The sequence below is a fragment of the Pinus tabuliformis genome, chromosome 4_1 (assembly GCF_031772625.1).
Source record: "Pinus tabuliformis cultivar Carrire ecotype Pingquan chromosome 4_1, CPIR1, whole genome shotgun sequence".
Classification (NCBI taxonomy): Eukaryota; Viridiplantae; Streptophyta; class Pinopsida; order Pinales; family Pinaceae; genus Pinus; species Pinus tabuliformis.
The window spans coordinates 6833241-6977419 of NC_142303.1; positions in this window are offsets into that span (position 1 = coordinate 6833241).

A 144179-nucleotide genomic window follows, 5' to 3' on the forward strand; every position below is an offset into this window, starting at 1 on the left:
TTCATGGTAAGAGCAGTATAGGAAGCGCAAGGTGTCACAAATGAAAATATTAACAAGGCTACATTGGTGAGCGTGTTGCAAGACCATGAGTTGACATGGTATATCAAGCACTCTAACGACCACCCAAACGCAGGGATAACAGAAATCCAGATCGCGCTGAACAGGGAGTTCAATAGGCCAAAGTCAGAAACACAATCAATCATCGGGTTTAAAGAGATTACAATGCTCCCAGGTTAGACCCCTTAGGACCTGGATAAACAATCAAAGTGTATGATCTGCAAAGCCATTATGGCGCTGATAGATGGACAACATCGCGCATGGTTTGTGACATCTCTGACACCGCACTTGAGGACGACACTGTCACAATAGAAACTTTCCAGCCAGGCCAAAGCATTGGAAATGGCGATGAGGTTGCATGAGACCTCGATACAAGACCCTGGGTTGGGAGTTCAACAAATCCACACGCAAGTACAGAACCTATGCCTAGAAATGCAAAGTTTGAAGCATGATAGGGCACTGCGGCCAGAGGCACGTGAGGAAGTCTGGTGCATAAAATTCAAAGGCCAGGGCAATGACAAGGATTACTATCTAGTGTTCGCGAACTACTTGGCAGGGGGGGGCCAATGCCGTTGAGACCAAAGGCATAGGTAGGGCCGAGTACAACACCCACATTATGGTGCACGGTCTATCAAATAGGAGGAAAACACATAATGGATAATTGTCATTTGTTACAGAAGTATACACAGACTCCCCAGCAATTGTTTGTAATTTCTACAGGTGTTATAGACATATTTCGGCACATCAACCCCAAAATTACATGTTGATATATTATGGTTCATCAACCCCTAAAATAGTTGTTTCATGCCCTAAAGGAACTAAGTCATCTGAATACCTCATTCCCCAAAAGTTCCATCTCAAAAATCATCCAGAAAGTGCCTAAAATGAATCATTGTTGAAAGCCCTGTGTTAGGGTGCTATGCATAGCAGGTACTGCACTGTCAAAGTGCTATGCATCATAGTTTGGCCCTCTAGTAGGTGTATGGGTGACGTAGGACAAAATTCTGGGAGTTTTTGAGAGTTGGTTGCTCTTGGAAACTTCTAGAAACTTCTTCTATGCCACTTGCCCTCCTAAATTCGCCCAAGGATGACTAAGGGAACTAGGAAACCACCTCCTATTCCCCTCTTTTATGGAACTAATTCATAAAAATAGAATGGAATTCATCATCCCCATTGATGACTCAAACTCCTGCGAACATCTATAAAATGATCCCTCATCCAAGAGATTAGGGGGCTGAATTATTCTGAGTTGTAAGGAAGTGCTACTAGTTTTAGTATTGAGGTGATAACATTGTGTCATTGCTGGTGTGTTCTTGCTGATTAATGAGGTAAAGAAGGCTTGATGCTGGGAGGATGGCACTGGATCAGGCTTCTTATGGGTTGTTATTCTCCTTATTATAAATAAAGATCTTCAAGATTTTTCCCAATTGATTGTGTTAACTGTAAATGCATTCATTTGTTTATCATATTTCTGATTCTATGATATTTATGCTGTGATGGATCATTATGCTTTGATAGGTCTTTGTTTCTATAGCTATGCAGGTACTCTCCAAGTGTGTTAAGTACAAGGAGGAGTTACGGGATCAACCAAAGGAGAGGGAGATCAAGCGAGGATTCAAGCGAAAGTTACAAGTTGGTCTTTCATAATCTCTTTCTTATCTGTCACTCATAGGAAAGATATTGAATTGCTTTGAATATTGTTTCTAGGTTAGCTACTGTTGTGGAGGTAAATCCTCTCTGCGGACAGAGACGATCCCTACTAGCCCAGACCGGGTCTAGCAACAATCACACAATGCCATCACGCAAGTTCCTAATTGCAAATAAAAAGTGGATGGTGAGAACCTACTTGGATTCCAACGCTAATGTTCGTAGAAGAGACGTCACTCTCGTTCCTTTGCCTCGGCTGGTCATGATCCCCACGATCTCTGTGATTGGAGACCTGCACATGCAAAGAACAACACGAATACGAGCATAAAATCTAGTAGATGTAATTATATATCAGCCAGAAAAGATATAACTCAACATCAAACATAGAACAATGAGAGTGGAACCATAATGATAGTCATCTATTATTGATAAATAACAAAGAAGAATACAACCATTGTTTTGACGTCAAATCCTCCTTTGGCTGGGTGGTCAGCTACACAAGTCTTGCAAAGCTTGTTGGGATAGGGAACAAGCCTCTCTCTCTTTGGGTGACAAGAATCTCCTTACTTAGATTTGGCCTTATGGGTGCAAAGAAGGCTCTTGCAGCTTCAAACTCTTGAACTCCTGGAATTCTCTATCACTATGCTAGAACTGGAACTACTAGCTTGCTCAAGGCATAGAGACAAGCTTTTATAGATAGAGAGGAAAGAGATAGGATCAACCACATTATTCATGGGATTGGCTTTATCACTTGGAAACTTCCATGAAAGGTGGCAAACCACTTCCCTTCTATGGAGATTCGAAGCCAAACCATCCTAGCTCAACATAGATTCAGTTGGTGAATGGGTTAAGGAGAACCTTTGGAAGCTTGTTCGTTGAAAACTTTACTCAATTCGGTTGGCGCGAGTGCGACTCTGAGACAGAGCGCCAATGGCGCGCCCTCTTTAGAGGATTTCCCTCATTGGCGCGGGCAGTGAACTGTGGACCCGTGCTAATGCACAAAGAGCTGTTTTCATGGATATTTTGCAGGAGATGTCTTCAGGGCATATGAAGATCATACTTAGAGGAACATGATGCAAGTGGTTTCAGGTCATGTCACTTTTCATAGGTCCCGGAATGAGTCCTCCAGTGTGCGGGTGAGGGGTAACAGGGACGGTGACAAATGGTGACGAATTGCTGTGTAACAGATGCCCCCTAAAGCATGAGGCCCGAGAGAGAGAGGGGTGAAATGCTTTACAAGAACATGCGTAACTGAAAACACGGCCGCCGGAGAACCTGCGTAAAGAAGTACAACTGATATCTCAAGTACATGATATATGTGGTATGGGCGCAGCCATCCATAACAGAGTACATAATAATCTAGATCCAAGGTATGGGCGCAGCCATCCAGTGAGGATCGATAAATAGACTCAGGCATGGTCACAGCCATCCAGTGAATGAGTCATGTAATGATCATAATAAGCCACAAATCGCAGCCTAGATTCCAACGAACAAAATCCAGGGTCTTGCGCTCCATCTCGACTCGAACAGAGCACAAGTTTAGGCATGCGAATACATGAGTTGAAGTCGAACATGCATGAACATCGTCTGATTACTAGTCAATGATGAAAACTGTTAATAGACGCAAGAGGTACCACCAATAATGACAATGGCCCTCAAGGTACTATAGGTACAATCTACGGCGTGCGAATAAGTGAGCTGGCGTCGAACACCCACAGAATCATTCGATCAGAGGCCAATGATGAAAACCTCTCGTCGAACATGAAGAACCTGCCATTGAGGCATGCAGGCTCCAAGGAACCGGAAGGGAGTCTCTAGATCAGCTTCCTGGATAATGAGTTGAAGTCGACAGGAAGTGACCTTGATCAAAGGTGGGCCATAGTGTTTCCCACATCAGTGAGACGAGACAGTGGGCCATAGTGTTTCAAAATTATGCGAGGTATCAAAGGGAGGTTGTAATTCTGCAGAGGTCAACTTCTCTTGAACATATCGACAACACGACAGTGGACTTGGCAGTATTTGACATCAAATGAGCAGAGGTCATGGTGACAAGGCAACGAGCAGATGAGAGGTCAAATAGGATAACCCAAACCCACGGAGGCTAATGTAAAACAAGATGAGATGTCCCCACCCAGACACGAATGCAGACAAGTGCCATGTTCAAGAGCGACATACTGCCAACACGACAATAATTATGGGTCCATTTTCCCCACCATTTCTGGCGAGTATCCCAGTTATTTTTAACAAGCTTGACGGGGATAGCATATGCTTGTGAGCATCATTTCGACAGAATCCGATGTCATTAAGTTTTAACGAGTCTGAAAAAGGAAGAACTCGGTGTGTTTTCCTGTTTAGAGAGTCTGAAAAGACAACAGAAAAGAAAACTCTAGGGGGGCCCTTTTTCATAAAGTTGTGTCTCTCGAGCCCGAAAAAGTATAAAACAATGCTCGAAAGAACCACCCGACCATTACGATCGAGGAGTACTTTTCATATATAATGACATCGACCTGAAAAAGTAAAAAAGTGATCAACCTCACGTCGTTTCGTAACCATTAACGAACCTGAAACGACAAGGGTCCAACGATCTTTTTGTTTTTACACGATCGGAAAAGGGTTTTAAGACGATCACCTCTTATTTACATTTAACGAGTCAAGAGGGATAACTCGGCGATCTTTTCATGTTTAGCGAGTTAGAAAAGAGCTGAAAGATGACTCCACAGTGACTTTTTCGTGTGTTTACCGAGTCCGAAGAAGTACAAAATACAACTCGTTTCACCATCGAAGTTGCGTAAAAGACCTGTCACTGCACAAGAAGCAAGTGTAAAATCCATTTTCGACCAAAGATATATTAAAATATTCAAAAAACAACTTTTTAACCCTCAGTACAAGTCAAAAAGTTTATAAATATGGTGAAAATGTAAAAAATAGAATTACTTTTACTTTTTACCTCTTGAATAGTAGCAGTGGTCCATTTGGGGAGCAAACTTCGGACAGTGATTATAGCCAATTCGTGCAACCATTCGAGATTTGGCCAGTTCCAAGTAAGAAGCGCTTCCCTTAGCTTCATTTTCATACCCTTTTTATGCATTTTGTTCCCTGATTGAGCCTCTGCAAGGAGGATTTTAAAATTTAGGGCCGCACCCCATTGGCGCGACTATTTTAGAAACAGTCGCGCCAACCACGCGACCTAATTTTTGGCTTGAATTTTCTCATTATTTTTGAAATTCGTCTGGTTTGTAAGCTTACCAGTGTTCTAATAATGATTTATTCGTCATTGTGGGTGCAGGAAACAAGCAAAAATGGTGGTGGAATGGAAAGAACAGGAGCATGATGCCGTGGACGCCTTGGCCATCGAGGATGAGGGATGTATGAACGCTTTGAGAGACTGTGGTCTCAAGTTCTTTCTCACATCTCACCTGCGAGCTCAGCCCAAGTTATTACAGTTTATAGTGGATGCTTGGGATGTTGATGACCAAGTATTTCGCTTACGGGACCAAACCTTAGAGCTGGATGTATCTGATGTGTACTTCATTACTGGGTTGTCACGGAGAGGGGCGAGCCCTGTTTAGACTGGAAGCAGACCTTCCGGAGAGAAGATAGGTGAAGTGAAGGCTCGAGTGTGTCCAGAGGCACAATTTGGGAGAAGCAGTGCATATTGACACCATCCAGGACTTGGTTCTTAAGGTGATACTGTTCACCATCACACGCGTAGCTGGGATACAGGCGCCCCATGAGGCGAGTAAAAATCATTTGTTACTAGCGACAGAATGCCTCAGCCCCACCATCTTTGACTGGGCTACAGCGGTGACTACCAATATCAAAAGGCAGCTTACAAAGTGTAAGCGCGGAGAAGTGAAACAGTTCGGGTATGGCTCGATTGTGGTATCGTTCTTCCTGGAACGATTACCCCTCTTTGAGATTCAGGGAGCTGTAGTGGCTGATCCATTGCCATGAGAGCCTAGGATGGCTCGCTGGGCAGCATTGATGCCCAAAGGAGGAAGGGGCCAGCAGATGTCTTGGCGGCCCGAATTCTTCATATGGCTCCGCCGTCAGCTGATCGTGGTAGAGGATTGGCCATACACGGGGACCAATTTCATGGGGGATCCAGACCTCCCACTGCCAGAGGAAGAGGAATGGGACGAGGAGTTAGGTATGATCTCTTCGTTTTTTTTTTTATGTTTTATGTATTTTCATTTTTTTGTTAATACATGCATGTTCTGATGACAGTCGTATGTATATGCAGATGTAGGCCCAGAGCGACCAGCCGGCTTGTCTCCTATAGCGCGGAGGGGCCAACCCGCAGCTGACCCTCAGGCAAGGGGTGCCGTGGGGGAAGAGCTGGTGTAGAATCTCGAGGGACTGGCCCGAGGGATTCCGGGTTACACTAGATTGGCAGACGTGCCTTTTGCATACCAGAGGCACACAGTGGGGGTTCCAACTCGCATCCATCATCTGTTGAGATGCTTGGTGCGCACGGTGACATGCTATCATGAGCACCACCGTGACTAGACTTCTAGGCTTTTTTTTCATGCATATTTTTTGAGGGACATGTCGTCCTAGGATGTATCAGGATGAACATGTATTATTTTTTGGACTATGTAATGCACGTGGTGAAAAACTTTGCGACACACATATATATATATACATATGTCTGTGGTTTATTATTGTGCTTTTATATGCTTGCTTGTATAATGTTTTGATTATAAATTACGCAAATGTCTATCTAATACATGATTAGCCAATGCATCAGATAATGTGTTTAATCGTCGTGGAATATGCTTATATGTGATAAAGTCAAAATTCTTTTCTAACAATTTAACACGTAAGTACAACCTTAAAATGTGATGGTCTCTGACAAAATATCGCTCATTGAGCTGATGGACGACAAGTTGAGAGTCTAGGTTAACAAGCAATGTACGAATACCGAGATTAATCGCCTCGGCTAATAATTCAATAACAACGCTATATTCAACAACATTGTTTGTAGTACAGCCTAAACACACACCTTGAAGATCTATCAACTCACCGTGAGGATCGTAGATCACCCACGCCGCAGAGGACAAATTGCGAGTGCTGCGGCAGGCACCATCAGTGAAACCAACATAAGGTGCACCTGACATCTGCACAAGGAGCAAAAAAAACAATAAGAGGAAATCACGCCTTCACACCAAACTGAAAACATGAAAACACACACACACACACACACGCATGTCTAAATCGAAGTGCATGAATCATGCATAGTACTTTTTCAAGTACAGCCCATTACGGGGCTTATCAAGAGGATTACCTTCGTAGTCAACTAGCTCATATGCCCCTTTCTGCAACACTTTCTTTACAATATAAGGGCCTAGCCACATGGGCTCGAGTTTTCCTGCCCCCAGCTTGTCATTTGCTTGGTCGTATAGCAGGACTAGATCTCCCTCAACAAAGGAACGAGGATGGATGGTATGGTCGAAGTGAGTTTTGACTCTCTTCTTTTGAGCTTCGATGGCTAGAGAGGCTAGGCAACGGGTCTCGTCCAACCGTTCTAGATAAAGAAGCCGTTCCTCTACCAGAGTAGTGTTGGGAAGCAACTCGACGACTATTTTCAACGAAGGAATTTCACATTCTATGGGAAGGGTAGCCTCCAGTCCGTAAACTAGTTGAAATGGAGTGAAACCGGTGGCATCCTTCACAGAGGTTCGGTAGGCCCACAAGGCGGGAAACAACATCAGATGCCAATTAGACTTATGCATGTCAATAGTACGTTGAAGCATCGTAACCAAAATCTTGTTAACAGCTTCAACCTGGCCGTTAGACTGAGGATAGTACGGGGTTGAACTATCGTGCCGTAAACCTAGTTGGGTTGTCAGCTCGGTCATCATGTGATTACAGAAATGCTTTCCGTGATTTGTGACGATGGCCTGTGGAACTCCGAACCGCGTAATAACATGATTGAACAAAAACTGCGCCACTGTATGACCGTCTTCAGTTAATGTGGGCATCGCCTCGGCCCATTTTGTAATGTAATCGATGGCAACGATAATAAACCCATGCCCCCCGGCCGAGCGAGGCTTACAGGTCGTATAATCAATGCCCCATTTTACAAAAGGGCCTACGGTCACTACAAGGTGTAGCAGGGCCAGTGGCGCACGCATCTTCCGCTGGTATATCTGGCATGCATGACATTAGCGGACAACAAGAATGCAATCCTTAAAAATGGAGGGCTAGAAATAACCAGCGAAGGATTTTTTGAGCTGTGGCATATCCGGACATGTGACCACCACAGGCGCCAGAGTGGCAGTCATTGAGGACTCTCTCAGCTTCCTCGAGGGTAAGGCATCAGTGGAGAATGGAGTCAACACCGAGATGGTACAGGGTGTCCCCTATGATACGATAGGGTTGAGACTGATGGCGGATCCACCGCCGAGCATCTTTGGATATAGTGGGGCAGAAAGAGGACGTTTGTAAATAAATGATAATATCCCCGTACCAGGGATCGAGGGTGCTAATCAGAAAAAGAGTTTCGTCCGGGATATGGTCTTCTGAAAGAGAGGGTGCAGAAGGAGATGGCAAAGAACAGAGTAACTCAGCAAAGACCAGGAACTTCTTAGACTTGGCAGCAGTAAATTCCAAGTTTTGCTCTTGGAGGATTACGATCTATTTTGAGTATTTTCCCCCCAGCAACTGATGTGACAAAATGTACGTCTTCGGCTTGCAGTCAGAAATCACGGTTGTGGTGCGCAACAAGATATAATGTCAGAAGCGTTGGACGGCACAAACAACGGCCAATGCCAACTTCTTGACGTAAGCGTATCGAGTTTCCGTATCCAAGAGGTTGCGGCTGAGATAATATATGACGTGTTCATTGCCATCATCATCATCTTGCATGAGAACCATGCTGATAGTGCTATCGGCGGCGGCTAGATACAGAGTATAATCACGGTGGTAGTTCGGAGGTCGCAATAATGGAGCAGAGACAAGGAGACCCTTGAGACGCTCGAAAGACTCCTGAGTGATAGCATCCCAATGAAAGGGTGTATCTCACTTCAATAACCATGTAAAACCCTTAGCCACCTCGGCATAGTTCGGAATGAATCGCCTTAAGAAATTTGCTTTGCCCTGCAGGCTCTGCAACTGCTGCAAAGAAGCAGGGGGAGGAAGATTCAGAATAGCCTCGACTTTGAGGGGGTCCAGACAGATGCCCTCTCGGGAGACGATAAACCCGATTAGTCGGCCTAATTCAATGCAGAAGACACATTTATGAGGATTGAGCCTGATGCGGTAGTGTCGACAGTGGAGAAAAATTTCACGAAGATGGGAAGGATGGTCCTGACGCTTGACTGAATGAGCTGGAAGATCATCTAGATACGATTGTACAATGTGACGAATGTCATGAAAGGCATAGGACATTGCACGTTGGAAGGTAGCGCCGGCATTCTTTAAACTGAAAGGGAGCTTCTTATAGGCAAAAGTGCCCCAAGGACAGATAAAAGCAGTCTTATGTTGATCAGCAGGTGCAATATTGATCTGGTTATACCCAGAAAAACCGTCCATAAACGAGTAGATTTCGCTTCCTGCACACTCATCAATAAGCTGATCGATGAAAGGTGTGGGGAAGTTATCCTTAGGACAGGCGCAGTTAATGTCACAATAATCAACATAGACTCGAATAGTACCTTGCTTTTTGTTCACAGGGACTATATTAGAAACCCAATCCGTGAGTGGAATGGGGTAAATGAAACCAGCCTTGAGAAGCTTTTCGACTTCTGCTTTAATGGCTGCAGCCTTTAGGGGGTGCACGGGGTGTAGGTTTTGATGAAGAGGCTTAGCACCTGGATACGTAGGTATCTCGTGCACCACTATGCTAGGGTCGATGCCGGGCATCTCTTCGTAGGACCAAGCAAAGACATCACGAAATTCGCGAAAAAGATTGGTGTAGAGTTGAACTTCCTCTAGAGTACAAGTGACTCCAATATGGATGTGCTCGAAAATCCCTGATTCCACGGAGATGTCAATGGGTTGGGTCTGCGTAATGTTTCCCATATTGCCTTCAGAAGACACTTGATAAATTTGAATAGGTGTTTGAAGGGGCTGAAATGGGATACACGAAGCAAACCATTCGAGACAGGTGATCATTTCCTGATGGGCAGGGAGGAACGAGGAACGGTGGTGATGATCAGACCAAGGGGTTCCTCAAGAGACATGGTCTCTATGATGGCTTCATCGGAAGGAAATATTTCCTTTAATGGATCCGAAGTAGCATCATCTCCAAGCCAAGGGAAATGAACATACGAGTCGGGAACACCACTCAGAGGAGCAGGTTTGGGAGGGGGAGTCGATGCAGCAATGTTTTCGATGTAGTTGAGCTCGGCGGGACTCAACGACATCATATCGCCCCAAGATTCTATCTGATGAGTGGGAGGAAGGACCCACGGATCAGAGCGCACGGAAATCATGTTAATCGGAGTGAGATTAGGAGGTGGGAGGGGAAAGACACCCATCAAGGTGGGATCTTTAAAGAGTCCGGCTCCCACACTCTCGAATGATTTGGAGGTATGCTCCATGAAAGGCACATTGCTTTCGGAAGAGGAGGCGAAGAAGGAAAACTGGTCCACCGTGACAATCTTCCCTTGATTAGGGAAACGAATGACATGGAAAAGGGAGGAAGCCACGGCTTGCATGGCGTATGTCCAGCTACGTCCAAGGAGGAGGTTGTAGGTAAGATTAGCATCGACAACTTCGACCTCCACTTCTACTGTCTTCCCTTCCAAGGAGATGGGCAACCGTTGGAGGATGCCATAAGGACGGGACTCTCTTCTATCAAAGGCTTCTAATGTCGTGGGAGACTGGCTCAGCGTCGGAGAACCAATAGCTTTCCAACAGGAAACAGACATGATGCAAGTTGAGGCACCTTCATCAATGACTGTACGACGAATCGTTTTAGTATTGATAATGACCTGTATGAGGAAAGCAATTTGGTGAGGCAGTGTTGGCATATAGCCCTCGACATCAAAAGAAATCAGATCCGAGTCAGCCGGGTCTATGCCACCGATGGCCGATAGCAAGGACTTCCTCTGGGAGGGGCAACTCTGGAGCACTTCTAAAGCGGACATAGTAGACGGAGCCTGAGCTAAGTCCTCAACGATGCTGTAGTGCTGGGCAGCACGAGCATTAGGGTTGTAAGAAGACTTCCAGAGTACACTTTTTGGAGGGGGTCGGATAGTCGTTTTAGTGCTAGGTCTTTCGATGTGGAGTAGACCAGAACTGGATGGGGGAGCGTTGGAGGGGACCTCGGCTCTTTCCCGGCATGAGATGGATATTCTTTTGCTCGAGTAGTGACATGGATGGGAATCGTCCCAGCCATAAATACTTGAGAGCTGAATGAAGAAGAGGGTTGCGATGGATCTGCCACCATTTGAGTTTGCTGTGAAGGGAAAGGTTCTTTAAGCACAACAGGAGTCCCAGGAGCACCTTTCAACAATCGACTAACTTCGGACCACCTGGGGCAGTCTTTAGTGTAGTGATCCTCATCACAAATAAGACAAGGATACTTAGGTTTACGTTTGGCTCCTTCCTCGGGTGGAGGTTTAGGGGAGTCCTGTTTGGGCTGTTCGGATTTATTCTTGGCTTTCCATTTCTTTTTCCCTTTCTAGGATTTATCCACTGTGGTGGACTGGACGGCGTTAACCTCGAAAGTGTTTCCAAAATTAGATTGACCCTGAGAAGTGTTTCCATTAGAAGCATTCTATTTTTGCTTCCCAGGGTTTGCGGATGATTTCTTTCAAGATGCCTTTACAGATCCAATAACACTGTCAATAGATGGTTTTGGCGGAGCTTTGGATGTTCCGAGTCTCAGGGCATCTGGCAAATAATCATATAAAGTACCCGACTGAGAATAAACTAAGTCGAGGTACTGAGCGCGCGCGATAGCTTGCCCTTCAGTTACACAAGCTCTCATAGCAATGTCTCGCGCGATTGCAGGGACAAAGGAAGTCGTGAACCAATCGGTTAGGAGCTGATCAGGAATCCAAAACTTGATCAAGCGATGATGCCGTCTCCATTCATGTATATGATCAGATATATGCGTGGCCGTGTCCTGTTTGAGAGACGTAAGGAGATGTGTCCTTGTCTCATACCGAATGGGTAACTGAAAATGAGTTAGGAATGCCATAGCTAGCGAGTTGAAATCTTGAAATGTTCTGCGATTCAACTCAATATACCACTTAGCGGCTGAGCCGGTGAGAGTCCTTTGCAAGAGGCGGAGCCGGATGGAGTCATCAAGCCATGAGTTGGATGAGCACCAAAGGTGATAGGTCATGACATGGGCTTGAGGGTCCTCACCAGCTTTGCCATCGAATTTCGGGCAATCACCGGGTATCTTAGTTGGAACTAGTGGCCAATATGGATTATGAAGAATGGGATCATTCGTCAACTTGGACACATCTGGGAGTTCCAACATCGCTAAGAAAGGAAACTGAGGATTAAAGGACATTTGTGGCTGTGGAAGAGAGGTAGTACCAGGGTTCCAACCAGGTGGTGGTTGCCCCCATGGACTTTGTCTGGATGGGCCTGGCCCATAAGGGTTCTGCCCATAGGGATTTTGCCCATAGGGGTTCTGTCCATAAGGATTTTGTCCATATGGATTATGTCCATAAGGATTCTGTCCATAAGGATTCTGTCCATATGGATTCTATCCATAAGGATTCTGTCCATAAGCAAAGAGTTGATCCTGGGTCTGCCCCCCAGCACCCCATGGATTAGCAACTTGACCTGTAGGTGCAACGTACTGTTGCTGATAATTCTGGTAAGGAGTGACCTGCATTTGTTGATAATTTTGATAAGGGGTAAGCCCCTGGGGTTGCTGGTAGCCATACGTTTGCTGAGCTCCATACTAAGCCTGATAAGAAGACTGCGCTTGGTAAGTAGGTTGGGGTTGTGGCCCACCTTGCATTTGATAACCAATTTGAGTTTGGGGCCCAGAAGGATGTCCTTGAACAGGTTGAGCTTGGACCATCTGGCCGGAAGGTTGGCCTGGTTGGGTTTGGGATGGACCCTTTTGCCCAGAAGGATGAGCTTGCTGGGTACTAGGTTGTCCTTGAGCAACCGAGGGTTGTCCTTGCGGAACAGATTGTTGAGCGGGCTGGACATCTGGTTGACCTTGAGGTTGGCCAGCCTGTCCAGAGGGATGACTAGGCTGGGTAGTGGGTTGGCCTTGCTGTGCAGAAAGCTGACCCACTTGCCCAGAAGGATGACTAGGCTGGGTAGTGGGTTGGCCCTGTTGTACGTAAGGCTTCCCCCCTTGCCCAGAAGGGTACCCCTGTTGGACTGCCGGTTGACCTTGTTGAATATAAGTTTGTCCTGCTTGTCCAGAGGGATAACCCTACTAGATACCAGGTTGACCTTGTTGGATGTAAGGTTGTCCTGGTTGTCCAGACAGGTAACCTTGCTGGGTACCAGGTTGCCCCGGGTAACCAGAAGGTTGAGTCAGATAAGTAAAAGATGGAGAACCAACGGCCAAAGGTTGTCCCTGATAGGGTTGTCCTTGTAGGCCCCCAGGTTGTCCTGGGTAAGACTGGCCATAATATTGCTGCCCTTGGGGGGTTTGCACATAAGATGGCTGACCTTGGTTAGACGGTCCCTGAAGCTGTGCGGGCCTTACTTGGCCCCCATGGAAAGTGGTGGCGTTCCAAGCAACAGACAATGGTACCAAAACCTCAACAATAGGTTGAGTAGGCAAGGGTTGAGAAAGCTGAAGGTATTGACCAGTAGAATCGTAATAATAGAATGGACCTTGCGCATTCGGATCCTGAAAAGCTTGTCCATAGGCATCATATGGCCCCCCTCCTGGGAGGGGACCAGAAGAGGGTGGAGCACTTTGTGCAGGATGGACAACTTTAGGTGTGTGTGCCGGCTGGCTGCTACTCACTTGACCGTGAGGGGGACCAGCACCAGTATTCAGAGCTGAAGACACTGTAACGCCACTAACAACCGGAGTTGAATGCACTACACAAACAGCTGGATTCATTGGAACCGAAGTGACAGGTGTAGTGTGGACTTGTGAAACAAAAGATCCCGAGGTGGGAGTGATGTGGGGGTCCCACATACTCGAAGCAGGGATCCTGGCACTTACTTTATCCCTCAACAACTTGTAGCGTGGGGGTAGCGGAGAAGTAGCTGGGATAGGAGTGTCGATATTCGACAAAACGGGTGTCTCACTCACTCTAGGAGATGTCTCATCCATGTGAGAGGTAGACATTGGAGACGAAAAACTAGGGGGGGTAAAAGGAATATCGTCCTCTTCAGGCTCCCAGATGGGGTTCTAATGAATTTCGTAACCTTCGTTGTCTGGGGCACGAGAGTTGATCGGTTGGATACTCAGGATAACAGGAAGAGTATCACTTACAACCAGTACCTCAGGAGCAACGGAAGACGGAGACCCTTGATCACTTGGAACGGGAGTTGATGGTTCAGCTAGGATGACAAACTTCAAACAAGACCTAAGGGAATCTAACAATAAAGGACCCTACTCAAACTAACGCACACAAGATCTAACCAGGTAATGTTAATCGTGGCCAAATAAATTTTAAGACGCAAGGACACAACTTGACCTTTTCATGTTTTAAGAGTCGAGAAAAGGACAAAAAGGTGACTCTAGTCGCCTTCGAATGTTTTGTGAGCCCGAAGTGAAAAACTGCTCAAGTGAGCCTTTTCTTTTAAGGAGTCTAAAAAGGATCAAAAGTGACTACTCTGGAGAACTAGGCAAAAGGGTTTACCAAACAAATCCATAAAACTGCATATACACCTTGGTAGTCATATGAAAACCAAGGACTTCCCGTACGGTAGTCAATCTTCCTGAATGCTGTGTTCGGTGCGTTACAGCTTGTAAGGCGGCAGAAATGGCTTCCTGTGGATAAAGGATGATAACCTAGTGGGGTCTCCCCTATATACACGACGGTATGTGGGAGCTCAAGTCCGTGCTAGACCACTATCAAGTCACAAAAGGAGGAATCACCCAACCGTAATGTGAAACAACAGTGACTAGGTTTAACGACGCCGGAGCACGTCTCTAGCCTAGACCTCTAATCAGTGAACGTTATGTTCCAATGCGTTTTTAAGTTCATTCAGTTCTTTTTATGATTGATCTTTGGTTAAGTTTCAATTTCCAGGTCCTACTGTATGTAATCTCTCACAATTCCCTAAATGCAAACTATATGCCAAAGAATATCATTTCGTTCGATGAATACTAACTACGAGAGAGTTGAGAATTTTTCAAACAAACAAAATGGCCACAAACAATCAAGAACCACTCTAATGCAACTAATGGCAATAAACGAAACTTTTTTTTGTTTTAAATCACTAATCAATGAAAAGCTTCTAATTTCAATTAACTAATTCAACGCAAAAGAGATTGTTCATTTTCTTTTCAATGGCAAAGTGCACTAAACAAATTTTGAGAGATAATAACACCAAGCAAAAGAGACAAATTTCACTCAATGATAACACAATCAAATCCCCAAAACACCAAGACAGTCCTTCAAACCAAGAAAACACAAAGACCTCTATGAGCTATGTGATCTAAACCCAAAAGAAGCCTAGTGAAAATCCAAGCGGAAAAGAAACAAATCACTTGAATATCAATGAAAGGTTTTGACAACTACTGAGTAAGTGCAAAAAGTAATCACAAAGCCGACAGGACGATCAAAGAACCCAAGACTCCTACGGAAGGCTCGATGCACAAAGCCACTAGATGCCCTAGGGCTAAAATGTGAAATCGATAGAAAGAGGCAAACACCCAAAGGATGGAGGTCTAAAACCAGTCAAACAAGGATCAAACACACTCTAGTAATTGAAAAAGACGTGGCAAGATACCAATCCAAGCTCAGAAGGCTCGAAAACAAGCAAACTGGAAAAGTTGACAGGCCTGGCGTGATTGTCAGGCTGCAACTCGCGCTTTTAGGGGATTAGCGCGGGTTGTCTTTGAGCAACTTGCGCCAATGGGCACGACTGTAAGGCTAAAAATAGCGCTAATCAAGTTTGCTAAATCAAAAAAAAAAACAAGCAATCCAGGGCTTGAAAACAGTATCCAGGCAGACCAGGAAGCAAGAGACAGCAAGAAATCTGACCCAGAAAGCTATCTAAGCAATCAAACGAGAAACCAAAGAGACAAGACTCCCTAGCGGAGTTGCCAAATTGTTGTGGAGGTAAATCCTCTCTGCGGACAGAGACGATCCCTACTAGCCCAGACCGAGTCTAGCAACAATCACACAATGCTATCACGCAAGTTCCTAATTGCAAATAAAAAGTGGATGGTGAGAACCTACTTGGATTCCAACGGTAATGTTCGTAGAAGAGACGTCGCTCTCGTTCCTTTGCCTCGGCCGGTCACGATCCCCACGATCTCCGTGATTGGACACCTTCACATGCAAAGAACAACATGAATACAAGCATAAAATCTAGTAGATGCAATTATATATCAGTCAGAAAAGATATAACTCAACATCAAACATAGAACAATGAGAGTGGAAACATAATGATAGTCATCTATTATTGATAAATAACAAAGAAGAATACAACCATTGTTCTGACGTCAAATCCTCCTTTGGCTGGGTGGTCAGCTACACAAGTCTTGCAAAGCTTGTTGGGATAGGGAACAAGCCTCTCTCTCTTTGGGTGACAAGAATCTCCTTACTTAGATTTGGCCTTATGGGTGAAAAGAAGGCTCTTGCAGCTTCAAACTCTTGAACTCCTAGAATTCTCTATCACTATGCTAGAACTGGAACTACTAGCTTGCTCAAGGCATAGAGACAAGCTTTTATAGATAGAGAGGAAAGAGATAGGATCAACCACATTATTCCTGGGATTGGCTTTATCACTTGGAAACTTCCATGAAAGGTGGCAAACCACTTCCCCTCTATGGAGATTTGAAGCCAAACCGTCCTAGCTCAACATAGATTCAGTTGGTGAATGGGTTAAGGAGAACCTTCGGAAGCTTGTTCGTTGAAAACTTTACTCAATTCGGTTGGCGCGAGTGTGACTTTGAGACAGAGCGCCAATGGCGTGCCCTCTTTAGAGGATTTCCCTCATTGGCGTGGGCAGTGAACTGTGGACCCGTGCTAATGCAAAAAGAGTTGTTTTCATGGATATTTTGCAGGAGATGTCTTCAGGGCATATGAAGCTCATACTTAGAGGAATATGATGCAAGTGGTTTCAGGTCATGTCACTTTTCACAGGTCCCGGAATGAGTCCTCCAGTGTGCGGGTGAGGGGTAACAGGGATGGTGACAAATGGTGACAAATTGCTGTGTAACAGCTACCAAACCTAGAGGGTTAGTTGTTTGAAAAGACACTAATTTTCCCAGAAATAGTAGGTCGGTAGGCCACGACAGGCACACTTGTCGCAGCTATGAGCTAATGATAGATTGGACCCTAGCCTATAGGATGTAGACAGAAACACGAGCCCTCGACCCAGCTATGGGGATGGCATGCGCTGGATTTTAGGGGCGAGGTTGAGGACGAGGAGCAATGGGACCAGGAAGGGGCTATGGACAATTAATTTGTTGCAAATGCGGAGGACCAGGGCACTATGCCCATGATTGTACCAACCCGACAAGGATATCCTGTTCGTATTGTGCTCAATTTGATCATGAAACAATAGACTATCCTACATTGATCACAAAGATGCGTGAAAAAGGAGTATTCCAGCCTCCTCCGACTTAGAATATACAAATGACGAGGTCTAAACTGCGCGAAGAAGACCCAAATATGAACATGATGCTTAGAAGTGGTGCGACCATGGGGGAGGATAAGGGGAAGCAACCAGAGGAAGATACATGGGTTCGCAAGGCTCCTGCAAAAGAACCTGAGTTTGACTTAGAACGCGCAAATGAGACGTTCATGGAAGCTAAGAAGAGCTTCATGAAGGCCTCCAATTAAGGTAGTAAGGATCAACCAGAGCTAGGGATGGATCCTTCAATGCTTACTACCTTTCTCGAGACATGTATGAAACTGTTGCGTGACAACAAGGCGGTTAGAGGACTACAGGAACTGATCACCATGTGCGTGGGGTTAGGGGAACCACGTGTCATACAGAAGTAGGGGAAGCATGCATTGCGCACTAGAAGAGAAATGAGGTTGACTGCACAGATTGGGGAATATGAAATGCAATAGGAAATCCTCGATTTGGGTTCGGACACGAATGTATTACTGAAGCAAACATGGGAACATATGGGTAGGCCCGCATTACAGTGGTCCCCTGTTCAATTACAAATGGCGAACCAACAAAATATTTTGCCCATGGGAAGGTTACAAGGGGTAATAGTTGATAATGAAGGCGTGAGCACACAGACGGATTTTGAAGTGATAAATATTGTTGATGATAGCAGTCCATATCCCGCATTGTTAGGAATAGACTAGGCCACCGATATGAATGGAGTCATCAATCTGAAGAAGCATAAGATGATCTTTGAGAAGAAGTCACTACGCGTAGTAGTCCCACTGGACCAAGCCAAAGGAGCACTATACTGAACCAATGTGCGATGATGAGCTGGATTTTATTTACAAGATAACTACGCGAGACCAAGATTGGGTGAATCTGATTGCATATGGGAGAATCTCATGGGAGCGCAAAATCTCCTGCACTTCGGATTCAGACGAGGAAGTAGAGCGCTGGCAGAATCAGTTGCACCAAGTGACAAGGCTAAATTACAACATGATGATTAGATCACTGCGGCGCATGACAACAGAGACACGAGAGCTGTCGACATATGATGGATTGACAGCAGTGGATGAATTCTTGAGAAAATTTGAAAGTGCAGTATCAGAACAACAACGGTTCAATGCGTTGAAATGGGCACTGTGCGGAACACCTGCACGATGGTGGAGTACACATCAAGGCAAGTTTGAGGACTAGCGTAGATGTAGAAGGATGATACCCCTGTGGTATAGAAGATCGTAGCTTTGAACAAGAGTTGGGAAGCCAGAACAGAGTAGCTTACATGCCCACCTATGTCGATGGGTACAGACGTATGCTGTGCAATCCACCCAAGCACACCCCAAGCTAAGGATTGAAAACCAGAATAGGATGTAGTAGTAGGAAAGGCGACATGCACCAAAAGCATTCCACGAAGAAGAATTCAAGAAGGTATGCAGAATCCTGAACAAAGTTCACCAGGCGAGACAAAATGATTGGGACTTGTGCATACCAGCGGTCCGATGGGCCTATAGGGCCATGTGTAAAAACCTGAGCGCGACACTGATTTTGAAGCTGAGGATCAGAGTCAAGATTTTGGAAAGAAATCCACACACAATAGCTCTCACAGTTGGGACAGTACGCGCGGAACTGGACGAAGGAATTAGGCAGCTATGCAAGGGGGAACACATGCGGCTTCAGGAAGCCATTCAACAAGGGGGCCTTAAGTTTTACGAACTTGAAGTTTGGGCACGACTGAGGAAGAAAAATAGGTTAATGGATGCAAATATCAAAGAACTAGAGAACGACATTACGCAAACAGGCCTCATTGACAAACTAAGAATGACAAGACAAGATATGAATGGCCAGACTCTTGCATTAAAAGATTGTTGCCAGGTATGTGTGGCTTTGCTACCATGGTTGTGATCACACCTTACCAAACAGAGTAACCAGGGGTGCACACCGCATAAGGAAGCATGCGAGGCACTGGTCGTCACTAGGGTAATTAAGGAGTGCTCGTGGACCAGGCTAGAAGGTGAATTGAAGCCTCACACAGGGGGTTTGACCACCTGACTATTCGTAGGGAGCACAGTCTCAGTGCTCCAAGCAGTTGAAAGAGAGCGTGGGACTATAAAAGAGTCTGTATGGTAGCTGTGCGATGAGGAAGTTATGCGTAGGATCAGTATGCCACAAGGGTCGTGCCTGCGAATATTGGGTTGCGCTACCATGCGGGTAGGCTGGGAGGTGACCGTTGGTGTCACTGTTCATGAAAAGAGGTTCAATTTAAAGAAAAAAGGAGCAGGTGATGGGCAATTAAGACACGAATTAAGAGCTGGATTTGGGACGATTTGCCGCAAAGAGGGCATTAATGGCTCAGAAGTGGGGGGAATGGTCAAATTCAAATTCAAATGTTACTATAAAATCCCTAGGGATAGCCTAGAGGAAACACTTGGTTGTGTGAGAATTGAGTAGTTACAGAGCAGTGAGTGCCGTAGACTCTTACCACCTTTGACTACAGACACGATGACTGCTGCTAGAACAAGAGTGCAATTCACTGAAGATACTGCAGAGCCCCATATGACCCATGAGGAGCCTGGAGATGCAGCAGTGGCACCAGAAGTTCCTAAATCACCACGAACACCACGGCCACAGAAAGATAAGCAAACTATGGGGTGAGTCCGTGTATCCCTAAGAAATCCACGGTTTGGAAAATTGTCAAGGGCAGAAAAGAGAAAAGTCGTCACCATTGAAATAGATGAGGAGGAGGAAGACTTGCAAGCTCTGATCACTCAAATTGAGGCACAAGATGATGAGGCTGAGGATGTCTCACAAATGCCTTCCGCGACAAAGCTACCTCCATACGTCCCCCCATGGAAGTGGAAGGCCAAGATACTGAAGGATCTGGAGGCCACGAAGAGTGTGCTCCAAACCTCGCTCATCCCTGATGGTATAATGTTTGAAGGACCGCCATTGGGATGGATACCTACCATGAAGTTTGAGGATTGGGACCTCGTGGATAGTGAGAATTTCCCACACCTAGCTGCGGAGAGGTTAATGAACTAGAAATGGTTGTGCGGTGTGGAAAAGGCTGGGTTACTCATCTGCGACGGATACCCCACTACCACTGCGCACCCATCACCATTTTTGTCATTAGGCAGCTGTTGTGCCTAGTGCATGATGGGGTATCTCTGGCTGGAGGAGCCTATTCCCATCACAGCTGACCTAATTCACCGAATTTATCGACTCCCCTTCAAAGGACACAACCCCATAGCCATAGCGGGCAAAAGCAGTGACTTGGCCCTCGCAAAAGCTATGAAGACCAAGTACAAACTAGAGAAGAAAAAGTGGGGGTACACAATCACAAGCATTAAGGAAAAAGGGGTGTGCATAGCCACCCAGCTGCTGGTCGGCAAACTGATGAGGAAATGCTGTGCTGACAAAGTTCCAACGTCTATGATTGCACTGATAGAGCAATGCACGGAGGGGGTCCAGTTCAATTGGGCGCAATTCCTTTGTGAGGAGTTTTTGATGAACTGCAAGGAGGCCCAGGAGAAAGGTAAGACCTTCCACTACGCGTGGTTGCTCTTATCTATCTTGTTGGTTACAGAGGAGCTGCCAGAGGAAACTAGTTCCCCAGTATTGAGGGTGATCTACCTGAAGCCACGAGGTATGCCTCGCTCTGGGCTACAAAAGGCGCGAAGAGAATTTGCGAGACAAAGGTGTTCTGGGTGTTCATGGAGGTGAGCATCCGAATGTGGATCAATTGAAGGATGTACTTGTCTCCTACGGTTTATAATAGCTTGTAGAGCGCGATAGAGTTCAAGGCAGATATGCATAACCTGTATATTTGGCTGCACAAGGATTCAACACAGAAATGGGTGAAGCTTCCTTTCATAGCAACAGATGATGCAATATTTGCCGTAATGGAGTCGTGGCCTTTGGAATGGTGCACCCCAGACTTGGCAGAAATGGAGAAGGTCGAAGCCCAACAAATAAATAAGGACACCAAGATGTGCATCATGCAGCTGGCTGAAAAAGGGCACCAGGAACAAGAAGTAGCCATGTAGCAGAAGACGGCTGATACAACAGTAGCGACACAGATGGCAGAAACCACAATAACACCATCAAAAGAGCCAGAGGAGGGCCAGGAGATGTCCATGGGGCAACAGACCGGGGAAATGGATAGGAGAGAAGAACGCGCAGACCCCGGTTTCGCATCGACCCAACTGAAGCGGTCGCGCGGCCCTAAAAAAATAGCTCCCAAGAAGAAGGTAAAAGTGACAAAGATGTATGTCGACTCGACCCAATCACACTCACAGAAGGTGATCTATTTGACATCAGTGAAACAATATGCGAGGTCACGAAGGACGTGCTCCAGGAACTGAGGATGGAGTAGAACATTGTACCCATAGATGTTGCTTTTCTGAAGTGAAACACCTAAGGTAGGTCTCCTGAGATTTGTTGACTACTTCCATTTGAAAATCAGTTTGGGGATGATAGGAAGTACTGAGTTGTAGTTGGGTACCTTGTAGCCTGAAGAGTTCCTGCCAAAATTTACTGGTGAAGATTGGGTCACGGTCAGACACAATGGAAGTGGGCATGCCATGCAATTTGAAGATCTGGTCCATGAAAGATTGAGCTATCAAAGTCGGTGTAAAAGGGTGGGGTAGGGCGCAAAAATGAGAATACTTAGAAAGTCTGTCCACAACCACGATGATGACTAACTTGTTTCCTGACTTCGGAAGACTCGTAATGAAGTCCATAGAAACCTCCATCCAGATTGAGGCTAGGATGGGCAATGGCTGTAATGTGCCTGGGGATTTGACTGTTTCTCCTTTATGGCACTGACATACATCGAACTCAGCTACAAAAGTAAGAATGTCCTTTTTCATGCCTGTCCAAAAGAATGAACGTCGAGTGCGAGTATAAGTCTTTTGAAAGCCTAAATGGCCTGCAGTGGGAGATGAATGTAACTCCGCCAAAATGCGACTCTTGAGAGTGGATGTTGGTGATATCACAACTCTGCCCTTATAGCGAAGAATCTCATCCTGCCAAGAGTAGCTCGCTGTGGAATTTGGATCCACCTGCAATTTATTAATGAGTTTGGAGAGCAAAGGATGTGAAAACCATTCCTTGCGAGCCTCTTCAATCCATTTTGGAATGGGAAGGGAGATTGCGAGCATGGTGTTTTCCTCCTCAAATTGGAGTGATAACACATCTTCTACGACATTTTTGTGCCCTTTCTTATAAATTGTCTCATAATCATATCCTAGCATTTTGGTGAGCCATTTATTTTGTTGTGGTGAGGATAGGCGTTGCTCCAAAAAATATTTAAGGCTTTGATGGTCTGTGCGGATTTGGAAACACCACCCCAGTAAGTATGGTCACCAGGTATCTACTGCATGTAAGATGGCCATCATCTCCTTCTCATAGGTAGATTGTCCCAGATTTGTTCCACATAGTTGTTGGCTAGTGAAGGCCAAGGGTCGACCTTCCTGCATTAATACTGTCCCAATACCCGTACCTGAAGCATCACATTCAATCACAAAAGTTTTGGTGAAGTCGGGTAGTGTTAATACGGGAGTGGAACACATGGCATGTTTGAGAGCTATAAATGCTTGTTGCGCTTCATCATTCCAGAGAAATGAATTTTTCTTGAGGAGGTGAGTGAGGGGTCTAGCAATGCGACCATAATTGTGGACAAATTTGCGATAGTAGCCCGTGAGACCCAAAAATCCTCTCAAGCTCTTCAAGGTCTTTGGTTGAGGCCAATCCTGCATTGCCTGGATCTTTTTGGGGTCCACCCTGACACCTTCACACCCCACAATGTAGCCCAAATACTCAAGTTCTTCCATGCCAAAAAAGAACTTGGACATCTTGACAAATAATTTATGCTTCCGGAGTAGTTGCAAGAGCAGATCTACATGCTGAAGATGTGTGGCCGAGGTGCGGCTGTAGATGAGGATGTCATCAAAGAAAACAAGGAAAAAAAATTGAGATATGGTTTGAGAAGGTGATTCACGAGGCTCTAAAAAGTGGATGGGGCATTGCAAAGACCAAATGGCATGACTAGGAACTCATAATGGCCTTCATGAGTTTGGAAAGCAGTCTTTGGAATGTCAACTTCTTTCATGCGAATTTGGTGATAGACCGAGCTTAGGTCGAGCTTAGTAAAGAATTCAGCCCCATTTAGTTCATCCAGCAAATCATCGACAATAGGGATGGGAAATTTACCTTTGATCGTCAACTTGTTGAGGGCCCTGAAGTCTGGACACATACGCCATTCCCCATCTTTCTTGAGCACCATGACCACAGGCGATGAATAAGGACTAATGCTTAGACGAATGACGCCTGCTTCCAAGAGTTCCTTGATGATTTTTTCAATTTCATTCTTTTGGGCCAACAGATATCTATATGGGTGCACATTTGGTGGTTGGGCCCCTGGGACCAAAGTAATGCTATGATCATGTTCCCCTCCCGAGGGTGGAAGCTCATGAGGCTTGTCAAAGACTAGCAGCTGGTTGTTTAATATTTGTTGCATCTCAGGATGAATATGAAGAGAAGTGGGTTCGAAGGCCTAGATGACATTAAATTGGGCTATAACTCCATGGTGGCCCTTTTTTAACAATTTTTCCATCCTTTGTGAGCTGTATAGAGGGATCACCTGCCTGGAGTCCGCGAAGGGCATGTGTGTGGTTGTTTTGCTTAAAGCTCATATATAACTCCTGGAAATCCATTGTGATTGGGCCGAGTGTGCGGAGCCATTCAGCACCCAAGACAATGTCACACCCTCCCATGTGTATGGCAAACATGTGGGTCTTTAACTGATAATCCCTCGTTTGAAGTTTGACATTTTCACAGCACCCTTCACATTTCATTGTCTCCCCATCAACAATTTGGACCTGGAAATTAGAGACTGGTCTGACAAAACAATGCACTGCTTCCGCGACTCTTTGATGGATAAAGTTATGCGTATTTCCACTATCAATCAAGACTACTACAGGGCGATGTTTCATAAAACCTTTGATTTTGAGAGTTTGGGGAGAAGAAATCCCTGCCAAAGCATGAAGCGAGATAACTTGTTCTTTAGGTACATTGTCCAGTTGGTTGTCCTCATCTTCCTCCTTTGGTTCCTCAAGTGGTGGGGCTTCCTCCGATGAACTATGGTCAATAGCATCAATTTGAAAGAATTTGGGCTCCTTGCATTTATGCTCGGGGGAGTATTTCTCATCACAGTAGTAACACAATCCTTGCTTTCTTCTTTTTTCCATTTCCTCTGGGGACACCTTGTGAACCTTGAGTGTTTGGGTAGTGCTTTGAGCCTGGGTGAAGTGACCCTTGGCTATGAAATTTTGGCGATTGGACTGAGCCGCTAACACACGTTCTACTTCATGAGCTATCTTGCAAGCATCCATCCATGAGGTTGGGTGTTGCAGCCGGACGTGGGCTTGTATGGCTTCTTTGAGACCACTGACAAAACATTCCAAGTAGAACTGATCGTGTAGACTTCCTATGTGGAAGGCCAAGGCTTCAAAGGTTGTAATATATTTGTTCATTGTTCTTGTTTATCGGAGCTTAGTGAGATGACCCAAAAAGTTAGATTCATGGTCAAAGTGATCCGTAAGAGCATTTGCAAATGTCTGCCAAGTCACGGGCCTTCCATAGAAACGTTGATGCCACTTCCACCATTGCCATATTTCATTGTACAAGTACATGCTACCCACACTAAGATGAGTCGCATCATCTTTGACATGATTCAATGTGAAATATTGCTAGCCATGTGGCAGGATGAGAGCCATCAAATTTATACATGTCCAGCTTGGGTGGTCGCGTTTGGGACTATTAGTGGTTGCCAAATAGGTGAAGAGAATGGCTAGACTCGCCCTCAATGTTTTCATTGAAAGCATATGCCTCCGATTGTTCCTCCGACTTGCCCTTTGTGAGTGTGTCAGCTAAGGTCTTGAGCGACAACAGTACTGTGTCCAACTTTGTTTCAAGGGTGTCGATCTTCTCATTGGCCATAGCTTGAGCTCTAGTTTGTACCATGCACTGATCCGGTGCACTTTAAAATTTGGGACTGCTCGAAATTTTTGACACTGACAAGCGTATGGTACCACCTTTCTCAGCTCGTCGACCTGATTCTTATGGGCTAAGCCTCCTATAAGCATCTTGGGAGGGTCTCAGACCTTTTTTTCTAAATGGCGGAACTGATTGTTGCGGCTGTGACAGAAACCCACCTGCTAGATCTAATCTGGCAAAGATGATGCGTGATCTAGAGAGAGATATGGGAACTATGGTCTCAAGGAGTGTCAGGTGCTACAGATCACAATATACACAAGGGTCTAACAATAGTATTCGGCCCAATATTTCAGGGCACTAACCAAGGAGGATTAACTGTACCCTTAGCCGTACAACACGACTACCCTATCGTACACGTGAGTAATCTCCCTGAGTGTTGTTCTCGGTGTAATGTAGCAGTAAGACGACCGATGATTTATCTATGGCGAGGTTTCAAGAGAGCCTAGGGGGGCTTCTGATATACCCAGAGGGTACTTGGAAGATATTTCGTGCGTGGTTCTGTCTAATGTGCTACTACTCGAAGGGGTACCCATAGGGTTTACAAGGGAGTCCAACAAGCATGACCACCTCTTGTATTTCCTGCGTGCATACCTCCCCAAATCTGTAGGTTTATGCGCTCAATGACAGATCCTGTGATTTAGAGACGCCGGAACACGTCTTTAGCCAATTTTTTTTTTTTGCTAAAAATGGAGATCCCATCGGCCCTGGAAAGTGCTCTGGTACCACTTGTTATGTTCTTGACCTGTAAGAAGATACTAGAATACCAAATATGCGAATAAATATACCCAAAACACAAAACAATAAGAAATAACAGGTATTTTATTATTCAGAGAGGAAAGAAATGTTCACTTGCCTCTTCGAAGGGGCAACCTCCAATAGAGATGGGCTCAATTACAAAATAATACATGATGCTCCTCGTGGGGAGTCTCTATCCTTTATATAGGATTCATACATGCAATACCATGGGTCAATACCATGGTTCTTATTAATACCATGGCCCATTTGCAACTAACTGTAGTCCCTTCTTTAAATGCAGGTCAACCACTTACAATTATTAATATCGGCTTTATTGACTCTTTACTTAACTATAAATATGACTCGATCCTATCACATAAATCAGGGGGTTAGGGTTGGACCCTAACATGCTCGACTGATTGAGGAATTAAGGATGAGTTCTATATTGAGAGGATCAATTGAATTAGTTTAACTTAAACAAGTTTAGTTAGATTAATTTAACAAGTTGTTAAATTAATGAGATACAGTTTGTTGATGCTTGCATGCATGTGACAACTGGTATTTTCAGATAACTGAGTATTCACTCATGGATAACTGATGCATGTCAGTTCAGACAGAGACCTAGTTGAGATCAGATGAGGGACAGTGTACTATCAGTTGCTAGGATATTCCTAGTGAATATTCCTTGCATGAGGAAGGAATATTATTCCTTCTAGTACTACGTAGTTGGACCTGAGGTGATAGTAGGTATGATTTGGCCAGTTCACACATGTTATGTAATTGGACCCCAATGAAAACTGCGCAAGGAAATAGGGGCTTGGAGGACTTGTGGAGCATATATATATAGGCCTAGATAGTCCATGAGCTACATCATCAGAGTACAGAGAAAGCAGGATAGCTTTTGAGTTGATTCTTTTTGTATGTTGTTGAGGATTTCCACTTGATTGATAATACAAAGATGGGGTGTTAGGCTGGTGATTTTCCTGAATAAATTCTTCTATGTTATGTGTGATTGGTTCCTTCTTATCAATCACACATAACACAGAAGAATTTATGTGTTATGTGTTCATGCTTGATGCTGCTCATGGTTGATTACCTTCCGCAAAGTTTATGGTAGATGTAGATCTATTATTATGCTTTAGTACATTGCATATATTAGTTTGATCTAAAGATGAAATTTCTACATGATATCAGTGAGCTAGCTAATTTATAGAGAAAATTCTACAAGTATTGCATGTTGTCACTGCTCATCTGGCAAGAGACCCTAGGGGTTCCAAGCCAGACTTCTATACGGTCAGAAGAAACTTGATTTTGATGAAAGGAGAGCAAATCTATTCTAAGGGAGAGCTACTCTACTGCAAAAATGAAGAAAAAAACATGTAGTCCTAAATCACACCATAACCTAATTAACCATGGAAACAACTAGACTAAGAAGAATTCATAAACAACACTAATCTAATGCCAACTATATAAGTTGCAGAATTAAAAGAGCATAAAATTATCCTAAGGTGCAAGCAAAGGAAACTAAGCTAAGTTTGTGTTTAAGCGGAAAAATGGTCAAAGTTCAAAATTGGTCAAAGGAGGATGTGAGGGAGCAACAACGCATAAGAACCATTGGATTAGGCCGGTGAAAGGAAATTGAACAGCTAAGATCGAATCACAGGAGGGTACGTGTTGGCTTGATGGGGCCTAACCCTGGTTCAAAAATGTTTAGCCAAACAAATCACGCACTACCAGCCCTTTCGGCAACAGTCTGTGGAGCGTGGACTGAGGTCTCACTCGAGGTAGTAGGGGAGGGTGATGGAACCAGGTTTCTGCACCCTAGGGATGTCTTGATGAGGTCTAGAAGGTCCACGGATCGACCCCCTTATGCCTATCCAGAACAATGACCTTCGCATAGTTTGAAGGATGAGCGTGAATGCTTGCTACCCTTCCTGTTCTTAGTATTATTATATATCTTGAATTAAGTTAAATAGGTTCAGTACTTTCAGTTATCAATTAACATAATAGAAGTGTGCACAATCATAAATCATAACAGATGCATAAACTAGAATATAGGAAAAGAGATGCGATATTTCAAAACCAAACTTATCTTTGTTAATGCTTTTTCTGGTTACAATCCACTTCCTACCCTATGCATTCAACTGTAGGGGTCTGCACACACAGCTACGGACTCTACTACGCCTCTGCGCACATGGTTGCAGAGCCTCTTCTACTACTACAACCCATGACTCGGACTTATAGACTTTGATCCAATATTACCTTCTGAAAACCCATACACTTTAGATTCAGTCTTGACTTAACTTCCCTCTACACCTAGAGCCTTGCTTTATTTATATATTCCTATGGCCCGTGGACCCTAGGTAGGCCGAAACATTCTAGGTTAATTTACAATATTTTAGGGCGGACTACCCTTTGACTTGACTCATTACAACTCACGCTTCATGCACTTCGTGGAGCCTTTATAATACCAATACCTGGAACTATGGGCTTTAAGCCCAAAAACCATTACACGGGGGATCCGCTGTCCAACAGGCCCCCAACACAATCATCATGACTCGTCCTGAGTCACTTGGTCGGTGTAGTGATATTTGCGCGTAGTTCATCCAACAATCTCTATGCCTCGCGAACATATGCCACACATTCCTCCTTTTTCTATTGTATCAACTGTGTGTGACTCTCTAATGCATCATCGTTAGAGGCCCCCTCTTGCCTTTTCGCATATGCGTCCTGCATCTAGTCCAACTTCTCCTCGATCATGGTGGTGACCGTGAATGCTTCTTTGAGACAAGGCTGGATGCATGCTTTAAGCCCTACTTCTTTCTGGCATGCAACGTCCATCTGTTCTTTCAGAGCCTGGGCCTCCCTCATCTTGGCTAGTTTCTAGGTAAGGGTGACTGCCAGGGTGGTCCCCCAAATGTTGTCATAGGCCTATTGTAATTCTTGTGCTTTTGCTTCTAACTGCTGTAGCATTGGATTCTCCTGTAATGAAGTGAGGGTGATGAGTGACTGATCTAACAATCCTGTGCAGTCCTGGATAGCATGCTCTATTTCTTTCAACCCCGATTGAATAGTGTGGTGTCTCTACTCTAAGATTTCCGGGGGTGTGGAGGATGATACCTTCATTCTTAGCTCTGTGATCTGCAGGTTCAGCTCCAACTAGACCTTTGCGGCCCTCCCCTAGGTCCTACGGACTCCAGCTGCTAGTTGATGAATTTTTTCTGCGGTGGGGACTCCTGCTAGCACAGCCAACTCTGGAATGTTGTTAAAGGCCTCTTCCACTTCTTTCTCTAATACTTGGTTATGAGCGGCCATGCGATCGCATTGCAGGTTGAGCTATTCTAACTGATCCTTCTGCTCACTAAACATTTGGAGAGCACGACCTTGCCAAGCGTGAAGCTCTGTACTGACCCCATCCTACAAATGTTATAGGGTTTCTCGGGGTAGGGCGGCCAAATTCAATACCCAACCCCTCTTGTCCCCTTCGGCTTCTGCTAGGATGACACCTTCTGGTAACACCAAGGTGTTCATTGTGTGTGCATGCACCATTTGCTCGACTTCGTCTATACGTTCCGCAAGGTGAGGTGTCATCGCTCCTGGGGGTCGCACTTGTAAGGCCTATAACTGCACTCTAAGCACCCCCAACACAGTTGTCTATTCCATAATTAATTTTGCCAGAGCATCCTTGTCGATAAAGGTTCCTCTTATGGTCTTTTTTGTCTTTGTCCTTTTGGGCGCGGAAGGCTACTCCTGGACACGCGACCTCTTGGGTTGGGTCATGTTCGTTGTAAGGTCCATGCCTTCCTGTGTCTCCTCCTCCCCCTGTATATCCTAATCCTTAGACATTTATTGGCCTTCCTTGTCCTCCTCAGTGGGCATGGTTATGGTTTATGTCATTTGTTCTAGTGCTATTGCCTCAGCCGTTGTCTGCTGCGTGGCCGCTTCCTGTTCCTTTCGCTTTCTTTCCACTAGCTTCGTGATGCGTAGCTTGGTTTTCTTCTTCTTCTGCTATGACACGATCTTTTCAAATTCCACCAAGTCCAGGGCACGCCACTCCAGAGACCATGACGCCATTACTTCGAAGATTGCATCATTTGTGGCAATGAACGACAACTTTTCCAATGCTCCGATTGGATCCTTGCCCGCCTGGATATACAAGTTATGCATATCCACTTTGAATTCTTCCACACTTTGTAACGTGTTATATACTTTCAAGGACAAATGTGGCCTACAATTGATCCATGTTTGTAAACTCACTTCTACAAATGTCCAAAATACCTTTATCTCCCAGATCCTCACCACGTCTTTTGTTGCGCAAAGCGAGGTATACCTCACAGCCTCGAGTATGTTCCGCTCCATAGTGGGAAACTGGTTGTCTACTGGCAGCTCCCCGGCAACCAACAAGATGGATAAGAGCACCCACATGTAGTGGAAGGTCTTACCCTCGTCTTGGGCTTCCTTGCAATTCGTCAAAAATTCATCAGAGGGAAACTGCGCCCAATTGAACTAGACTCCTTCTGCACACTGCTCTGCTAACACAATTACAGTTGCTGGCACTTCGTCTGCACAACATTTCCTCATGAGCTTGCTGGACAATATATGGGTGGAAATGTGCACCCCTCGGTCCTTGATACTTGCTATTACAGACCCTTTCTTCCTTTTCTCTAGCTTATATTTGGTCTTCATAGCTTCGGCGAGGCCCAAGTCGCTATTTTTTCCGGCAATGTCTGTGGGATTGCTTCCTTTAATCGGTAGCCACGAATTTCAGTGGATTAAGTCATCCGTGATGGGAATTGGCTCCTCCAAGCACAAATAGCCATCATGTACTAGACATAGTAGTTTCCGGATGACAAATATTGTGATAGGCGTGCGATGGTAGTGAGGTATCCATCGTACAAGAAGTAACCCCACGTTCTCCACACCACGCAACCGTTTCTACTGTAAAAGTTTTTCCTGGGCTAGTTGTGGGAACTTCTCACTATCTGCAAGGTGTCAGTCTTCAAAATTTATAATTGGTACCCATCCCAGTGGCGGGCCATCAAACCTTATATCATCTGGAAGAAGCGGGGTCTAGAGCGCACTCTTTGAGGCCTCCAAGTCCTTCGGTATCTTGGTTGTCCCTTTCCACGGGGGAATGTAGGGGGGTAACTCTATCACTGATGGTGCTTGAGAGACATTCTCCACCTTGTCATCCTATGCCTCAATTTGGGCTATCAGGGCTTGCAAATCTTCCTCCTCCTCCTCTGGTTCAGTGGTGACAACTTTTCCCTTCTCTGTTATTGACAATTTATTAACTCTTGGGTTTTGTGGCGATATCTGCACTGGCACCATTGGCTATTTGTTTTTCTGTGGTCATGGCATGCGTGGGGACTTCAATACCTCTGGTGTGCCTACTGCTTCTCCAAGCTCCTCCTGGATCACCCAGGGTTCTGGGGTAACTTCTGTGAATCGCACTCTGGTTCTTGACATTGTGTGGATACTAGATTCACTTGGTTGTGTACTTACGGGTGGCAAAATAGCTCGGTTCTCACTGCTCTGTATTGGCTCAAATCTTATGTAACCAAGTGTTTCTCCATAGCTACCCCCCAAAATTTTATGGTAAATATTGAATTTAACCTCGACCATTCCCTCCAAATCTGAGTCAGCAGTACCTTTTTGGCGGAAAATCGTCCCAAATCTAGCTCTTAACTCCTATCTTAATGGCCCGCCACCCACTCCTTTCTGCCTTAAATTAGAGCTCTTGTCATGAATAGTGTCATCAACGGTCACCTCCCTGCCTAGCCGCATAGCAGTGTAGCTCCTTATGTGTGACCGTGATCCTTGTGACAGACTGGCTCTACACGAAACCTCTTTTCCGCGTAGCTCTTCTACAGACTTATTTAGCCCCACGCCTTCTTTCAACTACTTGAAGCATTGAGACTATGCTTCCTGCAGATAGTCATGTGGTCGCACTCCAAGTGAGAGACTTTGATTTCCCTACTAGCATGGGCTTGTGCTTATGGTCCTAAAGGCCCATCGAACTGCTGGTATGCGCAAGTCCTAATCTGTTTGTCCTGCCTGGTAAACTTTATTCATTATTCCACGTATCTTTGTGAATGCTTCATCACTGGGTATCTATATAGTGCGTCGCTTTTCCTGCTGCTACGTTGGTGTCTGATTTTTAATCCTTAGCCTGTGCTATGCTTGCCGAGCACTTATCTGTACCCATCGTCATAGGTGGGCGCACAAGCTTGTTTGTCATGGCTTCTCAGCTTGCTTTTGATGTTGGGGACTTCTACCTTGCAAGTGCATCCACTTTCTGCACACATGCCATTTTCCAATATTTTTCTGGAGTGTCTGCCACCATCGTGTGGGTGTTGCCCTCAACGTCCATTCCATCGCATCACAACTTTGTTTTTTTCGTACTGACCGCTCGGATTTGTCTAAGAATTCATCCATGCCTATCTCCCCCTTATATGTTGGGAGTTCCCTTGCCTCAGACCTCACGCACCACAGTGACCTAACCATCATGTTGGAACTTAGTGTTGTTACTTCGTGCAACCGGTTTTTCCAGCGTTCGATTTCTTCATCTGAATCCGAAGTACATGAATTGTCGCACTGCCATGAGGTTCTTCCATCTTCAGTCGCGTTCACATGATCCCGGTCTTGTGTCGTTATCTGATAGATGCAGTCCATCTCATCATCGCTGTCATCCTCATGCACAGGTTCGGTGTAGTGCGCCCCTTCACCCGGATCGAGCGGAACTACTACGCGTAAGGAGTTTTCCTCTAAAATCATTTTTCGCTTCTTCAAGTTGATGAATCCATTCATATCTGTGGCCCAGTCTATCCATAACAATATGGGGTAAGGGTTACTATCATCCACAGTCTCTATTACCTCAAAGTTAGTTTGCGTGCTTGCACCTTCAATATCCACAATTACCCCTTGCAATATTCCCATGGGCACGATCTTTTGTTGGTTCACCATTCGTAATTGAATAAGAGACCACTGTAACGTGGGTTGGCCCATGCATTCCCAAGTCTGCTTTGGTATCCGAACCCAGGTCGAGGACTGCTTGATCCATCTCATATTCACTAATTTGCACCGTCAACTACATTTCCCTCCCAGTGTGTAAAGTATGATTCCCCCTCTTTCAAACTATGCATGGTTCCCCTAATCTTGCGCATCTAGTGATCAGCTCTTGAAGTCCTTTAACTGCCTTATTATCTCGTAGAAGCTTCATGCATGTCTCTAAAAAGGTAGTAAACATAGGCGGATCCATTCCCTGTTCTGGTTCATCCTTACTACCTGAAGTAGAGGCCTCCTTCAAGCTCTTCTTAGCTTCCATAACCATTTTTGTTGCACGTTCTGAGTCAAACTCATATTCCCTCATAGGGACCTTGCGAACCCACGTATCGTCCCCGAGTTTCTTTCCCTTATCTTCCCTTCTAGTTGCGCCACTTCTAAACACCATATTCACATTGGGGTCCTCTTCGCATGGTTCAAACCTCATCATTTGGATATTTTGAGTTGGAGTAGGCTATAGTACCCCTTTCTTACGCATCTGTGCGATCAACGTCGGACAATCTACTACTTCATGATCAAATTGATAGTAGTACGGAAAACATATACTAGTCGGATTCGTACAGTCGCGCTCATAGTGCCCGGCTCCTCCGCAATTGTAGCAAATTAACTGTACGTGCCCTCGTCCGAGTCCCATTCCTCCTCATCCTCGACGTCGCCCTTTAAATCCCCCCCGCGTGATTGTTGCAGCTGGATTGAGTCCTCGCGTTTCTATCTACATTCGATAAGCTAGGGTTCTATCCATCATTAGCTCATAGCTCCAACATGTCCGCTCATTGTGACCCACTGATTTATAGAAATTACAGTATAGTTGCTGTGGAGTCCGTGTATACTTCTGCAACAGGTGACAATTGTCCATCGCGTGCTTTCCTCCCACCTGAAAAATCGCACACCAGAGTGCAGGCGTCGCACTCAGCCCTGCTTGTGCTTCGGGTCTTAATGGAATCTGTCCTCCTCCTACCAAATATTTCATGAATACAGGACAATGATCCTTGTCGTGACCCTGGCCTTTACATTTTATACACCACACTTCTTTGCACGCCTCTGGCTCGGGCGCCCTATCCTGCTTCAAACTTTACATATCTAAGCATAGGGTTTGTAGTTGCACTTGGATTTGTTGGAGTCCCAAGCTCGGGTCTTGTATCGGTGTTTCATGCAACCTCATCACCATTTCCAATGCCTTCGCCTGGGTTGAGAGCTTCTGTTGTGACAGTTCCGTCCTCAGGTGTGGTTTCAAAGACACCACAAACCACACACGGTGCTGCACATCTGTCAGTTTCATATTAGCCTTGAAGATTGTACTTTTTAGCCTCTGATCCAGATCCCAAGAGGTTTCACTTGGAAGCATTGCGATCTCCTTGAATCCGATGATCGACTGCGTTTCCGATTTTGGCTGGCTAAATTCTCTGTTCAATGCAATCTGAATCTTCGCTATTTCAGCATTCGGGTGATCATTCAAGTGCTTGATATACCATGTCAGCACGCGATCCTGCAGTGCACTTACCAATGTGGCCTTCTTGATGTTATCATTTGTAACCCCTTGCGCTTCCCATACTACTCTTACTACGAACCAAAACTGATCTGGGTCTTCATTTCCTACTCCTCTGAATATAGGCAACCTGATCGCACTTGCCATGCTAAACTGTTGGTTTGATAGAGGCATTGTGGGAGAAGTTGGAGGTGAATAAGGTGACGGGAGTGGTGGCGTTAGCGGGGATGATATCTGCGGAGTGCGCTGCTTGATCAAACTGACCACACTCCTTGGAGAGACCCAAGCACGCTTTTCGTCACTTACTCGCGGAGGTGAAATTAAAGGACTGTTTCCTAACCCTTCGATACTTTTGTAGGCCTTCCCGCTCCGCGTCATTCCACTAATTAATGGATTCTCATCACTCTTTTCTCACATAAGAGCATCTTAATCCAGGTATTCAACGATTTGACTTAATTACCTCGCAGTCCCTAGTGAAAACATCTTTCTGCTTTGTTATAGCTGACAGATGTGTCTATCACAAATTCAGTGATAAACCCGCCTATGATCCGATCCAGCTAGTGGTCTAGAACCCACGCGATCTTATCTTCAGATGCTTCTAGCCTATGCACCAACTCTAGAGTCCACACTATGGGTTGATCAAGCTTGCACCTTCCCTGGTTGTCTGCTAGCCTCGCGATTCATCATACAGTTCTGAAGGGAAAGGCGCGAAGAGGATCTCGCGTATTTCCATATATACATAGCGATCCAACCACCTCTTTTCAGATATTTGCGGGATTTTATTTTCTTGTACCATGAACTCGTGAAGCTTTTGATCCAACCAATCTTCAATTTCCTTCTTCATAGGATTCCAACGTTACGGCATCAGACATCCCTTAGGTAGATCTTGGTCCTGGCAATAGAACCATTTGTTGGCTTGATGGGGCCTGACCCAAGTTCAGAAATGTTTAGCCAAACAAATCTCGCACTACCAGCCCTTTCGACAATATTCCATGGAGCACGAACTGAGGTCTCACCCGAAGTTGTAGGGGAGGGTGCTGGAACTAGGTTTCCGCACCCTAGGGATGTATTGATGAGGTCTGGAAGGTTCACGAATCGACCCCCTTACGCCTATCCAGAACAATGACCTTCGCGTGGTTTGAAGTTTCAATGTGAATGCTTGCTACCCTTCATGTGCTTAGTATTATTATATATCTTGAATTAAGTTAAATAGGTTCAGTACTTTCAATTATCAATTAACATAACAGAAGCACGCGCAATCATAAATCATAACAGATGCATAAACTAGAAGATAGGAACAGAGACACGATATTCCAAAACCCAACTTATCTTTATTAATGCTTTTTCCAGTTACAATCCACTTCCTACCATGCACACTCTGCTACAGGGGTCCGCGCACATAGTTGCGGAATCTACTAGGCCTTTGCACACACAACTACAGAGCCTCTTTTACTACTACGACCCATGACTCAGACTTATAGACTTTGATCCAATATTACCTTTCGAAAACCCATACACTTCAGATTCAGTCTTGACTTAACTTCCCTCTACACCTAGAGCCTTGCTTTACTTATACATTCCTATGGTCCACGGACCTTGGGTAGGCTGACACGTTCTAGGTTAATTTACAATATTTTAGGGTGGACTACCCTTTGACTTGACTCATTACAAATCACACTTTGCACAATTCACGAAGCCTTTATAATATCAATATCCGAAACTATGGGCTTTAAGCCCCAAAACCATTACGCAGGGGATCCACTATCCAATAGTACGTAGGTAGATGGGAAAAAAAGGTTAACTAATAGGATGGATGGTTAAGATTATGTTGCGGAGGTGAAGTCAAGAGATGGACGTTCGGAATCAATCGACAGATGGACGGGGGAGATTAGCTGAGCCAGTTGGCGATTAGGTGAAGCAAAAGCCATCTGATCATACAAGGCAGATCGACGATGGGATTTTAAGGTGATAAAGTGAGCGGGTGATGCGACGACCATCAAATCAGGAGGCAAATCGATGGTGGAGATTGGAGTGCTTAAAGGAATGTGTAGAAATGAGGGAGCAGTAAGCAATATTTCGCGTGCCCTCAAAGTTGCAAGTAGTTTTCTCAAATTTCACGCGATTAGCCTCCTTGGGTGACACGTAGCACAAGGAAACCACTCATTTTGCATGCCCTTGAGTGGATAACGATCGGACATATATCCACAAGATATCGCATGAAAGCCGTCGGATCTAGCAAGGCAGATCTATGGTGGAGATTTGACCGAGCGTGTTGGTGAGCAGGTGTGCGATAGCCATTGGATCTGTCAAGGTAGATCAACAATTGCGATTTAAAGTGCACAACGTCAAACACTAAAAGTAAATTCAGGCGGTGATTGGTCAGTTTTCTGTGTGAGGTGATCTACGGTTAAAAACCATTTGAACGTGGATTAACAGCTTCTGCTCAGCTTTTCATGCTGAAGGAGAATAATAGGGATGTGAGGGAGATCAAATGATGGGAAGAGAGAGAAGGAGAATATGACCATTAAAGGAACAAAGTGATATGAAATGAGCTCAGTGACTGTGTTAAACAAACTCCCTGTTAAAACCAAAACCATGTGTTTTTTGGGTTGCTGGAGGGTTTCTTCCTCACGTCATTGTCCCAGAGGGAGGAGGTGAGGCCGAGACACCTGTTGGCAACCTTGTGGATCTTTCCTTCACTACCATGCTAATTTAACGAAAGACTAAATGAACCAAACTAAAACACAACTAATCTGTTCTACCCTACTATGATGGAAATGCAACTACTTAAACAAATAGAAAGAAAAGAAAGGAACTACTTAAGTAAATGAACAAAACTAGAAATCTATGCTATCACGTTGTAATGGGAATGAACTACTTCGACAGATGAACAGAAAGCCGAAAACTATGCTACTTAATAATACAATAAAGAGGAGCTTTGGTTGCTAGGGTCGGGCCCTAACCCAAGAGCTTCAGCCCTCTGAGTTAACTCAGTGTTGGCTCGAAATAGAACTCATCTTCACTATAAAAGAACATTTTATTACATCAAAACTGTTACAAGTTTGCACTTGAACACAAAGTACAACAAAAAGTCTAAATACTCATGATGCTTGCTAATTAACTAAAAAACTGAGGTCCTATGCCCTTCCATTTATACGTTTGAAGTCTCCACTGACTTCCATCAACAATTAGGGAGGCACAACTCCCAACTCAATGATAAACTCATGCTTTCCCTTTCACTAGCTCAGTTGCCTTCTAGTAGGGAGGCTTGGCTCCCAACTCAAGATGAAATCGTACTTTCACTTTCTTGGCTACCTTCTAGTACGCCTGATTTGGCTATTTTCACCTTCACTTTCTTAGCTTCCTTCTAGTACACCTGATTTGGTTGTTTGTACTTTTAGCTGATGGAGGGATATTCAAATGGAGGGGCAGTAAATTAGGAGGATTTACCTCCTGTAATTCCTCTCCCTTGTCCCATTCGAGTTTTTACCAAGGTCTTTACCATAGTTCCTTGCTTTTATCTTTTATCCCTGCATTTCCCTTGATTTTATCCTTTATTCCTGAATTACATGCACATTAGACCACAAAGCAGAATATCCAACTCTAACTCATCTCATAAGTAAAATACAATCAAAAGTATGCAATAAGTTGTGAGAATAGTTGGTTTGACTAAGCTATGAGGTGAATTAAGGTCAATTAAGGACCATATAATTACTCAATGATGAGGCTCATCAATATCCCTCTGATCTCACAGCTCTAGATCCAATGGTGCACATCCAAATTGTGGGGATTCATCGTCCGACAGTTAACGGCTTGAGAGCATGCGAGATTCGCAGTTTTGGCTTAGCATTATTTGGCTATGTGGCGGAACCAAGTTATATCGCGTGCTCGCAAAAATACCACCCTCCATCCAAAAGCAGTGCGATATGGCCTAAAACCACCTCCCTACCTAAACCAAAACTGCCCACTATTCATTCAATAAATCTTGCGCGAAAATCTAATTGTTATTGGTTAAAAGGCCAAAAAAACCCCAATTTTCTCTTTTCGCTCATTTTCACTGTAAACCTCTGCTAAACCAATACTGACACCCTGAACTTCTGCGGGACCAATTTAACCAACTTTTCCACCTGAAGACGCTATAGACACCAATTTGAAGCAACAAATAGCTAGCTGAGGCCTAAGTACCCTCTGCAGCTACCACAGAACTCTGTCCTCACACCAAACCATCAAATTTCCAAGTATTCTTAATATAACTAGAACGACCCTATAATTTGAAGTTATACACAATAATTATCCAAGGTTAATTAATTAAATTAATTAAAAAACCTTCCTAAACTCAAGAAAATCTTACTGTGCACCCAAACCCCTTTTTACAGACTGTTATTACCCTCCCTACTATTCCAGACCTCCTAACCTCACTGCTAAAGCCACAGAAAGACTAATTCAGTTGAATAAACCCAATTATGGCTTCCCAAACCCCTCTAGATGTAAGACCTCTACAAACCCCTCACCTAGATAGTGACCACCTTCCACTGGCCGACAGAGAATTTCAAATCACGGACACTGCTTCCCTTGCCCACCTACTGAAACTCCACTGCTAGAGTAAAGACAAGTTTTTGAACCAGAATGATGACATTCACCTATGGGAGTCCAATTTTCCCAAGTAATTTCTCCCACATGTACACTTATTCCCAAAAATCATCCACTTCTTCCAAGCTTGTTATGTTCCCAGTCAAAGAGCCATAGTCACCCCTGACCAACAGGGTTTATTCACTATTACAACAAAATCAATAAATCAAATGCTCCTGATCCAGCCAGGCCCAAATGAGACCCCACTTTCCATTAAAGTTTTACTTGAACTCTACCTAGACCTTTCCAAGAAGGCTGAGATATTTAAAACCTTCATCATATAGGAGTCTCATATTCCTGTAGAGAGTCCTCCATATGCTGACACCATTTTCTCTGAGAGAGGTAGACAAATTATTACCATGCTCTCTTGCATACTAGGGTAAACCATTGATGAACATGTGGATGAGGTAGTTCTTTCTCTCCTTTCTATCTTTTGCCTAGGCAAGCCTCCTGCTATAGTTTACAATTTTACTTAGTTCACAGCAGACAAAATCCATGAACAATTTATCATATTACCAAATGAGAGAGTGTTCAAATACTCTTCAGTTTTGTTTCACATGTTCCTATATTATTAGTCAAATAAATTTCTAGTCAACATCCAAAAGTTAAACACCAAAGGGAATCCAAGATCTGTCATCTATTGGACACTATTGATCCAAAGAAACTCCACTATTTTTTCCTATAAATAATTCATTGATTCATTTGTTCATCCTGTTATAAACATGCTAATCAATAGCTGTCAACCAAGAATTGGTGAGGAGATTAAGAGAGTTTTACAGTTGGTAAAGAACAATAGAGTGGGAGACTGTTATCTATACCAACATCACACAGAAATCAGAATATATGGATGCCAACTCACTTACTACAAGCTTCCAAAATACCTCCCCATGAGGATATTTGCATTAGAGTATTTTAGACAAATCATAAACTCTGATGAAGTTATTTTCCTTTCAGCTAGGAAGAAGACTCAGTTTAAAATGAAAAAACAATTGGGCCCTTTTATTTATAACAATAGGGAAGTTGGACCAGAAGCAGATTTTTTTTTACAACAGATGAACTTCAAGAGTAGTTTTATGTGGTAGTATGACCCTCATGGAGTCATAAATAAACTAAGGCTCAAATTCAAATTGAGTCCTTTCATACATGAGCCTAGTCCAGACATTGAGAGATTGCCAACCAGTCAGAATGGTTGGAAAACACTTTGATAGATATGGAGGATATTGTAGTAGATGTGGAGAATACTTTGATAGATGTGTAAAAGTAGATTGATACTAGTTCCTTTCTGTAGGCTCCAACCCTAGAAGAATAGATGAATATTACTCCCATTTTATAGACTCTAGCCAATGAGGACAAAAATTTGAAGAGAACCAAGGAAGAAGTTTCTAGTTCAGGGATGGACACCATAGATGACAGGTTTGAGATCAGTTACAGGAAGAGGCCCAAGCTTAATCCTATAACTGAGAAAGAAGACACCATTGAGATAGTTGAAATCACTGACACTGACACAATGGTTGGAAGGAGTAAAGGCCCAATAGTTTTAGAGGAAACTCACCAGCCTTCTACTTCAAACACTCAACTTATTGAAAAACAACTTAGCATTGAAGTCTCTTCATCTAGCAAGCCTATGGATAAAGAGAGAGATATTGAAGAAAAGTACAAGAAATTAATTTGAGGAATGAGGCATTGAAGGCTGAGACTTATGCCTAGTACTTCAAGAAAACACCTGCCAATTAAAATAGGTTAATGTTAGCCTTTGAAATTAAGACTAGGAAGATGCAAATGACATTCATGCAGCGTACAGTCCAGCAACCCAAATCATCAGCAGACTACAGGAAGACTGAATTTGAAGTTTTGGCCAGGGATGTTCACCCTATTGACCAAATCGAATTCCATAAATAGACAAGTGAGATCATTTACTCCAAAATGACAAATAAAGCAATGACTGTGCACAAAATCCAAAGCTCACTAGACAATTTAATAGCACAATATAATCTGGAAAAGGAATCATCACAGGCCAAGGACAACCGAATCAAGTCACTAGAAGACTTGGTGATTGAGCTTGGGTATAATGCCAGTGATGTCAAAGCTATAGATAAATTGATAAAGAAGAAGAATGAGGATATTGTTGCTTTTAAGAAGCAACTAAACTTGCATCATTCAGAGCATCCACAGACCAAGGTGGTCTTAGAGAGCCAAAACCAGCAAGAGGAGATGATGGACCTCATTCTCCAATTAAATGATCAATTAAGAGAAATGGAGAAGGAACTGGACAACTTGATACAGATGAAATAGGCCAACCTTGAGACAGCCACTGCCACTACCATTCCCACAGTGACTACAACAATTCCATCAAACTTGGCAGCTTCATTGGCCCCCACAACTCCAAGAGCTACAACACTTCCAGGTGCAACAAAATCTACATCAGCAACAGGTTCAACAATGACACCAGCTCAGCCAAATGATGAGGCAAGTAAACTGGTCAAAGCTATGGAAGACATGTCCATTCAAACCATAGAAATAAATAGACTAAAAGAACAAATGACAAGCCTAGAGGATGAGAAGAATCTAGCACAAATTATGCACAAGAATGAAGTGCAGAAGTCAACTAGGTTGACTGAGAGGATAAAATACTTAGAGAAAGAGTTAACATTGAAGGAGCCACTTGCCCAAGCTAAAGAATAGATATGTGCCAATATCATTGACTTTGTCAATGATATTTGGCCATCTATACAAGTCATCTTGAAAAAAATGATTTAGTCAAAGAGGTTACTGAAGCAATTCAAAGAGTTAAGGAGGAACTTGGAGACATGCTAGAAGAAGCCACCAGAATAATCCAATTCCTTAACTCTAAAAATAAATATGAATTGCAGGAGCTGGACATAGCTGATAGGACTGGCACCATACTAAAGGTGAAGGAAGTGCTCACCAAGAGAAACTTAATGATGAACCTTGAGGACAAATTCCAAACCATGGAGTTGGATATAGACAGGTTCATGGTTAAGTTTGATGCTTTGAGGCAGAAAGGTCTGCCAAATCTCTTAGTGATAAATGACAGATCGATGCCACATGAAGACTACAACAAGAAAATTAGAGAAGTGGCAAGAGAGCAAGCCAATAACTCTTCTATGAAAGGGATGCCTACATGAAAGGTTCTATACCAGACTTTTGAGAACCTATTTTACCTCCAGCATGAGGTAAAACACCTTTTTGTGAACATGCCCACCTTTGCAAAGTACACAAAAGCAGATGAAATCTACAGAAAAATGGTAAATATCAAATTACCAGATGTAGACACATGGGAAAATTTAAATGACTTACTGTAAAAATGCAAGGTAAATGTGAAAGCAGAGCAGCAAAAGAAAAGCAATAGGTCAGCCTAGGTCAAAGAGTATCAGATGAAAGAGTATCAGTTAAAAACCAAATTAAAAAGAAGAGTTAGTGTGGAAGACCAACAACAAAGGATAATAAACAACAAAAGATCAAAGAATAAGACAACACAACCTAATAAACAGGGATAGATTGCAACAATTGAATATTTTTCTCTATCTTCTTGCAAGAAGATATTTCTTTTTCCTAGATTAATTCCCAAGACAGTTTGGGATATTTTGAAAACTATTTTTATATAAATACTTCATAATTCAAAGTATAGAGGGTGGATTGCTAGACATTTCTTTAGTCATATTGATCTGTAACCTGAGGGTTCATTATACCAATTTTCCAAGTAAGCAGACTAGACTAAGTAATAAAGAGATTGCATTACAAGATTCATGTGCTTAGCTACTTCAGTGAAGTATTTTATTTTTTTCAAATTGTTATTTTCTTAAGTGTTTCACAAACTTGTATGTTATCTAAATTGAATGAATTAAGTGGAATTATATTACAAAAATTGTCTAAGTACACTCTATCTTGAACAATTAATCATTTTAATGTTTTCTTCTGATATCTTGATTAGGGATCCTTCATTGCTCCTTAGTTTCGATCAACCCCTACCATTTCCTTCATTATATGGTTTAAGGAACCCTTAATTGCTCCTTAGATCCAATTGAAAACCACTTCACTATCTAGCCTTAAGATATGAATTTACTTAGCTACCTTTCCTAAATACTATCTTTAGAACTTAATCCAGTCCTGTTTACTTAACACTTGACCCCATAGCCCAATGGTAAAATACATCCCTCTATCCATGTAAGTCAGTGATTCCACCACCAAATTAAAATCAAAACCAAAGTACAACCATAACTAGGCTAAAATAAATTAACTAAACAAAGTTAAATCATAAAGAGAGAGCTCTTTTTGAGCATTAGGAAGGCTAGATCCTAATATCCAAAGTAGGTTTGTGGTTACTTCTATCATTTCTTTCATAACAACTCTAGAGGAATTTTGGAGTGATAACATATTGGCGACCATAATGGGGATCGAACTCAGAATCTCTGGTTTCGTAGACCAGTCCTCAGTTTAATAATACTTTAAGGAAATCTTAAATCTCATCTTTTGCCCCTTAAGGTCATTTTAGAGTTGTTAAAAAGTTTCATAAAACAATTAAAAAATTAAAATTCTAGCTCCCAAACGAACACACTATGCCAAGGCAAATCTAGATCCAAACCCTTTTACAATAGTTGATGACCCTAACATAATTTTAAGGAAACCAAAAAAGGTAGAAACTCAAGGAAGTAGTAGTCAGTTAATTGAAGAAAATTCCCTCCCCAAAGAATTATCAAGTTTAGAGGATATTCAATTTGATTTGTCATTTGAGCTTTCTTTGTTTAGAACCAAATTTGAAAATTCAATTCATGACACTGTAATAGACCCCAATTTTATTCAATTTATTGAGTCAAAAAAGGTGCCTATACATACTGATTTAGATCAACATGCTTTAGATAAATATAGCTTCATTTACTACAACCTCACCTATAATATCCACCATAGTTCATTCCCCTAAACCATTCATACCTCATATTCTTCTCCAACCAAACATCTCAAGTTCATCTACAACCATCTCAAGTCCTTCTTCAAGCACCACTACTTTGCCCCACAGTCAAACCAAAATCTTAGCCATGGCAGGCAGATATGCACCTTCGGTTTTAGCAGCCCAAGTACATGCCTGCCCCAAGACTACCAAAGTAAAATCTTTTTGTTTGATGCTACTAGTCAGTATACTACCCAACAACATGTGAATAAAATGTCTGATTACTTTGAATTGCATTAGATTGATGAGTCTGATGTCCAAATGAGGTTATTTTCCCAAGCACTAACAGTGGATGTTAAAAAATGGTTCAAAGGTTTACCTGCTAATCATATTGCAGATTTAGCTGCTTTCCATAGATTGTTTATTGATAGATGGGAAAGAAAGAAAATCCCCTTACAAATATTGTCTGAATATGATAACATTAGAAGAGCTACTAATGAATCTGTTTAGGATTATTGTACTAGGTTCAATCGTATCTATAATGAAATCCCTGCAAATATTAAACCTCCACCAGACTTAGCACTAATCAAATTTCCTGATGGGTTTGACACTAATATGTCTTACCAATTGAGGGAAAGAAACCCTGAAACATTGGAACAGATGCAAAGTAATGTTGTTAGTGTAGAAGAAAATTTATTAGCTAACAAAGCTAGGATGAGAAATGAGAAAAGAGTTTCCAATAAGGAGGAACCATCCACTTCAAACGGTAAAATAGATAGTCTAGATAAAAGTGTAGAAAGGATAATGGATAGATTGGAAAACATGGTGTTGGGTTGTGTTATATTCTTTCCACGACTAGCCCACGTAGTTAGCCGGGGGATTAAAAGGGGTGTGGAGCCCCCCCTTCGTTGTGCCAATTATGTAGCGAGGGGAGTCACAGGGGGTTTGAGGGGTGCAGGTATCCCCACTTTATGGGGTCCACGGTAGCGCCCCAGAAAATATTGGTTTTGGACCCTATGTTAGGTTGGGCAGACCTACCTATGGTTTTGTGCATGATTTTCGCACATGGTTTTGGATGCGATGGATTTTCGGTCCATGGTTTTGGACGCAATGGATTTTCGATCCATGGTTTTGGACGCGATGTTTTTTGGTCCATGGTATTGGATGCTTCGACATGTATAAATATGTATTGTAACATTGAAAGGAACATAATGAAAAATCAAGCTGGTAGTCTCGGTTTTGGGATCCATGGGAAAATCTCTGTGTATATGTGTTTTATGCTCTCGCATTGTTTATTTTCTATGTTTTAGAATTCGTATATAGGTAATTTCTGTACGGGGTTAAAACTTACATTTGGTATCAGAGTTGTTTTGGCTTCAAGGGGACACCTTTGTTGCTGAGGGGTTTCGCTCGGGCCTATGGTAGACCCTGTTTAGTGGAAGATCTACGAGATCGATTCTGGTGGTGAAAGAAGATGGCGAGCAGTGGAAAGATAGAGATTGAGAAATTTAATGGTCAGAGTTTTGAGTTGTGGAAACTGAAGATGGAGGATCTGTTGGTTGATAAATATCAGTGGATCATGGTAGATCCGAGTACTAAACCAATGGGAGTGTTTGACGAAGAATGGAAGAAGTTGGATCGAAAAGAAAACAACACAATATGATTGCGTGTCTCAAATTCAGTATTGCTGAATGTATCAGGGGAAGCTATGATGAAGGCTTTGTGGGACAAGATAGGGACTTTGTACCAATCAAAGTCTCTGGTGAATAAACTGTTCCTATGGAAAAAGCTGTATAACCTGAGGATTAAAGATGGAGACTTGGTGACAGAGCATATAAATGTGTTTAATATTGTGGTAAGTTAGTTACCATCTATTGATATTAAAATTTCAGATGAAGATAAGTGAATTAGTTTGTTGTGTTCTCTACCAGATTCGTGGGATAGTCTGGTTATTGCAATAGGTAGTAATGTTACTGCCTTGCAGTTTGATGAAATAGTCTCATCCTTGCTGATAGAGGAGATGAGACGGAAAAATATGGAGAGCTAGAATGGTGATGCCTTGTCTGTACGAGGATGGTCCTAGAACAGAAACAAAAATAAGTCATCGAATGGGAGATCTAAATCTAGAGGGAGATCTAAATCTCTAGGAAAACCTGTAAAGGTGGTGTGCTAGAAATACAGAAAGGAAGGGCACTACAAAAGGGATTTTAAATCTAAAGCTCCTAACAAAGGAAAGGGATCTGATGATGCTCCTTCTGCAGAGGCAAAAACCACCTCAGATGAAGGTGGGGATGTGTACTTGGCTTCTTCAAGTACACATGTAGATCATGAGGCATGGTTGATTGACTTAGGTGCATCCTGTCACTTCACTCCCCATAGAGAGTGGTTCTTCGAGTATGAGAAAAAGGATGGTGGTGATGTCTTCTTAGGGGATGACAGGAAGGCTAGAATCATTGGTCGTGGAAAATTAAAGTTGAAGTTGCAAGGTGGAATGGTTAGAACACTTCCCGGTATTTTGCATATTCCTGCATTAACTAGAAATCTGATTTCTGTAAGCAAGCTGGATGATGTAGGTGTAAAAACAGTGTTCGAGAAGGATACCTACAAGATGGTTCGAGGGGCATTGGTATTGAGGTGGGGAGTTCGAATTGGAACTTTGTACAAGTTGCGAGGTAGCATGTTGTTGATGGGTGCAACAGTTCAGTGGTTCCTGAAAATGGAGCAGAAAATCTAGTGGTCTCTGGAGAGAAGTCCATGCTGTGGCATCAAAGGCTTGGACATATTGCAGAGAAGGGCCTTCGAATACTTCATGGTAAAGGTATGGTAGAAGGTATGAGTAATATCTCTTTGGATTTTGATTTCTGTGAAAATTGTGTATATGGGAAGTAGAATTGGGTGAGTTTCCCTTCTGGTGGTAAGAGGGCGAAACAGATATTAGAGCTTGTGCACAGTGATGTGTTTGGACCTGTGAAGGTTCCATCATTAGGTAAGTCTGTATACTATGTATCCTTTATAGATGAATTTTCAAGGAATACATGGATTTATTTCCTTAAGAAGAAATCTGAAGTCTTTGACAGGTTTAAAGAATTTAAGGCTTTGGTGGAAAACCAAATAGAGAAGAAGATAAAGGTGCTGAGAACAGATAATGGTGGAGAGTTTTGCAATAAGGAATTTGAGGAATTCTGTAAGAAGTGTGGTATATCACGACAGAAGACTGCTCCATACACACCTAAGAAAAATGGAGTTGCAGAAAGAATGAACAAGACGTTGATGGAAAGGGCAAGAAGCATGCTCAGTGGTGCCGGGTTAGGACAAGAATTCTGGGCAGAGGCGGTGAAGACAACATGTTACCTTGTCAGTAGATCACCTTCGTCAGCATTGGAGGATAAGACTCCAAAAGAGGTATGGATTGGTAAGAAACCCTCTCTTTCACATCTGAGGGCATTTGGATGTGATGCATATGTACATGTTCCAAAGGAGAAACGAACCAAGTTGGATAGTAAATCTAAAAAGTGCATCTTTATTGGGTATAAGGAAGGTTGTGTATAGCCGAGATGTGGTGTTCAGAGAGGTGAAAGATGTTATTAAACATGAAGTCCAACCAAAGGAACTTGAGAAGATAGAGTTTGAGCTAAAGGAGGAAGAATCAGAAGATGAAGAGCCACAAACTCCGGGTGTGAGAAGATCAATTCAAGAGATAAGGCAGCCAAAAAGGTATAGTCAATTTGCTTTCTATTCAAATTTTTCTTTACCTATTATTGATGATGATCCCAGAACTCTAAAGGAAGTAGTAGATTTAGAGGATGGAAAACTTTGGAAAGAGGCCATGGTTGATGAAATGGCATCTTTGCACAAAAATGAGGCTTGGGATCTAGTGGAGTTGTCGGCTGGAAGGAAACCCATTGGAAACAAATGGGTGTTCAAGAAGAAGACAAATCTAGAAGGAAAGGTGGAGAAATACAAAGCTCAATTGATAGCAAAAGATTATTCCCAAGTGCCAGGAATTGATTTTGGTGATATTTTTTCTCTTGTTGCCAAGGTAACTTCTATTAGATTTATTTTATCTGTTGTTGTTGCTTTTGATTTTGAGGTAAAATAGATGGATGTGAAGACAACATTTCTTCACGGGGATCTGGAAGAGGAGATCTACATGAAGAAACCTGAAGGCTTTACAGTGAAGGGTAAGAAAAAACTGGTATGCAAGTTAAAGAAGTCTATGTATGGGTTAAAACAATCACCAAGGACATGGTATCAAAAATTTTATACATTTATATGGGGACTTGGCTTCACCAGAAGTAAATCAGATCACTATCTGTATTTTAAATTAATTGGTGATCATGTTATTTATCTGGTCTTGTATATGGATGATAATTTTTTGGTTGGAAATGACAATGAAATTATCCAGGATTTGGAGACCCACTTGTCCTCCAAATTTGACATGAAAGATCTTGGTGCTGCAAACTATATTTTGGGCATGGAAATTAAAAGAGATCGAACAAAGAGAAAGCTCTGGTTAAACTAGAGGGAGTATGTCGAGACAATATTGTAGAGGTTTAATATGCAGGATAGTGAATCGGTGAAGGTTCCTATTCCTGTAGGTGTAAAGTTATTTGCTGAACAGTGTCCCAAGACACAAGAAGAGGAAGAGGACATGTCATGTGTTCCATATGCAAGTGAAGTCGGTAGCCTGATGTATGTGATGGTCTGTATTAGATGAGACATTGCACATGCAGTGGGAGTATTGAGCAGGTTTATGTCAAAACCAGGGAAGGAGCACTGGACAACAGTGAAGTGGGTTTTTAGGTATTTACATGGCACTAGTGATTATGGTTTGTGCTACCAAGGAAGATCAGGATTGGACAGAGTGTTGGATATTTGTGGCTTTGTTGATGCAAACTGGGTTGGAGATCTGGATCAGAGAATATCTACAAGTGGGTATGTGGTTAACCTATTTGAAGGTGCATTTAGTTGGATGAGAAAGAAACAATCTATAGTGGCACTATCAACTACAGAGGTAGAATACATGGCAGCCACTCATGCAAGAAAGGAAGTAGTTTGGTTGCAGAAATTGTGTTCAACTATGGGGTTAGTACATGGAACTATAAGGATAGAATGTGACATACAAAGTGAAATTTTCTTGGCAAAGAACCCTACATATCATTCAAAGACAAAGCACATTGATGTTCAGTATCACTTTGTGAGGGATATGATAGAAGACAAAAAGGTGTTGTTGGTAAAGGTGGACACTTTGAAGAATACTACAGATACATTGAAAAAATCTGTGAGCTTTGAGAAGTTCTCTTGGTGTAGAGAAACAATGGGCATTGTAAGGCTAGATAAATGAATAAGCTCTCTTGTGGACCCCTGTGGAGAGAAAACAACAAGTGGGAGAATGTTGGGTTGTGTTATAGTATTTCCACGACTAGCCCACATAGTTAGCCGGGGTGTTAGAAGGGGGGCGGAGGCCCCCCCTTTGTTGCATCGATTGCGTAGTGAGGGGAGTCACAGGGATTTGAGGGGTGCAGGTATCCCCACTTTATGGGGTTTGGGGTAGCCTTAGAAAAATTTGGTTTTGGACCCTATGTTAGGTTGGGCGGACCTACCTATGGTTTTGTGCATGATTTTTGCACATGGTTTTGCATGCGATGGCTTTTCGGTCCATGGCTTTGGACACGATGGCTTTCGGTAAATGTTATTGGATGCTTTGGCATGTATAAATATGTATGGTAACATTGAATGAAACATAATGAAAAATCAAGCTGGTAGTCCCGGTTTTGGGATCCATGGGAAAATGTCTGTGTATATGTGTTTTACGCTCTTACGTTGTTTATTTTTTGTGTTTTAGAATTCGTATATAGGTAATTTCTGTATGGGGTTAAAACTTACACATGGAAAGAAAAAATCAGTGGGAGAATCCACAAGCACCCGTAATTAGAAATCCCAACTTTAGGAAGAATCCTAATACTGGGAAAACAAGAGATGTTATACCAGATCAGCAGATTAGACCACCCTTCCAGGAAAACTATGCTGAGGGTTCACAAAACCATGAAGAAGAGGAGGAAACCTAGATAAACCTATTAGGGATTAAAAATGAAGATGTTATTTTTCTTAATCAGGAAGAACATGAAATGCACATGTTACAACAATTGAAATTAGAATCCGGGGAGTCCTTTAACTACAAACAAGGTTATGAGTCTACTATCTATGAAGTTCATAAATAATATAGCCTTAGAAGCAAAAAGAATATTGAAATTCCCACTAAGAAATCAGTGCAAACCCAAACTAAAAAAATTATAACAGAAGCTCCTGTGACCAAAGTTCTACAAATTCTCTCTAGAGGAAGTCAGGAGACTTCCAACCCAAAAATTGTAGATATAACTTCAGCTAAAACTCATACTGAAACTATTAATCAAACTATCCCAAATAAGAACATTCAAAAAAAAGCTTTTGAAACACAAACTGAATTTCCAAATGCTAAAAAAGAAGATAAAGGTACACAGACCACATTTGCTAAGAAAGATCTCATACAATCAGGCAAAACTCAATTTCCATTCAACATTAAGATTGAGATATCCAAGTTGAAAATATCAGTTCCTTTGATCGAGCTAGTGAAAAATGAATCTTACAGAACACAAATCACTAAAACATTAAACATAAGCAAAGGAGAAGATGCAGTAAACCTTAATGATGATCAACTTGAGTTATTATTTGGTCCAGAATTCAATGGAAAACATCAACAAGGGGGTATCCCTCCATTCTACATTAGCTTAAATGTTCATGATAAAATCTTACATAATGCTATGCTAGACTCAGGGGCATCCCATAACTTAATGCCTAAAGCAATCATGGAGAGATTAAACTTAGATATCACCAGACCATACAAGGACCTGTTTTCCTTTTATTCTAGCCAAGTCAAATGCCTTGGCCTGATTAAAGATTTGTGTGTGACTCTAGTCCAGTGCCCAGCAAAGAGTATTGTTATGGACATAGTAGTTGTTGATATCCCACCCAAGTATGGAATGCTATTATCTCGCTCATGGGGAGCAAAATTGCAAGGATCTCTACAGTTAGACATGTCATATGCTACCATTTCTGTTTTTGGTCAGCAAAGAAAGTTTTACAGATATACATTGATGAAATACATGGTAAGTAGTTCAGAAAAACTACAAAATTACCCCATATACTCCATGAATTCTGATATGGAGTCATTTATCTTGTACAATTTAGACAATGACAAAAATGAAATCACAGATGTAGAAGAAAAATACAAAGAACTTGATAGTGAAAACATATTTCATGAGACTCTATGGAATTTATATTTTGTTGGCTCTGTGAATAGATTAGGAGCAGGTGTAGGAGTTTGGATTCATAACATGAAAAATAATCATTCTAAAGGTCATGCCTTTAGATTAAACTTTAAATGCACAAACAACATGGTAGGGTATGAAGCTTTAATTTTAGGACTACAAATTGTAAGAAAACTTGGATCTAAGAGAGTTTCTATTATGGGAGATTCATAATTGATTATAAACAAATTAAAGGAGAATACTCTGTGAATAATCTCAGACTTAGGCAATGCAGAGAGATTGTCCTAGGTCTAATTAAGGACCTTATTGAAACTGATTTTGCTGCTATTCTTAAGAAACAGAACATGTAAGCTCATAGTTTGGCTACTTTTGCTAGCACTTGAAAACTACCTTTTCAGCCCAACCACAAGTACACTGCAGAAGTACGACAAAGACCTATTATACCTGACAATTTGAAATATTGGTAGATTTTTTCACAATATTCTCTAATCTATGATTTCATGAATGCTAAAGGAGATTTTCAAAATTGTAACATAGATATTAGTTGTACAATAGATAACATCATACACAGTGAAATATATATAAATGATTTAGATGTAGATAAACCCACTAAATTCCTAAACTATGTTGGGTTTAGGAATTTAGTGGGTAGTCGGGGGGTTCATAGGTGGTTTGAGGGGTGTAGGTAGCCCCCCTCTACGCGTCTGGGGTAGCACCTTGGGGAAAATGTTTTTTGGACCCTAAAGTAGGTTGGGCAGACCTACCTATGGTTTTGTGCATCATTTTCGCACATGGTTTTGGATGCAATGGTTTCTGGTCCATGGTATTGGATGCTTAAACATGTATAAATATGTATTGTAACATTGAAAGGAACATAATGAAAAATGAAGCTGGTAGTCTCAGTTTTGGGATCTAGTGGAAAATCTCTATGTATATGTGTTTTATGTGTTATGCTCTCACATTGTTTATTTTTTGTGTTTTAGAATTCATATTCAGGTAATTTCTGTACAGGGTTAAAACCTACATTTGGTATCAGAGCTATTTTGGCTTTAAGGGGACACCTTTGTTGCTGAGGGGTTTTGCTTAGGCCTATGGTAGGCCCTGTTCAGTGGGAGATCCGTGGGATCAATTCTGGTGGTGAAAGAAGATGGCGAGAAGTGGAAAGATAGAGATTGAGAAATTTAATGGTTAGAGTTTTGAGTTGTGGAAACTCAAGATGGAGGATCTGTTGGTGGATAAAGATCAGTGGATAACAGTAGATCCGAGTACTAAACCAACGGGAGTGTCTGATGAAGAATGGAAGAAGTTGGATCAAAAGGCAAAGAGCATAATATGATTGTGTGTCTTAGATTCAGTATTGTTGAATGTATCAGGGGAAGCTACGACAAAGGCTTTGTGGGACAAGTTAGGGACTTTGTACCAATATAAGTCTCTCGTGAATAAACTGTTCCTACGGAAAAAGTTGTATAGCCTGAGGATGAAAGATGGAGATGTAATGACAGAGTATCTAAATGCATTTAATACTATGGTAAGTCCATTATTATCTGTTGATATTAAAATTTCAGATGAAGATAAGCGCATTAGTTTGTTGTGTTCTCTACCAGATTCTTGGGATAGTCTAGTTATTGCAATAGGTAGCAATGTAATTGCCTTGCGGTTTGATGAAATAGTCTCATCCTTGCTGATGGAGGAGATGAGTCAAAAAATATGGAGAGAAAAAATGGTGATGCCTTATCTGTATGAGGAAGGTCCCAGAACAGAAACAAAAATAAGTCATCGAGTGGGAGATCTAAATCTAGAGGGAGATCTAAATCTCTAGGAAAACATGTAAAGGTGATTTTCTGGAAATGCGGAAAGGAAGGGCACTACAAAAGGGATTGTAAATCTAAAGCTCTTGACAAAGGAAAGGGATCTGATGTTGCTCCTTATATAGAGGCAAAAATCACCTCAGATGAAGGTGGGGATGTGTACTTGGCTTCTTCAAGTACACATGTAGATCATGAGGCATGATTGATTGACTTAGGTGCATCCTTTCACTTCACTCTCCATAGAGAGTGGTTCTGCGAGTATGAGAAATACGATGGTGGTGATGTCTTCTTAGGGGATGAAAGGAAGGCTGGAATCATTGATCGTTGAAAAGTAAAGTTGAAGCTGCAAGGTGTAAGGGTTAGAACACTTCTGAGTGTTCTACATCTTCTTGCATTGGCCAGAAATCTGATTTCTGTAAGCAAGCTAGATGATGCAGGTGTAAAAACAGTGTTCGAGAAGGATACTTGCGAGATGGTTCGGAGAGCAGTGGTATTGATGTGGGGAGTTCAGATTGGAACTCTGCACAAGCTACAAGGTACCACTGTTATTGATGGGTGCAACATTTCTGTGGTTCCTGAATATGGAGCAGAAAATCTAGTGGTCTTTGGAGAGAAGACCATGCTATGGCATCAAAGGCTTGGACATATTGGAGAGAAGGGCCTTCAAATACTTCATGGTAAAGGTATGGTAGAAGGTATGAGTAATAGCTCTCTGGATTTTGATTTCTGTGAAAATTTTGTATATGGGAAGCAGAATCAGCTGAGTTTCCCCTTTGGTAGTAAGAGGGCGACACGAATATTAGAGCTTGTGCATAGTGATGTGTTTGGACCTGTGAAGGTTCCATCACTAGGTAAGTCTGTGTACTATGTGTCATTTGTAGATGACTTCTCAAGGAATACATGGATATATTTCCTTAAGAAGATATTTGAAATCTTTGATAGGTTTAAAGAATTTAAGACTCTGGTGGAAAACCAGATAGAGAAGAAGATAAAGGTGTTGAGGTTAGACAATGGTGGAGAGTTTTGCAGCAAGGAATTTGAAGAACTCTGTAAGAAGTGTGGTATAGCACGACATAAGACTAATCCATACACACCTGAGCAAAATGGAATTGTAGAAAGAATGAACAAGATGTTGATGGAAAGGGCAATAAACATGCTTAGTGGTGTCGGGTTAGGACAGGAATTCTGGGTAGAGGAAGTGGAGACAACATGTTACCTGGTCAATAGATCACCTTCATCAACATTGGAGGACAAGACTCCACAAGAGGTACAGAGTGGTAAGAAACCCTCTCTTTCACATCTGAGGGTATTTGGACGTGATGCATATGTACATGTTCCAAAGGAGAAAAGAAGCAAGTTGGATAGTAAATTTGAAAAGTGCATCTTTATTGGGTATAAGGATGGTTTAAAGGGTTAAAAACTTTGGAACCCAGTAAAAAAGAAGGTTGTGTACAACTGAGATGTGGTGTTTAGAGAGGTGGAAGATGTTATCGAACATGAAGTCCAACCAAAGGAACCTAAGAAGATAGAGTTTAAGCTTAAGGAGGAAGAATCAGACTCTACAGTAGAATAGGAATCAAAAGATGAAGAGCCACAAACTCCGAGTGTGAGAAGATCAGTTCGAGAAAGAAGGCAACCAGAATGTTATAGTCCATCTACTTTCTGTTCAAATTTTACTTTATCTATTACTAATGATGATCCTAGAATTGTGAAGGAAGCAGTAGATTCAAAGGATGGAAAACTCTAGAAAGAGGCCATAGTTGATGAAATGGCATATTTTCACAAAAATGAGGCTTGGGATCTGTTGGAGTTGCCAACTGGAAGGAAACCCATTGGCAACAAATGGGTGATCAAGAAGAAGATGAATGCAGAAGGAAAGGTGGAGAAATACAAAGCTTGGTTGGTAGCAAAAGGTTATTCCCAAGTGTCGGGAATTGATTTTGGTGATATTTTTTCTCTTGTTGCCAAGGTAGCTTCTATTAGATTACTTTTATTTGTTGCTACTGCTTTTTATTTTGAGGTAGAACAGATGGATGTGAAGACATTATTTCTTGATAGGGATCTCGAAGAGGAGATATACATGAAGCAACCTGAAGGCTTTGCGGTGAAGGGTAAGAAAGAACTGGTATGCAAGTTAAAGAAGTCTCTGTATGGGCTAAAATAGTCACCAAGGATGTGGTATCAAAAATTTGATACATTTATACGAGGACTTGGCTTCACCAGAAGAAAAGAAGATCATTGTGTGTATTCTAAATTAATTGGTGACCATGTTATTTATCTGGTCTTGTATGTGGATGACATGTTGCTGGTTGGAAATGACAACGAAATTATCTAGGATTTGAAGACCCAAATGTCCCCCAAATTCGAAATGCAGGATCTTGGTGCTGCAAACTATAGTTTGGGCATGGAAATTAAAAGAGATCGAGCAAAGAGGAAGCTCTGGTTAAACTAGAGGAAGTATGTTGAGACAATATTGCAGAGGTTTAATATGTAGGATAATAAACCGGTGAAGGTTCTTATTCCTATAGGTGTAAAGCTATCTGTTGAACAATGTCCTAAGGCACAAGAAGAGGAAGAGGACAAGTCCCGTTTTCCATACACAAGTGCAGTCAGTAGACTAATGTATACAATGGTCCGTACTAGACTAGACATTGCACATGTAGTGGGAGTATTGAGTAGGTTTATGTAAAAACCAGGGAAGGAGCATTGGAAAACAGTGCAGCGGGTTTTCAGGTATTTCCGTGGCACTAGTGATTATGGTTTGTGCTACCAAGGAAGACCAGGATTGGACAGAGTTTTAGATATTCATGGATTTGTTAATGCATACTAGGAGGGGGATCTGGAACAGAGAAGATCTACAAGTGGGTGTGTGTTTAACCTATTTGGAGGTGTAGTCGGCTAGATGAGTAAGAAACAATCTGTAGTGGCATTATCAGTTATAGAGGCGGAATACATGGCAGCCACCCATGTAAGCAAGGAATTAGTTTGGTTGCAGAGATATTGTTCAAGTATGGGGTTAGTATAGGGAGCTATAAGGATAGACTGTGATAGCCAAAGTGCAGTTTTCTCGACAAAGAACCCTGCTTATCATTCAAAGACAAAGCACATCGATGTTCAATATCACTTTGTGAGGGATATGATAGAAGACAAAAAGGTGTTGATGGTAAAGGTGGAAACTTTGAAGAATACTGCAGATGCGTTGACAAAATCTGTGAGCTCTGAGAAGTTCTCTTGGTGTATAGAAACAATTGGCATTTCAGGGCTAGGTAAATAAGTAAGCTCTCCTGTGGCCCCCTGTGGAAAGAAAACAACAAGTGGTAGAATGTTGGGTTGTGTTATATTCTTTCCACGACTAGCCCACGTAGTTAACCGGGGGGTTAGAGAGGGGGCATAACACCCCCTTCATTGTGCTGATTGCGCAGCGGGGAATCACAGGGGGTTTGAGGGGGGCGGGTAGCCCCCCTCTATGAGGTTCGGGGCAGCGGCGCGAGGATTTTTTTTTGGACACTACATTAGGTTGGGTGGACCTACCTATGGTTTTGGGCATGGTTTTTGCACATGGTTTTGGAAGTGATGGTTTTCGGTCCATGGTTTTGGATGCGATGGTTTTTGGTCCATGGTATTGGATGCTTTGGCATGTATAAATATGCATTGTAACATTGAAAGGAACATAATGAAAAATCAAGCTAGTAGTCCCGGTTTTGGGATCTGGGGGAAAATCTCTATGTGTATGTGTTTTAATTATTTATGCTCTCACATTGTTTATTTTCTTTGTTTTAGAATTCGTATGCAGGTAATTTCTATATGAGGTTAAAACCTACAAACTAGAAATAGATAAATTAGAAAAAGTAGAAATAGAAGAAATAATCAATGATGATTATGATATTTTAAACCTTAAAAATAACTTTTTGCCTAAGGGATTAGTCCCATTAAAGGAGTTATTTGATTCAAATGATGTAGCTAGGAAACCAAAAATGGAGCCTTTAAGAGAAAACATAGAAGAATGTAACATAGGAACAGAAGAAAAACCCAAGCTTATCAAAATATCCAAAGCATTACTTCTAGATGAAAGGATGAAATACATAAATCTGTTCAAAGAGTTTCAAGATGTATTTTTTTGGAGTTATGAAGACCTTAAGTCTTATGATACCAACATTATTCAACATAAGATACCCATAAAAGAAGATCAGACACCCTTTAAATAGAAGATTAGGAGAATGTCACATGGAATAAGTCGATCTTGCACACAAGATAGACCTTCCTAGAATCTAAAGAAGACCTAATGAAAAGCAAACCAATCACACACTATCTTTCTCTAAATATGCTTTTTATAAACAAAGGCAAACAAGTGTTTTAGGGCCTACCTTAGGTCCAACGCAAGTTTGTGGAAGCCTTCTCTCCTTCAATCCAAATGAGCTCCTTTGTCGTGAATCTGCAAACACAAAAAGCAAACTAACTAAATAGCACCTGAAAAGCCAATATCATAAAACATATTTAACATGAAGGTCAAGGAGTTCATGAAACAAATAACATGAGATACTTGTTGAGAAAAATGAGTTTGATTGTATTAATTCAAAAGAAGAAGAACTTTACAACCTGTACCTTGACGCCGTACAAGCTCCTCCCAGGGTCCAGCAAGAAGTCTCCTCTACTTTGACAAGTTTCACTCTCTTCCCAATGAAGCAAAAAAGGTATGTGATCTCTCCTCTCAAGCTCAACTAGGAAGTCTTAATTTCACCAGCATTTACCCTAAAAAATGTTCAGCTTCTAACCTCCCCAGCAACCAGCCCAATGCCTGAATTTATAGTGCAATGGAGGGAGGTTACTAGGTCCTCCTTCAAAGGGATAAAGCCCTCCTTCAAAGGGATAACTCCTCTCATCAAGGGATTAGCTCCTTCTCTTTTGGGATGCATGAACCACCTAAGAGCGGCAAATCCACGTCAAAATTCCTTCTAGAATCATCTAGAATTAACCCAAAGTGAGTTTTTTAGAATAAACTTGCGCCTTTTTGACTTTCACAGGGGTCCACACCTACACCTTTAGGGACAGAGCGGGAAGGTCCGAAGTTTTTGTAAACATAAGGTGCGGGACCGCAGGTAACAGTGAGAGAAAGTGTGGAACCAGAGTTTTATTGATTTTCAATGTCTTTCTCTCACTTTCAAAGCTTGACTTGAAGAGTTGAGGTCTGAGACTTGCTTAGGAGGAAAGTCCAAGTGATGATAGACCCATACTAACTGCAAATAATCATGGTGACTATATTTTTGTGTAACAGATTGCCCTCTAAAGTGCGAAGTCTATAGTAGATGAGGATTTCATTTATCATTTAGGAAGAGTGAAGTACTTTATCATTTCGAGGATCATCTTGTGGAGAGCCCGGTTGGAACCTGTAAAAAAAGTCAATGCAAGATACATATATGAGATCATATCATCGCTGAGGTAGGCATTCCCATACTTAGATCAAAACTGACTTAGAAAACTAACTACTGCTCTGATACAAGAATGATCTTGTAATACATCACAAGTATCGACTCATGTGGACACAGTATGGATGCAGCCATCTGTTTATGAATAGTCCATTATATAATGAATACAAAATTCGTTGCAGCCTGGATAGTGGAAACTAGATCCAGGGTCTTCATTTCTACTTCCCAAAACAGTACGATTCTATCCATGCGAATGAATGTGTTGATGTCGAACCTAGTAGAAACCACTTGATTACCAGTCAATGATGTGAACTGTTAATAAGTGTGAGAGAAACCACCAGTGATGTCAATGGCTCTCAAAGCACCCAGTACAATCCATGAGATGTGAATAAATGTGTTGATGTCAAACATGTCACGGAATCCTTTGATTGAAGGTCAATGGTGCAACCTATCGTCAAAGGCGAGAAACCTGCCATTGAGGCATGCAGATCCCAAGGTACTGACGATTTCTAGATCATCTTTCTAGATAATGAGCTGAAGTCGATAGAAAGCGATCCGTCGTAGGCAAGCCCACAACATGAAATCATAGATCAAGTTGAAGAAATTTAGTTGCGAGGACTGACTCAGGGATGGTCAAGATGGATGACAGATATTTTGCAAATGAATGGCTTATTGGCAGTGATCTCTTGAACACATAACGACACAACAGATGGCTTAGTGACAATTGACCCAAAGTTAATATCCAGAAACCGGCTGAAGACTTTCAATGTGGTTTGATCAACTGTTAGGCAAAGAATTTCCCAACCCAGGTGAATAAAAGTGTCGTGTTCAAGAGTGGTTACAAAGTATGACAAATAGGCTCATTTTTCTCTCTTTTCCCCCACCATTTCTGGCAAGTACCTCTTTATTTTTGACAAGCTTGAGGAGGATAACATTTGCTTGATTATAAGCTCATCCTTCGGATGAGTCCAACTTAGTTTAAATTCGAACCCTAAGAAGGAGTGGTTCGTTCCTATTTGTAATTGAACAAGTCCTTTACTGTGAAATTTTAACGAGTCCAGTATAGGAGAAACTCGGCGTTTTTCAATTTTAGAGAGTCTGAAAAAACTTAAGAAAACTCCAGGGTTGACCTTTTTCATAAATTTGTGTCTCCCAAGCCCGAAAAAGTATAAAATAATACTTGAGAGAACCGCTTGATCTTTTACGACCAAGGAGTACTTTTCGTAATTAGTGCCCTTGATCTGAGAAGGTAAAAAAGTGATCAATGACACGTCGTTTTATAACCAATATCGAATTTGAAACGACAAAAATCCGGCAATCTTTTCATGTTTTTACAGTCAGAAAAGAGTTGTAAGTGGACCGTCTTTTAATTCCATTTTAACGAGTTTAAAAGAAAAACTCGAAGATCTTTTCATGTTTTAGGAGTCAGAAAAGAGCTTAAAGGTGACTCTAAATGTTTTTCATCGAAAATGATAGATTTCACCTGAATAATCCGTTATCCTGAACAAGAACGCAAACATTACTCATACCTGTTTGAAAAGGATAAAAATGTTGCAAAAATACCTTTCCAAAGTGAAACATAAACAAATTTGCAATTTATTTACTCAAAAAACTTATAAAAAGGGTCTTGGTCAATTCATTTTTACCGTTTGAGTTTTGGGTGAGCAAATAGTGCTTTTGTTCAGAAAACTTCCCGTGAAGATTGCGGAAAGTCCAACCGTCAGAAACGAACGCCGTCTTCTCCAGGTAATCCACATCATCCTACTCTTTATTTTTAACCGTTTCATTTCTTGTTTTAGGCTTTCATTTTATTTTTTGGAGGGTTTTTAGGCTTAAAACCCGCGCGCTTGGGCCCGCAGGTGTACCACTGCTGGCCTGCGGACCCCGACTTTTTCTCCATTGGGAAAAAGTCAGGGGTCCGCACCTTCCATGTAGACAAGGTGCGGTCCCACGCACTGTGTCTAACCCGGAGGGTGCGGTCCCCACCGCAAGGGTTTTTAACCCAAAATTTCTCAAAATTGGACCAAACAAAATAATTTCTAGCATTCTAATTTATCTTTTTACTTGATGCAGAGAGTACATCATGCTAGATTGGCGTGAACGAGAGCATGAGGAGTTGGATGTTGCTGCATGGAATCATCAGCCTTCGCTTGATGCTTTGAAGGCGTGCGACCTGTACAAATTCCGGGCCATTCCTGGCATGAGGCTCAGGTGGATTTCTTACAGTGGCTGGTTGATAGATGGAGCATACAGGACCAGTGATTTTTCATTGGTGGCCACCAGCTCGAAATCGAGCCGGCGGACATATATTTCTTAACTAGTTTACCTAAGAGAGGTGAAGACTTGACTCTATTCGGGGCTAGGCCAGGTGGCCAGTCTGTCGATAGCCTCTGGCTAGAGTTCTACAATAGCCAGGCTAGAGACAAAGGGATAGACATAAAAACCATATCCCGTCCTGAACTCATGGTGATCACGTTTACTGTCACCAGATTTTGCAGGAGTGCCGCATTACATATTGCCACCGGATCCCAGATGCATATGGCAGTTGATTGCTTTCGAGGCACCATCTTCAACTGGTGCGATGCTGTGTTGGCCAATGTGAAAGGCCAACTGACCAGGGCCAAGAACGGAAAACTAAAGACCTTTGGTTATGGGGCTTTGGTTGTGAGTTTTAGCCTGGAGAGGGTTCCCATGTTGATCCCGCAACACCTTACTATTGGAGCTGGGCTTCCTCGAGAGCCCAAACTGATGCGATGGGTCGCAGTTATGGCCCGTCACCCGGACGAGAGGACAGAGGTTGCTCGATTCAAACCTGAGTATTTCCAATGGTTGGAAAACCAGGTTTTTTCTATTCAGGACTTCCCTTACGCTGGGGTAGATTTTCGTGGTGACCCAGACATGGCTCTTCCACCAGGAGAGCAGTGGGATGACTCAGGTAAAATCATTTTCAACATTTTTCCTATTTTAATTTTTTTATTATTTTTCCATCGTCCCAAAACTGATAGCAAAAGTTTCAAATGTAGATGTGGGTCCACAGCGACTAACCACTCTTCGGCCTTACGAGAGGAAACAACCAGTTGCAACTGCGCCAGCCCCACAGGACAAATCAACAGAGGTTTGGCCGAGTTGGAGGGTTATCTCGAGCGCTTGATAGGAGATATTCCAGAGACCACTATAGATGACATTCCTCGTCGACTTCAGCACTATGTGATTGGGGTCCGGGGACCTTTTAGGAGGTTCCTTTGCAAGGTGGCCTGTGCAGTGGTTTCTTATCGAGATCATCACCAGTGATAGGATGATCGCCTATTTCGGGCACATATGACATTTTGGTTTTTTGTACTTATCATTTTTGCCGATCATAAGGTGTTTTTCAACCTATGATCGAGGACGATGTATTTTTTTGACACACTCCTATATATATATCACTATTACCGGCTTATCTTGTAAATCATGTTATGGAATGGTTTTAAATTTACATGTATGATTATTGCAAATGTCTACTTAACATTCGAGAAGCAATTGCATCTGCTAATGTATTTAAAGATCTTGGAATATGCTTATATTCAATATAATCAAATTCACGTTCCAAGAGACGCACTCTCAAAAATAATCTTAATAACACTGGATTTCTAATGGCATACACTCTATTAAGCTGTAATACAACGAGTTCAGAATCTAACCTCACTATCAAACTCCGAATCCCAAATGAAATAGATTCAGATAATAACTCAATCACTGCACTATACTCGGAAACGTTGTTCGTTTTTTGACCAAGGCTTACCCCATGCATAGATACGAACTCGTCAGAGGGCGAATAGATAACCCAAGCTGTGGAAGAAATGTTCCGTGTATTACGACAAGCACCATCAGCGAAACCAATGTATGTTTGGAGAGGCATCGACATCTGCAATATCAAGAGTAAAACCAAGATAAGTAGGAATAATGAAGAAAAACACTCTCTAAGCTAAGCACACTGTTTAAACTAAAACACACTAGCTAGAAAGAAAAGCTATCCTAACTAAAAATCTCCATACCCATTCTTTAAGCATAATACCTCTTCAAGTAAAGACCATTTCTGGGTTTACCTAAAGAGTCCCCGTCAAAGTCTACCAATTCATAGGCCCCTTTTGCTAGCTTTCGCTTGAAAACATAGGGACCATGCCACATAGGAACGAATTTTCCAGCGCCTAATTTATCATTAGCTTGATCGTAAACTAAGACTAGATCTCCTTCCGAAAAATTTCGAGGGGTCACATTTCGATCATACTGAGGTTTCGTACGTTTTGCATGAGTCTCGATTGCTAATGCAGCATCACGTCGATTCTCATCTAATTGTGCCAAGTATAACAAACGCTTTTCCTCTTCGGAAGTGGCTGGAAGTAATTCGATGGCCATTTGCAGTGACGGGATTTCGCATTCAATGGGTAACACAACTTCTAGACCATAGATTAGTTGGAAAGGAGTGAACCCTGTTGATGTTTTTACTGAAGTTCGGTTGGAAGTAATTCGATGGCCATTTGCAGTGATGGGATTTCGCATTCAATGGGTAACACAACTTCTAGACCATAGATTAGTTGGAAAGGAGTGAACCCTGTTGATGTTTTTACTGAAGTTCGGTACACCCAAAGCGCTAAAAATAGTATGTTATGCCAATTCGACCGATGAATCCCAATGATTCGTCGGATCATGATGACTAAAATTTTGTTGATGGATTCAACCAGACCATTAGCTTGTGGATAATAAGGGGTTGAACTATCGTGACGTAAAGCAAGCTGGCCTGTAAGTTCGGTCATCATAACGTTTCGAAAATGATGCCCATGATCAGTGATTATCACTTGTGGGACATCAAACCTAGCAATTATATGATTGAACACGAAAATTGCAGCTGTCTTGTCGTCTGCCTCAAATGTAGGCATCGCTTCGACCCACTTGGTAAAATAATCTACCGCAAGGATGATATACGCATGCCCCCCGGCTGAGTGAGGGTTACATGTAATAAAATTGATACCCCATTTGGCAAAAGGACCAACGGTAATTACAGGGTGGAGAGGAGCAGGTGGAGCGCACATCTTTCGATAAAAAATTTGGCAGTTGTGGCATTTTCGGACCACAGTAATACAATCTTTAAACAAAGACGGCCGGAAGTAGATAGTGCGCAATATCTTTTGGGCTGTGGCATACCTAGACATATGACCGCCACACGCTCCAGAGTGACAGTCATTTAGAACCATTTTAGCTTCTTTGTGAGTTAAGCAACGTCGAAAAACAGAGTCTGCCCCATGGCGATAAAGAGTATCTCCAATAATCCTGAATTGTTGGGACTAGAATCGTATTTTCCGACATTCTGACCTTGAAATTTCTGGCCGAAAGGATTGGGTCTAGAGATAAACGATGATATCCCCATACCATGGATCTAAAGTGCTGATTATAAACAAGGATTCGTCCGCGATGGGCTCCTCCGCCACAGTTTCCGTGTCAGCACGCGGGAAATCACACATTAATTCCGCAAAAACTAAATATTTCTTAGACTTGGATTTCTCAAATTCCAAGTCGAACTCCTGCAGGATGACAATCCATTTAGAGTACTTTCCCCCTAGCAATTGCTTGGTCAAAATGTAGATCATAGGGTTGCAATCTGAAATCACTATAGTTTTACGTAGTAAAATGTAGTGACGAAAACGTTGGATAGCTTGAACAGCTGCCAATGCCAATTTCTCCACATGTGAGTATTTTAGCTCAGTGGGATTTAAAGTTCGACTAAGGTAATATATCACATGTTCAGTACTGAATTCATCTTCCTGAACTAAGACCATTCCAATGGTGGAATGAGAGGCGACGAGATACAAGAAGTAATCCTAGTTGTAGTTGGGAGGATGCAATAACAATGCATGGGTCAACGCGTGTTTGAGTGCATCAAAATATTTCTGAGCTATCTCATCCCAATAGAATGGAGTATTCTGTTTCAACAACCAGGTAAAACCCTTTGTAACCTCGGCGTAGTTAGAAATGAATCGTCGTAAAAATTTTTCTTTCCCTTGCAAACTTTGGAGTTGGCGAAGACTCGAAGGAGGAGGCAATTTGACAATAGCTTCGACCTTCGAGGGATCGACGCGAATGCTGGCTTTCGAAACTACAAACCCCAGCAATCGACCCGTTTCTATACAGAAGACACATTTGTGTGGGTTCAACTGAATCTGATAATGCCTACACCTCATAAAGATTGCTCGTAAATGGACGAGGTGATCAGCTCGATGTAATGAATGAGCAGGCAAGTCATCGAGATAGGGTTGCACAATGTGCTTGATGTCATGAAATGCATAAGACATGGCCCTTTGAAAAGTTGCTCCAGCATTCTTGAGCCCAAAAGGTAACTTGCAATAAGCAAATGTCCCCCATGGACAAATGAAAGTCGTTTTTGGTTGATCGGCAGGTAGAATATTGATTTGATTGTATCCGGAAAAACCATCCATGAAGGAGAATATTTCGCTGCCGGCACAATCATCAATGATTTGATCGATATAGGGAGTTGGGTAATTGTCCTTTGGACAGGCTCGATTAATGTCCCTATAATCGATGCATATTCTTATTGTTCCTTGCTTTTTGTTAACCGGAACAATATTCAATACCCAATCTGTTAACGGGATCGGATAAATGAAACTTGCTTTGAGTAATTTTTCAACTTCTCCTTTAATTGCAACAGCTTTTCTTGGGTGAATTTGACGCAAACGTTGCCGGACGGGTTTAGCATCCGGGTAAGTCTTGATCTCATGAACAATAATCGCGGGATCAATTCCTGGCATTTCCTCATAGGACCAGGCAAACATGTCGCGGAATTCTTGAAATAGGGCCTTATATATTTGAATTTCGTCATTTGTACACGAGGCACCTATATGAATGTTCTCAACAATTCCAGACTTAACCAAAATGTCAATAGGAATAGTTCAAGAGATGTTCCCCAAATTTAACTTGGAATCAGGATGTTTCATTGGATTCTGAGGTTCCTTGACTGTTTGGTCAATTTAGTGTTGTCTAAATTGCAACTTTTAAATGTCAACTCGGGGCTCGTAAGCTGATGAAGTGATGTGTACCGTATGTACTTAGGCAACTATTTCTTAAGTTTTTGTCGTTTTTAACTTTTTAAGTTTGTTTTCAAATCTATTTCTCCTACAGTGATGTGATGGAAATGAAGTAAAGTGAGTGAGGTGTGTGTAATTGTGATGAGTTCTAGATGATTTCTTAAAACTTAAAAGTAATCTACAAGAAAGCTTTGAACAACAACTGAAATGAAATTAACTTTTAAAGGAAAAATGAAGGCATCAAATAAAAGACCAATGGCATTGGCCCAGTACCTATACTGCTGATAAAAATGAGATTGAAAATGACATCTACATTAACTCAAAAACAAAAGCAACTACTTTAACTCTTCAATGAAATCTCAAGCAATGTACAATCTAAGTGACAAATCACACTACTTAATTTTCCCTTAACCTTTCTGCCTTCAGCTGGATTGATCATATAAGAAAGAGTTATGAGCAAGTTAGCAATGTGAGTCTTAAACAAAATAACCAAGCTGCACTTAAGTGATGTTCTGGCTCCTTGAAAAGTTAGTTGATTATGATAAAAAGAGCCATTAAAAGATAAACAACTTGATAAGCTATGAGCAGAAAATAAAGTGCAAACTAAAGCAGTGATGCTAATGGAAATAAAAAACAAAGATCAGCAGTTTAGATAAGACGATCACAAGTGCCACTGGCTGTAAAAAGAGTAAAAAGAAAACTGTCCTGGACACCTAAGAAATCTGCAAAAACACACTGATCAGTCATGGAAAAGTGCAGAAATATAAATGAGCAGAATTCAGAGTTATATACAGCTATTGTACATGATCAAAGCATATCAATCAAAAGCATTCTGTACAACTATTATACATAAACTGATAAGAAGAAATGCATGAAATGAAAAACACTGTACAGGCCTTAAGTAAACAGGGGCCCTCTGCCTACTCCAGCCAACTCAAAGATCAATTACACGCTCAAATGAAGAACAGTCTTCTCATATATTACGTAGCAAAATGGAAAGTACAGTGGGGTTCAAAATTACATATCAGCAGCTAGCTAATCAGCGTTCAGAGACGCTTTATTTATAGCAGAAAAACCAAACTAACTTAATCACAAACTACACTATTCTAACAGCTGTGTGAAAAACACGTAATCTAGCACAGTCCACGAATTTAGGCAACGGTCGAGGTGGGCATTAAATCTCCTGTTGGATTCGTGTTCCCCATCATCTGCGTGGCTGAGGAAGAGGCCAGCTGTGCTTCACGTTCTCTAAAACCAAACACGCAGAGCCGTGCCACCGCCAATGACCTTTGTTGACCGAAGTTGCCCCCTCGTTGACCATGGGTGTTTACGACTGTTATGGCTGAGCTGGAAGGACACACACCATGTCCTTGGTTCCACGCACTTGCCCATGTGGCTCTTCTGACCGGAGGACACCTGGATCATGCCGTTTAAGAAAACAACTGCAGAAACTGGGATCAGCTGCGGAAACTGCAGGTTTTGAACCAAAATTCTAATCCAACAACACAGTGATTAACATAATTAATAAACCATGTAAAAGTCCTATAATACAATGATTTAAGAAAATTGATGGAGGAAATGAGTGATAAAGGAAGGAAATGAATGGAAAAGGAGGCTGAGAGGATGTGAAAAGAAGTGCAGGTCTGAGGCTCAACATACCCCCACTGTGAGGATGTTGCATGTCCTCATGCAACCAAAACTTTGTCAGTGTTTTTCAGTCCATGTGCTCAGATGCTTCTGCCAAAACATCCAGCCTTCTTCTCTTTCTCCTTGTTGCCAAAATTGTCCTTGGTTTTCTGACTAAACACTTGAATTTCAAATTGATTAAGGCCCTGCTCAGTTTCTTGCATTTTCTCTTCAATTTTCTGTTCTTCTTCTGCCAAAGCCCTAGGTGAAGCATGGTGTTGTCATGGACAATCTTGTCCACCTTGCTTTGTTCTTTCAATGCTTCGTTTTCCTGTTTAATATGCCGGTTCAGGACTTCTAGCTCAAACACCTCTTGTTTTAGAGATTGGACTTGTTCCTCAAGAGGCAATATAGTGCTTGGACCTGCAACAGATTGCTCCAAGGTCTCCAAATAGTTGTATGCCTCCTGCTGGTCAGGGTCAATGTCAGGTGTTTGTCTTGGCCTAAACTCAAATTCTTGAGGACTGTTTTCTCTTTCTTGCTGGAAGGGACTTTCCTCTCGTGGAGGACTTGGCTCAATATCTAGCTGGATTGGAGTCTTTTCAGGTGTGCCCAAATCAATGAAATGTGACTGTTTTTCTTTAGTCACACTCTTCTTTTCTATAAGTCTACTGCTTCTTCTCACTTGTACACTAGTACTCTTTTGCTGACTGCTTTGTTTTTCTTTTTGTTTCTTCTTTGAGAGGGCAGTAGCTTGGAGTTGTACTAGTCTATCAGCCAAGGTTTGATAGTCCTCTTCTATTGAAGGTTCAGGGGATGAATATGATTCTTGGACAACTGTTTTCCCTTTATCCTTTTTCTGTTTCTTGGTTTTATCTCTCTCCACTTCTTCTTCTTGAATAGTCTCCTGAGTTTCTATAATGGGAGGATCTTGGGCTGCAACATCCCTTTTCATTCTCCTACTTCTTTTTGGGACTCTAGGAGAGCTGCTAGCGGAAGCTTCAGTTACCTCTTGAAAATGATTCCTGACTAAAAACTTTTCCCATGTATCATTGTTATTTTTCAATTGGTCCTCTATAAGAATTCTAATGAGGCCATGATGATACAAGTGAGGTTCAATATTGCCTATATTCTTTTGGACAGTAGAACTCATTTTTGTTAGGCTTCTTATCAGAAAATAGGGTAAATTGATGGCATGGCCCTCCATGAAGTTCATCATAATTCTAGCATGGTACATATACATAGTGCCAAAGCGGCCTTCACATGTTATAAACTTTTGAACTAATAACAACAATGCAGTCCATTCTTCTTTAATAACATGTACAGGAATCCCTTTGGTGAATATTGAAGTGTCCATACCTGGATTCTTAAGCATATTTTTCCATTCCTGATCTTCAACCCCTCTGTTCTTGAACCATCGGTCTCCCACCATAGGTAGATTAGTTGCTGTTGCTATGGAGTTTTCTGTGACTGTGAATTTCAGATCTCCTACTTCCACAGTATGTCCATTGAATGAACGAGCAAACGTTTTTGTTACCTCCTTATCATATCCTTTGAATTTTTGAATGAACTTCAACCATTTTGCCTTCTTTAACGCTTCTTTTGTCTGTGGGTATCCTTCTAGATACTTTGAACCTTCAGGTTCAGCTCGAAGAAGTTTCCCCATCTCAACTTTGGCTGAAGCTTTGACTGTGTATGGATACTCAAGGAGGATGCTCACGGGAAAGATGGATGGACTACGGCTGTAAGTGGAATAGCCGCAGTGTTATGCAAGGTAATACGGGTTTGAAACAGAACTGTGGAGCTTGAAACAGAGCTGCGGGGTTTGAAACGAAGCCGTGGAGTTTAAAACAGAGCTGCGGGGTTTACAGCAAAAACGAGAGTGGAAATGGTGTAAGTGTGAAGAAGTGGAAGACAAGCACGAGAATGAGTTCAAATGCGTGTGGAAATGGAGTGATAAGGGAATGAAATAATGGCCAAATCCCTTGGAGTCGGACGGCTTTCATACACGTTTCGGTTTTGGCTGCGGAGATCGTGGTGGAGAAGAGACGTAGTACGATAGGTCTCTTCTTCCTCGTACGGCTAATTAATGAAAGCGCAGTCTCGAATTGAGTTTAAACTAAGGGTGATTATGAGACCGTTATGAGGATATGAGGTGGATGAAGGATTATCATGGCGGAGAAATGGGATGATCTTTGCCTAATCATTGCATTTAGTGGCTCTGTCCACGATTAATAATTATGCACAACATGACATTTAAATGGTTGTTTGGAAAAAAAATTTGATCATACCTTTATGGGTTTACCATTTGTTGATTAAGGTTGTTGATCCATGATTGCCTTTTGATCCTGCAGGTGCCTTCCATCCTTGTTGCCCTCTGACTGTGATTTTTGAAAACAGAGTACTGCTGCTGTAGAGACAGAGTGTGCTGGCTGCGGAATCTGGTGCGAGCTGCGGAAACTGGTGCGAGCTGCGGAAACAGTTCTCAGCTGCAGAAACTGAAACAACACCCTTCTGTCTATACAAAAAGTAGTTAGAGAAGACTTACTAAATGAAATAGTCCTGAGAGGGACTTTTATTGATGAAATGGAGTGAGATGAATGAAATGAAGTGGAAATGGAAATGAAGATGAAAATGAGATGAGATGGAAATAAAAATGGAATGGAGATGAAGTGGAATGAAATGGCGAATGAGATGGAAAGAGAGAGAGATTTTTTTTTTTATTTGGAAAATATAAAGTGTCAGGTGGTCCTGATTTTCACCTTATATTTTCTGCATAAGACCGCCAATCCAAGATTGGTTTTCAGGCTTATACAAGAGACCTTTTTTTTTTTTTTTCAACTGAAAGAAACAAAGACTAGGCTGATGGAGGAGAAGAATTCTTCTCCACCAGCCTCATTGCAGAATCTTCTTGGAACATTTTAACAAATTCCTCCTTTGAGAGTGGCTTGTGGTAGACTTTCAATCGGTGGCCATTCACAATGAGAGGAGTCTGAAGCTCATCAATAGTCTTTACTCGAACTGCTCCATTGTTAAAGACTTCATCAATCTCATATGGTCCAAGCCAATGAGTTTGAAATTTTCCTTTGAAGTCCTTAAACTTGGAATCAAACAATAGTGCCCAATCTCCCTTCTGAAACTTTCTCTCTTTGATGTGTCGATCATGCCACTTAGTTCTTTGGTGCTGAACTAGATCAGTCCTTAAAATTGCATCTTGTCTTATCTCATCTAGCTCATTCAGCTGCTCCATTTTGTGCTTTTGGGCTTCTGATAGGTTCATCCCCAATTGAACTGCCATCTTGAAGGTCTTGACTTGGAACTCAATGGGGAGCAGGACTTCTTTCCCATAAACAAGTTCATAGGGAGAATGTCCTATTGTGTTCCTCCATGTAGTTCTATAGGCCCATAAGGCTTCAGGAAGCCTTTCTGCCCAATCTCTTCTGTGGAGATGAACAGTTTTGGTGATGATGCTTTCAAGAACTTTGTTTGTAGATTCCACTTGACCATTTGCTTGCGGATGGTATGGAGTAGATGTTTTGTGCTTGATTTTGTATTCTTCCATCAGCTTCTCCATCAAGTTAGATGTAAATTGACTTCCCTGATCTGTCACAATTTCTCTTGGGACACCAAAACGAGTAAAAATATCCTCAAAAAGAAATTGAACAACTTAATTTTCAGTGGCAGAAGGCATTGCCTTTGCTTCTACCCATTTAGTAATATAATCAGTATAAACCAATATATACTTCTTTTGCTTAGATGGTGGATTAATGGGTCCAATGAAATCTAAAGCCCATTTTTCAAAGGGTTCGATGCATACCTGTGGCTGTAATGGCATTTCATTTGAAAGAGTTGGTCTCCCAACTCTTTGGCAGCTGTCACACCTTTTGACATATTGTTTTGCATCTTTGAAGAGAGAAGGCCAATAATATCCTAAAGAAAGGATTTTATAGGCCGTCCTCTTGTCAGCAAAGTGTCCGCCGCACGGTTCATCATGACATGCTTTAAGGATGTCAGGCATTTCATCTTCCCGAACACATCTTCTGATCACACAATCTGGCCCTGTTTTGAACAATTCATTAGAAATCCATGAATAATGTGAACTCTCCTGAATGATTTTCCTTTTCTCATTAGGAAATAAGTGTGGAGGTAGCTTCCCTGTAACTAAATAGTTAGCAATATCTGCATACCAAGGAGTTTTAGTAGTTACTGCAAACAAGTATTCATCTGGAAACTTATCCTCTACAGGAGAATCTTCGTTAGTATTTTGGATTCTAGACAAGAAATCAGCTACTGTGTTTTGTTTCCCTGGTCTATCTAACACAGTAATATTGAATTCTTGTAAAAGTAAAAGCCATCTTGTAACTCTGCCATTAGTAACAGGTTTGTTCATAAGATATCTAATTGCAGAATGATCAGTATGGACAAAAGTTTCATAGCCGGTTATATAATGTCTAAACTTGTTGATTGCATGAACAACGGCTAAGAACTCTTTTTCAGTCACAATATAATTTAACTCAGTGGAAGTCAAATTTTTACTGGTGTAGTAAATGGCATAAGGGATCAAATCCTTTTGTCCCAAGACAGCTCCTAGAGCTGTATCTGAAGCATCTGTAGAAATGTGGAAAGGGAGTTTCCAATTTGGCCCTCTCAAAATGGGTGCTTCAGATATTCTAGTTTTTAAAGTTTCAAATGCAGATTGACATTCAGGATCCCATTTGAATTCACAGTCTTTTGTAAGTAATTTGAAGAGCGGAGATGCTATCTTGGTGAAGTTTTCAATAAATCTTCTATAATATCCAGTAAACCCAAGAAAACTTCTAACATCTTTCTGACAATTTGGAATAGGTAACTTGGAGATGACTTCAACTTTTGATCTATCAACTTTAATTCCATCTCCTGAAATATGATGTCCTAAAACAATCCCTTCAGTAAACATCATAAAACATTTTTCATGACTTAATGAAAGATTTGTTTCTTTACATCTTATAAGGACTTTTTCCAAATTTTCTAATGCTTCTTCAAATGAGTTACCATAAACTGTAAAATCATCCATGTAGACCTCTACACAATCATGAATTAGATCGGAAAAGATTCCTAATACTGCCCTTTGAAATGTTGCGGGTGCATTACATAATCCAAAAGGAAGTACTCGGTAAGCAAAAGTCCCCCATGGACAGGTAAATGTGGTTTTGTCCTGATCTTCAGGTGCTACCTGAATCTGATTGTAACCACTAAAACCATCCAGGAATGAGAAATACTTTTTGCCTGCTAAAGTATCTAACACTTGATCAATAAAGGGCAAAGGAAAGTGATCCTTCAAGGTTGCTTTGTTCAATTCTCTGTAATCAATGCAAACTCTCCATTTACCATTCTTTTTAGGTACTATAACCAAAGGAGAAACCCACCGGCTATCTGAAATGGGGTAAATGAAGTTTACATTGAGTAACTTTTGGAGCTCTTCTTTCACTATCTCCCTAAGATTTGTATTCATCCTTCTTTGGGGTTGTCTGATTGGTCTACTATTTTCCTCAATATAGATGTGATGAATGCAAGTCTCCGGATCAATACCTTTCATATCTGTATATTCCCATGCAAATGCAGTAGAATGATTTTGCAAGACTTTGGTTAGCTCTTCCTGTTGTGATTTTTCCAAGTTTTTGTTGATATTCACTGTTTTTCCTGGAAAAATCTCAATGGCAGAACTACCAAACTCTTCCATAGAGAAAAGAGACATCTGTCTAGATGATAGACACTCTATGTCAGAATCCAACTGAAATTGTGTGGAGTCATATTCTGAAGATGGTTCAAAATTTTCTAATGTATTTAGAATTTGACTATCTTCACTAATCTCAGAAATGGTAAAGACAGGTTGTATAGTATCTTCATCATCAACCCACTCATTATCTCCTATTTCTGTAATTGCTTTTGCTGGAGGATACAGATTGAACTTCTTTGTCGAATTACCATCAGAAATGTACATATCCCCAGACCTACAACTTATGAAAGCATCAGCTGTGGCTAGCCAAGGTCTTCCTAAAATAAGAGGATGTCCTCCTAGATTATTCTTGGGAGTTAAAATCATGAAATCCACTGGATATTCCCAAGAATCTAAGGAGACTGGAATGTCTTCTAATACACCATCTGGTTTGATAATGGATTGATCTGCAAGTTGCAACAAGGTGGGTGTAAAAAGAAGATTAGGAAGTTTTAGCTGTTCCATAGTCTGTCTACTCCTAATGTTGATAGCAGCCCCTAAATCAATCAAAGTATTCGGTATTTCTACCCCATTGATATGTGTTTTGACAATTGGACTACCGGGATCTACATATTTCTGCATAGTAATCTTTCCCATCATGATGTCTGCAATTTTTCCTACCAGGTGGATCCTTCTGGTATCTCTTGGTTTCCTTCCTGGTCTTTTAAGGCTCAACTCCTTTATTGTTTTTGCTAGAATAGGAATCTCTTTAATGGCTTGTAACAAGGGAATCTTGATACAGACATTTTTCAATTCATCTAGAAAATTATAGTCAGGCAACCAAATTTGTTTTTCCACTCCTTTGTCAATTTGTAATCTTTCAGGAAAATGTGGTGTGGAAAAAGATGTAGGTTGTTCAACTATGGGAGTTGTGGGGGTTGATTCTTTTTCTTTTTCTTTTTGAGTGTTTGGGTTTTGAAGAGATACTTCAGAACCCTTATTGGCTTTAAGAGACTCTTCCTCAGAAATGCTTGGCTGTTGAACATTTATAGAAGGTTGATCTAGGATTCTACCTGATCTGAGTTGTACTTCATTGAGAGGGACAATCATATAGGTAGGGAATGGTTGACCTTCCATCATGTAAGCATTTTGAGGGTTTTTATTATTGGGGTTTGGCAATGGCTGAGAAGGAAGTTGATTTGACTTCTGTTGGAATGGAAGCAAGAGTTGAGAATTTTGATTCTGTTGAGAAGGTTGTTGTTGTTGAGGAAATGGCAATGATAGTTGTGGACTTTGATTTGGAAGTTGTGGAGCTTGTTGGTTTTGAAAAGATGGAGGATATTGATAGAATTGAGCAAATCTCCCATAAGGATTTTGCATACCTTGTACCCATGATTGAAAAGAATTTTGAGGTTGGGGCCAAGGTTGTTGCCAAGGATTCCAATTTGGTTGGGGTTGAAAATTCATAGAGTTGTTAAACCCTTGATTTTGTTGCCCCTGCCAAGGTCTCCTTGCAACAAAATAGAGAGATTCAAGTGTACTTGGATCTTCTTGAAAAACAGCTTTGAGCCCAGGAATTGAAGGACAATCCTTGGTCTCATGATTCTCTGAGCAAATTACACATGTCTCTACAACTTTTGCATCCAAGGGACATTCCCTTAGAGCATGTTTCTTCCTACATTTTGGGCAAAAGATGGCCAAAGCTTCAGCTTCTGCTTTCTGTTTATTGTGAATCTTAAGAGTGTCTAGTTGTTCACTAAGACTCCCTAAGATGTCAGTTTTAAATTCATCAAGCATACTGCCAATCTCAGCCCTACTTACTGATCCAGTTGCAGATTTGTTTGCTGTGAGGAGAGAAGGATCTCTAGGCCCTTTTTGAGTTTTGGATTTCCCCCTTGAGAGATGGACACATAATTCTGCTATATTAGAAAGTGGAAGCTTAGATATATCTCCCTTCTCCATCATATTCAAAAGATCTATCCATTCATCTCTAATGGCTTTTAGTAAAAGGGCTTTCAAGGTCTCCTCATCCAGGTTACTCATTTTTGCTCTTTTCAGATTATATTGAAATCTTTCAATCAATTCCTCCAAATTTTCATCTTCCTTTTGTACCATTTTGAATACCTCATCCTTATGATTGGTGGGCATACAATAGTCCAGGTACCTATCCAAAAATGTTTGTTTCATATCATTCCAAGACCTAATGGATTGAGTGAGTAATCCCATGAACCATTTAAAAGCTTGTCCTTTCAATGTTGAAGGAAACAGTTTGAGTTTTTGAGAGTCATCCAGATAATCATAAGTTCGACACACAACTTCAAACTCAAATAGAAATGTTTCAGGATCCTCATTCCTTAACCCATGGAAGTTCGGGAGGACAGATGGTGAGATGTTTTTCATGGTGGCTCGGGAGTCCTCATCGACTATAGGAAACCCAAATGAGTTATCTCCATCCCTATTTCCTCCAATGTTACCTCTACCTCCTCCATTGTTTCCTCCTCCTCCTCTACCTCTACCTCTACCAAATCCAGGTGCTCCTTCCTCTGTCATGGTAGCTTCCCCAGAGACTTCAGAGTCTTCTGGTTCTTCTACTAAGGGTGTATGAGAAGGAATTTCTCCTTCTTCTTCAGGTGATTCTACTTCTTCAATTACAATTTGTCTCTCTGGAGAAAGAAGGAAAGGATCTCTCTCTAATTCAGACTCGATGGAAGGTATGGGAGAGTCGACTCCTGCTTCTTGAATTCCGGGAATCCTAGGGCTAGGAGTGTCAGTTGGAGATGAGGGAGGGAGGTGTCTCTTGTCTATTCCTTGAAGTAGATGGACTTGTAAAAATCAAACTCTTAGCTCTAGCTAAAAACCTTCCCCTAGAATCTCTTGCTCTATGCATGTCATTTTTTATTTTATCTTCAAGTCAGGGTAATAATTCTCTTTCTGATCTTCCAGGTCACTCTAGGTGCAAGAAGAGAGCATACTCAAGAAACTATTAAACCAATAACTTTCTCTTTTCTGATCCTCCAGATCACCCTAGGTGCAAGAGGAGAGCATACTTTGAGATGTTATCAATTTTTCTTCCTTGAAATTTTTCTTAATTTTTTTTTAAGAATTGGCTACCTAATTCACTTCCCCGGCAACGACGCCAAAATGTTTGGTCAATTTAGTGTTGTCTAAATTGCAACTTTTAAATGTCAACCCGGGGCTCGTAAGCTGATGAAGTGATGTGTACCGTATGTACTTAGGCAACTATTTCTTAAGTTTTTGTCGTTTTTAACTTTTTAAGTTTGTTTTCAAATCTATTTCTCCTACAGTGATGTGATGGAAATGAAGTAAAGTGAGTGAGGTGTGTGTAATTGTGATGAGTTCTAGATGATTTCTTAAAACTTAAAAGTAATCTACAAGAAAGCTTTGAACAACAACTGAAATGAAATTAACTTTTAAAGGAAAAATGAAGGCATCAAATAAAAGACCAATGGCATTGGCCCAGTACCTATACTGCTGATAAAAATGAGATTGAAAATGACATCTACATTAACTCAAAAACAAAAGCAACTACTTTAACTCTTCAATGAAATCTCAAGCAATGTACAATCTAAGTGACAAATCACACTAAATTTTCCCTTAACCTTTCTGCCTTCAGCTGGATTGATCATATAAGAAAGAGTTATGAGCAAGTTAGCAATGTGAGTCTTAAACAAAATAACCAAGCTGCACTTTAAGTGATGTTCTGGCTCCTTGAAAAGTTAGTTGATTATGATAAAAAGAGCCATTAAAAGATAAACAACTTGATAAGCTATGAGCAGAAAATAAAGTGCAAACTAAAGCAGTGATGCTAATGGAAATCAAAAACAAAGATCAACAGTTTAGATAAGACGATCACAAGTGCCACTGGCTGTAAAAAGAGTAAAAAGAAAACTGTCCCGGACACCTAAGAAATCTGCAAAAACACACTGATCAGTCATGGAAAAGTGCAGAAATATAAATGAGCAGAATTCAAAGTTATATACAGCTATTGTACATGATCAAAGCATATCAATCAAAAGCATTCTGTACAACTATTATACATAAACTGATAAGAAGAAATGCATGAAATGAAAAGCACTGTACAGGCCTTAAGTAAACAGGGGCCCTCTGCCTACTCCAGCCAGCTCAAAGATCAATTACACGCTCAAATGAAGAACAATCTTCTCATATATTACGTAGAAAAATGGAAAGTACAGTGGGGTTCAAAATTACATATCAGCAGCTAGCTAATCAGCGTTCAGAGACGCTTTATTTATAGCAGAAAAACCAAACTAACTTAATCACAAACTACGCTATTCTAACAGCTGTGTGAAAAACACGTAATCTAGCACAGTCCACGGATTTAGGCAACGGTCGAGGTGGGCATTAAATCTCCTGTTGGATTCGTGTTCCCCATCATCTGCGTGGCTGAGGAAGAGGCCAGCTGTGCTTCACATGCTCTAAAACCGAACACGCAGAGCCGTGCCACCGCCAATGACCTTTGTTGACCGAAGTTGCCCCCTCGTTGACCATGGGTGTTTACGACTGTTATGGCTGAGCTGGAAGGACACACACCATGTCCTTGGTTCCACGCACTTGCCCATGTGGCTCTTCTGACCGGAGGACACCTGGATCATGCCGTTTAAGAAAACAGCTGCGGAAACTGGGATCAGCTGCAGAAACTGGGATCAGCTGCGGAAACTGGGATCAGCTGCGGAAAGTGCAGGTTTTGAACCAAAATTCTAATCCAACAACACAGTCATTAGCATAATTAATAAACCATGTAAAAGTCCTATAATACAATGATTTAAGCAAATTGATGGAGGAAATGAGTGATAAAGGAAGGAAATGAATGGAAAAGGAGGCTGAGAGGATGTGAAAAGAAGTGCAGGTCTGAGGCTCAACATTGACATATTCAGTCGTAAAAATTGATGAAAAATCATTTTCGAAATGATCATTCTCGGGTAAAAACGAAGATCTATGATGGAGATCTTCCCATGGTAAATCATCTACACATAGGATTTCACGAATTTGCTCATTAGAGTGAACAAGTTCAGAAAACGTGATTAAATCCGAGCTTGATGTGAAAAGTGATTCCTCACGAACCACATTCATGAAGTCATTTTCAGTTGAAGATGGGTCGGTAAACGATTGCACGGCCTCATACGCAATTTCATATGGACTCAAAGGCATGACATCACCAAATGAGTCTATCTCAGATTTAGAAGGAATGATCCAAGGATCATCATAAATAATGGTGTCTGACGTAATCATATGAATGGTTGCAAATGAAGACGATGCATTGATCGGAGGAAAAGGAAAAGTTCCCAGTAAACCGACATCTTTAACTAGTCCTACTCCAACATCCTTATATGGATAATCGTTTACCGACATGCTAAATACTTTCAGAAGAGGCTGGGTCGGATGAAAAGTAAGCCAGCTGGTCTATTGTTACGATCTTTCCATTATGAGGAAACTTTATAACCTAAAATACCAATGAAATGACCGCTGTCATAGCGTAAGACCAACTTCGACCCAAGAGAAGGTTGTAATCTAGAGGGGCATCAACCACCTCCACATCTAGATTAACGGTTTTTCCTTCAACCCCTATAGGCAAATCCTGTAGAATGCCAAAAGGATGAAACCCACGGCCATCAAAGGCCTTTAGAATTGTCAGGGATTGATTTAGCGAAGGAGAACCAAGTGATCTCCAACATTGTATCGACATAATACACGTTGAGGCTCCCTCATCAATCACAGTCCAATGAATAGGCCTGTTTTTGACTATCACTGGGATCTGGAAAGCCATTTGATGAGGCAAATGCGGTGTACTATTTTCTAGATTGAAAATCATTAGGTTCGAGTCCTGAATGTCAACAGCTCCTATAGCCGACAAAAGTAATTTACGCTGTGCTGGACATGATTACAGCACCTCCAAAGCCGACATTGTTGAGGGTGAAACAGTTAAATCCTCAACAATGTTATAGTTCTGAGCCGCTCTTGCATGTGGATTGAAAGCTGACTTTCAAAGTATACCCTTGGCGGGCGGTTTGATTACCAGGTCTGGATTAGGTTTCTCGATCTGTAGTGGATCGGAACCGGGAGCTGAGGTTGATGGATTAGAATGAGAAGATTCTGCTTCTTTACCATCAACAAGACTTTTACTACCATAATCTTGTGATCGAGTCGCAATCCTAACATGGGACATCATCAGTATGGGTTCTTCATTGGCACTCGAGGAAGAACCTATCATCTTACTGTCTTGAGCTGGAAAAAGATCCTTCAAAATAGCAGGAGTTTGGGAACCTTTGACAATCTTCGCAACCTCTGCACGATGAGGGCAATCTCTTGTAAAATGTTCATCGTCACAAATGAGTCAAGGATAACGAGGTTTGCGCTTTTCATCATTGGATTCCGATTTTTCAGGTTTCTCCTTTGAATTTTTGTCCGTTTTATTCTTCTTCTTTCCTTTCTTCTTCCCACCGGATTTTGATTTGGCTGCAGATGACTCTACAATGTGAATATCAGCGGAAATCTCTGCAAAAGAATCTCATGTTGGGGAATCAGGCAAGGTTATGATACGAGAAGAATTCTTGGAAGACTTCTTCTTACTTTTAGTGTTAACCGTACCAATCATACCATCGGTGGCATGAGATCCCGAAGGAGCTACAACGATTTGATTTTGCTTGGGAAGATCAAAGATTTTCTCGTGTAATGTACCTGACTGAGTATAGACCAAGTCAAGGTACTGTGCTTGAGCAATTACTTGCTCCTCAGTAATAACTCCGGCTTTGGCTACATCTTCAGTGATCTTTGGCAACAAAGATTTTACAAACCAATCAACCAAGATCTGATCCGGAATAAAAACCTTCACTAAATGCCGTCGACGTCTCCACTAATGAATATGATCTGAAATGTAAGTGGACGTTGATTGTTTTAACGAAGTTAACAATTCGGTGCCATTTTCATATCGGACTAGCAAATGAAAATGAGTTAAAAACGAGGTAGCTAACTGACTAAAATTATAAAAAGTGCCTCGTGGTAACTCAATGTACCACTTGGCCACGAGACCAATTAGAGTGTGCTGGAAAAGTCTTAGATGGATTGAATCATCTGAAATGGAGTTAGATGCACACCAGAGGTGGCAAGTCATCACATGGTTCAACGGGTCCTCTCTTGATTTACCTTCGAACTTAGGAATGTCACTAGGCAACTTATTCGGCATTGGCGGCCAAAACGGAAGATAATTAATGGGATCGTTCATTAGGCGTAACAAGTCAGGCAAGTCCAAAGTTGTGATAAACGGTAACTGACGATTAGGGTCCCTAAAACTCTGGGTCATGAGACCAGCCCCAGGAGGAGGATATCCGGGATAACTAGGAATAGGGATTGCATTTGGGATATTGTATCCTCTCGGAAAACCAGGATTAACCGGACCATACTCGGGACTTGATTTTTTCCTTGTTCTTACTTTGACCTGAGAAACTGTGTTTTTGTTTTTGTTTTTGGCTTGTTGTGTGTAAAATTGGGTAGAGTTTGTAGATCCAGGGTTATTTTTCGTTTTTCATAGCTTTGGGAGAGGACCTCACCCTAGCCTTTTAACACAGTGCGTACTTATCCGCACTTTTGCTTTTAGCACAGAGCGGGACCACACCTGTGTTAACTGTGGGCATGCGGACCCTGTCAAACTTTTGAAAAACCTAATATTTCCTCTGTTAGTCAGCTTAGTTTTTGTTTAGAATTTATTATCCACTGCCCAGACCTGCATATAACCTGTCATAAGCTTTCCTTAGGTTGATTTCATTAGTGTTAGGGTTTTAGGTGAAATTCTTAGGAGTTTTGCTTGTTGGGCTTGTTTTTCATTTTGGTCTTGTAGTGGCTCTGAGCTTAGAAGCTGTAGGGACCTCAGATCACCTTGGTGTCTACCAGCCTTCTTATGAGTCTGACCATTTATGAAATCTCCCCTTTTTGAGGAATCCTCTTTGTGTTTTCTCTTTACAAAACTTCGAAAAGCTTGTGTTTAAAAGTTTGGATTTTCATTTTTAAAAAAGAAAACAAAATTGGTTGTTCTTGACCGATTTGTGATTCTGCATAAATTGGTTCTTAGCTTACATCTAGCTAAGTAAAACATCCTTAAAAAGACATCTTGTAGGCTTTGAATTCAAATAGGTTTTTATAATTTATAGATCTCAAAGTTAGTCATTTCCATAGTTTTGAGTGTTTTATAAAAAATAAAAAATCTCTTTTGGGAAAAAGTTTGTTTTTTGTAGTGGTTGAGTGCTTTGAAACAAAAAAGGGAAATTTTTGTGAAATAACTAGTTGTCTCGTTTTGAGTGCATTGGAAAGGACAAAAGCTCTTCTTTTAATTTGTTTGGTTAAGAAGGATTTGTGTTTATAAAGTATTTGCATTCTCAAACTCTTTCTTAGCTAGAAGTTCATCGAAGAGAAAAGATTGTTTAAATCATCTTAGGTGCATTTTTAGTGATTTTGAGTCGAGTCTTCATACCACGAGTTTCATCTCCGCACCTTTTGACTTAAACAAAAACCAATAAAAAATAATGCTTAAAGTAAAATTCATCTAGCAACATTTTTATTTCTAGGGCTCTTATACACCAACTTAGCTTAGGCTAGTGTCTTGGAGTAGGGGAGTAATTAACTCTCCAAGACAATAAAAACAAACAAGTAGCTGTATCTTGTGGTAGGGAAGAAATCAAATTGTTGCATTTATGCTCTGGGAAAGCTCCTCTTAAAGGAGAAGCACGAGATCGTGTCTGAACCAGTGTGGGAATCAATCCTTCCTCATTGGGAACGACGCCAGATATTCATGTATTAAAAACGTAAACCTCGGATTAACCATTGTCAAGGAGCCTGGGGTCACTTGTTGGTAAACCTTGGATTATGTCAAGGAGCCTTCAAGGGGATTGAGCTTGCTACTTTGCCCTTGCATGCATATCGGATCATAGACTGCTCCCCCAGGTATATTTGTTTCAGTTGGTAACCTTAGTGGCCATATTCTTTAAGATTCTTCCTGAGGTGACAGTGGTGGGAAGATCCCACTGTACCTGGAGCAGACGTCGGCTAGACTCACTTGGATTTTCTCGGGGGTTCTCTTCACTCGAGACGGTTAAGTGGAGGAACTTGTGCCAGTTTATTCATTAAGCAGGTTTCCGGGGCAACTGTTCCAACCGCCATTTCTGTATTGAACTCTGGGACGTTGGATTTCATCACCAACTAGTGTTTTCAGTACGGAAAGTTACTGTTTGTGTGTGTTTGATCTCCTAGATTCTTTAGGCGCGTGATTCAAATTTGTTTGGTTCTTTAGAGGCTTTAGGTGGTTTTCATTGAGATTTTACTTTGTTTGCGTGTGAAGTAGTTAAAAGTTTTTAACTGTGGCTGAATTACCGAGGAAGTCCAGTAGACTTCGGTGCCAACCTCCTGAGTTTTCACCGAGCCAGCTTGAAGGCTTGAAAGTCCTTGTAACTCCTAGAGACAGTAGAGTTGGGTCACCTGAAGAAGGAGAGTCTTCTTTGGTGGTACATCCTGATTTTCAAGTGTTAGTAGCAGACTATAATCCGCAGTCAGTGTCCGTTTCCAAAGTTACTGATAGCTTTTCATCTACTAGTGATATAGGCGAGGAACCTGAAATATCCAAACCTGAAAGTGAATTTGCTGCTATGGCGACTCCCCAGCGGAGTCACCATTTTGTCACACGGAATAAGTCGATCTTGCGACAAGATAGACCTTCCTAGAATCTAAAGAAGACCTAATGACAAGCAAACCAATCAAACACTATCTTTCTCTAAATATGATTTTATAAACAAAGGCAAACAAGTGTTTTAGGGCCTACCTTAGGTCCAACGCAAGTTTGTGGAAGCCTTCGCTCCTTCGATCCAAATGAGCTCCTTTGTCGCGAATCTGCAAACACAAACATGCAAACAAATTAAATAGCACCTAAAAAGCCAATATCATAAAACATATTTAACATGAAGGTCAAGGAGTTCATGAAACAAATAACATGAGATACTTGTTGAGAAAAATGAGTTTGATTGTATTAATTCAAAAGAAGAAGAACTTTACAACCTGTGCCTTGATGCTGTACAAGCTCCTCCCAAGGTCCAGCAAGAAGTCTCCTCTACTTTGACAAGTTTCACTCTCTTCTCAATGAAGCCAAAAAGGTATGTGATCTCTCCTCTCAAGCTCAACTAGGAAGTCTTAATTTCACTAGCATTTACCCTAAAAAATGTTCAGCTTCTAACCTCCCCAGCAACCAGCCCAATGCCTGAATTTATAGTGCAATGGAGGGAGGTTACTAGGTCCTCCTTCAAAGGGATAAAGCCCTCCTTCAAAGGGATAGCTCCTCTCATCAAGGGATTAGCTCCTTCTCTTTTGGGATGCATGAACCACCTAAGAGCGGCAAATCCACGTCAAAATTCCTTCTAGAATCATCTAGAATTAACCCAAAGTGAGTTTTTTAGAATAACTTGTGCCTTTTTGACTTTCACAGGGGTCCGCACCTACACCTTTAGGGACAGAGTGGACAGGTCCGAAGTTTTTGTAAACATAAGGTGCGGGACCGCAGGTAACAGTGAGAGAAAGTGCAGAACTAGAGTTTTATTGATTTTCAATGTCTTTCTCTCATTTTCAAAGCTTGACTTGAAGAGTTGAGGTCTGAGACTTACTTAGGAGGACAGTACAAGTGATGATAGACCTATACTGACTGCAATAATCATCGTGAAGATATTTTTGTGTAACAGAGAATTAATCCAGTTCTTATGCCATTAATTGAAAAAGAAGTAAAAATGATGTATGATGCACAAATCATAGAACCAATTAGATATTCAGATTGGTTCTCTAATTTGGTAACTACTAGAAAGAAAACAGGAGAAATCAGACTCGGTGTTGATTTCAGGAACTTGAACAAAGTGTCATTAAAAGAAAACTAACCTCTCCCTAAAATGGACCACATTCTCTAGAGGATAGTAGGTTCATCTAGAATTTCACTGCTTGATGGATTCTCTGGATACAACCAAATCTTAGTTCAACCAGAGGATCAAGCAAAGACTGCATTTACCACTCTCTGGGGTAATTTCATGTATTTCAAAATGCCCTTTGGATTAATGAATGCTAGAGCTACATTCCAAAGAGCAATGGACATAGCCTTTGCAAAAGAAATCCATGACTTTCTAGTGGTTTACCAAGATGACATCACAATGTTTTCCAAATCAGATAATGAACATCTAGATCACCTAAGAAGAGTTTTTATTAAATGTAGAAAATTTGTCATTTCATTGAATCCCAAATGACAATCTTTGGTCTAGAAGAAGGTAAACTCTTCGGTCACATAATATCAAAAGATGGAATTAGAATAGATCCAGCTAGAATAGAGGTGATCTTGAACATCACTCATCCTAGAAACATCAAGGAATTACAATCATTCTTAGGAAAAATAATTTTTCTTAGGAGATTCATTTCTAACTTAGCAGAACTAATCAAAGAATTAAATAACATGTTAAAGAAAGATTCAACACTTAAGTGGATAGTAGAGGCTAAACAATCTCTTGAGGCAATCAAGGAAGCCCTTACTAAAACACCATTCCTCATAAGTCCTGATTTCAAAAAAGATTTTATAGTTTTTTTATTTTGCTTCAGAACATACTATTGCAATAGTCTTATTGCAAAAGAATGATCAAGGTTATGAGCAGCCTACTGCATTTTTCAGCAGATCTTTGAGAGATGCTACACTTAAGTACAACATAATGGAAAAACAAGCACTTTCTTTAGTGAAAACTATTAAAGATTTCAGAGTTTACATCTTGTATTCAAACATCATTGCTTATGTTCCAAATTCAGTAGTAAATAACATTTTAACACAAAATGGGCCTGAAGGAAAGAGATGCAAATAGATTGCCACTATTTTGGAATATGACATAGAAATAAAGCCTACAAAACTTATCAAAGGCCAAGGTTTAGCTAAACTCATGGCTAAATCAAAATGTCAGGTCTTAGATATAAATTTAATGTTGGCATTATGATACATATGTTGTACTTGATGGCAACCCACTCATCTCAGATAATAAATTATAGTGTAGAGAAAAGTTCACGCACTTATATGCAGAGAAAAGTTTATTTCATGTAGAGAAAAGTTCACACACTTTTATGCAGAGAAAAGTTTATTTCATGTAGAGAAAAGTTCACGCACTTTTTGCAGAGAAAAGTTTATTTTATGTAGAGAAAATGTTCACGCACTTTCATGCAAGGAAAAGCGCATATATGTTGGAGAACTTACCTTTGGTCCATGGTAGTTAGTCCTTGGTATTTGAACCTATGGTTTTGGACCATGGTACGCACTTTCATGCAAGGAAAAGCGCGTATATGTTGGAGAACTTACCTTTGGTCCATGGTAGTTAGTCCTTGGTATTTGAACCTATGAGGAAAAGCGCGTATATGTTGGAGAACTTACCTTTGGTCCATGGTAGTTAGTCCTTGGTATTTGAACCTATGGTTTTGGACCATGGTACGCACTTTCATGCAAGGAAAAGCGCGTATATGTTGGAGAACTTACCTTTGGTCCATGGTAGTTAGTCCTTGGTATTTGAATCTATGGTTTTGGACCATGGTACCTCATCAAAAGTGTTGATCTCACGCACTTTCATGGTTGGTTCATGGTATTAGTCCAACAGTTTTTGATCCTATGGTTTTGGCCCGTGGTATTGCATCCAAAAGTGTTGATCTCATGCACTTTCATGGTTGGTTCATGGTATTAGTCCAACAATTTTTTGATCCTATGGTTTTGGACCGTGGTATTGAGAAAGGACTAAGGCTATAAAAGAGGAAGGAGATCATTTGGCAAGGCATCTTCAGAATCATCGAATATCTGATAAAGTGCTAGATCTGGAATATTGTGATTGGGTTATGGTGCAGATCTGGATCTGAATGAAGAAGGAACCTGAGCGTAAGGAGAAGGATAAGTTCTATTGATGGGTCAAAATCTTAAGGCTGGAATAGTGGTATCTCTATATGATTTTGATCTATGATATGTGGCATACGCTTGATCTATAAATCTAATAATCTGGGTTTGAATTATTTATGCATGTTTTATTTTACACATGTTATGATCTGGGTATGTCTGATGTAACAACTGCAAAGTTATAAGGAAATATTTGCAGATCTGTATGCGGGTTGGCTTTGGTGAAATCAGAGATTGATGATGCAAGTGTAGTTGATGGGTTTTTGATGTTCTTGGATCCAGTCTGAAAATTAATGAAAAGTGGTCCTTGAAAGAAAAGAAGTAGGGGGTTGTAGCTCCCTTCCAGGAGAGACTGGAAAACGAAAGAGAGAGTTGTAGCTCTCTGCAGGTTGTAGCCTGCGTACTGGTAAAGGACTGCACCAGTACAAAATCATTGTAAAAGGAGTTTCTTATTAAAAGAAGATAGAGACATATTGCAGCAGGTGGTTTTCACCCACATTGGGTTTCCACCTTATATCTGGTGTTCTTTTGTGTGACTATTTGCTTTTCTTGTTCCTGCTCATTATTTTATGATTCTGACATACAAAGTAATGATCAATATTTGAAGAATTATTCAAAGTATAAATAAGGAAGATATATTGAAAAGAATTTGATAATACTGATTCACCCCCCCTCTCAGTATTATTTCCAACATTTAATTGGTCCCTAGAAGATCAAGAAGAGATGGTGACTCCATAGATCAGTGAACATTTCATAGATTCACATTGGTATGTAGATATCATATTTGTTTTACTAAATTTATAATATCCTCCTGGTTTATCTAGAACTAAAAGTAGATTTTTGAAAATGAAATCAATGAAATATTGTATCATAGAATATGCTTTATTTTGGAAAGATAATGGTGGCATTCTATTGAAATGTTTATTAAAAGATGAAGCTGACAAAGTTATGCAAGAATTTCATGTAGAAGATTGTGGAGGACACTTATACTGGAAAACAACTACTAATAAAATTTTAAGGGAAGGTTTTTACTTGCCCACCCTTTTTGAAAATGTCAAGAAATATGTGACCTCCTGTCACAAGTGCCAAATATTTGAGGGCAAAAGGAAGCTCTTACCATTACCTCTCAAACCCATCTCCACAAAAATTCCTTTTCAACAATGGGGTTTAGACTTCATTGGGGAAATTCACCCATCCTGCTCAGCCCAACATAAATGGATTTTGAGAGCCACTGATTACTTTACTAAATGGATAGAAGAAATCCCTTATAGACAAGCCACAAAATTTTTCATCATTTCATTCCTTGAGAACAACATCCTTTCTAGATTTGGATGCCCACAAAAGCTCATTACTGATAATGCAACTACTTTCAAATCCAAGAAAATTGTAGAATTTTGTAACAGATATCACATTACCCTTGGTCATTCCACTGCCTATTACCCTCAAGGTAATGGACTTACAGAATCTTCAAACAAAAGCCTTGTCAATATCATCAAGAAACTACTAGAAGACAATAAGAAGACATGGAACAAAAAGCTGGTTAATGCCTTTTGGGCAGACAGACTAACTACCGAAAAATCCATTGGCACATCTCCTTACCAGCTAGTATATGGAATGGATGCTATTTTACCATCCTCTTCAGGAGTACCAGTGATGAAAATGATTCAAGAGTTGTAAGTAGAACTAAATGATATCCAAAGAAGGATAAATCAAACAATACATTTGTAACAAACTAGAGAACAAGTCTATGTCAAATCACAAGTAATCCAAGATAAAATCAAAAATATTTTTGACAAGAAAACAAAAGTTGATGATTTTTACATAGGTGAAAAAGTACTCAAATGGGATTCTAGAAGAGAAGAAAAGGGTAAACATGGTAAATTTGATTTCCTATGGCAGGGCCCTTATATCATTTATAGTTATAGAGGTAACAATGCATTTTTCTTGAGACAGTTAGATGGAACATATCTACCAAGAGGACCAGTCGGTGGTACAATGATGAAGCACTACTTATCCACATATTAATAGTGGTTCATTTCTTTCCTTTGATCATTGTATATAACATTGCAAAGTTTAGATTGGATTGGATGGTAATCTTTTAAGGTTGATGCCTGGAGAAAGGGCCCTGAGTTTTGAAAGGTTTACCATCATATGTATGAATAAAGTAGATCACAGAGGAGTAGTTACAAGGCAACTATAGTCAAAGTTTCAAAGGTTACTGATCTTAAAGTTCTTGACATTTCACTAGGAAATTCCATCCCCATGTGGAGCCACTGTTAGGGTCCCATAATAATAGGGTTCATAATTTTGAATTGGCTATGGTTAGTCTTGTAATATTGTACGTACTTTTGCTTTCTACAAAATGTTTTCCATATTAAAATTAAAAAATGTAAAGAGGGTATGTCCTAAAAGAATACTCAAAGGACAAAAGAAAGAAAAAGATTAAAAAAGTAAAAAATATGAACCCCAAAAAGAGATAAAAATAGATCATGAAAGTGGGCAAATTAAAATGCCACTCCTTTTACTTTACTTTGCAAAATAACAGTGTGTGCAGCTTGTCAAAAATGCCACAATACATGATGATCAAATAGTTTAATCTTGATTCATTCATGCTTTAAATTTCATGTTGATAGATAGAGAATAAATATCTAGCCAAATTGTTTAATCTTGGTAGATCAACAGTTAGGTAGAGAATAAAAATTAGCTCACCAGTTTAATCTGAGCCATTGGAAGTTATAAGTTTAGAATTCGATAGTTTTCTTATCAAAAGAAAAAGAAATAAAGGATCAACAAGCTCAAATGCACCCAATGAATGAATAGAAAATGCTAGGGTAAAATAAAGGGTAGGTAGGAGAAATGTTGCAAGTGCACAAGGTTACTAAGTCAAAAGCACATTCATCGTGCTTAATCCTATGTTTCATGTGTAGGAGGAATTGTGAAAGAGAAAGGACATTCACTGAAAATTATTTACTAATTTCCCCTCATTTCACTAGACCTCCAAAGCTTATTTACTAATTTCCCCTCATTTCACTAGACCCCCACATACTTAGTTTACTAATTTCCCCTCATTATCCCTTCATTACCTTTAAATACCCTTTCCCCTCATTTTGACCTTTTACCCCTTGGTTTCACACATATCCCTAGATATTACCCTTCAAAACAAAAATCATTCCCCCTTCCCAAAACCCCTTTCCCTAGTGTGAAACCCATTCCCATTACAAATATCACCTTCCCCCTCTTATTAATTTCCATTTTCCCCTTAAAAACCCACTAAAACCATTTATCCTAAGTTATTTCCTAAAGTCCCGCTTTATAATCCCCTGGCCCCCTTTTTAACTCACCAAACCTTGGTGTATAGTTAAAAAAATCCACAATATAACCCATGGTCCCACCTTTATTAACCTACTGCTTATATTTAAATCCCATCATTATTTTTTAATTAAATACAATTCATTGTAATTAAACCCCAGGCCTTGCCAACCACTTTCCAACTCCATCTGTGCAACTTCACCGCGTGACATCCCTCCGATCTCCCACCTCTAGATCCACTGGTGCACAACCATATCACTTAGATTCATCGTCTGATAGTTAACGGCCTGAGGGCGTGCGAGATTCACGGTTTTGGCCGAGCACTGTTTGGATATGTGGTGACACCAGGTTATATCACATGCTCATGAAAAATACCACACTCCATCCAAAAGTGGTGCAATATGGCCTAAAACCACCTCCCCGCCTAAACCAAACATGCCCACTGTTCATTCAATAAATCTCGTGCCAAAATATAATCGTTATTGGTTAAAAGGTCGAAAAAGCCCCAATTTGCTTTTTTCGCTCATTTTCACTATAAACCTCTTCTAAACCAATCTTGACACCCTGAACCTCTACGCGACCAATTTAACCAACTTTGCCACCTGAAGATGCTGTAGACACCAATTTGAAGCAACGAATAGGCAGCTGAGGCTTCAATACCCTCTACAGCTACCACAGAACCCTATCTTCACACCAAACCGTCAAATTTCTAGGTATTCTTGATATAACTAGAACAACCCTATAATTTGAAGTTATACACAGTGATTATCCAACGTTAATTAATTAAATTAATTAAAAAACCTTCCTAAACTCAAGAAAATCTTACTATGAATCCAAATCCCTTTTACAGACTGTTATTACCCTCCCTACTATTCCAAACCTCCTGACCTCACTCCTAAAGCCACAAAAAGACTAATTCAGTTGAATAAACCCAATTATGGCTTCCCAAACCTCTCTGGATGTAAGACCTCTACAAACCCCTCACTTGGATATTGACCACCTTCCAATGGCCGATAGAGAATTTCAAATCAAGGACACTGCTTCCCCTGCTCACCTAGTGAAGCTCCACTGCTGGAGTAAAGACAAGTTTTTGAACCAGAATGATGGCATTCACATATGGGAGTCCAATTTTCCCAAGTACTTGTTCCCACAGGTACACCTATTCCCAGAAATCATCCACTTCTACCAAGCTTGTTATGTTCCTAGTCAAAGAGCCATAGTCACCCTTGACCAACAAGTTTTATTCACTATTACAACAGAATCAATAAATCAAATGCTCTTGATCTAGCCAGGTCCAAATGAGACCCCACTTTCCATTGAAGGTTTACTTGAAATCTGCACAAAGCTAGAGCTTCCCAAGAAGGCTCATATTTTTCAAACCTTCATCATAGAGGATTCTCATATTCCTGTAGATAGTCCGCCATATGCTGCCACCATTTTCTCTGAGAGAGGCAGACAAATTATTACCATGCTCTCTTGCATACTAGGGTACACCACTGATGAATATGTGGATGAAGTTTTTCTTGCTTTCCTTTCTATCTTTTTCCCAGGCAAGCTTCCTGCTACAGTTTACAATTTTGCTCAGTTCATACCAAACAAAATCCATGAACAATTTATCAAATTACCAAATGAGAGAGTGTTCAAATACTCTTCATTTTTGTTTCACATGTTCCTATATTATCAGTCCGAAAAATTTCTAGTTAGCATCCAAAAGTTAGACACCAAAGAAAATATAAGATCTGTCATCTATTGGACACCATTGATACAAAGATACTCCATTTTTTTTTTCTATAAATAATTCATTGATTCATTTGTTCATCCTGTTATAAACATTTTAACCAGTAGCTGCCAACCCAGAATCAGTGAGGAGATTAAGAGACTTTTATAGTTGGAAAAGAACAATAGAGTGGGAGACTGGTATCTATACCAACACCACACAGAAATCAGAATATATGGATGCCAACTCACTCCCTACAAGCTACCCAAATACCTCCCTATGAGGATATTTGCATTAGAGTATTTCAGACAAATCATAAACTCTGATGAAGTTAATTTCCTGTGAGCTAGGAAGAAGACTCAGTTTAAAATGGAAAACCACTTGGGCCCTTTTATTTGTAACAATAGGGAAGCTAGACCAGAAGCAGACAAAATTTTACAATAGATGAACTTCAAGAGCAGTTTTACGTGGCAGTATGACCCTCATGGAGTCATAAATAAACTAAGGCTCAAATTCAAATTGAGTCCTTTTGTACATGAGCCTAGGCCAGACATTAAGAGATTTTCCAACCGGTTAGAATGGTTGGAAAACACTTTGACAGATATAGAGAATACTGTAGTAGATGCAAAGAATACTTTGATAGATGTGGAAAAGCAGATTGATACTAGTTCCTTTTTGCAGGTTCCATCCCTAGAAGAACAGATGAATATTACTCCCATTTTACAGACTCAAACCAATGACGACAAAAATGTGAAGAGAACCAGGGAAGAAGGTTCTAGCGTAGGGATGGACACCACAGATGATAGGTTTGAGATCAATTACAAGAAGAGGCCTAAGCTTAATCCTGTAATTGAGCAAGAAGATACCATTGAGACAGTGGAAATCACTGACATTGACACAATGGTTGGAAGGAGTAAAGGCCCTGTAGTTTCAGAGGAAACTCACCAACCTTCTTCTTCAAACACTCAACTTATTGAAAAAAAACTTAGCATTAAAGTCCCTTCATCCATCAAGCCCGTGGATAAAGAGAAATATTTTAAAGAAAAGTACAAGGAAATTAAGTTGAGGAGCGAGGCATTGAAGGCTGAGACTTATGCCCAGTACTTCAAGCAAACACCTGCCAATCAAAATAAGTTAATGTCAGCCTTTGACATTAAGACTGGGAAGATGCAAATGAAATTCATGCAGCCTACAGTCTAGTAGCCCAAATCATCAGCAGACTACAGGAAGACTAAATTCAAAGTTTTGGCGAGGGATGTTCACCCTATTGACCAAATCAAATTCCATAAACAGGTAGGTGAGATGATTTACTCCACAATGACAAATAAAGCAATGACTGTACAAAAACTCCAAAGATCACTAGATAATATCACAGTACAGTATAAGATGGAAAAGGCATCCTCATAGGTCAAGGAAAATAGAATCAAGTCACTGGAAGACTTGGTGATTGAGCTTGGGTATAATCCCAATGATGTCAAAGTTGCAGAGAAATTGATAAAGAAGAAGAATGAGGATATTTCTACTTTGAAGAAGCAACTAAATCTACCTCATGTTGGATACCTATACCAATAGGTTTCATATTTCTTGATTGGCAAGGGAAAGTCCAAATATGCTCTTCTTTGATATCACAAAGATCCCATATTTCCTAGAGAACAAGAGGTCTGTAAAGTGTTTCTATGTTGATAACCTTATTTCAATTTTGGTGGATGATCCAACAGTTTAACCTGGATCATGCCATGTTTTCAATTTTCAGTTATAAAATAGAGAAAGAAGTCTGTCCAAACTGCTTAATCTTGGCAGACAACTAGTTCAGGTAGAGAAGAAAAGGCTCCCAACAGCTTAATCTGGGACCTTGGAAGAGATAAGGGTAGAGGTAGATAGAAAAAGCAAAAGAAAAAAGCCAAAGAAAAACAAAAGGCAAGTAAGGGTCTGCAAGTCCAAGTGCACCCTCCAAGAAGAAATAAAAATGCTAGGCAAGTAGCTGGGTAAGTAGTTGGGGTTGCAGAAAGGTTATCCCTACCATTGCAGAGATGGTAACTGTGGGTATCAAAGCAAAGTCAACTAATTGACAAAGGTGTTCTTCTTCATCGAATTGCAACAGGAAGCATGACTAATTTCCCTCATTCCCCTCCAATTTCTTTTCTAACATTCCCCCATCAGCTAAGATTCATGGAAAAGACTAAGGTTTCATGGTGGTTCTTAATCTTTAGAAGCCACATTTCTTGTCTAAAAATCTTTTCATTTTGATCTACTCTCAAAACCAAGTTTGTTTCACATAAACTTAAATGGTTTCCCCTCCACTTACCCCCTCATCCATATTAACTCTAATTCTACTATGTAAATCCCCTATATTACCTTTTCCCCTATTACTACTAACACCATGGTGTATAAACCCCAAGCATTATATAAATACCCACCCCTTGGTATTATAGCCAATAAGTCCTGAGTCAGGGATCGAATGACACCTGGTCATGTTGATGAACCTAGGCCAAGTACCTCTACCCCTTCATGAGCTAATTCCTTCATTTTGACCCCTTTTGCACATAAAAACCCCTAAAAAGCCTAATTTCTACCCTCACACGCTTCAAATGGCTAAAAAATCATGAAAAACCGACATGTTATCTTTATGCTAAGTCTAAAGGGCGGAGCTATTTTCAAACAAAACGTGAAAACCCACCTTTACACAGTCTCCGCCATCGCGCAAATTCCCAGAAAAAACATTATTTTAATCCTCCCCTTCCCCGTACTTGGTTGTCACTTTACTTGTCCCGACAACCGTCCGATCAAATACCTCCCGTTCCAATGGCCCTGATCGCGTCGGAGTCCTTCCGACGTCTGAAAATTAAGTACGCTATCTCCCTGTCACATCAGTATTCCGATCACCGTCCGATTTGGCTCCTCCAGATCTGACGGCCACCATAGCGTCGGAGCTCATCCGATGCCCGAAGGTTACCTCCCGACGGCCGTATAAAGGTTACGTCACGCTGTATCCACGCGTCGGCTCCACAATCCGTCGGAGGTACTACTGCTGCAAACCGCCATCGTACCGTAGGCGGTGCGATATCAAACCGCCGCGGTTTCTGGTTTTGCCGTTCCCGCCTATGTGACCTCAGCAACCCGTCATCGCTCCGTCACCCAGGTACGCCGTCTTGTCATTCCCTTGCCCAGCCATTGGTCCACCCGCCCTGCCATCTCACTGCCCCAGTGGACCAACCAGACCCCGCCACCTGGCCCGATGACGTCCTGCTGACGTCATCCGGCCCCGACCCCACTCATGACGTCATAATGACGTCAGCACGAATTCGCGCCAAAATCACCAAAAAGTCCATTTTGGCCGAAAATTCGTGTTTTTTGCCATTTTGAGCGCATTCATCGTCGTTTATCTTGCATGCATAATTACGACCAAACCTGCATCAGCTGCGGAAAAGTGTTTCCTGACCGCCAGGACGTTCATCTCTTCAGCGCCAGCAAGCTCTAAACCAGTCCAACTCTACAGGTATTCCTCATTTGAGCTCTGAAACTCCATTTTCACTGCATTTCGCGTATCAATAAGTAACAGACCTTAAGACCCAAATTCACCGTTAAATGCCACTGAATTGACATTTAGACTGAACCAGAGCCGTCACTACACTTCTGTCAAACCACTGTGAGTAATTTGAAAGAAAACTGTCGCTGGTTCGCGCAATCATGAACCCCTCACTTGCAGGAAACAAATCCACCACAAAAAGCATACTCTGAGCATTTCTGCCACCCACCTAATCACTCAAAGGCAGTATTTCAACTGCTGCAGCCTTTCACCTTCACCCTTCACTCATAAAACCATCATTCTCTGCAAAGAAACTTTGTCGGTGTTACTCTGCATAGTAACAGCAGTCTTCAAAGAGAACCACATCCCAAGAAGAGTCATGGATTCCCCTGTAGCTCCTATAGCCCTAAATGTAGCTCCCCTGAATGCCCCTAATAGAACATTGGACACAAGAGCATTAGCAGACCTGGACTACAAGATATCAGAGGAAATGTTGAGCAAAAGCAAGTTCCATTTACAAATCCTAAATGAAATAAAGATCAAACATGAGAGGGGGACAGACATCCTGGGAATTTGGGATTCCTCTCTCCCAATCTTCAAGCTACCACAGGTCAACCAATTCCCAGAACTCATCCACTTATGTGCTGAATATTATGATGCATCCCAGAGGGCAGTGCTTGATTCTTCAGGCGCAATTTTGTTTTTCATTACCCCTGAAGCCATCAGGGAGATGCTGCAGTTCAAAACAGATAAGAGGTTGGTCCCTCTATCACTAGCTGATTTGATTATGGAGGGAGCCAGAATGACAGAGGCCCAGATTACAAAGCTTAACCAGTTATTCATCAAAGCTGACACTGTGCAAGTCCCTCCCATCAACTATGTCTACCTCAACCAATTGGGCCTGGACCTTGTTGACATGATCAGTCCCATCCTGGGATATGATTCAGTGGAGTATGTGGATGAAACAATTATGCACATAATGCTCATGTTTTCTCCAGGAAGAAAACCAGTCTGCTATGACTATGCCACATACATCTCAGACAAGATGCATGAGCAGTTGATGAACCTATCAAGAGATAGGGTATTCAAATATACTTCTTACATATATCATTTGCTTTTATACTTCCAGCATGAGAAGTTCTCCTTCCCAATGAAAAGAGAAGATGCACAGGGAAATTTGAGATCGGTGGTGTACTGGACATCTGCTTTCCACCTCAATTTCTATTCTCCATACACCTACTGTGAGTTCATTGATCACTTCATTCATCCAGCCATGACTCTACTTTTGGGCTCACCTCCTCCCAGATTGACAGATGAGATGCAAAGACTCCTGCATTTATCAAAAGCATACAGCATTGGGGATTGGTACTTCTACCAACACCACACCGTTATTAGAATATATGGGTGTGAGTTGCCCCCATTTAGACTACCCAGGTTTGTGCCTATGAGACTATTTGCCTTAGAATACTTCAGGCAGTTTGGCTTTGTGGATATGTTCCACTTTTCAGGCAAAGGTAAGAAGGCACAGCTAAAGGTCAAAAGTCAACTTGGCCATTTCCTCTATAACGAAAGGGAGGAAGGGTGGAAGGAAGCAGATAGAATACTTGGGGGCCTTGGTCTCAAATACAGCTTCCTATGGAAACCTTATGACCCTAACAACTTCATTACCATGAGGAGGCTTAAATACAAGCTGTCTGCTTATGATCATTGCAGTCTTCCTCACATAGAAAAACATGCCAATCAAAGTAAATGGAGGAGAGGGACTTTAGAGGAAGCTGTTACTCAAGAAGAGCTTAATCAAAGAGCTCAAAGAAACATAAAGAAAATGGCTGACCTTGAGTTTTATTCACAGGTCAGCTCACTACCAAGCATACAAATTGGAGCAGCAGCATCCTCTTCAACCGCCCAACAGCAAGCCACGAGAGTTGCTGGAAATATATCAGAGAAGGGAAAAGAAAAGGTGATGGAGATAGAGCCAGAGCAGCAAGAGAAAGAACAGGCAGAGCAGCAGCAGCAACAACAAAAACAGCAACAGCAGCAAGGAGAAGGGCAACCTGAAACACAGCAGCCGTACACCAAGAAAGAGTGGTAGATACCCCAACTACCACTGAGCAGCAGGCCCAAAATGTAGAACACTCAAGGCCTGAAAACATTACTGATGCCTCGGTCCTTCAAACTCCACAGAAGGAGGACCTAAGTAGAAAAGGGACAGAGAAACACCCATGACTTCATCCATCAACCAAGAGGAGAAGAGACAGAGGTTAAATGACTTCTCAGAGGATGATGCAGCAATTAGACAAGCAATGGGTATGGGCCCACCCAGCAGGGAAGCCTCGGTGAGTTCCTTCCACCAAGAACAAGACAGAACCATGGGAGGGGAGGTCACTTCCTCCAGCCAGCTGAGGGAAGGAGAGGTAGGCATCAAACAACAGTTTATAGACATCAAAAGAAGGAGTGAACCCATGAAAGTCAAATTATATAACCATTTGTTGAAAATGGCTCCCTCCAACCAACAAAGATTAATGGCTGGCTTTGATGTGGACGAAGGCAAGTTGACTATGAGTCACTTCATACCCACCGCGCTCCAGCCACAATCTACTGCAGATTATCTCAGGACTAATCTAGAGGTCCTGGCCAAGGACATCCACCCAATGGATAAAATTGAGCTGCACAAGCAAACTGGTGAAATGGTGTACGCCTCCTTGGCAGACAAAACGTTGGAGAATTACAAATTAACAAGCAGCCTCAATGCTACAGCCTCCCAACTAGAATTGGAGAGGGCTTCATCTCAGGCCAAAGACAACAGGATAAGATCCCTAGAGGACATCATTGTGGAAATTGGGCATAACCCCAAGGACATCAAAGGGATACAGGAGATCTTGAAACTAAGGGATGCTGACATGGCTGCATTAAGGAAGAAAGTCAAACTCCCAGCTACCATTCACCCCCAAACAGATGAGGTAGCCCAACAAAGGATGGAAAAGGATGCCACAGATCTGCTAATATCTATATATAAGCAGCTCCTGCAGACACAAGAGAAATTAGGAGAGTCTGAGGCCGCACAAGCGGCACTGCAAGCAGCACTAAAGCAAAGGGAAGAGGGCCAGACCTCTCAGCCTCCCCCGGTCTTCAATCTTGAGAACACTGCTCCTACCACTGTGCCTCCACCTCAACAAACTGAGCAAACAGCTACATCCACTTCAGCAGCACCTACAAGTACAGAACAGGCACATAGCCTAGACATGCAGAAACTGAGGAATGAGATACAAATCCTGGAAGCTCAAATGACAGAGCTGCATGAGACCAGGGAAAAGCTGGCCAAGATCGATGATAAATATGATAAATCAAAAAGAGAAGTGGCAGAAAAGGGCAGGGAGATCAAGGCCCTTAATGACAGGATCAAGGAGCTGGAAAAAGAGCTCAGATTGGATAAAATTGTAGCTGAAGTCAGAGCAATGATATGGGCCAATATTGGCCAATCTATTACAAATCAATGGCAATACATTGAGACAATCCATGAGCAATTAGATCTCATCCCAAAAGCACAAAAGGAGGTCCATAGAGCAAGAGCTGCATTGAGCAATATGCCTGAAGTGGCCACCAGAATGATCAATGTACTCAATAATAGGACAAGCTCTCAGTTAGCTACCATTGGAATCACAAACAGAACTGAGACTATTCAAATGATCAAGCGGGTGCTTACTTTGAGAAATTTAGTGCAAACACTGGACAGAAGAACTCAGGATATGCACACTGAGGTAAACAGGTTCATAGAGAGATTTCAGGTATTGCAGAACAGAGGACTCCCTAGCTTACTGAACAGCGGAGGGAAATTATTCACCCATGAACAGTACGCTAAAAGAGTAAATGTTTTTGCCTCAGCACAGATCAATGAGAAGGCCAGTACTTCAGAAGACATAGGACCTATTACAGGGCAAGATTTCTATAGTAAGATAGAAAATCTATTTTTTATAATGAATGAAATTAATCACTTGTTTGATGTGGCCCCAAATTTTTTCAAATATACAGAGGCAGAGGAAACAATGGAGGCCATTCTCAGGCATCAATTGCCTCCACAGGACTGGTGGGTCAAGGCAATTCAAATGATTTTATGAACAGCAGGCCATCCACTAAATTTCGGTTACAGAAAAAACTGAATTGTCATGCACAGGACAGTTTATTTCGGTCAGCAGGCATTTAAGACGAAAGCTGAGCCAACTCAGCAGAGCCCATAGCCAGCACAACAAAGGGAAAGCTACAGGTGTCCGAGCCGAGAAAGACAGCGGAACAGCTCCACAACGCCTTCTTCAGCATTGATGCGGATCACTCCAACCGACTCGTTGGATTCCCAAAGCTAAAATATCTTCTGACAAATGCAAAAGCATTTATGTTGTATTAAAGGAAGCATTAATTTTTACTCCGCTGTAATGACAAAGTTGGTGAAAGAGTTATTTCTCAGATGACTCAACGCCTTGATATTTTGTAAGGATGTTTTGTATTTATAGAGCCCTCGCACTAGAGATGAAGGTTGTTGTTGATTTCCCCTGAAGAAGTTCTTATGCAGTAATCCTTTTCAGAAGTTAATAGAGCAAAGCAATGGAATTTCTCGGATTTCTGAGGTGTTGGATGCGTTCTGGTGTCTGTTGACAACTACTGGATCCCTGTGTATTTCATGATACAATAAGTCTCTGTATCTCTCTCTGTTATTTAGTTGTTTGTTAAAATCCATATATGTTATCTGTTTTCAATACTAAGCAACAAGGAAAAAGAATAGCTTTCAGGATTTATTCATTGAGTAACCTGAGTTCAATCTGCGTTGTTTATCAATGTTTTCTTCAGCTGTAATCTAGTTAAGTGTAATTCTTAAATGCTGCACTTTCAGAATACATTTATCACAGTGACCTTTGTCACAGGAATTCAAGTTTTGCTCCTGTGCAGTACACCTCCATCCACCAGCTCAATAGAAAACTCTTAATTGCTTTCTGTTGATCGACATATATCACCATTTGATCTAGTTTGTCTGTTTGAAATACACAATAGGCCCTGCAGTTTGAGCACCACCAAACCAGCGTATCAGATCACTTCACAACTTCAGACTCCAGTGCCCAATGGTATTATACTGCCTAAACACTGCATCATAAGACCTGAAAGGAATCCTTCAACCAAAACATAAACCAAAACCTGAGCATAATAGCTAGCCTAAAACACCATCATAACAGAGACAAATCATAAAGAGAGAGCCCTCTCTGGTTGCAGTTAGGCTAGGAACTGTAACCCAAAGATTGGTTAGTGGTTACCCCGGCCGTATTCCCTTGGGAGTCATAGGGAACAACCTGGGTGTTAACGTAAGTGGCGACTCCACTGGGGACTTCTTAGGATTTTTCAATTACTATCTGTTTTCCAAAGCTACCATCAAACCTGAAACCAGCCAAGAGGCCTTAGAACTGTTTCTGCATCACAGTAACAGCTTTAAGGAGGAGCTTGTTTGGGGAATCTTCGTCTTAGCTTTGAGAATATATAGCCATTCCAAAATCTTCATCCAGTGCTTGCAAATATAAAAACTTCCTACAAAATCCAAAAAAAAAAAAACAGGTTGGAAGCTGGCTCCTAAGAAAAATCCACGGCATACTAGGGCAAATCCTGACCCTAATCCACCCATCATTGTTGATAATCCAAATACCATCCGAAGAAACATCCAGAGACAGCAAAAGCAGGAGGAGCCTGCTGATGCAAATATAAGTTCGGATCATCCCAGCCTCATTCCCACTCCTTGCAAAGTTCTTTTCCCGTCCACCCCTAGTTCCCCTAGTTCACCATCAACATCGCAAAGTCCTCCTCTCACATCTTCATCCACTGCACATACTCCTTTAACCAGTTTCCCACTAGCTACTCATCCCATTAACCCTGTTCTACCAGTGATCCCTGCTGTCCCGTTTGTTCCTATTAACCCTCTAAACCTCATAAATATGGCTAACAGGTATGCACCTCTGCAGATACCAGCTAATGCTGCGGCTTTACCTCAAGATTATCAAAGCAAAATCTCATATTTTGACTCAAATGGCTCTCTAACAGCTATCCAGCATGCCAAGAAGATGCAAGACCACTTTGAGACCTATGAAATAGATGATGACACTGTCAGAATGAGAATTTTTGTTCAAAGCTTAACCGGGGATGTTAGAACTTGGTTCAGATCCCTCAATGCAAACTCCATTACAACTCCTGATCAGCTTTACGAAGCTTTTACTGACAGATGGGAGAAGAAGAAAGACCCTCTCCACGTACTTGGTGAATATGACACTATTAAGAGGGGTCCCCAGGAGACAGTTTTGGAATATTGTGCTAGGTTTAACAATGTATATAATGCTATCCCACAGAACTTAAGGCCTCCTCCTGATTTAGCCCTGTATAAATTCCCTGATGATTTTGACCCTGATATGGCCTATCAGTTGAAGGAAAGAGATCCTCCAACCCTTGAAGAAGCTCAAAGGGTTGCTGTCACAGTGGAAGCTAACCTAATTGCCAAAAGAAACAGGGCAAAGTTGGAGAGAAGGACTGCCTTCAAAGAAGAACCCTCGGGCTTCGATCAAAAGCTGGATGCAATACTTAATGGTATGAAAAGATTGGGTGATAGGGTAGAATCGGTTGAGAGAAAAGCATCATGGGAGGCACCATAAAACAATCCTCCTAGGAATCCAAATTTTAGGAGAAACCCAAACCCAAACATTGGCAAGCCCAATGCTGACCAAGACATAAGACCCCCTTTCCAAGAAAATTATGCAGAAACTTCAACATCAACTGAGCCCAATGAAGATCTTGAGATTAATTTAATAGGTCTGGATGGTAAAAGCCAAGTTTTTCTAACACAAGAAGATCAAGAGGATGAGGAAATCGAACTATTCCAAACTAAATCAGGAGAATCCTTTGACTTCAAACAAGGCTATGACACTGCAGTTTATGAAGTCCACAAACAATACAAGCTGAGGAGCAGAACTGTAAATATTAACCAGCCTGAAAAGAAAAAGGATAATCAGCAGCCTGAAAGAGTCACAGGCACAGAACCTGGTGACAAAATAAATTCACATACACAAGAAGTGATTGTTGAAGAGATCATTGAACCATTGCCACCACAACATCAGCCTTTGGCAGCTTCATCCTCTTGCTCTAATCTAAACTCTGTTCCTCATGAGATGAGTGAAAAGGGCGAGCCTAAAAGTCAAGATGAAAACCAACAAGAAGACTTGATCAACAAAGAAAGGACTGTTATCCATAACCTCAAAACCCAATCTGATAAACCTTTTGACTTAGGTACAGAAATTGGCAAACTAAAGATAGCGATTCCCCTCTCAGAATTAGCTAAGCATGACATCTATAAACAACAGATCAAGAAATCTCTACAACTCACTAGCAGCAAAGATGATGTCAATGTGCTGGATGACACTCCTGAATTACTGTTTGGCCCAGAAGTGGATGGAAAAATAGCAGTTGCAGGAGTATTACCTTTTTATGTCAGCTTACACATCCATGATAAAGTACTACACAACGCAATGTTTGACTCAGGTGCATCTCACAATCTTATGCCAAAAGCTGTCATGGAAAGACTGAACCTAGACATAACAAGACCATATAAGGACCTATTTTCCTTTGACTCCAGCCAAGTCAAATGTCTAGGTCTCATAAAAGATTTATGTGTGTCTCTAGTTCAATACCCAAACAAGACAATCCTAATGGATGTGGTAGTCGCTGACATCCCACCCAAGTATGGGATGCTGTTATCAAGATCATGGGGAGCTAAACTCCAAGGTTCCTTACAATTAGACATGTCATATGCCACCATCTCTGTTTTTGGGCAACCAAAAAGACTATATAGAGAAACACTGATGAAATACATGGTCAGCAGTGAGGAAAAGCCTCAAAATTTCCCCATATATGCTATCCATTCAGACATAGACTCATATATCCTTTTCAATGACACCACAACTCCCTTACAAGGGGAAGTTGAAACCAAGACAATCATACAAAAAAAGGACTCAACTGAAAGTATCACCACCCACGAAACAACAGCTAAACAAACACTAAATACTGCTGCTATTTTAAACCCCAAGCGTAGCCAATCAAGTGAGGAAATTGCCCTAGAAGACAAGCTTGAGACAAAACCCCAACTCCTGCTTACATTGCCATCCCATGAACCAATTTTTAAATCTCCTGTCAAGCAAGATATCCAGTGGTTCCTAGAATTTGATGGCTCTGTCAACAAGTTAGGGGCAGGAGCCGGAGTCTGGATACATAACAAAGAGAAAACCCATGCAGAAGGCAGAGCTTATAGATTAAACTTTAGATGCACTAATAACATGGCAGAGTATGAAGCTCTGTTACTAGGTCTCAAGCTAGTAAAGGCATTACAAGCTCCTACAGTTTCGATCATGGGAGATTCTGATCTAGTGATTCAACAAGTGAAAGGAAGCTTTGTCACCAATGACAAAAGGTTGAGGTCTTACAGGTCCGCTGTAATTGAAATATTGAACACTTTCTCTGAGTTCCTTATCACAAAAATTTCAAGGAGCCACAATCTCCATGCACACAGTTTGGCAACATTTGCCAGCACTTTCAAATTTCCACTGGAACCCAACAACTGCTTCACTGCCGAGGTCAAGTACAGACCCTCCATTCCAAACAATGTCAAAGATTGGCAAGTATTTGATGATGACAAGCAAATAAACAATTTCTTGACTTTGCAGCAGGAATTTTCAGGAATAAATATTGACAATGACAGAGCAAGTCAATCACAAATACTGTTTCAACAAATGGTTCATCCAATATCACCTAGAACAGCAAAACAATTACTGAATCCAACCAATTTCAACAACGAAGACATTCAGCAAATTCACCAAATTGACTGTGAAGAGGTGACCAGCACTGAGGCTGAAATCATAGAGCTGAAAGACAACTTTTTACCCACTGGTTTGGCTCCTTTGGAAAACATTTTTAATTCAAATGATCTTCCCAGCAAGCCAAAAATGCAGCCCATCAACAATGCCATAGAAGAGTACAACATAGGTACAATTGACAAACCCAAAATAATTAAATTGTCTGCATCCTTACCTCCTGATCAAAAGCCAAAATACATTGACCTTTTTAAAGAGTTCCAGGATGTCTTTGCGTGGAGTTATGAGGACCTAAAGTCCTATGACACCTCTGTTATCCAGCATACTATCCCTCTCAAGCCTGATCAAAAACCCTTTAAACAAAAATTGAGAAGAATCAATCCTATGCTTCTCCCAGCAATGGAACAAGAAGTACAAAAAATGTTTAAGGTAGGCATCATAGCACCAATCAGATTCTCTGAATGGATATCCAACTTAGTCCCTACAAGAAAGAAGACCGGTGAAATTAGGCTGTGTGTGGACGTAAGGAATCTGAACCAAGTATCCCTCAAAGACAATTATCCCTTACCTAAGATGGATCATATTCTCCAAAGAGTGGTAGGGGCCTCAAGGATCTCATTACTTGATGGATTCTCGGGTTTCAATCAAATCCTAGTACACCCTGATGATCAAGACAAAACTGCATTTACAACCCCATGGGGAACTTTCAAGTATGTTAAAATGCCTTTTGGGTTGAAGAATGCTGGGGCAACATTTCAAAGAGCAATGGACATTGCTTTTGCGAAGGAGATTCATGATTTCCTTGTCATTTATTTGGATGACCTCACACCTTTTTCCAAGTCTGACCAAGAACATTTGAAACATTTGAGACAGATCTTCCTAACATGTAGGAAATATGGAATTTCGTTGAATCCCAAAAAATCCCTGTTTGGTTTAGAGGAAGGTAAACTATTGGGCCACATCATCTCTAAAGATGGCATAAGAATTGATCCAGATAGGATACAAGCTATCCTACAAATGCCCCACCCAAGGAATATAAAAGAATTACAAGGATTTTTGGGAAAAATCAACTTTTTAAGGAGATTTATCCCAAATCTGGCCGAGTTGATCAGATTACTTAACAATATGCTAAAGAAAGATTCGAAGGTGAAATGGACAGTTGAAGCAAAGCAAGCCTTTGAAGGCATAAAGCTGGCCCTCACTCAAACCCCGGTGTTAACCAATCCCCAGTTTGACAGAGAATTCATTATCTTCTCTTTTGCCTCCCAGCATACTATTGCTGCTGTTTTATTACAGAAAGATGACCAAGGAAATGAGAAACCTATTGCCTTCTTCAGCAGGGCTCTTAGAGATGCACCTCTAAAATATCAAATTATGGAGAAACAAGCCTATGCTTTGGTTAAGGCCATTAAAGACTTTAGGATTTACATCCTTTATTCCCATGTTGTGGCTTATGTACCAAGCCCTATTGTCAAAGACATTCTCACCCAAGAAAACTTAGAGGGCAGAAGAGGAAAATGGATTGCCAGCATACTAGAATTTGACATTGAAATAAAACCTATAAAGCTAATAAAAGGGAAAGGCTTGGCCAAATTAATGACAGAAACAAATTTCCAAGCCCTAGATATCAATCAGCTGGACAGTGAAACAGAGCTGGCGACTCCAAAGATCAATGTAGCCTTTGAACAATCTCCTTGGTACTCTGATATCTGTTATGTGTTACAAAACCTGTGTGCTCCCCCAGGACTGTCCAGAACTAAGTGTAGATTCTTAAAAATGAAAACATCAAGATTTTGTGTGATGGATGGAAATCTGCTTTGGAAAAACCATGAAGGAATATTGCTGCACTGTTTAATGGAAAATGAAACTAACAATATCATGCAGGAGTTTCATGCAGGACACTGTGGTGGACACTTGTACTGGAAGTCCACTGTGGATAAAATACTAAGGGCAGGGTATTACTGGCCCACCATGTTCTCAGATGTTAAGAGATTCACCACCTCATGTCATCAATGTCAAGTATTTGAGGGCAAAAGACAGTTGCTGCCACTCCCCTTAAGACCTATTGCAACAGAGAGACCTTTCCAACAATGGGGCTTGGATTTCATTGGGGAAATTCATCCTTCATCTTTAGGTCAACACAGATGGATTCTAACAGCCACAGACTACTTCACCAAATGGATTGAAGCTGCCCCATGCAGACAAGCAAATGATTCAATAATTATTCAGTTCTTGGAGAACAATATACTGGCTAGATTTGGCTGTCCAGATAAAATAATAACAGACAATGCTGCTGCTTTCAGATCCAAGAAAATGGTGAACTTCTGCCATAAATTTCACATTACTCTGGGCCATTCTACTGCATACTATCCCAAGGAAATGGCCTTGCTGAGTCATCAAACAAAAGCTTAATAAATATCATAAAGAAGGTGCTGGAAGAGAACAAAAAGAACTGGCATAAGAAACTAGTCAATGCTTTATGGGCAGATAGACTAACAACAAAAAGATCAATTGGGACCAGCCCATATGAGTTAGTCTATGGATTAGAAGCCAAATTTCCTTCATCACTAGGAGTGCCGGTTATGAAGCTTCTGCAAGAGTGTCAAGCAGAGCCAAATGATATGCAAAGGAGGATCAATCAGATAATCTGTTTACAGCAAACTAGAGAACAAGTTTTCAGCAGAGTGCAGATATTACAAGAAAAATTAAAAAAGGCATTTGATAGAAGAACTAAGGCAGAAGATTTCAGCATTGGTGATAAAGTCCTCAAGTGGGATGCAAGGAGAGAAGAAAAAGGAAAACATGGGAAATTTGATTCCCTTTGGAGAGGACCATTTGCTGTCCTAGCAGTACAGGGTAACAACACTTACTTCCTCAAAAGTCTAACTGAAACTGACTTGGATGAAGGTCCTGTCAATGGCAGGATGCTGAAGCATTATTTTGACTATTTCCCATGAGTGCAACCTGAGGTTCCCTTGTATATATGCAGATGTACATATTATTTTCTATTTAGATTGTAAAAATGCAGTTTTCTAAGTGATTCACCAACCAGTAAAAGGAAAATAGAATTAGAGGTCTTCCAAGAAAGAAGCACACAATTTTGACACATCAAAGCAGCAAATTTCAAGATTGGTATGGGCAGTCAAAAAAGCAAGGCAATCTGACCTGCTGTTCTTGGTCTTTCAAAAGAAAAACCATCCCCATGTGGAGCCACTGTTGGATACCTATACCAATAGGTTTCATATTTCATGATTGGCAAGGGAAAGTCCAAATATGCTTGCTTTGATATCACAAAGATCCCATATTTCCTAGAGAACAAGAGGTCTGTAAAGTGTTTCTATGTTGATAACCTTATTTCAATTTTGGTGGATGATCCAACAGTTTAACCTGGATCATGCCATGTTTTCAATTTTCAGTTATAAAATAGAGAAAGAAGTCTGTCCAAACTGCTTAATCTTGGCAGACAACTAGTTCAGGTAGAGAAGAAAAGGCTCCCAACAGCTTAATCTGGGACCTTGGAAGAGATAAGGGTAGAGGTAGATAGAAAAAGCAAAAGAAAAAAGCCAAAGAAAAACAAAAGGCAAGTAAGGGTCTGCAAGTCCAAGTGCACCCTCCAAGAAGAAATAAAAATGCTAGGCAAGTAGCTGGGTAAGTAGTTGGGGTTGCAGAAAGGTTATCCCTACCATTACAGAGATGGTAACTGTGGGTATCAAAGCAAAGTCAACTAATTGACAAAGGTGTTCTTCTTCATCGAATTGCAACAGGAAGCATGACTAATTTCCCTCATTCCCCTCCAATTTCTTTTCTAACATTCCCCCATCAGCTAAGATTCATGGAAAAGACTAAGGTTTCATGGTGGTTCTTAATCTTTAGAAGCCACATTTCTTGTCTAAAAATCTTTTCATTTTGATCTACTCTCAAAACCAAGTTTGTTTCACATAAACTTAAATGGTTTCCCCTCCACTTACCCCCTCATCCATATTAACTCTAATTCTACTATGTAAATCCCCTATATTACCTTTTCCCCTATTACTACTAACACCATGGTGTATAAACCCCAAGCATTATATAAATACCCACCCCTTGGTATTATAGCCAATAAGTCTTGAGTCAGGGATCGAATGACACCTGGTCATGTTGATGAACCTAGGCCAAGTACCTCTACCCCTTCATGAGCTAATTCCTTCATTTTGACCCCTTTTGCACATAAAAACCCCTAAAAAGCCTAATTTCTACCCTCACCCGCTTCAAATGGCTAAAAAATCATGAAAAACCGACATGTTATCTTTATGCTAAGTCTAAAGGGCGGAGCTATTTTCAAACAAAATGTGAAAACCCACCTTTACACAGTCTCCGCCATCGCGCAAATTCCCAGAAAAAACATTATTTTAATCCTCCCCTTCCCCGTACTTGGTTGTCACTTTACTTGTCCCGACAACCGTCCGATCAAATACCTCCCGTTCCAATGGCCCTGATCGCGTCGGAGTCCTTCCGACGTCTGAAAATTAAGTACGCTATCTCCCTGTCACATCAGTATTCCGATCACCGTCCGATTTGGCTCCTCCAGATCTGACGGCCACCATAGCGTCGGAGCTCATCCGATGCCCGAAGGTTACCTCCCGACGGCCGTATAAAGGTTACGTCACGCTGTATCCACGCGTCGGCTCCACAATCCGTCGGAGGTACTACTGCTGCAAACCGCCATCGTACCGTAGGCGGTGCGATATCAAACCGCCGCGGTTTCTGGTTTTGCCGTTCCCGCCTATGTGACCTCAGCAACCCGTCATCGCTCCGTCACCCAGGTACGCCGTCTTGTCATTCCCTTGCCCAGCCATTGGTCCACCCGCCCTGCCATCTCACTGCCCCAGTGGACCAACCAGACCCCGCCACCTGGCCGATGACGTCCTGCTGACGTCATCCGGCCCCGACCCCACTCATGACGTCATAATGACGTCAGCACGAATTCGCGCCAAAATCACCAAAAAGTCCATTTTGGCCGAAAATTCGTGTTTTTTGCCATTTTGAGCGCATTCATCGTCGTTTATCTTGCATGCATAATTACGACCAAACCTGCATCAGCTGCGGAAAAGTGTTTCCTGACCGCCAGGACGTTCATCTCTTCAGCGCCAGCAAGCTCTAAACCAGTCCAACTCTACAGGTATTCCTCATTTGAGCTCTGAAACTCCATTTTCACTGCATTTCGCGTATCAATAAGTAACAGACCTTAAGACCCAAAATTCACCGTTAAATGCCACTGAATTGACATTTAGACTGAACCAGAGCCGTCACTACACTTCTGTCAAACCACTGTGAGTAATTTGAAAGAAAACTGTCGCTGGTTCGCGCAATCGTGAACCCCTCACTTGCAGGAAACAAATCCACCACAAAAAGCATACTCTGAGCATTTCTGCCACCCACCTAATCACTCAAAGGCAGTATTTCAACTGCTGCAGCCTTTCACCTTCACCCTTCACTCATAAAACCATCATTCTCTGCAAAGAAACTTTGTCGGTGTTACTCTGCATAGTAACAGCAGTCTTCAAAGAGAACCACATCCCAAGAAGAGTCATGGATTCCCCTGTAGCTCCTATAGCCCTAAATGTAGCTTCCCTGAATGCCCCTAATAGAACATTGGACACAAGAGCATTAGCAGACCTGGACTACAAGATATCAGAGGAAATGTTGAGCAAAAGCAAGTTCCATTTACAAATCCTAAATGAAATAAAGATCAAACATGAGAGGGGGACAGACATCCTGGGAATTTGGGATTCCTCTCTCCCAATCTTCAAGCTACCACAGGTCAACCAATTCCCAGAACTCATCCACTTATGTGCTGAATATTATGATGCATCCCAGAGGGCAGTGCTTGATTCTTCAGGCGCAATTTTGTTTTTCATTACCCCTGAAGCCATCAGGGAGATGCTGCAGTTCAAAACAGATAAGAGGTTGGTCCCTCTATCACTAGCTGATTTGATTATGGAGGGAGCCAGAATGACAGAGGCCCAGATTACAAAGCTTAACCAGTTATTCATCAAAGCTGACACTGTGCAAGTCCCTCCCATCAACTATGTCTACCTCAACCAATTGGGCCTGGACCTTGTTGACATGATCAGTCCCATCCTGGGATATGATTCAGTGGAGTATGTGGATGAAACAGTTATGCACATAATGCTCATGTTTTCTCCAGGAAGAAAACCAATCTGCTATGACTATGCCACATACATCTCAGACAAGATGCATGAGCAGTTGATGAACCTATCAAGAGATAGGGTATTCAAATATACTTCTTACATATATCATTTGCTTTTATACTTCCAGCATGAGAAGTTCTCCTTCCCAATGAAAAGAGAAGATGCACAGGGAAATTTGAGATCGGTGGTGTACTGGACATCTGCTTTCCACCTCAATTTCTATTCTCCATACACCTACTGTGAGTTCATTGATCACTTCATTCATCCAGCCATGACTCTACTTTTGGGCTCACCTCCTCCCAGATTGACAGATGAGATGCAAAGACTCCTGCATTTATCAAAAGCATACAGCATTGGGGATTGGTACTTCTACCAACACCACACCGTTATTAGAATATATGGGTGTGAGTTTCCCCCATTTAGACTACCCAGGTTTGTGCCTATGAGACTATTTGCCTTAGAATACTTCAGGCAGTTTGGCTTTGTGGATATGTTCCACTTTTGAGGCAAAGGTAAGAAGGCACAGCTAAAGGTCAAAAGTCAACTTGGCCATTTCCTCTATAACGAAAGGGAGGAAGGGTGGAAGGAAGCAGATAGAATACTTGGGGGCCTTGGTCTCAAATACAGCTTCCTATGGAAACCTTATGACCCTAACAACTTCATTACCATGAGGAGGCTTAAATACAAGTTGTCTGCCTATGCTCATTGCAGTCTTCCTCACATAGAAAAACATGCCAATCAAAGTAAATGGAGGAGAGGGACTTTAGAGGAAGCTGTTACTCAAGAAGAGCTTAATCAAAGAGCTCAAAGAAACATAAAGAAAATGGCTGACCTTGAGTTTTATTCACAGGTCAGCTCACTACCAAGCATACAAATTGGAGCAGCAGCATCCTCTTCAACCGCCCAACAGCAAGCCACGAGAGTTGCTGGAAATATATCAGAGAAGGGAAAAGAAAAGGTGATGGAGATAGAGCCAGAGCAGCAAGAGAAAGAACAGGCAGAGCAGCAGCAGCAACAACAAAAACAACAACAGCAGCAAGGAGAAGGGCAACCTGAAACACAGCAGCCCGTACACCAAGAAAGAGTGGTAGATACCCCAACTACCACTGAGCAGCAGGCCCAAAATGTAGAACACTCAAGGCCTGAAAACATTACTGATGCCTCGGTCCTTCAAACTCCACAGAAGGAGGACCTAAGTAGAAAAAGGGACAGAGAAACACCCATGACTTCATCCATCAACCAAGAGGAGAAGAGACAGAGGTTAAATGACTTCTCAGAGGATGATGTAGCAATTAGACAAGCAATGGGTATGGGCCCACCCAGCAGGGAAGCCTTGGTGAGTTCCTTCCACCAAGAACAAGACAGAACCATGGGAGGGGAGGTCACTTCCTCCAGCCAGCTGAGGGAAGGAGAGGTAGGCATCAAACAGCAGTTTATAGACATCAAAAGAAGGAGTGAACCCATGAAAGTCAAATTATATAACCATTTGTTGAAAATGGCTCCCTCCAACCAACAAAGATTAATGGCTGCCTTTGATGTGGATGAAGGCAAGTTGACTATGAGTCACTTCATACCCACCGTGCTCCAGCCACAATCTACTGCAGATTATCTCAGGACTAATCTAGAGGTCCTGGCCAAGGACATCCACCCAATGGATAAAATTGAGCTGCACAAGCAAACTGGTGAAATGGTGTACGCCTCCTTGGCAGACAAAACGTTGGAGAATTACAAATTAACAAGCAGCCTCAATGCTACAGCCTCCCAACTAGAATTGGAGAGGGCTTCATCTCAGGCCAAAGACAACAGGATAAGATCCCTAGAGGACATCATTGTGGAAATTGGGCATAACCCCAAGGACATCAAAGGGATACAGGAGATCTTGAAACTAAGGGATGCTGACATGGCTGCATTAAGGAAGAAAGTCAAACTCCCAGCTACCATTCACCCCCAAACAGATGAGGTAGCCCAACAAAGGATGGAAAAGGATGCCACAGATCTGCTAATATCTATATATAAGCAGCTCCTGCAGACACAAGAGAAATTAGGAGAGTCTGAGGCCGCACAAGCGGCACTGCAAGCAGCACTAAAGCAAAGGGAAGAGGGCCAGACCTCTCAGCCTCCCCCGGTCTTCAATCTTGAGAACACTGCTCCTACCACTGTGCCTCCACCTTAACAAACTCAGCAAACAGCTACATCCACTTCAGCAGCACCTACAAGTACAGAACAGGCACATAGCCTAGACATGCAGAAACTGAGGAATGAGATACAAATCCTGGAAGCTCAAATGACAGAGCTGCATGAGACCAGGGAAAAGCTGGCCAAGATCGATGATAAATATGATAAATCAAAAAGAGAAGTGGCAGAAAAGGGCAGGGAGATCAAGGCCCTTAATGACAGGATCAAGGAGCTGGAAAAAGAGCTCAGATTTGATAAAATTGTAGCTGAAGTCAGAGCAATGATATGGGCCAATATTGGCCAATCTATTACAAATCAATGGCAATACATTGAGACAATCCATGAGCAATTAGATCTCATCCCAAAAGCACAAAAGGAGGTCCATAGAGCAAGAGCTGCATTGAGCAATATGCCTGAAGTGGCCACCAGAATGATCAATGTACTCAATAATAGGACAAGCTCTCAGTTAGCTACCATTGGAATCACAAACAGAACTGAGACTATTCAAATGATCAAGAGGGTGCTTACTTTGAGAAATTTAGTGCAAACACTGGACAGAAGAACTCAGGATATGCACACTGAGGTAAACAGGTTCATGGAGAGATTTCAGGTATTGCAGAACAGAGGACTCCCTAGCTTACTGAACAGCGGAGGGAAATTATTCACCCATGAACAGTACGCTAAAAGAGTAAATGTTTTTGCCTCAGCACAGATCAATGAGAAGGCCAGTACTTCAGAAGACATAGGACCTATTATAGGGCAAGATTTCTATAGTAAGATAGAAAATCTATTTTTTATAATGAATGAAATTAATCACTTGTTTGATGTGGCCCCAAATTTTTTCAAATATACAGAGGTAGAGGAAACAATGGAGGCCATTCTCAGGCATCAATTGCCTCCACAGGACTGGTGGGTCAAGGCAATTCAAATGATTTTATGAACAGCAGGCCATCCACTAAATTTCGGTTACAGAAAAAACTGAATTGTCATGCATAGGACAGTTTATTTTGGTCAGCAGGCATTTAAGATGAAAGCTGAGCCAACTCAGCAGAGCCCATAGCCAGCACAGCAAAGGGAAAGCTACAGGTGTCCGAGCCGAGAAAGACAGCGGAACAGCTCCACAACGCCTTCTTCAGCATTGATGCGGATCACTCCAACCGACTCGTTGGATTCCCAAAGCTAAAATATCTTCTGACAAATGCAAAAGCATTTATGTTGTATTAAAGGAAGCATTAATTTTTACTCCGCTGTAATGACAAAGTTGGTGAAAGAGTTATTTCTCAGATGACTCAACGCCTTGATATTTTGTAAGGATGTTTTGTATTTATAGAGCCCTCGCACTAGAGATGAAGGTTGTTGTTGATTTCCCCTGAAGAAGTTCTTATGCAGTAATCCGTTTCAGAAGTTAATAGAGCAAAGCAATGGAATTTCTCGGATTTCTGAGGTGTTGGATGCGTTCTGGTGTCTGTTGACAACTACTGGATCCCTGTGTATTTCATCATACAATAAGTCTCTGTATCTCTCTCTGTTATTTAGTTGTTTGTTAAAATCCATATATGTTATCTGTTTTCAATACTAAGCAACAAGGAAAAAGAATAGCTTTCAGGATTTATTCATTGAGTAACCTGAGTTCAATCTGCGTTGTTTATCAATGTTTTCTTCAGCTGTAATCTAGTTAAGTGTAATTCTTAAATGCTGCACTTTCAGAATACATTTATCACAGTGACCTTTGTCACAGGAATTCAAGTTTTGCTCCTGTGCAGTACACCTCCATCCACCAGCTCAATAGAAAACTCTTAATTGCTTTCTGTTGATCGACATATATCACCATTTGATCTAGTTTGTCTGTTTGAAATACACAATAGGCCCTGCAGTTTGAGCACCACCAAACCAGCGTATCAGATCACTTCACAACTTCAGACTCCAGTGCCCAATGGTATTATACTGTCTAAACACTGCATCATAAGACCTGAAAGGAATCCTTCAACCAAAACATAAACCAAAACCTGAGCATAATAGCTAGCCTAAAACACCATCATAACAGAGACAAATCATAAAGAGAGAGCCCTCTCTGGTTGCAGTTAGGCTAGGAACTGTAACCCAAAGATTGGTTAGTGGTTACCCCGGCCGTATTCCCTTGGGAGTCATAGGGAACAACCTGGGTGTTAACACCTCATTCAAAGCATCCATAGACCAAGGAGGTCTTAGAGAGCCAAAACCAGCAAGAGGAGATGATGGACCTCATTCTCCAATTACATGATCAATTGAAAGAAATGGAGAAGGAATTGGGCAGCTTGATATAGTTGAAACAGGCTAGCCTTGAGACATCCACTACCACTACCATTCCCTCAGTGACTATAGTAGTTCCATCAATCTAGGCAGCTTCATTGGCCCCCACAGCTCCACTAGCTACAACACTTCTAGCTGCAACAACATCTACATCAGCAACAGGTTCAACAACAGCACCAGCTCAGCCAAGTGATGAGGCTTGTAAATTGGTCAAAGCTATGGAAGACATGTCCATCCAGACCACAGAAATAAATAGACTAAAAGAAAAAATGACAAGTCTAAAGGATGAGAAGAAACTGGCATAGATTATGCACAAGAATGAAGTTCAGAAGTCAAACATGTTGACTAAGAGGATAAAAAACTTAGAGAAAGAGTTAACATTGAAGGAGCCACTTGCCCAAGGTAAAGAAAAACTATGGGCCAATATCATTGACTCTGTCAATGATATTTGGCCATCTATACAAGTCATCTTTGAACAAAATGATTTAGTCAAAGAGGCTATTGAAGTAATTCAGAGAGTTAAGGCCGAACTTGGAGACATGCCAGAAGAAGCCACCAAAACAATCCAATTCCTTAACTCTAAAAATAAATATGAATTGTAGGAGCTGGACATAGCTGACAGGATTGGCACCATACTAGAGGTGAAGAACGTGCTCACCAAGAGAAACTTAATGAGGAACCTTGAGGACAAATGCCAAACCATGGAGCTGGCTATAGACAGGTTCATGGTTAAGTTTGATGCTTTAAGGCAGAAAGGTCTGCCAAATCCCTTAGTGATAAATGACAGATTGATGCCACATGAAGACTACAACAGGAAAATCAGAGAAGTGGCAAGAGATCAAGCCAATAACTCTTCTATGAAAGGGATGCCTACAGGAAAATTTCTGTACCAAACTTTTGAGAACCTATTTTACCTCTAACATCAGGTAAAACACCTTTTTGTGAACAGACCCACTTTTGAAAAGTACACAGAAGCAGATGAAATCTACAGAAAAATGGTAAATATCAAATTACCATAGGTAGACACATGGGAAAAGTTAAATGAATTACTGTAAAAATGAAAGGTAAAAGTGAAAACAGAGTAGTAAAAGAAAAGCAATAGGTCAACCTAGGTCAAAGAGTATCAGATGAAAGAGTATCAGTTAAAAGCAAAAGTAAAAAGAAAAAACAACAAAAGATCAAAGAATAAGACAACACAACCTAATAAATAGGGACAGATTGCAGCAGTTGAATATCTGTCTCTATCTTCTTGCATGAAGATATTTCCTTTTCCTAGATTAATTCCCAAGGCAGTTTGGGATATTTTGAAAACTATTTTTGTATAAATACTTAATAATTTGAAGTATAAAGGGTGGATTGCTAAACATTTCTATAGTTGTATTGATCTGTAACCTGACGGTTCATTGTACCAATTTTTCAAGTCAACAAATTGGACTAAGTAATAAAGTGATTGCATTACAGGATTCATGTGTTGAGCTACTTCAGTGAAGTATTTTATTTTTTCAAATTTTTATTTTCTTAAGTGTTTCAAAAACTTGTATGTTATCTAAATTGTATGAATTAATTGGAATTATATTACAAAATTTATTAAGTACACTCTGTCTCAAACCGTTAATCATTTTAATGTTTTCTTCTGATATCCAGATTAGGGAATCCTTCATTGCTCCCTAGTTTCGATTGACCCCTACCATTTCCTTCATTATCCAGTTTAAGGAACCCTTAATTTCTCCTTGGATCCAATTGAAAACCACTTCACTATCCAGCCTTAAGATCTGAATTTACTCAGCTACGTTGCCCTGTAAACACTATCTTTAGAACTTAATCCAATCCTATTTACTTGACACTTGACCCCATAGCCCAATGGTAAAAGATATCCCTCTATCCATCTAAGTCAGTGATTCCACCACCAAATCAAAATCGAAGCCCAAGTACAATCATAACTAGCCTAAAAACAATTAACTAAACAAGGTTAAATCATAAAGAGAGAGCCCTCTCTAAGAATTCAGAAGGCTAGATCCTAATCTCCAAAGTAGGTTTGTGGTTACCTCTATCATTTCTTTCATAACAAGTCTAGAGAAATTTTGGAGTGATAACATGGAGGAGGTTTTACCTTACATGTATAGTTATCAATTAACTCTTGAAGCAATTTTGTTTCCTTTCTATCCTGTAACAACTTCATACACATCTTGAGGAAGGTAACTAATAGCGAAGGATCTATGTCACATGCTTCATTGGTTCCTCCAGACTTCTCCTGGATTTCTAAGGTAGAGAGTTAAACAAATCTCTTCTTGGCTTCCATAAAGGTTTCTTTATATTGGTTTAGGTCGAATCCAACTTCCTTCTCTGCAAACTTACATACCCATCCTTCAGTTTCTGACTACTTCCCCTTATCTTTTCCCGTGGCAATACCACTTCGCGTTACCATGTTAATGCTAGGCTCTTCTTTGCAAGGCTCTTCCCTCATCATCTGAATGTTCTGCATATATTTTTGCATCTTCTTCTCCTGCATCTTGGCTATTAGTACTAGGAAATCTTCTATAACATGATCAAACTATTGGCAATACTGGCAGGAGGGATGTGTTGGGTTCTGACAGTCACGTGCAAATGGCCTGCTTCTCCACAATTATAACAAATGATTTGGCCATGACTACTTCCAGCCCCTCCTCCTTGTCATCTTCCTCGGCCTTGGAATCCTCCGCACACTGCACCCTCGCCTTGATCCTGAGGCCGATTTTTTCGTTTGCATTTTATACATAGGGGTTCACTCCATCATCAGTTCGTAGCTCTAGAAATTGCGTTCATCATGCCCAACCGATTTACAGAAAGTACAAAATAATTGTTGCGGTGTTTGCACAAATTTTTGTAAGAGATGAAAGTTATCAGTCACATGCTTCCCAACTACTTGATAGATAGCGCACCATAAGGGTACTCTCATGCTCAATCCAACGATGTTTTCTGGTTTTATAGGGACATGACCTTCCCTAATGAGGTAGTTATGATAAACGGGACAATGGTCCTTGTCATGACCCTTCTTCAGACTCTGTAATTCCATGCGCAGGCTTGCCAGCTATGATTGAATTTGTTGTACCCCTACATTTGTATCCTACATTGGCAAAGCTTCTAATCTCATAGCGATCTCTATTGCTTCTGATTGCATTCCTATTTTCTGTTGTGACAATGGAACTCTAAAATGTCGTAGGAGCGAAGCAATATACCAATCCCTATGCTAAGCATCTATTATTGTCATATTAGCCTGTTGAATTAAACATTTTAGTCTTTGATCAAAGTCTCAAAGTCCCATGCAAACTCATTTATCCTCTGTTGAAACACCTTGAACTCTTTTACAGACTGAGCCTGAGATTTGAGCTTCTTGAATTCACTATTCAGTGCTTGTTGGGTCTCTAGCATAGTCGCAATGGGCTTATCTATGTGGAACTTGATGTACCATCTCAGCACTCTGTCCTACAGAGTTGTGACTAGCTGCCCTTTTTTCATATTGTCATCAGTGATTGTTGTATTGTCCATTCGACATCTACGAAAAACCAGAATTTTTTGGGTCTTTAGTTCCCACACCCTTAAACACATGCAAATATATTGTACTCTCCATATTAAATGAGGGAGGTGAAGGTGTAGGTGTAAGTGTGTGAGGTGGAGGTGGACGTAGAGGTGGAGTGGATGGATGAGGTATTCCTATGATACCCTGACTTACAAGTTGTAGTGCACTTCATGGTGTTCTCAAAATATTTCCTTCTTCATCGCTATTAGAATATCCTAATAGCAGACTATATTCAGAGCCTGATTCATCATTTCTTCTGAATGCTCTTCCACTTTGCGTAATCGCAAACATCAATTTAAAGGCATAACTAGATTTTCACTCAATAACATCTTAATCCAAGTCTTCAGAGATTTCAGGTACTTACCTCTTGGGACTTTGAAGAACATGCGCTCTACTTCACTGTAGTTGAAGGATGTGTCGATTGCAAATTAAGTGATGAATCCTCCCAGAATATGATCGATCCAATGGTCGATGATGGGCTTCTAAATTAGACATAAATTAAGATCCATGCCTCTAAATTAAACATAAGTTAAGGCATATGACCATCCTTCAACACATTAAACCTCTCTTTTTTCATTAGATAATGTATTTTTACCTTTAATATATTTGTTAGGAAGGTTTATGAATAATTGGGTATTTGTGCCTACTATTATTTATTTTTGCGGAATATTATGAGAATATTGGGTAGATTACGAAGATTTGGAGGATGAGATAATTTATGGAATTTCTCCCTACTACAAGAGGATCAATAATAAATAATAAATCAACAAGATACTATGGAACTCCAATGATTAAGAAAATCTAGGAATGTGTTCCCTGCCATTTAATGCAGATTCCTAGTATTGGGGACTAGATCCACTAATCAAGGGATTTTGGTGGGGAAAGCTTCCTCCATTCATGGGGACTGATTCCTAATCATTTTGTATAAGTACCAAGTTGAATTTTCCTCTAGGGATAGATTTTCATTAGCGTTATTATGGAGAGAGGTTGTATTTTTGCAGCACCATTTCATTTTATTGCAGGGATGTAATTCTATTGATGAAATAATGAAGATTGATGCCATGTTCAGCTTCTAAATATTGTTCTCCTCCATAGGTATTTGAGTTTTCTTGGGCTTGCGCATCCCAAGAGCCTTAGACCCCTTTTGTATCATCTTCTTTCTTTATTTTCACTTCTTATTCACATGCATCTCTTGTTTTTATTTCTTTCTATTTCTACATTTAGTATTAATGATTTCTTGTTGTAGGATTGAGTTAAATGGTTGATGTAAGTTATTTTGTAGGATCAAAAGCATTATTTCATCTTTTGAAAATCATAGTAATCATTGATTTGCTTGGATTAGTCTTCTTATTCCCAAATCTAGATTTTTGGACCTCCTTTGTGGCAAATAAAAATAAATTCCTCTTGTTTTTTAGAGCATGATAACGAGCTTCAATTGAGTTGGTTCCAATTGCATTAGATCAAAAAATCATTATAGTTCATAACAAAAATTACCCCACTTCATGTGCACTTGATTAGGTTAGGCATTGTTTAGATTTACTAGCTCACTAGTTCTCGAATTTCTAGATTTTCGACTAGTAATGTTTTTCTATTTTTTAGCATGGGTTAACAGAGGTCTTTTTGAGTGATTCCACTTGGAATGGGGACCTAAGACATCCTAGTTAATAGAAAAAATTGTCCCATCCAATTTGGATTTGATTTTCTTGGTCATTCGATGAATTACATTTTTGTATAGTAAATATGTAACATCCTGTAGTAAATCAAGGAATCCTGTAGGAAATCACAATAGCATCCTTTAGGAAATCTTCATCCTGTAGGAAAGCCTGTTTTGAGCCTGAATTGAGAAAAATCATCATTGAAGGTAGGATTATGCCTCTACTTGACCTCCATTCCATTAAGACCATTTTAACCCTCTTGCTCCACACTTGTCTCCCTTGCCAAACATCAAGGAAAGATTAGCATTTGCATTTATAAAGCAAAAAGATTTAAAAAAATGAGTTCTTTTATATTTACACATGCACACAGGGGTTAGTACCCTATAGATCAGATTTCATGCTCAGTTAGATCATCACATGTGATAAATAGGGTTAAGCTAGGTTTATTTTACATTTAGTTCATGATATTTATGCAATTAGAATAGGTTTCTTTCCTTGTACTTTCTTTCTTGCAATAGGTTAAGGTTCCATTTTGAATATTTCATTTTCTGCAATCAATATAGGATTTGACTTTAGTACATGCACTCCATCACATCATGATAGAAAAGGAAGGACAAATTGTATGATGCACATATAGTGCTGATACCTCTTAATTTTGTACGAACCCCGGGTTGATAATTGAATTCAATAGCCTTGGGAGTTGCAACATTCTTGTTGCAATACTGAGGCTCATCACTTTTTGGTGCTGTTGCTGGGGAGGTGTCAAAGTATGCATTGTTTTCTTCCCTAGTTGATTCATTTCTTCTTACTTTTTGCAAAACAAAAAATTAATTACATTAGGCATATTTCATTTCAAAAAATAGAAAAGTGCATTGCATTAGTGTTTTCATTCAGTCATAAAAGAAAAAAAAATCTCCAACACCAACCCAACCCCCCTATTTGATCATGTGGTGCAATAAGAGCCCATCACCATTCACTTTTGTAGGTAGAAGAAGAATATGGAAAATAATGTAGAAGAAATGGATGGAGATGATGACAATGAGGAAGATCCTCTCAGATTTCCCATTCAAGATACTGATGTTAATGTGAACATGAAGAACATCCCTCCATCTTTTCTTCCAAAATTTCATGGTCTAAGGTCATAGGATCCGGAAATCTTTCTCTTTGAATTTGAAATTGTTTGTAGATCTTATGGTTACTTATTAAAAATTCAAAAACTGAGATTATTTCCGGCAACATTGAAGGATAGAGCTCTTAAATGGTTCATGAGTTTAGGGACTAATTCAATAAGATCATGGAGTACGATGCAAAAGATATTTCTAGAAAAATAAAAAAGATCATGATCTTAAGGAAGAAATATTTAGAATGAATCAAAGAGAAGATGAGAACCTCAAGGATCTAATATAGAGGTTCATGTATAATGTTAAGAGAGTAGAACTACATCATTTAGGATCTGACACACTAAAAACCCTCTTACTTAGAGAAATTATGCATGAATGGATTGATATCCTGAATCTCATGCGTAGAGGTGATGCATATCAATTATCATTTGAAGAAATTTGTGAAACATGCAAACACATATCAAGAGGAAAAGCAAGAGTAGGTAAATCAGCATCAAGATCGGTAAGTAAAGCTAAACTTGAAAATTTGTTTGATGATTTTAAAAGAGAAGTTCTTAGAAATCTAAAAAAACAAGTAGAAATGTTAAGAATGTGAGATGAAGGAAAAGAAAATGGTGATATTTGTGTTGCAGAATCACATGATGTTAAACATTGTCCATCATTACCAAGGTTGAAGGAAGTCTACCAAGAGGACAATGGAGAAAGTCAATCACCAATGCAACTATGTTCTGTAGCTCCAAGAGGACCATGGTAGCCTATTCAACTTAGTATGATGCAAGAACCTAATTAACAATTTCAAGATTATGCACACCCATATCAAAGTAATTAGAACACACATCTTCCTTGGCAACATTTTCCATCTCAATCCCAAAACCAATCTTGGAAACAAGGTTGGCAAGGAACTTATGGGAGCCATCCACAATATCCTCAATACTTTCCTCAATATCCTCCATACCCAACTCCATGTTATCCCTACCATTCATCTCCATTGCAACCACTACCCCAACGACATCCATCTCAAATATCCACTACCACTCAATTACCTGAACCACAATTTACAAACCCACGCATTGAAGTAGCTCAGCCCACTTACAATGTTGAGGTACAACACTTCCAAACATCTCCTCTTGAGATCAATGGTATTCACCATAGCTTAGGAAGAGTATTGCAAAAAAGAGAGTATCTTGATATCATTGAAGGACCACATATAGAAGAATAAGATTCAAATGAGAAGACCACAGAATCATGGGGTACACTTGATGAAGAGTAGACGTCAAAATCAGAGATCGAGAGAGCTCCCTCATGGTTACCATCAAATCCTCCATGTATTCAAGAGAACAATCAGAAAAAAGAGGAAGATTTGAAGGTCATGGTAGAAGAAGACATGAAAAATGATTCAGATGAGTAAGAAAACCAAGGACATCAAAGTTATATTGAGGGTTGGTTCCAAAAAATCAACAAGATGGAGCACCACTCTCTTCTTCAACTATGCTTGATCATTTCAAAGTCAAAACATTTGGTCTTTGAAATCTTGGTACATGAAAAATCATACATTTCAAGCCTACACATCATTTTTTCTATCATCTTGATGTGCACATGGCTCCATTAGAAGTATTCCTATATTTGAAAGTGATTTTGCTTTTTCAAGTAGGGTAGGGTAAAAAAAAAATGACAAATAATAGAGAAAATAAAAATCTCAAGTGAAAAACTCCTTGGAGGAACCTCAGATTGGCTCATTGATTGAAAACCTCCATGAGGTGGTAAATGGGTTGGAAAAAAGAGAAAAAAGAGAAAAAAGAAAAGATCCTAGGTGAAAAACTCCTTTGAGGCGCCTAGGCAGACCTACTAGTTGAAAACCTCATTGAGGTGGCTAGTAGGCCTAGAAGCAGAAAAAGAGAAAAAATAAAAAATCCTTGCTCCATGTATCTCTTTGGTGAATGTAGGTGCTCTCCAACATCTACAAGGAACAAAAACAAGTTGTCACCAAAGAAAGGAAAATTGGTCAAGCCTAGTCAAAAGAAGTCAAATTTTGACTTTCTCCTCTACTCAAATGCTCCAACAAGGCCAAGACCATGCCAATCCATCACCCTCATCTATTTCCACCATCCACCCATCATTCTTAAGCTTCTACCATTCAATTTGCTTGCTATCCTAAAAAACTACAGGATGCTCTGTTTTACTATAGGATACAAACATACATAGAGCAGCGATTTGTTTTTGCCATAACCTGAAAAACATGCATCCATTTGCCAAGAAGTTTTGGGGGGGAGATGAATATGGATTATGGTAACATTTTCAATCAATTTCAACAAATTCTAGTGCACAATTTTCGAGAAATTAGCCTCCCTCACCTACAACCATTTTTGCATTTTCTCGATATCCGTGCATCCATTTAAAAATATGATACATGGGGAGATGCATATGGATCATGGTAACATTCCCAAGCAATTTTAGAAAATTCTAATGCACGGTTTCCAAGAAATCAACCTCCATCACCTTTAACCATTTTTAGCTTTTCTTGAGATTCGTGCATCCATTGACCAAATTTTTTTTATGGAGAGGTTCATAATAATGATGGAAACATGCTCATAACGTTTTAGGTCAATCCATCCTACGATTTGGGAGACATGGACAAAACAAGTCCACTACAAAAGGTTGTCCTAGAAACCTACATGATTCCTTGAAAACCTACAGGATATAGAACAACACTACAGGTTTGGTAGTGAGCAGTTTTAAAATGGAGAAACAGAGGTTGGTTTCATCAGAAAGTGATAAGGAGGTAGGAGCTGAAATTTCCCACATTTTTCCAAGTGAAAAGAATATAGAAAGGCCTTCTATTGTGTTGAAAAAGGTTATAGTCTAGGGGAATTGTACACACAGAATTTTCATCTAAAATTACTCATCCATTAAATTTAATAAGGAGACATATACAACCCTCCACATCCATCAGAGAAACATGACAGAGGGGTTTAACAAGAGGGAACCCACCAGCACAGTGAGGGTTCATCAACATCACCATCCAATACCTCCACATCAAGGAACAACATCAGAAAAAAGAAGAAGAGAAAAACACATGCAACAAATACAAGCAAGGATTTCACTCTCCAACAAACAACATCTATAGGAAGGCCATTAGGTAGGTACATGTATGCAATATTGTTGACCTCTTCTCTTGAGCATATTATAGTTAGAAATTTGTTGTCAATGCATGAGAGATGAGGTTTTATAAGCTAAGGATGGGTCAACAGTCTCAGCTGCCTTCAACTAGTTAATTGCAGCTCACTCCTTCACTCACGCAATGTTGAAAAGTCAAATTATGAAGGGTGATGATTTCAAGGAATGAGGACAACAATTAAAAGAATTTTTTTTTGCAAAGGCCAAGTCACCACATCACTCCATGCCATCCATCCACTTCACATTCACTATCTTTTCATCATTCATCCATCCCATTTCATTCTTTAAAAGAAAAAAACAAATAGAGCATCCTATCCATTTTCACAAACATACACTACTCCCTTTGAGCCCTAGCATCATCATCAAATCTATTTTCATCATTTCTCATCACTCCCATATAGTTAGAAGACCCTGAAAGAGGAGGAATGACTACTACAGGAAGGGAGAATGTTGCTACAAGAAAGAAGAAATGAAAAAATTGTGCTAAACCCCAAGATGGCAGAGCTTTTTCAGAGAACTCCAAGGCCATTAGGCGGACATCTAGGCCACAAGAGAGAAGAAGAATGCAACAAAAATAAATGAGGCATTCACCATAAAAACAAACTCAAACTGCAGTGATGAAAATACGTTTTCCAAGAGGTCTCCAATATATTTCTAGCTTTTTCCAAGGCCTAAAAATGGGAAAAAGGCATGGGATTCAAGTTGAGGGCCTATCCTAGGCTCAAAACATCATTTATGCTAAAAAAAAGGTTTCCTGTAGTTTTAACAGGGTTTCGTGTAGTTTTGACAGGAATCACTACAGGATGTCCTATTTCTCATCTAAATGCATTTTGAAGGCGTTAGAGGTGTCCAAAAGGCGAAACAAGGTAGCCTAAGGTTGGTAACAGTGTGGAAGAATTTGCCAAACTGAAAAATATTCAAGAACCCATCTTGAATAAGGAGAAGAAGGAAAGCTAATGGTCTCAAGAAACAATGATTTAGTATTAATGATTTCTTGTTGTAGGATTGAGTTAAATGGTTTATGTAAGTTATTTTGCAGGATCACAAGCATTATTTCATCCTTGGAAAATCTTTGGAATTTCATACTAATCATTGAGCTGCTTGTATTAGTCTTCTTATTCCCAAATCTAGATTTCTAGAACTCCTTTGTGGAGAAGAACAACAAATTTCTGCTATTTTTTAGAGCATGCTAATGAGCTTCAATCAAGTTGGCTCCACTTGAATTAGATCAAAAAAACATTCTATCTCATAACAAAAATTACCCCACTGAATTTTCACTTGATTAGGTTAGGTATTTTTTCGATTTGCTAGCTCACTAGTTCTTGAATTTCTAGATTTTTGACTAGTAATGTTTTTCTAATTTTTAGCATGGGTTGACAGAGGTATTTTTGAGTGATTCCACTTGGAATAGAGACCTACAAAATCCTAGTTAATAGAAAAGGTTGTCCTATCCAATTTGGATTTCATTGGCTTGTTCATTCGATGAATTATAATTTCGTATAGTAAATTTGTGACATCCTATAGTAAATCATTGGATCCTATAGGAAATCACTGTAGCATCCTGTAGGAAATCTACATCCTATAGGAAAGCATGTTTTGATTCTGAATTGAGAAAAATCATCATTGAAGTTGGGATTAGGCCTCTACTTGACCTCCATGCAATCAAGACCATTTATATCTTGCTCCACACTTGTCTCCCCTTTCCAAAGATCAAGGAAAGATTAGCATTTGCATTTATAAAGAAAAAATATTTAAAAAAATGAGTTCTTTTATATTTACACATGCACACAACAATTAGTACCCTCTAGATCAGATTTCATGCTCAGTTAGATCATCACATGTGATAAATAGGGTTAAGCTAGGTTTCTTTTACATTTAGTTCATGATCTTTATGCAATTAGAATATGTTGCTTTCCTCGTACTTTATTTCTTGCAATAGGTTAAGGTTCCATTTCGAACATTTCATTTTCTGCAATTAGTTTAGGATTTGAATTCAGTACATGCACTCCATTACTTCATGACAACAAAGGAAGGACACATTGTATGCTACACATATAGTGTCGATACCTCTTAAGTTTGTACGAACCCTGGGTTGATAATTAAGGTTGGTAGCCTTGGGAGTTGCAGTACTCTTATTGCAATACTGAGGCTCATCAAACGATAATCCACATGATTTTATTTTCTGAAGCCTCCAAGTTCTTCACCCGTTCTAGGGTCCACACAATAGGGCCGTCAAGCTTCCACGTACCCTGACTATCTGCTAATTCAGACAACCACTCATACAATTCACAGGGGAAAGAGCAGAAGAATATTTCATGTTTGTCTATATATAGGTATCTATTTAGCCACTCTTCCTTCGACAAGTGTGAATTTCTGTTCTCCTGGGCTGCAAATGCATGCAGTTTCTGATCAATCCACTTCTCAATTTCTTTCTTAGTGGGGAACCACTTATCACACATCCCTTTAGCAATATCCCAATTCCGATAATGAAACCATTTTTTGGCTTGATGGGGCCTGAACCAGGTTCAACATTAGCTGTGCAAATCAACAAAACCCCAACTGATGGCCTTTTCAGTAACAACCCACATAGTGCAGGCTGTAGTCTCACTTGAAGCATTATTGGGGGATGACAGAACCAGGTTTCTACCTCCAAAGGTCAATGTGATAGGTTCTTGTGGTTTCTAGGGATTATTTCTATCTTTGTGAATCCTAATCCTTCCGAAAGAGATAGTTACAGTAAATTATCTTAAACAGTATCTAGATCTTCACGAAGGCCTTTAATCATTCATAATAGGCATAAATAGTACTTATATATTACTTTCACGCACCAAATAGGCATTAATTCATATAAATTTCAACCGAGAGTGAAAATAAGGAAACTTACAGAAGTAAGAAATGATACACAAATACACAGGAAATGTCTCAAAACTGTGTTTATTATGTATAATCATTCAAGTAAAAACTTATTTTCCCTATGCACTCATCCTATGGTCTTACCAAGGTCTCATCGCACTCAGCTGCAAAAGCCTTCCCATTTGCCTAAGTATAGGAAACTGACCTTTCCTGCCTTAGCTTGCTTGTCCTTACAAATATTCTTAACAATTAGATCCTATCTTCAACTTGCTGTGATTATTTTATTTATAGATTTTCTTTTACAATACCATGGTTCACAGACCATGGACGTGTCTCAAAACCTTCCTATCACCTACCTACTTAAGGAACTAAACCACTTTGACTCTGACTATCTTCAGGCTCTACTTCCACATTTCAGGGAGACTTGACATCTTTACAAAAATAAATTACAAAATTTATCAAAATTTACCCCAAGGACCCCTTCCCAACAGAGTTGAAGGCTTCAGAATCAGATTCATGTTCTGACTCTGAGTTAGAACCCAACAAGAGGAATGATAAAGGGAAGCAGATTATTGATGTGGAGCGCAGGTCTTTGTGAAGTCATGCAACAGTTATCCATTTGATTGAGGAAGTTATCCCTTAATTAAGGAGATAATGATGAGTTGTATTTGAGTTGTAATTAGTTAGCTCTGTTAACTGAGTGAAGTCCAGTTAAATTAGTTCCAAAGAGATTGTGGAATGAATTGTGAGTTCAGTCAGTTAATGCATGCATGCATGCAACTAGTGTTCTCTAGATAACTGAATACTCTCATAATTAACTCATCCATGTCAGTTCAGACAAAGACCCAGTTGAGATTGAAGGCAGGGACAGTGTACTATAAGTTGCTAGACTATTCCCATGTGAATATCTCTTGCATGTAAAAGGAATTCATTCCTTGATGATTGTGCAGTTACTACAGAGTTCAGAGTAGTGTGTGAGGTGAGAATCACACAAGTGGCAGCTGGAGGACCCAGGAGAAATTGCGCAAGGAAATAGGAAGCTTGGAGGACTGAAGGAAGGCATATGTGTTGTCTATTATGTCTATGAGCAGCAGTGAGGGATTGTATTGAGAGCTGGATAGCTTGTTAGCTAAAGTTTTGTTTAATCCTCAGATATTTCCACTTGTATGATAATACAGACAGCAAGGTTTTTAGCTGAGGCTTTCCCCAGAGTATTCTTTTGTGTTTCGTGTGTGATTGAATCTTCTTCTATGTTATATGTGTTTTGTTTGATCTTGGTCAAAATTGATTAAGCTTCCGCAAGTTTTATTGTAGAAGTAGATTAAGTATTTTGCTTTAGTACATTGCATAATCAGTTTAATCTATAGTGAGAATTTGTACAACTTGGTCTAGTGTAGATTTAGGTAAAGTGTGTCTCTTTACTATGTACTTTTGTAGCTTACAATCCGACGATCATGATATGTTCTAGAAATTAAGTGATCTGATGGTTCATTCTCTCCTTGGTATTGCTGACACTTGATTTGTGTCTTGACACCTGATTGGTCCATGATCTCTATTTAAAGAACATGGAGGGTCATTTGTACTGTCACTGTTCGTGAGAGAAGCTTATGTAATTTTTTTTCCTTTTATTAATAAATTGCCTGAAGTGGCTGCATTGGCTCAGGTTGTGGACTATTTGCATCTTTGAGGATTTTAACCACATCAAGAATACTAGTGTATTGATTTATGATCTGTTTGTGACCGGTGTCCTTTAGTGTTCTATCTGTGGAACCTACCCTGTAAATTCCTATAGATCAAACTTATGATTCTGATATGTAAACCATTTTCCCATCATTATGTTATTTTTTTCCATCACTATGTCACCTCTAAACTAACATGTGTATTCAATATCTTAGACAAACATGTTTTTCCTTTCTACTACACCATTTCGTTTTGGTGTTCTAGCTATGTAGTATTTCCTCTTGATCCCATGCTCCTCACAAAAATCATCAAATTCCTTGGATATGTACTCACCTCCTCTATCAAATCTAAGAAACTTGATTTTCAAATCAATTTCATTTTCCACAAGTCCCTTAAAATACTTAAATTTGTTGAAAGCTTTAGATTTCTCCTTCATGAGAATAATCCAAGTGGCTCTATGGAAATCATCAAAAAACCATATCAAATGTCTCTCTCCTCTTGCGATTTTCTTCCTTGTATGACCACATATGTATGTATGCACTAGCTCCAATGGTTTACGTATAGAGAACTCCTTGGATTTTAACTTCACACTTGATTGTTTCCCAAATTGGCATGACTTGCATATCATTTTAACTTCACCTATCCAAAACAAACTCCACGCCTTTACCAATACACTGTCAGCATGCTTTGGTACAATAGTGATGCATATATTATATTTATTGTTGTGTATTATGGCAAGTGGGGTTAAGGTTAGTGGAGTCCACCACATCCAACAACGTTGCCAACACAAAGCTATGTTTAATTGGTGCTAACCAAAACGGTGGATTTTGTGCTATGGTTTATGACCATATACCAATGTTGTATTACACCTTGGTATGGCACATGGATTTTATTATTATGTGCTCTGTTTTAGCACTAGGTTATAACAAATATATGTGGAGGCTGTAATGTAATTGCCAGGGGTTGAAGATTGGTTCCAATGCCATATATGGTTATGAATTATACCATATATACATACATAATATATATATATATATATATATATATATATATATATATATATATATATATATATATATATATATATATATATATATATATATATATATATAGATATATATATATATATATATATCTATATATATATATATATATATATATATCTATATATATATATATATATATATATATCTATATATATACATATATATATATATATATATACATATATATATATATATATATATATATATATATATATATATATATATATATAGATATACATATATGTATATATATATATATATATATATATATATATATATATATATATATATATATATATATATATATATATATGTATATATATATAATATGCCGAGCCTTAACAATTAAAATGATATGCCATGTTATATAGTTTTGATTGCGCCGAGGGGTATAGATAACAACCATACAATATATATCGTATATATTGTTAAAACAAACCGTTGGTATTCAATACACCATTTAATATGGATATATTTGGTTAAGACAAAAACATTATATATATGGCAGTGTTATTCCAAGGAGATAGGAAAGTGAGAGAAGAGTTTTGGAGTAGCTTTGAAGTATTGAAGGCGAAACTTTGAAGACACTTTCTGGGAGATCCAGGAAGCCCTTTTCAAAACCGAGAGTTTCTATAGGATCCTGAGACAGATTAGATTGCATCTGGATTGTGCAGGATTTTATTTGAAGCAATATTATTTTATGTATTTATGGTTTTTAATATTTTAATATAAGGGCCTCCCCACTAAACACCAGGGCCCAAAGATGTAGGCTTGAAGATAGCTTAACTCCGTTAACAATCTCTTGCATCGCTATTCTTTGCATGTTTGTTGTTCTTATTTGTTGTATATTTCTTATAAGTCTTCATGCTTAAATTTCTATGTGCTTAAAGTGGTCTTATTCAAAGTCATGCATTAACACTTTTTAAAACATAATAAATCATGTTTCGATTAATGATCAGATCTAGGATCAATACTTGACTTCTTGTTTCCATGAAGGAGGAGTGGAATTTGAAGATATTTCTTTCTTTACTTATCGATTTTCGACTAATTTGATTGCAAATCCATTATCTTGCACACCCTTATTAGATGCTAAAGAATTTGCTTGATTTTCGGTTCCTCTTAAAACATCTACAGAACTGGTATTTGGTTGATATTTGACATTTTGTTGAAGATATTTTAAACCCTAACCGATTTTGTCTTCTAGTGACCTTTTCATGTTAAGAATATCTTACAACGTTTCAGAAGACTTAATGAATTTTTGATTTAGACATTCTCTAGTTTCTACTTTTGATAGATCATCCCTTAATGCATCCATTTCTTCTTCAAGTTTGTGATATTTTTCTTTCTAATATTCTAGCTGATTAGTAAGCATGCTTTCTTTCATTTTTTTCGCTTACAATTCTCTCTTCAGATAGATAATATATTCTTTGTGAGCATATGCATTTTGAGCTCCACCCATATTCCTCTTCAATAATTCATTTCCTTTCTCCAACTCGGTCATATCGCTTTGCTAAATCACAATCTATTAGAGAAAATCATCTTTGAATTTCCCAAGCTCATATAATTGGGTCTTCAAGGAATATTAACCCAATTGAGGCCTATTTTCCTCTAATCTATGTATTTCATCCTTAAATAACTTGTTTTCGTTTCTATGCTTTCTTAACTTATCTACTGTAGTAATAAGCTCACGTTCATAGTATATCTTTTCATCCTCAAGATATGATTAATATTTAGACTCAAAATCCATAGAAACACATTCATTGTGCCCTTCTTCCTCTCATGAAGATTTCTCACCGCTTTATTTTAAAGTACCACTTTCTTCTTTGGAATAATATCTCCTCTTTCTGGCTTTACCTTTTTAGAATTTTTGAGCTTTGTCCTTGCCTTTTTTATCCTTCTTCTTCTCCTCCTTTTCACTTCTTCTAAGAGGACACTTTGTAGAAAAAAGTCCAACTCTTCCACAATCAAAACATTTGAAAGTAATATTGACTTTATACTTTCCGGAACCTCTCTTTAATTTTCTAAGAAACTGAGAAAATCATGTTCCCTTCTAGAATAATCTTTATCTTCCTTGATTTTATTTGGAAGTTTATTAATCCTTCTGGTGAGATCTTTGAATTTTTTGGAAGCCTTTAATGTTGCTTCACTAGGCTGAAATTTCTCTTCTACAATGAATATCTGAGAAGATGTAAGGATTCCAAGAAATTTCTCCATAGTGAGAGTGCTCAAGTCAACCATCTCCTCAATAGTATAAACCTTTGGGTTAAATATTTTTATTAAAGAACTCAATATTTTCTGAATAATGACTTAATCTACAAATTTTTCATTTATGCTCTTAATATATTGGTCACTATTTCAACCCTTCAAAAAATATTCTCCAAGAGTTTCATATTCCATCATTCTTAAACTCTCAAATGTCATCATATAGTTTTGGAGCTTCACTTTCTTCACTTTCATGTCCCCTTCATAACTATTCTTAAGTTTGTACCAAAATTCTTTGACTTATTTGCAATGTAGGACTTTTATCAACTCATTCTAACTAAGCCCTACCAAAATAATGTTTCTAGCCTTGGCTTTATTTTGAAAGATATTATTTCCATTAGGATCTTATGGGAGAACATTGAGTACAACATACCCAAAAATGACAGTAGAATAAACATCAAAACCTAAACTCATGAGGTGCCTCTACATTCTCATCTTTCATAAATTGTAGTTGTCACCATAACTAAAAAAACTAGTATATATTAATGTTTAAAACTTGGCATTCAAATTATCCAATCTCGGTGATCAATACAGATATGAGGCTTACAAGGAGGCAAAACCTAAGGAGGAAAAAGAAGATTAATTGTTTAAGCATATCCCTTATCCAATTCGATGAAGTGATCTCGGATAACAATAAAGGGTTGACACCTCGTGAAATGAAGGCTGAGGAAAAAGAGCTTAATGATATTTCTGTTTTGGGTGTTAAAGACTGTGTAGAGAACAAAACCTAATCACATAAAATACATCGAAGCTCGGACTTGTTGAACTCGGTCAAGAAGAGCAGACCACTTACCTCACACAGTATACAAGTATTTTGGATAAGTGTTGTGGTACTCTCAATGGTGGAAATAAGGCAAGAATCTGAAGCTGACCAGGGGATAATTTTTGAAGTTTGAATCTATTATATGGCTTGGTCAAGTTGCGGAAGGAAGCTTGGTCCACTTGAAGAAATATCCATTGCAAAAAAGCCTTGAAACTCAAAACTATCATATTTCTATGATTCGGTCTAGGATTATAGTCATTATTTGAATCAAACTTTGAAGTAAAGTACTTAGAGATTTGAACAGTGAGGTATCTAAAGACATCGAAAACAAAGAAATTGAAGCTTTTGGAGAGTGGATAAGGTGAAAGTCTGGTGCAATCTTATAAACCAATTGTGCAAAAGATATCTTATTAGAGGACCCTTGAAGAATTGATGACCTTGAAGACATCTTTGAAGCACACCTATTGAATATAGATACTTTAGAGCACACTTGTTGAAGCACATTTTGGACCATCATTTGAAGACAACTACTTTTCATTTGTGAAGACTAGTGAGAACTATTGAATTATGAAGCATTCTTGAGCATTCCTTGGAGAAGCCTTCATTGTCTTAGATAATTCTTGGGAAATTTATTGAAGACACCTTGAGGCATTATTGAATATATCTGAAGACATCTTGAAGTCAATCTTGGAAACAATATTGGAGACCATTACGCATTGATGTCATCATGAAGTGACTTGGAGAATTTTGTTGGGTACGATGAAGAGAAATGGTGTCACCTTCATGTGAAGAACAAGCTTATCATTAATGATGTGATGTGCAGACTAAGTGAAGGTGTCAATGAAGATTGACAGGGCTCGATGAAGAAGATATGTGATCCATCAAGTACAACTAAACATATCTTGACGAAGTAAGGTAAGGGTTGGAGCCTCAAAAAGACAAGGTTGGTGCCTTGGTGGATAGGGTTAGAGCCCTAGGGAATCAAAGTCCTCAAGAAACCAGGTCAGAGAGTGAACCAGATATAGGGTTGGAGTCCTTGAGGTTGGTGCCTCAAAATTGACAAGGTTGGTGCCTTGGAAAGTCCAAGTTGGTGCTTGGCACATTACAGATTGGAGCCTGGGGAATTGAAGATTGGTGTCTTCATCTAGTGTTGGAGCCCTACATATATTGTACTTGATTTATTGTAAATAAGAAATCACTAAAAGGATTTATTCTTATTATTCATTTTGTTTTCTAAATATAAGTGATCTAACTAGTAAAATTAACAATTTAAAAGAAATATTGATTCACCCCACCTCTTAGTTTCCAACAGGAGTCAAATCTGATACCAATTGCTATAATCAGGTAATACTGAGAGGGGGCATGAATGAGTATGACAAAAATATTAGAAAACAAATTGCAAATAAAATTATTTCCCAATCACAACAAATTGAAAAACAAATGAAACATTAATATACATAAGAATAACATAATCGATCCTCATGTTAGGACACTTAGATTTTAGGTGGGAAAACCCTCCTCTAGGGAAAAAACCATTAAACTATTTTTTGCTTCTTCTTATTAGCTACCACTTCAAAATATTATCATTTACATTACACTAGCTAACCACCACTAGAAATGGAGCACCCACTCCTTGAATGAAATGAGAAATGTTGGCCACAACCAACTTGGAACATCTACTCCTACAATAGACAATCAACATGCACTTAGCTTGAAGCTCCTACTCCAAGCATAAACAATTGTGGCATCAGGAAAATAATGTTCATAAATGAAACATTTTTGCAAAATACATGCGTAGCATCAAATAAGATCACTTTAGTAATCATAAAACTACACTCGAGATGAGAGAATAATTATCCGACACACACTTCCTTCAAATTGATCTTCAATATTTGCACACAACATTGCAACACTGATAATGATTAATTTCTTAAGTTCATTGCAATTCAAAAAATTCCGACCATGCCCACCGTCAAGCATTAATTAAAATCAAATGTGCGTGTGAAACCGAGACAAAATTTTGAGTTTCTTTCCAACCACACAGACAAAGTCATGAAATTTTGGTTACAACTGCATGTTGCACATTGTTGAATCTCAATCAAAACCTTTTAAGCACACACATGACCTATGTTTAGTGTGGTTGGGGAAGAATATGAAGAAAAACAAAAAATCCATACCTCCAACTTACAACAAAGCTTTATGGGGATGATTAGGACTAAGTAACATCCTTCCATGCACAACTTGACACCATGAAACAATATGAATGACTCAACAAGACTCAATACAAGACATCAACTTGACTTTTATCAAAGTTGTATCTCAACTTCATGTGAAGCCTTGTTACATCATATTAACTCTTCAACATATCTCCTAAGACTATGGAAGCATTTTACACCATCATGACATATTTCAAAAGTATACAACATAATCAAGATGATACATAGTGACACATGAGTACATGACATAAAACATGTGACATCAATGCCAACACAAACATGCTAATGCCTTAAGAAAAGATATATGAAAACATGATTTGTGTTCATTGTGGGTGACAAGGGTAATCTATAAGTGATTGACCCTACTCTTTTCAAACTATGAAATGGTCTGCAAAATCTAGATGATAACATAGAGAAAGACCTTGATTTTAGTGAGCTCTTACATGGTCTAATGTGGAGACACACAAGATCTCTCACTTAGACTTCTTTATGAACCCTTTGTTGGTATGCATAAATATTTTTCTTATCCTAATCTTCCCTTAATTTTTTCTTGGTCTTGGTCACTTGCTCTATTTATTTCAACATATGAGTTCTAAGAGCTACTTTATTCATTGCATCATCCTAGCTGATAAGAGTGGTACATTTTTTACCATACAATACCTTGAAAGGACTTGTCTTCAATGATTCCTAATGCTGCTTATTTTATGCAAAATCCACTAACGGGAGAAAATATTCCTACCTCTTTCGCTATTGCATGACTTACATTCTTAGCATATCCTCCAAAATTTGTTTTACTCTTTCAGTTTTGCCATCTGTTTGGGGATGATATGAAGTACTAAAAGCTATATGGCTTCCAAAAATAGCAAATAATTGCTTCCAAAAATTGAAAGTGAACATGGTATCCTAATCTAATATAATCATCATAGGTACACCATAAAATTTGAATTTTCCTTCAGGGATATTTGAGCTATATCTGTGGCCTTACGAGTGGAGTTGAAAAAAATAAAATGACCTTCCTTAATAATTTTTTCCACTACCACCATAATGGTGTAATGTTGTTTTGACTATTTTTAGTAATCTTATAAGAAAATTCATAAATATAACTTCCAACTCAAATTTTGGAATAGGGATTAGTTGTAGTAATCCTGCTAGTTTGTACATCTACTTTAACTTGTTGGCACACTAGACACTGGAAAATGTAGTCAGAACCTTCCTTCTTCACACTTAGAGAATAATACATTTTCTTTATGCATATTCTCATCTTTTAATAACCGAAATGACCAATGTAAGGTCATTTTTGAAACTCATCCATGATGAGTTTCTTTAAACCAACTACATCAGACACATACTTTTTCTTCTTGAACAATAACATACCATTATTAGTGGGCTTGTATTTCTGGCTCATTGACCCTTTGGTTCCTTACATAAGAAATCCTTCACATGTTGGTAGTTCTCATCATATAGTGATGCTTCTTTAATCCTTTCCTTACTATCATTCTCAAAATTCTCTAGGTTGTTACATGAGCCACTTGAAGCCTTCTACTAATAAGCATTGAAGGCCTCCATGATCTACCATCACCACAAACTTCCTTCGCAACAAGTAATGCCTCAACATTTCTAGGGCATGTACTATTGTTGCAAGCTCTAAATTATGGGTAGCATATTTCTTTTCATGCTCAATTAATTTTCTCAATTCATGGCTAACCACATATCCTTCTTGCACTAATACTCCACCTAGTCCTTCTTTGCACTCATGAGCATAAACTAGGAAGTCCTCTGGATTTTGTATTCTAACAATAGGTCCACATGTAAGTAATTTATTGAGCTACTCGAAACGGGTTGCACATTACAATGTCCACTCAAATTCACTTCCTTTCCTTTCTAAGGCAATGATTGAATTCATGATTCTTGAAAATTTTGAAAGGGATAGAGGGTAGTATCCAACTAATCCTATAAACGATCTAATGTCGTGACATTCAGAGGGGTGTGTAATTCCCTTATCACCTTTGCCTTTTTAGGATCAACTTCCACACCTTCTTTTGAAATAGGGTGCCCCAAGAACACAACTAGGTTTGGAAGAATTCACATTTGTTGAGATTTGGATACATTTTATGCTCCATTAGTAATTATAACACTACTCTCAAGTATTATTCATGCTCTTCTCTAGTTTTTGAATACACTAGGATGTCACCTACAAATATGAATACAAATTTATACAAGTAATGTGTGTGAAAGTTATTGGTTAAATGCATGAATGTGGACTGTGCATTCACAAGCCCAAATGGAACCACTACAAACTCATAGTGGCCATACCTTATCGTGAAGGTTGTTATCCAAATATCTTCATCTTTAATCTAAACTTCATAGTATCCAAACCTCAAATATATTTTGGAGAACATTACAACTGCTCTTAGCTAGTCAATTAAGTCATAAACTTTGAAAGCGTGTATTTTTTTCTTCATTGTAGATTTATTTAGTTATCGATATTCAATACACAACCATAATGAGCCATCCTTCTTCGAGACAAATAGTGTTGGGGATACCGAGTGTGATATATTGGGTGAAATGTATCCTATATCCAACATCTCTTTCAATTGTAACTTCACTTCCACGAATTGTAACTTCACTTTCCTAAAAAAAAATCATAACGAAAATTCCAACAAAACCATAGAATCAAAGCTTTAATACCAAATGTTATGCAAAAGAAGAAAAGATAGATCCACTACTTGAAAATTAGCCTCGAAGGGGTCACAATATAATAAATGCATGCATAACAATAATAATGTAAGCACACATCAATAACAATAGTGGGCTTCTATGGGGCACAACAATAACAATAAAGAAAATACACTAATACCTTATAAAAAGCATTTATATATAAAGATATTTATTGTCCATTCAAACCTAATTTTAATTATCTAAAAATACCAATAATAAAAGCATAAATATATATTGAAAAAACACAAATAATGATACAATTTGGTAAACCAAAACAAAACAAAAACATTTAATTCATGTGAATAACTCTCCATAAATTTTATAACTATTAATAGAAATAAAGTACAAATGTTTTAAAACACCACACAAAAAATAAGTATATTATGAGTAGAACTATTTGAAAAAAATATATATATATTTAAGAAAAACACAAATAATAATACCATTTCATAAGTCAAAACAAAACAAAAACATTTAATTCAATAAGAAATTTGAACAACTCCCTATAATTTATATAACTATTAATAAATAATATTAAAAAGTAGAGAAAGTATAAAAATAAAACTGTTAATAGAAATAAAGTAGAAATATTTTAATAAGAATAAGTATATTATGAGAAGAGGAGAATCATCTAAAAAGCAAGACACATCACAATTCCAAATACTAATTTTATATACCCTATAAAATAAATATTTTACATTTCTAAACATTTTCCAAATGTTTATAAATAAAATAAAATGCTTTACTCCAACGGGAAGGTCCAAGGAGGAGAAGAGATGAGATATTGATATTACAATTGATTGATCCCTGATTGAGTCTGACAAAATCCTTGTGCCTCCTGCACTCCCCAAGCTTTAGGAAACTTGTGTTTCCTCTTTTGAGATATCCTTGATCCCTCTTGTGATATCCTTGTGTATGTTGATGGAGGAATATTGTTGAGGCCAAGACAGGACGGTTCCACTTGGAGTTGGAGGGAGACTTAGGTTGTAGCTTTCCATCTTTCTTGTAGCTTACATCAATAAAGAAATGTTGTTATGTTCCTGATATTTATCGTGTTTATGCATTGATACATGTTGTGATTTGTTTATAAATCTTATATTAATGCATATAGTCATTTTATTATATGATCTAACGTATATATCATGAATATTCTTTATGTTACTCTTGTTGTATATGCTTTTCTTGGATAACTTGCAGGTTTCAAAGGCATTGGAGGAAGCAGAGGGTTTGAACCCTACGAGATCTACCCAAATGTAGGACCTCCAGGTAAGGTCATTTCCTCCCAGTTTAGTAGTATAAGCATTTAGATTGTTTGTATGAACATTTCTTGTTGTTGTTTTCCCTCCACTATGTTGGGGTATTCAACCAATGATCCTAGGGTGTTCCCAACCACAACAATCTTTGCATTCCCCTTTTATATAGAGTTTTATTCAATGCATTCCTTAACCTTTCAAGAGAGTGAAACTCCTTGATCTGGAAACTGTGTGGTAGGGTATTCCAACTTCTCTAACATTATTGTTGGCTCTCTGTCCCTAATAGCCTGAGAGTGTCCTCAAAGTGGGAGATGGCATGCTCTTGGGTGGAAAGGTATCTAGGTGCTACCTTAGCATCATTGGAAATGATGTTGTGAGTGATAATTACATCTATGGAACTTATCTTCTCTACCCTCATGTAGAGGGGTTATTTTTCTTATTTAACCAATACTTTCCTCACCTCCTCAACTCTTCCCTATTCACGTATCATCCAATATGCAATGGCCATTAGCAGCAAGTGTCCCAATTTTTCATTAGGATCCCAAATATTCATATTAGTTAAGGTGAGGTTGTGCAGGTAGAATTCATCTAATTTGGCTTTGTCCTCAATGCCACTCTTCTCACACAACTCAGTGAACTTCTTGTAGTCGTCGGATGGCATGGACCCATGTTTTGCTAATGTCTTGATCTGGAATTGCATCAATTGGTATTTGACAAAATTTCATAGGATTTGGATGGAAACCTGCATTGTAGTGCCTCCATGGAGATGTTTTCCATTGTGACCAACTGGGCTTCCTTCTCTTGGAATTTATTCCTCAACCATCTATTTTATACCTGTAGTTGTGTTCTCATTGTGTACTCTTTATCCCTTAACTCACTCAACTCCTTGCCTATTTCTAAGATATTTTCTTCCATAAGTACCACATCTTCCACCTTCTTGGATTTGGAAATGTACATCCATCTATGTGTCCTTCCTCTTTCTACTTCAAGTTCAAACAAGAAAGCGACTGCAAATTTATGTGGGATCACTCTGCCTCCTTCAATGAACTTGTAGTAGAAGCTCAAAATGGGTTGTGGACTAGGCTCCTATAGCTCTAGAAGATCCTTTTCAATTGTTTTTTAAGACGTTACCCCTCCTATAAATATTGTGTTGCCTCTTTCCCTTATTTCTTCCCCTTCTACTCTTCATGTAGCATTTGTTTCTCTTCTTGTAGCACTTTCTGTGTTTCCTGTAGTAGGATTTGTTTTTCCTATGGCTTCTTTTTTCCTTTTTGTTGGAGTGTGGTAGGTGCCTTGGGTTTCTTAGAGGAAGTTGACCTAGTAACATGCCTTCTTACATAGGTTATGGGAGTCAAGTTGACTTCAGGAGATGTGACTTCTTCAACTTTCTTTCCAATAGGTTCTAGCTCCTTGCTTTTACTTGGTGATTCTTCAATTGTAATAGGGGTATTTGTGGGAGCTTGAGGGTTCCCCTATTTAATCCTAGTGTTTTTCTTTATTTGAAGTAGAGGGGAGTTTTCATCTATCTTTTCATTTTATGTTTTATTGTTGTGCTCAAAGTAGTTACAACAACAACTACCTCATTTTTAGTGGGTCCAGTGGACAAACGTTTCTTCTCTAGGGATACATCTTCTTCTCTAGGTGTAGTGGTTTTCGCAAGGCTTGGTTCTTCTTGCTACTCCTCCTCTTCTTCCTAAATTTTTCCTTTCAAAACTTCTTCTTGTTTCTCTAGTTCGTCCTCTGTTTTCTCTACCTCTTCTTCCTCTTCTGCCTCTGCCACTTTTCCTTATTGTACCTTTTGTAGCTTAAGAAACCAATTTCCTAGCTATGAAGAAATTGTGCTTAAGACATTAATAAATATTATTTACTGTCACTTATTGTTTGTTGTGTTCTCAAATGAAGGACCTAGCAAACTTGGTCTTTTAACCCCTAATACATGTATGACCAGAACATCTCAGAATTCCATTTATTGCTAGATATAAATGATGAGTGTAGAAAGCTTGAAGGAGAATTTAAAGATAATATACTAGTTTTTCACAAAAACTAATATTTGTAACTTAGAAGAATTATGAAAATGAGAACTAAAACATAGACAATATGCTGCTTAACAAAGAAACTACTATTTGTGACTCTTGGAGAAGTTAAAGATAATATGCTGGTCTTTCACAGAAACTATTATCTATAACTTAGAAAGGAAGGTGAAAATTTCAAGGATAGGAGCACTCTTTTAAGGAATTCTAACTTTATCTACAGAAGCAAATAAAGACCTGCAACTTCATTACTATGCTTGAAAGAAGAAAACATAACATGATAGATGACAGAGAAAGTTACAAAATTATACCCAACAACTCATGGAAACTTCTGATTCTTTCATTAATCAACGATGATATCAGGAATACAGTGGCCTTGTCTCTGGGTTCTCCAAAATTTGAACAACCCTTTCTTTGTAAATTTTCATCTCTTTATACATTGTAGAACATTTGTTGATTTATAAAACTGCCCAAATTATTTAACTTCTTCTCTAAATATATGAAGTAAAAACTATTACAAAATTTTACACAGGGTAAAAGAAACCTCAAAGAACATGACATAACAAGAACATAATTGAATTCAAAAGAGGATGATAACTGTTGGCTTGCTTTGTTAATCTACTCTTGAGTTTCTTCTGTAGATGCTTTAATAATGCTTAATCCACTTAAACCATAATTAACTGCATTAAGCTTTGACTTGTGCAAAGACTCGGGCTTTCATGTATATCGGTGCACTTATATTGGCCAAAACATAAAGAAAACATGTCCATCTACCTTTTCTTTCGACTTGGCTTTAACATTGATTTTTCCCTTTACCAGGGAAAATTAATGCAAACCTTTGGTAACTGCGGAACTGAAAAAGTATAATTAACTCTGCTTCATAAATCCATTGGATCCGCCTTTTCAATGCTTTGTTTACCTCCCATCACAAACCATAATGCCCATTCCAATGGTGTATTAATGTAATGTTGAACGTACGCATAAATCCTTCATATTTGGACTATTTCTATTATATCTCTTTTATAATAGAAATACACCATAAACATGTCTTTTCCACCTTTAACGTGGGCTCTACACAACTATCAAGGCATACCTTTATCGCAATCGCTATCGGCGCTTTCCATTGTTATATCGACCCAACCCTTAACATATTGTGATATGATGGATGTGTCGAAGTTATAGAACATAATACAAAAACTATCGGGTCTGGCATCCTTATTGCAGATCACAATCGGCAAATGAACCAATACATATGCATTCGGCGCTTTACAGACCCGCCGAATTATAAAACATGATATATAATATCGGGTTCGGGTCGCCATGGAAAATCGTAATCGACGGAACCCATATATATATAAAGGCGTGCTAAGTTATTGCGGACCCGACAAACTTTATAAAGCGTAATATATATATTTCAGGTCCAGACCTTTAACTTTATCACTTGCTTCTTTTACAATTTCGATACACAAAGTGCTTTACGATATATATATATACACATATGCATTCATATAACCATTAGCTTAATCCGTGGCTATACCGGGGCCAATTCTCTTATTTTTACTTGTTCCTTTCCAAAGAAAACATACCCGATATACCATTATTGCTCCTTCCTCTTGCTCTTATCTATTTTTGAAATATTTTCAAGTTCTTGTATGAAAAATAAATATTAAATGTAACAAAAGATGCATGTTACAACATGTGGCTCCACCTGGGGATTGTTCTTTTTCAACATAAGCACTAATAACCGTAGATTAGTGCCTTATCGATTGGGAATGGAGTCTAAAACTGTGAAAACCCTAAAATTTGACAAACTAGAACCTGACAATCTTGAAGTGTGAAGCTTCTGCAAACCATTTTCCAATTGGGAAGGTCACCCTTATTCATCAACTAATGATTAAACTAAAGACCTGCAACTGGAAAACCAAATTCTCAACACCCGAGCTTATTTATGTACAATTTCCTACATACGTACATGATTGATCTCTATCAGGTGAATTCAATCTTCCAATGGTACCAGGTAGCAATTGAGTGCTTAATCTAGAACCATTCTGCCAATGAATCTTGAAAATGCAATTCATCCTGAACAAAAAATAAATTATGCATAAAACCAACTCACAATGAAAATTAAGAATATATGCACAAAATGATATGTGTATATTGCTGATAAATTCTTCCATGTAATCTGCCATAGGATCTTCAAAAGTATGAGAAAAAATATGTTCTTGATCAACTCCAGAAAAGAAATTATCTATGTATGAAGGTTACTTCTCAATTAAACCTTCTGTTGGGATAATATGTTCGACAAAACTTTTAGTAACATATTTAAGAAAATTATCTATGTCACTTTCATGTCTCCACTTTTCATCACTAATCTTTGATTGAAAATAATTTGTAATTCTAACTTCGGGGAGAAAGAATTTTTTTTTAATCATTACTATATTAAATATGATCAACTTCAAATAGATTATTTACCTCTGATCCATGGGCATCCTTATGTTCTTCAATGCACTGATATACCATCTCTTTATCAGCTTTCTCCTTACATAGGATAACCTCTTTTGCTATGATAGATGGCTCAATATATTGTTGTCCAACATATTCCACTTGTTGGTTTCTTCCTGTATGTTCAACACCCCACTGATGAACTTAAAGAGCTTCATCCTGTTCCCCATTTAAACCATTTTCATTATAGATAGGAGGATCATCAAATTTAACAAAATAAGAAATCTGGGGATTTATTTACAACTTAATTATTTCTTCCTCTTCTCATCTGCTGAGCACAGATTCTTGATGCATGTTTGAACTTTCCTCCATCTGAATACTCTCTTGATTTTCTTGGAACAAAGTCAACTAATTATCTACTTGGGAGATCATTAGAGAGAAATGTTTTATAAAATTTTCCACATCATTTTGAGAAAATGATGCTCGATCTGCTTGGACCATATTCAACCAATTCTCTGCTTGGGAGATTATTGAAGAAGAATGCTTTATAAAATTCTCTACATAATTTTGAGAAAATGATTGTTCCTCACTTTCATAGACTTCCTCATAGTTAATCTTGTTATAATCTCTCTGAATGCTTGATATGCTATCAACAAGGTCATCAGTTTCTTCAACCAGGATTATCATGAGCTTTTAAAGTTTCTTTAGAATCATAATATTCACAACAACCTTCAAAAAGAAACCTATGTGGATAATAAATTCTACAAGAAGAATTGAATACTAAATGGAAATCTTTCAAAGATGAAATGCTTGAACGAGGTAGAGACCTGAACCAAACCCTAGCTTCTTGGTCTAAAGAAAACATAAACAACTTCATCTTAACATCTTCATGAATGATCCCCTGCTGCTCCATGCATGCATGAAACTCTTGGAGATGTTGAGCTGGATCTTCATATTCCTTTCAATTGAATTTTGGAAGATACTCATCTCGAACATAAAATATAGGAATATCATGAGGATAGCCAGTGATCCTAGTAAAATCAAATGGATCAAACTTATGGACTAAGAATTTAGGGAGAGCCATTAAAACCTAGAAAAGAAAACTTCAAAGTGCAGTGGAGTGGCCAATCAATGTTGTAAGTTAAAATC